The sequence below is a fragment of the Glycine max genome, chromosome 3 (assembly GCF_000004515.6).
Source record: "Glycine max cultivar Williams 82 chromosome 3, Glycine_max_v4.0, whole genome shotgun sequence".
Classification (NCBI taxonomy): Eukaryota; Viridiplantae; Streptophyta; class Magnoliopsida; order Fabales; family Fabaceae; genus Glycine; species Glycine max.
Window position 1 is genome coordinate 44,849,023 of NC_016090.4, and position 139,867 is coordinate 44,988,889.

The 139,867-nt window shown below is 33.4% G+C and overlaps 18 protein-coding genes, 1 long non-coding RNA gene and 1 pseudogene across 30 annotated transcripts; 7 read left to right on the forward strand and 13 right to left on the reverse strand.

The window, feature by feature from the left end:
• The first annotated feature begins 4,378 nt into the window (after nt 1-4,378).
• LOC100814655 (sucrose nonfermenting 4-like protein) lies at nt 4,379-12,133 on the forward strand. Of its 4 annotated transcripts, none has more exons than XM_006577173.3 (14): nt 4,379-4,655; nt 4,787-5,029; nt 5,173-5,260; nt 7,061-7,228; nt 8,004-8,111; nt 8,222-8,281; nt 8,433-8,522; nt 8,860-8,994; nt 9,797-9,941; nt 10,015-10,188; nt 10,833-10,896; nt 11,008-11,077; nt 11,159-11,276; nt 11,384-12,133. In XM_006577173.3, the coding sequence occupies exons 2-14, from the start codon at nt 4,905-4,907 to the stop codon at nt 11,473-11,475; spliced, it is 1,437 nt and encodes a 478-aa protein (XP_006577236.1). In that variant the 5' UTR covers nt 4,379-4,655; nt 4,787-4,904; the 3' UTR covers nt 11,476-12,133. The 4 variants fall into 4 exon arrangements, with proteins under 4 accessions (XP_006577236.1, XP_014629487.1, XP_040870150.1 ...); XM_014774001.2 differs by having other exon boundaries at nt 4,379-4,631; nt 4,741-5,029; XM_041014216.1 differs by having other exon boundaries at nt 4,379-4,631.
• A 249-nt stretch (nt 12,134-12,382) lies between these two features.
• LOC100777407 (protein ALWAYS EARLY 2) lies at nt 12,383-22,524 on the reverse strand. Its single transcript, XM_041013955.1, has 16 exons — nt 22,465-22,524; nt 22,001-22,113; nt 21,629-21,727; nt 21,399-21,461; nt 20,859-20,936; nt 20,016-20,184; nt 18,797-19,225; nt 18,455-18,563; nt 18,324-18,363; nt 17,402-18,087; nt 17,042-17,327; nt 15,513-15,722; nt 14,598-14,747; nt 14,063-14,275; nt 13,088-13,375; nt 12,383-12,768 (listed from the first exon to the last, which is right to left on the reverse strand). The coding sequence occupies exons 2-16, from the start codon at nt 22,100-22,102 to the stop codon at nt 12,604-12,606; spliced, it is 3,087 nt and encodes a 1,028-aa protein (XP_040869889.1). The 5' UTR covers nt 22,103-22,113; nt 22,465-22,524; the 3' UTR covers nt 12,383-12,603.
• A 1,987-nt stretch (nt 22,525-24,511) lies between these two features.
• Nucleotides 24,512-28,809, reverse strand: LOC102669955 (uncharacterized). Its single transcript, XM_006577175.4, has 5 exons — nt 27,989-28,809; nt 27,641-27,758; nt 26,853-27,205; nt 26,412-26,510; nt 24,512-26,137 (listed from the first exon to the last, which is right to left on the reverse strand). Exons 1-5 carry the CDS (start codon nt 28,546-28,548, stop codon nt 24,742-24,744), a joined length of 2,526 nt encoding a protein of 841 aa, XP_006577238.1. The 5' UTR covers nt 28,549-28,809; the 3' UTR covers nt 24,512-24,741.
• Nucleotides 28,810-29,814: 1,005 nt separating this feature from the next.
• On the reverse strand, nt 29,815-44,877 carry LOC100777934 (DNA polymerase zeta catalytic subunit). 3 transcript variants are annotated; one of them, XM_006577176.4, is made up of 24 exons: nt 44,663-44,877; nt 44,415-44,497; nt 43,675-43,729; nt 43,299-43,348; nt 43,055-43,167; nt 42,842-42,884; nt 42,627-42,695; nt 42,177-42,287; nt 41,874-42,045; nt 41,655-41,746; nt 41,380-41,558; nt 41,155-41,302; nt 38,721-40,335; nt 37,580-37,801; nt 36,899-37,203; nt 36,512-36,654; nt 35,779-36,370; nt 35,110-35,256; nt 34,205-34,480; nt 33,582-33,689; nt 33,069-33,274; nt 31,713-32,016; nt 30,653-31,264; nt 29,815-30,257 (listed from the first exon to the last, which is right to left on the reverse strand). In XM_006577176.4, exons 1-24 carry the CDS (start codon nt 44,772-44,774, stop codon nt 30,084-30,086), a joined length of 5,931 nt encoding a protein of 1,976 aa, XP_006577239.1. In that variant the 5' UTR covers nt 44,775-44,877; the 3' UTR covers nt 29,815-30,083. The 3 variants fall into 3 exon arrangements, with proteins under 3 accessions (XP_006577239.1, XP_040870151.1, XP_006577240.1); XM_041014217.1 differs by lacking the exons at nt 43,055-43,167; nt 44,415-44,497; nt 44,663-44,877 and having other exon boundaries at nt 43,675-43,720; XM_006577177.4 differs by lacking the exons at nt 42,627-42,695; nt 42,842-42,884; nt 43,055-43,167; ... (2 more) ...; nt 44,415-44,497; nt 44,663-44,877 and having other exon boundaries at nt 41,874-42,041; nt 42,177-42,542.
• Nucleotides 44,878-45,651: 774 nt separating this feature from the next.
• LOC100815550 (probable linoleate 9S-lipoxygenase 5) lies at nt 45,652-52,436 on the reverse strand. Its single transcript, XM_003521656.5, has 9 exons — nt 52,013-52,436; nt 49,652-49,947; nt 49,041-49,281; nt 48,557-48,895; nt 48,360-48,445; nt 48,098-48,205; nt 47,644-47,948; nt 47,281-47,544; nt 45,652-46,611 (listed from the first exon to the last, which is right to left on the reverse strand). Exons 1-9 carry the CDS (start codon nt 52,194-52,196, stop codon nt 45,858-45,860), a joined length of 2,577 nt encoding a protein of 858 aa, XP_003521704.2. The 5' UTR covers nt 52,197-52,436; the 3' UTR covers nt 45,652-45,857.
• A 5,762-nt stretch (nt 52,437-58,198) lies between these two features.
• Nucleotides 58,199-60,717, reverse strand: LOC100816083 (protein AUXIN RESPONSE 4). 2 transcript variants are annotated; one of them, XM_006577179.3, is made up of 2 exons: nt 59,446-60,717; nt 58,199-58,753 (listed from the first exon to the last, which is right to left on the reverse strand). In XM_006577179.3, exons 1-2 carry the CDS (start codon nt 60,598-60,600, stop codon nt 58,718-58,720), a joined length of 1,191 nt encoding a protein of 396 aa, XP_006577242.1. In that variant the 5' UTR covers nt 60,601-60,717; the 3' UTR covers nt 58,199-58,717. The 2 variants fall into 2 exon arrangements, with proteins under 2 accessions (XP_006577242.1, XP_003521705.1); XM_003521657.4 differs by having other exon boundaries at nt 58,199-58,739; nt 59,446-60,715.
• An 830-nt stretch (nt 60,718-61,547) lies between these two features.
• On the forward strand, nt 61,548-64,401 carry LOC100816607 (uncharacterized). Its single transcript, XR_413703.4, has 3 exons — nt 61,548-62,417; nt 63,499-63,579; nt 64,070-64,401. It is a non-coding gene; the product is annotated as an uncharacterized lncRNA (long non-coding RNA).
• Nucleotides 64,402-65,738: 1,337 nt separating this feature from the next.
• LOC100779001 (mitogen-activated protein kinase kinase kinase NPK1) lies at nt 65,739-71,785 on the forward strand. The gene is made up of 17 exons (XM_003520761.5): nt 65,739-66,397; nt 66,679-66,720; nt 67,214-67,279; nt 67,369-67,479; nt 67,563-67,643; nt 67,722-67,799; nt 67,909-67,991; nt 68,584-68,668; nt 68,743-68,843; nt 69,228-69,267; nt 69,399-69,455; nt 69,544-69,596; nt 69,727-69,880; nt 69,955-70,188; nt 70,298-70,632; nt 70,719-70,786; nt 71,307-71,785. Exons 1-17 carry the CDS (start codon nt 66,101-66,103, stop codon nt 71,408-71,410), a joined length of 1,989 nt encoding a protein of 662 aa, XP_003520809.1. The 5' UTR covers nt 65,739-66,100; the 3' UTR covers nt 71,411-71,785.
• Nucleotides 71,786-72,687: 902 nt separating this feature from the next.
• LOC100779527 (probable microtubule-binding protein TANGLED) lies at nt 72,688-75,325 on the reverse strand. Its single transcript, XM_006577180.4, has 4 exons — nt 75,036-75,325; nt 74,482-74,624; nt 74,028-74,089; nt 72,688-73,835 (listed from the first exon to the last, which is right to left on the reverse strand). Exons 1-4 carry the CDS (start codon nt 75,114-75,116, stop codon nt 73,108-73,110), a joined length of 1,014 nt encoding a protein of 337 aa, XP_006577243.1. The 5' UTR covers nt 75,117-75,325; the 3' UTR covers nt 72,688-73,107.
• Nucleotides 75,326-76,163: 838 nt separating this feature from the next.
• Nucleotides 76,164-82,538, reverse strand: LOC100780066 (kinesin-like protein KIN-14S). 4 transcript variants are annotated; one of them, XM_041014219.1, is made up of 15 exons: nt 82,403-82,538; nt 81,339-81,469; nt 81,179-81,250; nt 81,055-81,096; nt 80,048-80,193; nt 79,823-79,919; nt 79,470-79,733; nt 79,086-79,365; nt 78,902-78,952; nt 78,516-78,677; nt 78,113-78,328; nt 77,984-78,021; nt 77,586-77,749; nt 77,372-77,485; nt 76,164-77,272 (listed from the first exon to the last, which is right to left on the reverse strand). In XM_041014219.1, the coding sequence occupies exons 2-15, from the start codon at nt 81,343-81,345 to the stop codon at nt 76,382-76,384; spliced, it is 2,544 nt and encodes an 847-aa protein (XP_040870153.1). In that variant the 5' UTR covers nt 81,346-81,469; nt 82,403-82,538; the 3' UTR covers nt 76,164-76,381. The 4 variants fall into 4 exon arrangements, with proteins under 4 accessions (XP_040870153.1, XP_040870152.1, XP_006577246.1 ...); XM_041014218.1 differs by having other exon boundaries at nt 80,048-80,196; XM_006577183.3 differs by lacking the exon at nt 78,902-78,952.
• Nucleotides 82,354-84,985, reverse strand: LOC100780594 (uncharacterized). Its single transcript, XM_006577181.2, has 7 exons — nt 84,554-84,985; nt 84,390-84,479; nt 84,247-84,284; nt 84,076-84,155; nt 83,352-83,435; nt 83,094-83,202; nt 82,354-82,851 (listed from the first exon to the last, which is right to left on the reverse strand). The coding sequence occupies exons 1-7, from the start codon at nt 84,764-84,766 to the stop codon at nt 82,710-82,712; spliced, it is 756 nt and encodes a 251-aa protein (XP_006577244.1). The 5' UTR covers nt 84,767-84,985; the 3' UTR covers nt 82,354-82,709.
• A 744-nt stretch (nt 84,986-85,729) lies between these two features.
• Nucleotides 85,730-88,300, reverse strand: LOC102660265 (pentatricopeptide repeat-containing protein At3g05340). Its single transcript, XM_006577184.4, has one exon. The coding sequence runs from the start codon at nt 87,895-87,897 to the stop codon at nt 85,927-85,929; it is 1,971 nt and encodes a 656-aa protein (XP_006577247.1). The 5' UTR covers nt 87,898-88,300; the 3' UTR covers nt 85,730-85,926.
• Nucleotides 88,301-89,180: 880 nt separating this feature from the next.
• Nucleotides 89,181-95,670, reverse strand: LOC100817144 (mannosylglycoprotein endo-beta-mannosidase). Its single transcript, XM_003521659.5, has 11 exons — nt 95,435-95,670; nt 95,214-95,352; nt 94,570-94,797; nt 94,307-94,365; nt 94,026-94,074; nt 93,351-93,584; nt 92,455-92,624; nt 92,134-92,338; nt 90,707-91,375; nt 90,361-90,588; nt 89,181-90,116 (listed from the first exon to the last, which is right to left on the reverse strand). Exons 1-11 carry the CDS (start codon nt 95,581-95,583, stop codon nt 89,328-89,330), a joined length of 2,919 nt encoding a protein of 972 aa, XP_003521707.1. The 5' UTR covers nt 95,584-95,670; the 3' UTR covers nt 89,181-89,327.
• A 1,322-nt stretch (nt 95,671-96,992) lies between these two features.
• LOC100781135 (putative UDP-glucuronate:xylan alpha-glucuronosyltransferase 4) lies at nt 96,993-98,535 on the reverse strand. The gene is given in 5 exon segments (XM_014774269.3): nt 96,993-97,159; nt 97,162-97,628; nt 97,630-97,702; nt 97,705-97,842; nt 98,490-98,535. Coding segments are annotated over 5 exon segments (891 nt in total).
• A 4,317-nt stretch (nt 98,536-102,852) lies between these two features.
• LOC100817676 (RRP15-like protein) lies at nt 102,853-107,157 on the forward strand. Of its 2 annotated transcripts, none has more exons than XM_003521660.5 (9): nt 102,853-103,003; nt 103,554-104,071; nt 104,155-104,256; nt 104,378-104,459; nt 104,585-104,604; nt 104,726-104,786; nt 106,197-106,276; nt 106,722-106,829; nt 106,905-107,157. In XM_003521660.5, the coding sequence occupies exons 2-9, from the start codon at nt 103,580-103,582 to the stop codon at nt 106,965-106,967; spliced, it is 1,008 nt and encodes a 335-aa protein (XP_003521708.1). In that variant the 5' UTR covers nt 102,853-103,003; nt 103,554-103,579; the 3' UTR covers nt 106,968-107,157. The 2 variants fall into 2 exon arrangements, with proteins under 2 accessions (XP_003521708.1, XP_006577248.1); XM_006577185.4 differs by having other exon boundaries at nt 102,873-103,007.
• A 1,364-nt stretch (nt 107,158-108,521) lies between these two features.
• Nucleotides 108,522-112,678, forward strand: LOC100818738 (protein YIPF1 homolog). Its single transcript, XM_003521662.5, has 6 exons — nt 108,522-108,671; nt 108,751-108,790; nt 108,919-108,999; nt 111,302-111,488; nt 111,866-112,133; nt 112,241-112,678. Exons 1-6 carry the CDS (start codon nt 108,615-108,617, stop codon nt 112,445-112,447), a joined length of 840 nt encoding a protein of 279 aa, XP_003521710.1. The 5' UTR covers nt 108,522-108,614; the 3' UTR covers nt 112,448-112,678.
• A 4,822-nt stretch (nt 112,679-117,500) lies between these two features.
• On the reverse strand, nt 117,501-119,178 carry LOC100306255 (uncharacterized). Its single transcript, NM_001249176.2, has 2 exons — nt 119,055-119,178; nt 117,501-118,194 (listed from the first exon to the last, which is right to left on the reverse strand). The coding sequence occupies exons 1-2, from the start codon at nt 119,137-119,139 to the stop codon at nt 117,677-117,679; spliced, it is 603 nt and encodes a 200-aa protein (NP_001236105.1). The 5' UTR covers nt 119,140-119,178; the 3' UTR covers nt 117,501-117,676.
• Nucleotides 119,179-121,578: 2,400 nt separating this feature from the next.
• LOC100819809 (NADPH-dependent aldehyde reductase 1, chloroplastic) lies at nt 121,579-123,924 on the forward strand. Its single transcript, XM_003521663.5, has 4 exons — nt 121,579-121,870; nt 121,992-122,368; nt 123,186-123,544; nt 123,648-123,924. The coding sequence occupies exons 1-4, from the start codon at nt 121,745-121,747 to the stop codon at nt 123,668-123,670; spliced, it is 885 nt and encodes a 294-aa protein (XP_003521711.1). The 5' UTR covers nt 121,579-121,744; the 3' UTR covers nt 123,671-123,924.
• A 1,388-nt stretch (nt 123,925-125,312) lies between these two features.
• LOC100781681 (NADPH-dependent aldehyde reductase 1, chloroplastic-like) lies at nt 125,313-127,040 on the forward strand (annotated as a pseudogene).
• Nucleotides 127,041-128,331: 1,291 nt separating this feature from the next.
• Nucleotides 128,332-131,357, reverse strand: LOC100820343 (mevalonate kinase-like). Of its 2 annotated transcripts, none has more exons than NM_001289288.2 (5): nt 131,109-131,338; nt 130,766-131,009; nt 130,420-130,673; nt 129,673-130,086; nt 128,332-128,682 (listed from the first exon to the last, which is right to left on the reverse strand). In NM_001289288.2, the coding sequence occupies exons 1-5, from the start codon at nt 131,239-131,241 to the stop codon at nt 128,564-128,566; spliced, it is 1,164 nt and encodes a 387-aa protein (NP_001276217.2). In that variant the 5' UTR covers nt 131,242-131,338; the 3' UTR covers nt 128,332-128,563. The 2 variants fall into 2 exon arrangements, with proteins under 2 accessions (NP_001276217.2, XP_006577249.1); XM_006577186.4 differs by having other exon boundaries at nt 128,376-128,673; nt 131,109-131,357.
• Between the last annotated feature and the right edge of the window lie 8,510 nt (nt 131,358-139,867).

Genomic DNA, 139,867 nt, shown 5'->3' on the forward strand with positions numbered 1-139,867 from the left:
AATGGAATGACAAATTTATTAAGCAATGTAAATGACACATTTAAAAAATTATTTTTGTTTTCATATTGATAAATGCTTATATCATATTTTTTTAACTCTCTGATGACAATTGTTAATTAGTACCTTTCAGATATTCATACTTAAATAAAAATAATTTATTATTATAATAATATTAATGCATTCTATCATTCATATTTAAAATGTAAAATTTATAATCTAAATATAGGATGATTCTATTTAAACTAAAAATAATAATTTTAAAATAAATTTTTATATATGTATTTTTTAAGAAAAAAAATAAGATTTACTTCTTAAAATAAAAAGAAAATTATTTTTTAAACAAAAAAAAATTAGATAAACACTTTAAAAAAATATAAACTATTTATTTCTTAAAATAAATACTTATTAACAAATGAAGTTATTTTATTAAAATAATCATATTTATAATTAATTGTAGTGGTAATTAAAATAATCAGTTTTTATTACGAGTCCTAAACAAATATTGTGTATAATATAGACTTTAAATATAATATAGAATTATTGTGTATAAATACCAAATAGTATTGATTAAACAAATATTGTGTACAAAAATTATGTCCAAGAATATTGTCATTTTTTTTATTGAATATTCTTAAACAGATAATAAATTAGAATTAGTTATTATTGACTAATTAATATAAAATAAATAATAAATAATATATCATCAATTTGAATGAATCAAAATAGACCTCTAAATTTTATATTTTCACGTGTGACTTTATTTGAATCGTACAACATATTTTATAAAAAGAAATAAACTTTAATTATAATTTCATTACTAAATCTCTTCTGCACCGCCATAGAAGAGTCAAAGACGTTTACCAAAAAAAAAAAAAAGAGTCAAAGGCAAATTTTGTCAAAGGAAAAAATGAGTTGATTATATGAGATGTATTGAGATTTATGTTTGATTACATTGCTTGTTGCGAGAAATGACAACCAAAGTGTGTTAGTAAATGATTTTGTTTCTTTTTAAAAAAGTAAATGATTACATTTTGTTGCTTACAAGAAATAATGTATTTAGATTGTGGTATATGAATGAGTTTTACATGATAAGCTTTACAACAAATGATTGGATGTCTATAGTTTTGTCATTTGACAATTTATTGTTATTATGTATCTTATCCATCATATATAAGTTTTTTTATATTTTTTTAACTGTGGTTTTTTTACATAATTCATAAAATTTATTTAATAGCTTGCATTGCATGTTGCACAAACAATTTAACAGGTTTGGTTCATAAGTACTGACACAAAAAAGGCTTGTAAAAATATCAAAGAATTTACTGATTTTTTGTCAATTAATTCTCCTTAAATCAATTAACCATAATTTCAATGTAGTTTTTTTTTTTTTACTAAAGGGATAAGTGTCAGTGGATTTTCCCTATCTTAAAAGAAAATATATTATTTTAACAAAAGTTAAAGAAGTTATCAATATATTTCCATATATATACAATAAATTTACACTTCTTACAATTCTTGCGTGCGGACTGTGGTTCGCACGATCTACGGTCTAGTTATATTTGTATTATACAAAATAAAAATATAGACATATACCGAAAAAAATAAGAGGCAAATGTTTGCTGCCTTATAGCTCGTTGATTGAACTTCTCATCAATTTAAAACATTTAAATTCAAATAATAATATAACAAATTAGAGTTAATCGTATTTTTTTTAACAAAACTCACTTTTAATCCCTAAACCATTTTTTTATGTTTTTATTCTTATATTTTTCCTCTGTTAACAGTTTTAGACTTTTAGCTCTTGTTATCAAGTAATAACATTAAGTGTTGATTTAATGTTCTCATGATTTATAATGTGATTAATGAATTTAACTTGATAAACATGGGTAATTTTTTTTGAAAATTACATTTTTGTCCCTTATTTTTTAAGATTAATTATGAAATCATATTAGTTAGCAAAAAAATTTAAAATACATTTTTATCAAAAAATTTAAATGTGACTATCAAGTTATACTTATTGACTATGTAATAAGTTAAGTAATTATCATGATTATCTTTAATATTATTGCTCGATAGAAGAGATTAAAACTATTGATAGAAGATAAATATATAAATAAAAAAATACTAAAAAAATGTTTAGGAACTAAAATAATTTTTGCAAAATGTTCAAAGAGTAAGAACATAATTAACCCATTAAATTATTTTCAATAGAAAACCTTAAATTTAAAATACAACATAGCTACATATAATATACATTATTAATTATTGATAAAAATATAATAATGTTTATTTGAACAAAATATTTTTTTGTCTAGAAAACAAACACATGTTTTTTATATTCAAAATCAATCAAAAATTAAATATTTAGAGTTTATAAAAAAATATAATTGTTGCAAGCTGAAAATAATTTATGAACATATTATAAGTTATTATCATTAGTACTCTCAAACATGTACTATACAAGTGTTTATATTATAAGTTGTTATCATTATTTATGTAAAAAAATGGTCTAAATTTGACTCTATCATAAGCACCTTTTTCATTTCATCTTTAAAATAACACAACCTAAAAAGAACCACATATAAAACTATAAAAGAATAATTAATAATACACTATCTAACACACTTTTTACTATTAGTTAAAATTTATTAAAAATAAAAAAATTAATAAAAAAATCTCATCAAATAAAATTTAAGACCTACAAAAAGTTACAATTTCAAATAAATTTTAACTAATAGTAAAATATTCTATAAAAAAATAATAGTAAAAGATGTATTTTTAAAAAATGACAACAAAATGTATTGTTACCATTTCTCAAACCACAAATGTGTTTTTATAATTAGGAATTACAACAAATAGAACTAACTCAAAATTAGTTTGAGAATCAATTTTATCATTAATTTAGTAAACTTAATTCACCAATAAAATGAGTTGAAAATTGAACTTATTGAATAAATTAATTGATTTTTTTTTTACAAATTTGTATAAATTATTTGAATTTGAGCCGTTTAACTTATTTAGTTGATGAATTAAATCAAAATTTTGAAATGAACTAAGCTAACGAAATACTTATTTGTGAGTTTAAACTAAATAAAAATATTAATATCAAACTCAAGTGAAATTAGTTATCGATCAAACGAATTCAATTTACTCAACTTAACTAATTTCAAGCTCTATTCCCAACATCCGTTATGACTCATGACCCAACGAACAATAAATTGCAGTGGGGGAAGCTATCCGAGAATCACGTTTAGTTGTAGGCCATTGCCGCAGCTCGTCAATGGGTCTTGATTATCACCGTCAATTCAATTCAAAATCACTTACCACTCAAGAAAAGAAAAGAAATTAAAGTTCCTAATTAAGCTACTCATGTTTGAGGCCCCACGATAAGATCCCATTATGTCATTTTAGTTTGTATCTCCTTTTCATTGGCAACAACGAAAAAACAAAACAAGAGATTCGAGGGTCCGTTTGGTTGGCAGTAAAATCAATCCCCCCTATGATGAGATACATAGCTTGCTTTGTGAACCAACCTCATAACCTAGATTCCATGGAAACTCATACCACCAGCACCCACATTGTTTCTTGACGTGAACACATCTTTTGGATTTCTCATGAAAAATGCAAATAAGGAAACCATCGTGTAGTTTCACTTAAACTTTTTTAAATGTTTTAACTATTTTCAATACGTGCGTTTCATGGTAGTTTTTTTTTTGTTAAATTATAAAGTTGTGATATTACTAAACTAATATTAACATATGTGTTTTGTTAAAAAAATATATATTAGCATATGTGCAAATCCAGAAAACAATCTTAATTAAGCATGTACTGGGAAGCAATAAAAAAACTATTTTTTTTTATTTTGTTTCTCAACTTAAATTATCACTGATAAAAAAACTATACATACAATCCAATATATATTAGATCATAAAAGGTGTGAAATAACATGAAAGTGATGTTTTAAAAATTATGTTAGATATGAATTAGTCGTGTTCTTTAATACTATAAAGTTTAATTAACTTTATCAATTAAATCATATGAGCCATGATCAGTGAATTTTACAGGTTTGGGTTTTCAAATTAATCTTCAAGCTTATATATAACAACTAAAATATAACTAAAAATTTAATTAAAATATCTGTCGATTTTTTTTTGATTAAAATATATTGATAGTGTAAAGTTGTTTTTTAAAATTATTTTAAAAGTTGTATTTTTTGGTACATAGCATGAAACTTAAAGTTATATTTAGAATAATTTTTGAAGCGATAAAAAATGATTATTTTTCTTTATAGAAAATGAGTCGGCTCAAATAAATATTTATAAAATTTGACAGTTGCACTGTGATATTGCATATAGTAGCTTTTTAACCCAGTTTAATTATTTAGATTTGGATGTGTTCTTCTGATTTCCGAGACCCACTGTATTGTTTCCCTCTGTTTCTCTTCTCCCTTTATTCCCTGCCTGCCATTTTTATTTTTATTTCTTAACCATTTATTTATTTAATTAGTGCTTCCCCCTCCTCCATTCTCATTCTCCCTGCATCACATACACACATCATTCTCTCTCTCCTTTTGACCTAAATCATCTTCTGCTGATTCCGCGCATTTTTCTGTGACGAATTGCTCCCAAATTGTACTCACCTTTCGAGACTCAATGGTGCTTTGAATTACTTTTTTTTTTAATTGTTATTGACGTCAGTCTAATTCGTTGATTTTCTGGCGGTGAATTGTTGTCGATCAAGAGGTTTCGGTTAACAGTGCTCGTGATTTTGGTACTATTGCAATTAGGAGTGATTGCGAAGGTGCACTGCATGTTCGATTGTTGAGGAGAGGGGGTCCTCTGTTCCGAGGATTCCCGTCGCTGGTTGTTCAGATTCGAAGTTGGCTCTAAATTTTCGTTGGGGAAATGTTTGCTTCGGTTGCGGATGGGGCATTTGAGGGGAGTGGAGTTTCAGGACCCTTTTTGATTCCACAGCGCTTTGTTTGGCCTTATGGGGGAACAACGGTGTTCCTAACCGGTTCTTTCACCAGGTATCTATCTTATTACCTATTATTGTTACAACACAAGTTTTTGATATGATTTGTTATTCAACGTCATAGATGTGGTTGTTTTTTCTGATGTTAGGAATGGGAATTAATTTACTAATAATGACTTGTTTGTATTATCTACACAGATGGTCGAACCATATAGCTATGTCTCCGATGGAGGGATGCCCTGCTGTGTTTCAAGTTGTTTGCAACTTAATGCCGGGGTTTCATCAGGTTGTTTGCCCTCTCTGAATTTGGTTTGCAAACCATGAGGATATAATCCATTAGTATAATTCACACTTTTATTTTACATTGTTTACTTGTATGTATGTACGTATGTATGTGCCGGATGGTCATTAGGTTCAAAAGCATGTGCTTCTCTTTGAAAGATCAGTGTAAGGGGATGAGCTTGTCATATTGAGTTTGCCAGTGTTGCCAGAAAAAAAAATGAAAACCAAAAAAGAGGAGTGAGCTTGTAAACTAATTATGAATTAATTACTTTAAACGTCAACTTGTGTGGTTGTGATTTTCTATTTAGATTTTGCGGAAAAGGATAGGAACTTCATGATGATTTTCAACTTCCATTAGGAGTTTGTATCTGTAGTTGATGGGTAAAAATTGGCATGGCCTTCACGGAAGGCATGAGAGTTGGCCTTGTTGGAAAGAGTGGACAAGTAAACATTGATGGTTGGATTTGAAGTGACAAAACATTTGGGTAATTTGCATCATTTTGACTGTGGAGGAAGTCATGGGAGCTTGTTTTCTCAGAAGCAGGATGGTCAACTTGGTGGTAGATTAGATTGATGATCTCTATTTGAGGGTACCATGTAATGCTTTAAGCTTATTATAACTTAGATTGCCAATCAAGAGCTTTAACACATGAATTTGAAGCATATCATATTGCTGGAGCTCCCACCCTATCAATTTTACAATATTTCATTTTGACTTGCAGCTTTTTCCTATTGTACCTTTGTAGAATTGAAAGCCTGTGAAATTTTTCTTGTTTTAATTTATACATCAGAACAACTGACTACATATATAATCAAGCCTTGTATATTTTGAAGGAGCAATTTCTGTCATAATTGATTTTTCTTAAACTCTGTTTCTCCTCTTCTAATATATGTAATGGCATGAGAAAAAATATTATTAAGGGGCTGTTGGGTTTGAGAAAACATTTTTTGTTTTCACTTTTAATTACAAAAATGTCACATTGTTTTCACTTTTTTTTCCTTCCTGTTTTAAAAAATTTATATAGGAAACAGGGAAAACAGAAAACAATAAAAAGTTTTTATTGTTTCCTGTACAAGATTTTGTCAATAGGAAATAAAGTGAAAAACTGTGGCATTGTTGTAATTAAAAGTAAAAACAGACAATGTTTTCTCAAACCAAGTGGTCCCTAATTTTCATGTATTAGTTACCTCTTGAACAAAGGTGGGGTGGGATTTGGGTACAGGTATAGAACATTCCTTATAAAAAAATGGAAAAAAGAGTGGGAGTGTTATTTTTATTTTTATCATGATTCAGACTCATGAATAAACATGCAATGTGATACTTTTGGTAAGTTCTACCAATTTTTTTAGTGTTGTAGAAATTATTTGTCATCTGTCTGGTTGTTTCTCGGGAATTAATTTCCTTATTGTGGGAGATCTAAAATTTTTGATAACTAGATTGAAGAAATTTGGTAGGTAGGTTGCGCTCATATTTTGTTTTATCATGGAACAAATATTGAATAGAATAGAACCTGGATGCTCACATTTTTTTTTGGCACATCTAGATTTGTTTGTTTTTTTTTAAATGTTCCATTGTTACATATGTTAATATGTAGATATTAATTTAATATTCCATTTATCTATGTAGTATTGTACTTTTCTTCCTTTTACATTCACTTATAGTGCTGGTATGTTTAATGTAATCCACCTTGTTGATATAATATCTGATCTGATTTAGGAAATTTTAAAATACTGCTAAAACACAATATGGCAATGGTAACTGATTCATACTGACAGGGATAATATTGTTTCCAATCATGTGCAGTACAAATTTAATGTAGATGGTGAGTGGCGGCACGATGAGCAGCAGCCATTTGTAAATGGGAGCTGTGGAGTAGTGAACACTATTTATATAGTGAGAGAACCAGATATCTTACCTTCCATCTTAAATACTGAAACACCTGGTCGATCACACATGGAGGTTGACAACATGGTAAGTTTCTTTTCCTTCTCACTTTTTCCCCCTTTGGCTGTTGTTACACTTTAGTGTTTGGATAGTATTCTAAATGACACAGGAGCTTGACTCCTCCTGTGTGGATGGACTGCATTTTCCAATACAACAGGAATGGCAGAGGAGCTTGAATCCCACATTCACTCTGTTGCAGAAACTGAATTCCCATTTAATATAGAGGCTTTCCCCTCTTTAGAGACTGGCTTTTGGGAATGGATTCTCCCCTGTATCATGAATGTTATGTTTTTAACATCAGTTTTATTATTGTTGTCTTCAATGTGGGATTCATTTCATGCAAAAAAACATGCTTGCATTTGTAGTCCTATACATGTGACCGTAAAATCCCAGTTTAATAAATTATTGAAGTCAGAATTTACTGTAAGGTGAAAGTTATCAGCTATTTAGAAGAAATAATGATGGTCTGTTTACTTTAAAGTGACTTCATTGCCTTGTTCGTCATACAGTAGTGGCATAGCAAGATAAAATTACCAGAGGAGGCAAATGTGATTTTTGCTGGATTATTTGAGCTGCTTGCAAGACCAACTATGTTTGCCTAATTCCCTGAAGGATTTGATCATATTGGATTTGAATCTTCTAGATTTCCTTTTGCTTTGAAAAATTAGATATCTTAATTTTCTTGTATATAATATCATTTCAAATGGTGTCAGATTGCATGCCATAATCCTTGATTCCCTGTAGTCTTAGACTATATGCAACACAAAGAAAGCTACTTGACATGACCTGGAAATTTTACCAGGAAGCTAATCCCAGGATGACTGTGTCTGATCTGGAGGTTTCTCGCCACCGTATATCGGTATTCCTGTCCACGCATACTTCATATGATTTGCTTCCCGAGTCAGGAAAGGTATGAATATTTGTAACTTCTCATTTTCCATCCCCATTCAATAAGGATTTGAAAGTTGAAACTTATGTTGTTTTAGCTCATTTTTCTTGATTGGTTTGTTATAATTGCAGGTCATTGCCTTGGATATAAATTTACCAGTTAAGCAAGCATTCCATGTTCTTTACGAACAGGTTTTCCCTGCCTCTTTACTCCATTTTTAATCATGCCTTCCCCCTGTTCTTTAATTTACACGAGGGCACACACACCCATGTCCATGGAAGGTATGTCCATCTGCACATTAGAGTTTTACCTTGTATGAATTCTAATGCAAGCTGCTTTCAGGGTATATCTATGGCTCCTCTATGGGATTTTTGCAGGAGCCAGTTCGTTGGAGTTCTTAGTGCAATGGACTTCATTCTAATATTGAAAGAGGTTTGTGGTGAATAAACATTTATGCAATTCTTACAATAAATCATTTAAACTGTTACAAGATAATTTAGGCTTGTAAAAAATATTTTAAAGAGACATTTTTTAGCATTGAAAGTATTTACATTCTAGAATCTCTTTGATACCTTTGTTTTTAGGCAATTATCTTCTAGTCCTTCCAATGTTAGATATGTATGGTTTTAAGAGCCTTCATGTTGTCATCATGATTGTTCATTGTTACTAATTCAGTATCTAATATATGATTCACTCTTATAATGGAATGCATGATGCATTGGTGCATATTTCTTTGAATTCTATAATGATGTAACTAGCACAATTGCAGCTGGGGAACCATAGTTCAAATTTGACTCAAGAACAACTCGAGACTCATACTATAGCTGCCTGGAAAGAAGGAAAATTTCAACAATTCAGAACACTTGATAGTAATGGGGGATCATATCCTTGGCGATTTGTTCATGTAAGTGCTCATGAGCTGTTGTGATAATATTTTGTGTGTTTTCTACATTATTCTTCCGATTGCATATCATGTAAGATTGTCAACTTTTTATATGTTCAGGGTTGTAAGCTGTGACATATTCAGGAATGCATTTGCAACATAATTGATGAGTATTAAGTCCTAGACAATATGAATATCTTTTAAGACATTTAGATATAGGTATATACCATTGGTTCAATTTTCATTTTTTTAATGTGCAAGTTTCATTTGGTTGGATTTTGAGAAAAATTGTACAATTTAGTTCTTGGTGGGCTTTTGAGCCAAACAATGTGTACTGAACCAAATGTATATAGTATATATATGCATACATGATATGTGAACAAAAAGCAGCGAGACATTATCTTATTTTAGAAATCATACTAGAGTTTGGTTCTGAAAGTTTGTTTTGGTCGTGCATCTAAATTGTATGTAATAGACATATGTAGAGGGAGTAGGATAAGGCTTCTGTTGTTGTATTCCACATAAAAGGAACACCTTTTTTAGTGAACTGGTCAGGTACCATAATATCATCCTTTCCTTGTGATTTTCTCTTATTAATTGGGACACGCTTCTGCTTCATTGCTTGATTTGCTTCTCCCAGTTATCTGTTATTCCTTTTGCTCCATGCTCTTTATCATTTTGTTTGATGTAAATCTTTATGTATTCTTTTGCATTCAGATGCTTGATGATGATTTAACATTGTATAGAAAATGGATTTTTTAGTCCAACCCTTCATTCTGATTATGTTTTATGATTGGATTTTTTTCTCCCCCCCAATCTTCAGGCCGGACCCCATGAATGTCTTAAAGATGTGGCTTTGAAGGTTTTGCAAAACAAGGTGTCATCTGTTCCTATCATCCACTCTTCTTCAGAGGATGGTTCACATCCTCAACTGCTACATCTTGCTTCGCTATCTGGAATACTAAAAGGTAAGCTACTGAATCAATTGGCTATAGATAAATGGTTTGGAATTTGAAACTGATGTATGGATTCAATTTTCAGTTATATGCAGGCAGTTTAAGCACTCCTTGAGTTCTTTTCCCATTCTTCAACTTCCAGTGGCTTCAATACCTTTGGGTACATGGATGCCTAGAGTTGGGGAACCAAATGGACGGCCACTAGCGATGTTGATGCCAAGTGCTTCTCTCGGTGCTGCTCTTTCAATGTTTGTTCAAGGTGATCATTCTTCTGTAAGAAATTAACAAGGTGCTTGTTCTGTTTAGTTGCTGAGTTATGGTTTTCCCCCCCTACTATTTTTCCATGAAGGGTTCCAACTTCAAATTCACTCCAAGGCTATTCTTTCAATGACCTTCTTTAATTAAAAATTATTATCAATTAAGAAAGGGAACACAAAATTGAAGGGGAGGTTCATGCACACATTATGCAACCTTTCATTTGTGCACTAACCAATAGGAGCAATCATTTTGTTTGACAAATATTATATGTTGAGACTTGAGACTCAAATTTGAAAATGTAAAAAATTTAGTTTCAACAGTACTGTGTATGGAGTGGTACAACATGTTTCACTTAGAATTTTCTTAATTAAAGTGTCATTTCATGAATACGATTATGATTTTTTTTTTGGCAAGAGGGTAATATTTGGTGAATAGCTTTCACCGTTCCCATGGGAACTGAATTTTCTTTTCATAGTGTTGCAAAAGTTAGAATACTTGCAAGAGAGATGTGTATTGGAATCTGTGTCAACTATACAGAAAATATTCATACTGAAAGCAATGAATACAAAGGATTTATTGTTACACAGTATACCACATAATTACCCTATTTCCATTCTTCTTAGCAAATATGCTTTCTCTTTGCAGCCAAAGTTAGCTCAATACCGATTGTGGATAATAATGATTCGTTACTTGACATTTATTCAAGAAGGTAGTATTTCTTTTCTCCCCCTTCTGTCCCATGTGTATGATGATTTTACTATGTATACTTTGAAAGGTTTCCTCAAGCATATATGAAACGTGCCTATTATTTTCTTTTCAGTGATATTACTGCATTGGCTAAAGATAAAGCTTATGCTAGGATATCTCTCGATGAAATTAGTATTCACCAGGTGATTACTACGTGATGGATAGCACATTGATTTTGCTTGTTAGCAGAAACTAGATCTAAATATTTGCACTTATGATTGTAGGCATTGCTTTTGGGACAAGATGCAACTTCTCCTTATGGGCTTTACAATGGTCACAGATGTCACATGTGTTTGAGATCTGATTCGCTTTACAAAGTGATGGAGCGGTTGGCTAATCCTGGTATTGTTTTCTTTACTAAGAAGCTCGTTCTACTTTCTTAGAAGAAAAGGAAAGGGTTAAAAATGACATTAGTTTCTCGGTCACCAATTTCCTCCTTCATTTTACAGGGGTTAGGAGACTTGTGGCTGTGGAGGCTGGCAGCAAGCGTGTGGAAGGGATTATTTCTTTAAGCGATGTGTTCAGATTCTTGTTAGGCTAGTTGGGATATATTGGCCGGCTTATATGAAGGAAATAGCTGTGGTTGGCATTGGAAGGAACTCGTTTGTTCTATTTGCACTGCTTTTCTGAGCTATCCCCAGTCTTCCTTGGTGCTGTTGCCCTCGTATACTGTTTTAGGATAGAAACTGGAGAGAAAAATCTGTAAATTGAGGATCGTTTTTCTCCGTTAAACATCTTAACGAAATTGTTTTCTCCTTGTGTGCCGGCACATCTGCAATACATGTGTCCAGTGCTAATAGAGATCAAGGAGAAGCTGTGGGAAGAAAAAAAAAAAAGACTAGGAAAAGATAAAAATATAAAGCCGTATGCAGCACCATGCGCTAATAGAAATCAAAGGAGAAACTGTGGGAAGAAAAAAAAAAAATAAAGACTAAGAAAAGCCGTATGCAGCAGAATGCTGTTGGATGGAGTTGGTTGTATCGTTGTATTTTAAGAGTCTTATTTTTTCCGGATCATCATGACTTCAGATTTCAGCTGGCAAGTTCATCCGAGCGTTTCCAATTGAGAAGGCTTCTTGACTTTCTTTTAGTGGGTTTTACATGGTTACATAGAATTTAAAAACTTCAAGCATATGTTCCAATGGTGTAATTCCTTTTCACAAAAAAGAAATGGTGTAATTTTTAAGAGGTTGAAAAGTATTTCATGGACCACAGTGATATTTATATATTTTTATTTTAATTTAAAATATTAATTTTTATTTTTAATTTTGAAATAATAAATTCAAAGAAATAAAAATATTAAAGTATATTTACCTGGAAGTTCGTTAATTGCAAAAGCTATCTTAAAAAGGTAAAAAGAAAAAAATGTTCCGTTAAGATTTAAAAGCGTACGTGATAATGATTATTATGTTTCAGTTTTTTTCTTAACAAAAATATTCCGCAGCCACAGGCGAATAAGCAAAATTCCTATTTAACCCGGATGTTGAGTGCCCCCGGCTAACAGAATATCCGTATTCCGAAGCTATTTTAAGAGACAAGGAAATATTACAAAACTGGATTGGTCAACTATACTAATTCCAGCGCTTGACCCTGTTGACCATGATATAGATGGCCAGAAACTTCTATTTCAGCATATCCTATATACAACAACAAGAAGGCGAGAAAAGGAATCAATTATTGATATGGGCTAAAATCTGGCTCTTAATTCTTTGCATGTGCATTTGAATATCTCTGTAAACATGAAAATTTCGTAGACTGCGTGGATGCAGGATGGTAACAGCAGTATCAAATATTGGAGTCACATCAGCTGGAGGACATTGTTGGTTGGCACAAGTCTGCAAGTTAAAGAACATTAATTAAAATGTGGTTAGAATATTCTCAAAAACATGGTGTAATAAATGTATAGAAGTTCAAAGGCAAGATGGTAAAATCCAATAAGATGTGCGCTCAAAACCTCACGGAAGCATTTTTGTGGCCAAGTTACCTAGGCTCTGCCTAGATAGAAGGGATCGGGTTCAAATCTCATCGTTAGAAAAAATTAACAATACTAATAACTAATCTTTCTCAATAATAATAATAAAAAAAACCTTAGGCTCTGGCCTTGAGTATGACAAGAAACAAGCTTTTGGGCGTTTCATGTCTCATTTAAATTACCTGTATCGTGATCCCTGTGGCGACACAGGAAGTGATGAGGTCCAGGAGAATTTGAGTATTAACTTTGTCAGAATCATTATGCAGTTTTCTACCAGATGCATTATTGAGTAGAGGCTTCGATGGATGAGAAATTGACCGATTATGGTAATCAAAACTTCCACTAATTTGCCCTTGGGACCTAATCACAGGTAACCTTGAGTTGGTTGCCAGCTGCTGATTATCCGCACAATCCAATGCCTGTTCAATCCTCGTCAAAGCATCTTCACCTTCCTTCGTCGAAGACAATGCCTGAATTATAACATCAAGTAGAGTTTTTAGAAGCTTATAGATTTGAGGCAATACTTAACAATATTCCAATGTATAGTCGTCTTCTATGGTTCTTCTAGATTATTGAGCCGTTGCAATAAAATCAGTACGTCTGACTTTATGTTTAGTGGCATATCATATTATGATTGCAGCTTAGACTAACGATACATCATTTTTCAGAACTGGATCATCAACAATAAATGATTTGCAAATATATAGAAACATAAGTGTTCCTGTATTGCCAAAGCATGGACAGAAATCACAGAATAAAATGTGTTAAAAAACATTTTACATATAACTCATGTAGAAATTAAGAGACAAAAGCTTTTCTGAATGTGCTCATGCTAATAAACACCTAGCTGAATGCTTTAATTTATTCTAAGTACAATATATCCAGTAGTGTTCTTGAATATGCTTGAGTGTGAATAGACACCCAACTGAATGCTTTGGCTTATATACGTGAAGTTTACAAAGATAATAAATGTACAGTATAACTTGCAAGAAAGTAATTAAGCTTTCACTATTTCCTAAGATGCATCAAACCTATTCTACTTGTTATACAATGAATCTAGACTACTTGGGAAGTAGAACATTAATGTGATTCTATTTCCAACAATTCATAACGATACCAAAAGCAAAGGCGGCAAAGGATCTGTGGGCCGTCCATACCTGAAATGCAGCATCCACCATAGCATGTGCTCTAAGTTTGGATCCTTTAATAATTTCAACAGCTGACCCTAACTCTTGCACCAGAGAACCATCCATTGTATTGGGAAGGCTGTCATGATTGTCAAAACTTGCTTTGGGATTCATCTGTGGTGGCGGAGAGTTTCTGATGTGCTCTGTATTATGTTTCCTCGAATAACACAGAGCATTAAAAACCTGAAAATGAAATAATCAACCGCAAGTTGCTTCAATGTTACGACAGACTGTTGTAATGATAGATTTCTGTGAGAAAATGTAACTGTATTTGTCACTGAAAAACCGAAACTGAATTCATGAATTTACACTCACGTCAGAGAGGGCTCAGCTATTTATAGCTTCCCCAGACTCATGATCAGAAAACACAAAAACAGAAAGACTTAAGTAGCTGTAGTTAGTTACAGAAGCTAATGTTTTCCCTTTTCTATATTGTTAGTACATGTTAGTGACACACTATACTTAAGCTGTAATAACAAAACAATAATCCACGGAAGCCACATGCCTGTCCACTGGCTTCCTTAAGCTGTATAACATGTGGCGTAATGCTTCTTGAAAGCCTCCGATCATTAAAGCAGTCTGCATCATTTTGGTTTCCCACTATCTCACTATTTGCATTTTTAAGTTCCAATAACAATTTCCCCGGTGACAGTGCCTGGAGAAAAAAAAAAGTCAAGAATATCACCAACAACCAAGCTACTTTTAAATATATATGCAGACGAATAACAAAGCACCCAAATAAACAATGAAAATGAGAGGGTACAATAGTTTCCATATTAACTGCATGAAATCAACTAATAATTGTGCTTTTTATCTAGAGCATGTGCTAGCATGGAAAGGGCATGTATGCCTGCTTCCTTCATTTGATCATTTATCACCGTACATGATTGAGCACACACTGCTTCTTGTGCCCAGAGTTGATCAATAATAGCAGACTCATGAAAAAAGGGAGAGGGAAACCAAGGACATTGGAGGAAATTGTTAGGAAGGATCTCATAGTAAATAATATCACTGGCGATTTGGTCTTTCACTGAGTTTAATGTTGTTGTGTGATTCATATAATTGATCTCATCATACATAGTGGGATAAGGCTTTTGTTGCTTATTATAGCAGTTGAAACAATTTGATTATGTGGAGGTTTGTCCATTTATCAATCATTCTAAGAAGTAAAGAATAACAATTGGTTTGCCATTACAATAATAATCTATTGTAATCCTATCCTGTCAAGCTATGTGAGAGAAAATAACAGGAGATTAGGTAAAAATGGAACATATAAAACCAAAGTATAAGCACCAAATAATATTTATTTGGGGGGAAGGGTGATGGATAGAGGAGCAAAAAGGAACAGCCATTACATCATGGACACGGTATTCAGAGACTAAATAATTGTCCATCGATAGTTGTTGATAAGCAATCAAACCTTTTTGGGCTTAGCTAATGCTAAAGTACTTGAAGAGGTGGGTGCCTTCTCCACAGGTCCACTTGAATTATATGTCATGTTCCCCCCAAAGCGTGAATTTCCTTTCTTGTGTGGTTTTTTACTTATGCGAGGAACATTACTAGCACTAATCTGCTGCCTCAGAGTTTCTGGCATAGTATCCAATGGATTCAAAGGCATGCAATCAATGTCCTACACCCAAATTTCTACTAATTAAAAGCACATAGTAAATATAAAAACCAGTTTCTCAATTTCACAAATCTTATGCCAAATTTTTTCAATTCAATAGGGAGAAAAAGAGTATTGAGTTTTGAAGGATCAGTTATGGAATTTGCTAATATCAATTGCAATAGGAAGCTTCAATATATTTTTGATGATTATAGGAAGCTACAGTATATATAGGCTTTGGGTGCTAAATCTGGTGCCCAAAAATCAGGATAGTATCTTACTATACTACACGCAGAAGAATCACAATCCTAAACACTATATCTATTGCAATAATTCCTAAGGTGCTCTTTGAATAAACTTCTCTATAAGCATTTTAGGAAAAAAAAAGAAAGAAAAATAAAATAATTTTTTTTCATAAGTTCAAATTATAAGCATTTATCCAAAAAATCGATTTAACATGCATATACTAATTTTAAATTACAGGAGAAATTTATTTCATTTTTTATTATTTTTTCCTCCTATAAGCGCCTATGAGAGACTTATCCAAGACCTAAATCAGAAATTCGTACAAATCCTGAATCCAACGACTTGAATTGGCAATATCTTCACACTCCACAAGCTGGGAGCAGAATTTGATAATGTTTTGAAAACTGGACCAATTACTGAACGAATGGGCACTAGTTCACGGTACTGTTGTTGAGCCATAGTCAAACAAATGATAATTAAATATACATTTCAATATTATATAATTATACTAAGCAATAAATTAAAAATCAGCAATAATCTTCAACTTTTTTTAGGAATGTGCCATAGAAAGATTTCATTAAATATTTGTTATATTCTACAAGACATTTAAATTAATTTTAACTTTTTTTATTAATTAAAAAACTTGTTTGAATATTTGATAAATAATTTTTTTTAGTAATATCTATCATTTTTTTAAAACGTTACTTGAAATAAAATTTTTTAGTGTTAGTTTTAATTTTTAGCTTTTTACATTTTTTTTTACTTTTACCCTCAATCTATTATTTATTAATTTTTCTTATTATCTTTAAACCATGATTTTATTAATTTTTATGTTATTTTACACTTTTCACTATTTTAATAATTATTTTTGTCAAATACTTATAATTTAATAAGTTAACTTTTTAGTTATTAATTAATTTTGAGTTAACTTTTTAGTTACTAATTAATTTTTTAATTTTGAGCTAACTTTTTAACTCATTTCCTCAAATGATGATGAGGATGAAAATATTGGTCTTATTTGAAACTACATACATCTTCAAGAAGGGATGTAATAACATTTTAAAAAATCTGTATATGCTAATAAGAGACCGTATTACCATGACAGAATCAACACCCAATTCAGGACGGTCAAACTGAACTCTGTAATTGTCATGGTCAACTGTAAGCACACTGCCATCATGAATCTCTCTTGTTTTTTTCGAGTGGAAAGCAATTACTCGTTGTCCAACACATAACGGCTTAGACAAATCTGTTGGAAGTCCATCCCTGATACCAGTCCGCAGTTCATCGTAATATTTCCGAACGGATTCACGATACTGTTCAAGTTTTTGTCTTTCTCCGTGAAGAAAGCGTTCTGAAAACCTGCGAGGTTTGCCAAGGGAACTGCAAGAAACAATTAAATATAACGTCAAATATGAACTTTCCAATTCCAATATTTACTTAACTGGATTCCATACCTTCTAATGACACTCCACTCAACACGAGTTAGCCTTGGGATTCTCCCTAGATCAACATGATTTAAGTATTCCATGAACTCCCTTTTGGAAAACCATGGATAATCAATTGCGCTATAAAACCATTCAAACATACACCATCGACGAACCATATAAGATGACAAACAACCAGAAAGCTTTTCCTGATACGTACCAACTAAAATGTTTAATGCCCCACCGTGGACCGGGGTCAAATTCTTATTCTGTTTACTTTTCAATATTTTCTCAGAAGATTTCTCTTTAGGTGTGAATGGTCTCTGTAAAATCGTCTTACGTCTACTTCTATGTTTAGTTGATGAACCAACTCCAGGGACTGCATGATCAACCTTCTGTTTCAAACCCTGAAGTTTAATTTTATCTCTGTTTTGCCTTGTTGATTTTCCTTCAGGTAAAACAGACTTCTCATCTTTTTTGTGAGCCATTTTTTCTTCCTTTAACTGGACAGATGATTCTAGATGGGAGAGGAAAAGGATGAGAACACAGTAATGAAATAAAAGAATTTGAACAGAAGAAAATATGTAAACTCCCCCAGGATGACTAAAACAAAAAACATGAACAGGAGTAGCAACTAACAACAAGAAGTAGATTTTCATCAAGAAATTCATGGAATTTAAGTTGAACATGAAAATACGCAAATATTTGATTCCAAATCATACGAAGAGGTTAAAATGCAATTAATTATGCCAATGTGAAGAAGTTGGAAAATAGATGTTTCATACTTTTAGGAGTTATAAGGTTGTCTTGGTGGTTAAAAGGGATAGGGGGGGAAGGGAAGGGAGAGGTTGTAGGTTTGAATCCCTCCCACTAACAAAACCTAACAACTAACAATTAACATTAGCCGATAAAAAAAAGATGTTTCATACTTTCATTCTTGTATTGAACTCACAAATGCTCTCAATATCGTGTAGACTGGGTTATTAGATGGGCTGAAATGAGACAAATATATCTTAACTAAGTGAATTAATATAAATGCATAATAAACTCTCTCTGTTGGTATGTGTACAAGTGAGTTTGTACATGTCTCCTATACCAAAAACTCCTTTCTTACCAGATTCCATTGTAGATGTTGATACCAATAGACACATGTCAGCCAAAGTGAGCAAAGCATCCATGGAAGAGCTTTTATCTGTCAGATAAAATAATTACATAGTCTCTAAAGAACAATGTGGAGGAAAAGGAAATTAAATTTTTGAAAATTCCAACCATTGCCCTTCAGCTCCCCCACCTTCTATACTACCTTTCAAGTACTCTTCATCAATAGAAGCATCATAAAACTTGGCAGGAACTGTCTCAGACTCTTGGTGCTAATTAACGGATTAGAAAATAGTTAATTCAAATATTGAAAACATTTGATAAAACATGGTATGAACACAAGAAAGTCAACTAGAAAGCTTGCCAGTTGCCACAAGCTTGTATTTGAATGTTGATGTTTATTCACAAAACCAAAATCGAAATTCATCTTTTGAAGCAATAATACAGCCAACAGAATCCAGCTAATGGCATAACATGCAGGACGGCTGTTAAATACCATTATTTGCCCACTCTGAACCAGAGAGAACTCCTGCTTTGATTTTTTGTATGGATTTTGAGATTCACGGGGAGAGACACCTCTTTGTGCAGCCTCAGTTGATGCCATAGTCACAACATGTGCAGCTTCGTCATCATTAGCATCAAACATTGACTTTGGGTTTCTCTTATTAGGCAAAACATAATTTTCCCTATCATCAGGCTTAGAGTCGTTAACTGGGAAACGAGGCGTCCTTTTCGCAACTGGCCAAGGTGGGATACCTGATTAGTTGTTGAACAATCATCAATATTGCAATCAAATGTAGAATGATACATATTATAGAAATATATAACCAAGTATTGAGTTTAAAGAATTGAAAAGAAGTATTCAAGCTTCATGTTCGAACCTAAATGGCTAATTAACATGCACTGGAAGGGAGGTGAGTACAAAAAGGTATAGTTTTATTAGTGCTACTATTTAATTCAAATTTTTTAATTGTAAGTATTTTTCACACATAGTGAAAGCAAATTCTACCAAAGGCAAATGATAAATGAAGTTTGTTCTCAAATACCAAACTACATCAAGAAAGCAATGGATAAAGATTTCTGCATACAAATTTATCTTGATAGAACTTGACATCAGCTGGATCATATTCTAATTGAAGAAAAACAAACAAGCACCTTACATACAACAGGCACAAGATATAAAATATTGCATAATTGCAACCATTCTGTCAAGTGAATGATTTAGATATCAATAGTGCTATACTGGTAGAATAAAGTCCAAATATACATATAATGTAAATCTTTTCTAAGAATATTTATGTAGTTTTTTGGGGGAGGGGGGAATGGGAGAGAGAGATTGAGCTATGGACTAGTCATCCTTTCAGTTATAGGAGAGAAATTTGCTTGTCTTTCGTCTTAACTATCAGTCTCTAGTTACATCGATTGTAAACAGATATAACTTCTACTTTAGTAATCCAAAAATGATGAAAAAAGGTCAGTTAGAGGAAAGCTAAGGAAGATTCCCTTCATGATAAAGAGGGGAGGGGGACTATGAATGGTAATTCACCATCAAATTGTCTTTTCTTTAATAGAGAAAGGCAACCATCCTTGGAAGCAATTGACTGAGATTGGACAGAATCATTGGATATACTAAGCTGAATTTTTCCACACTTTCGTTTCATAGGTTGTCGAGATCCTGGTACATCATTTCTCTCCCTTTCACTATCACTCTCTTCCTGCAAATTTCCAGTCCAGAATTTTAATAAAGATGAAAATGCAATCATAAGCATGAACTACATCACTTGTAACGTCATGACAGTTGCCGAGGAAAAAGTAGCAGTATTATGCTATAAAGGTACGGCGTTGCCAATAAACACAATAGTTTTTTAATTTAGTTTTAGGCATAAAAGTTCCATCTTTCTTTCTTAGCTGAAAATTTTTGCTTCTGCAAAATATTTTTTCACACCAAAAGCTGCTTTTAGAACTCAGATTTTTTCCCTAGAAAAATAACTCCTCCTACCCGATGGAAAATGTTATATTTCATCTTAAACAAATTGGCAGTATGAGAAGTAGTTCAACAGGTATATAAACCACATCCCAATAATTGAGGTAGACAATATGTACTATAGGCTCAGATACCAACTTGAAGTGGGACTAAAATTGGTAGTGAATTGCTTGAGACTAAAATTGGTAGTGAATTGCTCTGTTAACAAATCTGTACAACGAAATCCCTTGATTATAGGATCCAAATCTATCCTAATTACATGAAAAGTATATAGGAAATAAAATTTACACAAAAAAAAATCTCAATCATATCTCAACAGAAAAGAACAACAGAGCAAACATTTAAAGGAAATTGTTAGACAACCACAATCATAACAAAGCGGCAAATTTTTATCTTTGACCATACCACCATACTATAGTGATCTGTGATCATTGCAATTAGGCCAACAGCAGAAGCTGACTCCTTTGGCAGAGATAGGTATGCCTGTAAATTACAACTTGTAGTTTAAATGACACTTAAAACAAAAGAGCTACACAAAATTAGTTAGTTCATGATACATAGAGAAAGAAATCTGCAGGTAATATGGACTTAAATATTCAAACTAATTCAAGCATATAGACAAATGAGTGGCTTTATGGGGGTGTATGATCACTAGTCTTTACAAGTGGGTCAACAGACAACCATTTTTGTTGCTCTTCAATATTCTACTGCTAACTGCTATGAGGACAGAAATCATCTACAGTCTCAAGAAAAGTTTGAGAACCCATAGGGATAATCCAAAACTCAATTAATCAGTTTCCATAAAAGAAAATCTAAATTTTAGACAAATCAGCCAAGATTAAAAAAATGAATACAAACAAAAATAAGACTGAAATAAAGACAGTACATAATGATAAGTTTCATACCATATAGCTACAGACTAAGCTACTGGTAGTATTAATGTACCTTACTGATATTGTAAAGGGCCTCCACCATTTTAGCAGATCTACTAGATACAATTTCAGCCACCTGGAATTCAAAATAAATCAATAAGAATGTAGAATGATAACAAAACTTCTAATGACTTAGGTGAATTGGTGATGATAACAAATAGGAAGCCAAAACAAGTACAACTGGCCTCAAATTTCGAATAAAAAAAGATGCCAGGATATAGTAACTGCAAAACTGAAGCACACCTTGGTCCAGTCTTTCCCGTGCTTCCTGTACGCTTCATAAAACTGGTTTAGTTCTCCGGCTTTCCATTTAGGTCCTAATTCATCAGACATATTTTTCTTCTGCACACAGGACACAGCAAATAGTAGAAGAAAAGTCAAACTTTAACTAAGAGAAAAATAATGTTTGGAACAAGCAGAGAAATGGACCAGAGAATCAGCAAAAGTTACAAATATAAGACAAATTCTTGTCAAGTGAAATCTTTGAAAAACACCTATTAATAACTCCAATACTGCACATTAAACAAATCCCAATAACTATCATTTTATCTAATTTAACAGCTATTCTAGTATATGCTCCTTTCCGATTTCAACTACCAAACCAAAAACACTTACCCGTTGCTTATTTTTACTTGAGCCGACTTCATCTTTCTTGGTAGAGACTTCACTTGAAAACCGCTTATTCTTCATAGTTCTAGGTTTCTTCGTTGGTGCCATGAATCCTTTATCTATCATCATCAGCACGAAAAATATAAAATAAATTAAACCATGCAATAACAAAAGCTCAGTTACAACTTACAATTCAGCTCCAGAGCTGATCAATAACGCATGATAGAAACATAAACACGTAAAATCTTTCTCCAATAAAAAATCAAGAAGAAGCATGTTAGCTTTATCAAAAACAAACAAACAAACAAAAAAAGCGAAGAAATTGTTTCTTGGAAAAAAAGCAACATTATCAGCAAGAACCCACCAAAGGCCAAAATTCTGAAAACTAACGGAAGATCGATCAATCGAAATTGTTTCTTACACTGAAATTCAGGTTCCAAATCACAAATCGAACGGTGAAATTGACTTACCATTGGTAGCGCTTATTGGATTCGCGCGAAAGAGGAGAGAGAAGTGGAAGAGTTAAGACTTTAGAGAGAGAAGTAAAGAAAATTTGCCGCGAAATTGTTTATATTTTGTTTTCCCAGTTTGGCTAATGCCTTTGCTTGTTTACACGTGTCTTGGTATGTCACATCCACGGTCCTGGTTACGAGCCTAATTGAAGATCCAACTTGTCGTTACACACGATTATATTTAAATTTATGTAATATCATTTCGAAGAATTTTCTCTCCGAGTTTTAGTTATTGCAGTTTAAATTAAACCCTCATAAGTTTGAAATATTATACTTGCATTATTGTGTTTTTTCCTTTTTAATTTAAAAATTTAGATGTCGGACTTCGCACAGTCACAAATATCAATCGTCTTCAAATGATATTTTATTGTTAACTTTCTTTTACTAATATCTTACAGTAATATTTCTTTTAAAATATTTATTTTTTGTAATGTTTGAGAAAAATAATTGTTTTGAACCAACTGCTGCATGGATATGACTACAAGAGATTTTGCTTGAGCCTCCTTCATGTTGCGTTAATGTATATGTTCAAATTTAGTATCCCAAATAATTTCAAGTTATAATTTTAAAATAAAAATCAAAACAATGATCCAAATAAAAGTTATAAGGTGATTTGGTGATGGAGGAAAGAACACAAATGTTAGAGTGATAAGAAAGTAATGAGTTGAAATTCTTTCACTAACATAATATACTAATTGTTAATATTTATAGATCACCAATCAAATCAATCCAATTTTCTCTCTTTGATTTAAATTGGATTAATTGGTCAATCCAATTTTACGATACCATTTAAAAGTGTTGTTTGAAATCATTAACCATACACTTAACATCTCCATCATCACCTATTACAAAACTTGAATATTTGATTCAAATTTTCAATTTTAGTACCTACAAGTTTTTTTGTTGATGTAATTTTTTTTGTGTTTAATTTTTAGTTTCTGCAAATTTATATTGCATTTGTTCATTTTTAGTTCCTTTAAGTTTTAATTTTTTTATTTTAATCCTTATAAAATCATGAGGACTAAGATTGAGAAAACAAACTTACATGAATTAAAAAGGAATAAAAACGCTTATAATTCCAAAATTAAAAAAAACATAAACTTATTAAAATAGTTTGAGAAAAAAGTGATTGATGTATATCCCCATCCACACTAGATTCTTACGCGTAAAAATGAACATACTCTGATAAATAGTTTTTTCTATATTATTTTGGTAATTAAATTTTTTATTATATTGGTAAAAAAAAGCCTATATTTTACATTATCGTACAGTTTTCTTTATTAGCTGCAGAGGGCTCATTTGTAATAAACATGCACCAGTACATAAATGAGGTTGGAATTAAGATCCTCAATAGAAAACCCCGATCACAAACTACTAAACTACAGGATCCATTTCATGTGGTAGACACGCGCAAATACATCTCTTTTTTTAAAAAGATATTTTTCTGTCTAATACATTTTTATTTGCCAAAAAAATAATAACAGTGATTTGATATGACGTAATTATTTTCACTTTTAACTTCCTATTTCACGAAACAAACTATTATCTCCACCCATTTAAAATTTGTCCTCTTTTAAGTTTCTTTTTTCATTTTCTTGCTTGATGTAACCTGGGCAATTTTGTTGAAAACTAGAATGTTATGAAAATTAAAATCATCCCAGTGCAGACAGAAAATGAGAATATTAAGCTGCAATAACAAAAGTGCAACCTATTAAGCTCTTAAGATATTGCCTTAACAATTTTCATATTCATAATCCCACAGAATTATGTGTGATTACTAAAAATGCATAGCTTTGCAACAGTATTGCTTCAGAGAAGTCACTAAGAAAGAAGACACTGCAATCGACGGGACAAATATTTGAGCGACAGATATGGCAGTTATTAACGAACCTTATATTGGATGATCAAATTATGGCGGGGCACGACCGCTCATATGGCAGGTTAACTTTGCCGAAAAATAACGTCAAGACATAACTTGATCGTCCAACTGAACATTTGTAACCAATTCACAAGAACTGTTATTTTTTAAATGACTAGCTACAGGTACATCGGAAGGGGAAATTTTTCCAAGGTTTAAGCTTTCCAGTCATTTCAAGGAAATTTTAGTATCAAATGATCTTATGAATACCGACTGACCTTTAGACTTGTATTGTATCACATTTGAGTTTGGCAATCAGCAGTATTTATGTGCAACAGCGTACAGAGCAACACAAATTTGTTCATGGAGCCTTGGCGCTATCTTTCAATTACACGCCTACTGTTTTTAAATTCACCACCAGAATCTTTCTCATCCATTCTATATTTATTTAACCGTCCTGTGCTATTCTCCCTGTCTTCAGATCTCTGCCATCTACGGTCATTTCCTTGAGATCCTCTATCATTCCCATAAGACTGCCGGGATGATCCATTGCGGTTGCTTCCACGGGACCCTCTACCATCACTATATGATCGTTGAGATGGTCCATCAAAATCTTCAAATCTCTGCCTATAGCGGTCATTTCCTCGAGACCCCCTACCATTCCCATAAGACTGCCGGGATGATCCATTACGGTTGTTTCCTCGGGACCCTCTGCCATCACCATATGATTGCCGAGACGGTCCATCAAAATCTTCAAAACTCTTCCGATTACGGTCATTTCCCTGAGACCCCCTACTGTTCCTATAAGACTGCTGGGATGATCCATCAAAATCATCACTGAGCATATTTGCTCGGCGACCACCAATAGATCCTGACTTCCTGTCTTTGGTAAAGTTCCTTCTTCCAGAATCGTGTCTATTCCCCTTATTTTGTCTGCAAGGATCACCTTTGTTCCCTTTATTTTTCCTAAATGAATATTCTTCATTTAAGTCACCATCCTCATCAGAGTATAAGCCACCACCCATGTCTTCCTCAGATTCAGAACCAAAGCTTAATTTCTTGGAAGGACCTCTGCCTTTTCTTTTTCTGTCAGAAGCAGAAACGTGCCCATATTTGAAATTGGAGACCACAGACAGTTGTTCATCGGTACCAAAATCAAGTTCATCATCCTTGGACCCAGAGAAAGACGTATTCTTGCGAATTGATCGGGACTGAACACTTCTTCCAGAAGCTGTTTTGTGTCGTGCATGCATCTTATCATCAGTGCCTTCAATATCTTCCGATTCAGAAAAGTTTTCACCTTCTGAGAAATTATATTTAGATTCTTCCACTCTTTTACTACTATTTTGAGCAGTTTCTAGCTCATAACTATCTATATCATCTTCATCCTCAAAATCATCAAACCCTGTTCTAGATCTATAAAGACCAGGATTAGCATATTCTCCATCAGGGGACCCTTGCACTCTGTTGTTCTTCTCAAAATCATCTTCCCACCCCCTATCATTTCCACGTTGAGCATGATTATCTGAATTCTCATCTATAGCATGAGTATCTGCATACTCAAAAGCAGCTACATCTGCACCATCTGATTCATTGTCATCAAAGTCAAAATTCCAGGCATTGGAAACCTCTTGTCGGCTGCCCTTCTTATCCAACTTAGGTTTGGAATTCTGTATTCTATCTTGCATTTTATTCTCCAGAAACTCATCAGGTGGCCGTTTACACTCACAATGGAAGCATACCATATTCCTTCTGTAATTCAAGAAATTGCACCTACCAGATAAGAAATAAACAAGTCAAGCTAAAAACATTTTAGCAATAGAAGCTTCAGCGGTCACATAAGCTTTGCAAACTTTGGTGAACATAATTCTGCATGCTCTTAGTATTAATTATATCAAAACATCATGCTTCACACTGATGTCCTAAACTTCAGAGATGATTATTATTATAGTTGCCCTCTGTGTGTGTGTGGTGAGAGAGAGAGAGAGGAGGGAGAAGTGCAGGAACAGTGCAATGTAATTGGAAAAATGAAGGGCTTTAAACTTACTTGGGGCACTCCCATTCTCCTGGCAGCAACTGTCTCTTAGGACGCTTGGCATCACACTGTAAGCAAACAGTATTCTTTGCAAAATTCATGAATTCACACCTAAGAAGTGTTCAGCAGCATGTTCAGTCAAAAGCAGGAAAAATCAAATATTATATGCTGATGTCATCAACTAACAGCTTATTCATAAACAATTGATTTCCTAATCTAATCCTAATCCTATATATAATTAACAAAAAGGAGGAAGGAAAAAAAATCAAATAATGACAGCTATCAGGGGTATGCCCAAAAATCAAATTCACTTGGTTCAAAAGGAGCACCAAGCATAATAAATTGGTTAAAAAGATAAGGTTTTCAAAAGGAAATTCACTTGAAACTGACAGTAGCCAGGTGGTAAAACTGTGATTATTATAGCAAGTAAATCAGAGAGATTCAAGGACATACTTAGGACACAGCCAGTCCCCTCTTTTCATCTCAACGTCATCCCGCCCAACACGTCTCTTTGGAGGAGGAGGAGGTTGTTTCACTTTTGGTGGTGGTTTTTTAATCACCGGAGGAGGAAGATTTGGATCAATGGGAACTGAACTCAGCTTGACAACCTCATGAAGCAATTTACGAACCACTGTTTTCACAGACTTCTGCTTTAGAAGTGACTTATTGATCACTGATCCATCAACAGGATCAAAACCAAAAGTCAGCAGGAGCCTCATGACATCAAGAGTCCGTGCCTCATCCTCTTTGTTTGTTAGCAAATACCCCCTTTCACAATTGCTTCTCAAGCTGCAGGAACTACAGACCTGATATCAATGAATTTTTCATCAAAAATATACAAAATATATATGTAAATATTGAGTAGCACGTGCTATGGATTAAAGACTGGGATCAACTAAGAGAGAGATCAGAGATGGAAAGGGGGATCTAACGGGTGGCATATGCATGAGTAGGAGAGGGATAAAAAGGATGCTAGCAGAGTAAAACTGATCTGAGTTTCCTTGCCACCAACCACAAAAATAGAGACAGATTCTAAATTACTAATTCACATTTTGTTGCAGTGTAGGTTGAATGGCCTCCCATCTTCACTTAACACATGTACCCATGAAGATGGAATGATAAGATAAAAACTCAGACAAAGAAACTTTCAGCATTCACAAATCACAATTCACACAACCATTAAAAACAACAAAAAAATTAACAGTTTATATTTGGCACCAAACAAAACGTGCTACACTTACATCTCCTTCGTCAAGGTGAACATGCTTCCTTAAAAGTTTTGCAGAGAAAACCACTTTTCTGTCCACAGTGGGGCATCCATAACCAACCAAAACTTGAATATCCTTCCTTGACAAGGACCTGAAATCAATCATCTTGGGTTTCATAAACTGTAACGAATAACATCCCCCATAGACATATTCCTCTACAAAACAAAGCCACTAGCAGCTACAATATCATCACGCGAAAATAATCTATGCACTGACAGTCTAAAGAGTTTTATAACTAACATAATTTCTGAATGGTTAACTTGATCTTTTAAACTTACGATTAGTTGACTTGGTGAATTCAATTAACATAGTTGCACAAACCTCAATATATCAAAACGGTCTCTCCCGAAACTGAGACACGCCATGTGAACGCTCTTAAAATCCTTAGTGAAATCGAATCCTTCAGCAACCTCGGGTGCATTGAATCCTAAGTCGTGGACCATTTTATCCTCGTCCCTCCTTTTGTGATCGAAGTAATTCTGGTGTACGAGCATCTCCATCAATTGGATCCACTCCGGCCACGGATGCACCAACTCCACCGCCTTCTTGGGTGGCGGCTCCGGAGGGCTTTCGTCGTCTGCGGAGACGGACAGTGCCGGCTCCGGGGGGGCGTTTTTGGATTCACGCCAGGCCCGAATGCGCTGAAGCGTTTCATGCTTCTGAGAGCGCTGTTTTTCGATGGCATCAATTTGGTCGAAGACGAAGCTGAGACGGGCGGAGAGGGAAGAGGGTTTGGGGTTAGGGTTAGGGTCTGGTGGGGCGGTGGAGAAGGGCTTGGTGAGAAGGTGAAGGAGTGGGAAAGAGGGTTTAGGGTTTAGGGAAGAAGAGAGATGGAGGCGTCTGTTTAATAGGAGAGAGAAAGGACCGTAACCATAACCCATTTTTACTTGCTTAGAGCTCAACAGTGAAGGATTCTGCAAATGCAAACTTTAGAGTAGTTTAAACCTCCGTCACGTCAACACAATCTAGCAGAAGCAGAGAACTTAAACCCTACTACATCAACATGCATTGCGCCAACACGCAGACACACTCTTGAACAAAAGCTTAAACCCTACATAGTACATAGTACATGCATTGCGCCACCGCCAAACCTCAACTCTCAGTCTCACTGTCTTTGTTGTAATTAGGACCCTATTTTTATTTCTTGTATCACATTTTCCCCTATTTTTTTTTTTAACTTACCTTTAATGATTTGATTTTTAGAACAGTAATTATAATAAGATATTTTTACTGTTTAAGTTATATTTAAATTCAGAATATACAGCTTAAAATACCTAAAGATGAAAAAAATATGTAATGATATATTATCAATTTTGTAAAAGTTCCTATGATTTAGACTCTGTTATATAAAGTTGAAGAAATTCTTTAAATTTAGGTTTTAAAAAAAATATTAAAGAATTTGTTTCTTTTTAACCGAGATTGCATATAGTTTGATGGGTTGGCTCACTTAGCACATAATTAAGGTCGGATTGAGTTCTAAATAAGTAGGAAAATAAATAGGTCATTGTGACCTAGCCTAATATATATCTACGAAGCCAATAAAATTCTGGTATGAAATTTATTTTGTCAAAATTCAATAAATCGTTTCTTTTATTTTTATATATACTTCTTAAAATTTTATATGTTAAATGTATTTAATTTTATATTTAATATATTTTTAATTAAGGTTAATTTAATCCATTGGTCTGCTGGTTGAATATAGAACCAGACTCAGTTGTAAAATTCCAGACCAAAAGAAATTCGTGTTGACTCGACAAAATTACCTCTACTTATTGCAATTACTTTGGTCTATGTTAGCTATCATATTTCTATGAGTAACTTTAGTTTACACCGTTAGAATTACTTTTCAAAAAAATATTTTCTGAATATAATCTAAAATCTATTTTATTTTCAGACTGATTTTTCTGATCAAAAAAACCTAACTAGAATTTCAACATATTTCAGAAGTAAAATTGCAGCCAAATTTTTTTTAAGGGAAAAATCTTAAAACACTCCTAATCTATGGCCGTGTTAAATCTTGCTAAGATGGGAGCCGATAGTAGAGGGCCTATGACTGTAGTTCATGAGGCTCCAGCTGCTTTAGTTTCGGCATTTGCTTTGTGCCGCAAGCATAAGATGGACAATTCTAATATTATTCATCCATAAAGTTGATATGAATTGTGAATTTGTAATATCCTCAAGAATAATTGACAATTTGTATGATAAATACATAATCGAATTTGTTACTTTTGCGTTATTAACACAACGTTCTAACCAATTGAACTAATAGATCAACAAATCCATGGATACTAACTTAACTTTACACTTGATTAAATAAAAATCACAAAATATACAAATTTGATTGGGCTTAACACAAAATGGAGATATTTTTACCATTTTGCGCAGAAAATGCTATACTAACAAGCAAAACATGTTTTCAGAACCATTCCACTGTGCATCTCGGATATAAGTCTTTATCTGCAGCAACATGGGTGGCAGCTAGCAGTTCTTTCTGAACCTTCCGCCTCTCATAAAACACCAAGCATGAAATGGACGTACACTTCACACCATTTTCCAGAAGCCTATCCCCGCCTCCACAATGGTGACATACCTACAAGAGTTTTTTAAAAAAAATAATAGAGAAAGAGTTATACACTAACACTGTACAAAGTTTACACAGTCATTTAATCACAATCCACCTAGAGATTTCCAAAAAGAAAACAACACAAAGCATCAAATCTAAGGGATTTTTACAAAAAGGAAGAAGAAAGGCAGTTCATTGATATAACACAAACTTTTATCAAACCTGTTCCGAGATGGCAGAAGTCAAAAAATAAAACAAAACCAAATGCAAATCAACACTAGAAACTAACCAAAAGTAATGAGCGCATGAAATAAATAAACAATACGATGAGCAAGAGAAAGAAAGAAGAGTTCAACCTACACAATCTCTAAAGAATCCTTAAAACAATTAACCATCGATGAAAAATATGCAAATATACTTACAGCAACAAGATGTTGCATCTCTTGCTCTAACTTTGAAGTCTTACTAATCACTGCTGTTGCAGCAGCTACTTCATTTTCAGAACATTGATTGCATAAACGGGCTGATGCCTGAACCAACCTATCACATAATACACAATGTTTTGAAAGATAGTAATAATCAATTCTGGTTTGATGGAAATTTGTAGTTAATGTATGCTTTGCAGAAGCTTCCCTTGTGGGGCGGGGCATCTCTGAAAACCAATGGTTTAAGTCAGCACCAACAAGTCCAAATACCCGCTGTAAAGCTGGTATTATTTGTTTATTAATGTAATATAAATCATTTATTCTAAATGGGGAATCAATTGCCAAAACTTCCAATGGATCCACAACCATATCAACCAGGCGAGCTCCAGGCTCTCCATGAATTACAACATACGGTATTCTCTCAGCATAACGTGGTTCTGCCCTAGGGTCAACCGTCATTGCCTTAGTGGCTACAATTGCAGCAGGAGGAAGTGATGAGATTCTTGCACTGTAGGTACCCAAGCGAACCTCCTTTGCAAAGATAAAATCTTTAAGGCAGATTCTTCCTGAAAGAATCCTCTTCCACTGACGATGCAAATAAGTCTTCACCTGCAGGCAGCACATAAAAAGTATTAAGCATGAATTCAGATGAAACCAATATTGTAATTTTTCAGATCAGATGAAGTATCCAGAATAAATAGTTGGAATTCTGTTGTTTCTTTCTATCTTTGCTTTGTCACTAAGTCATTGAGAGGTCCTCAAATCAATTATATATGTAACAAGTTAGATGCATAGCATTTATACGCCTTAATTTGAAGAGAGTTAATGTAAATAGGGTAATTGTGTGGATCGATATTAGTATGTAATCAAGATAGTTAGGGACTTAGGGTAACTATAGTCTTTGCATTTTATGTTACCTATTATATATAATAGGCTTCGCTGTGTAATTGAGACAGAATTCATCACATGTTTCTCATTTTCTCTCTAACAATTTTCAAACAACTATTTATTTCAATGTGATGTACACAGAAAAGATGCAATCTGCTAGCATTTATACCTCCAATAAATTCTGATGCTCAAAGAAGAGTCTCAAAGACTGCTCCATTATCTTTGCAACTGCACCACATGTGTCCCTGCGTACTGTCTCAATACCCTTGGCATCAAAAACAGGTTCAATTTGATCAGGGCTTTCATAACTGTAGCCGACATATCTTTTCTTAGTAAGGAGGAAACATGGGTGATAAACTTTCTCCATCTTCAGGGTGACAGGGCTAGGATTCATAGCAGTGATAGCAGAGGCAATCTCACTCCCAATTTGGAAAGACTCTTTGACAGTGCATCCTCTAAGGAGGACAAACATACTGCAGAAAATACAGTCACTATTAGTTTTTTTAATTACAGCCCTGCCACTTTACTAATCATTACACAATAAATAAAAAAACAATTATGAAGGAAGGAAATGATACTATGTTCAAAATTAGGCCAACTGTATGTAAACACTGTTGGAAAATAATTAATACAAAAAGAATAAACATATGCTTTCAAAGAAATGATTTATGACAAAAAAAAAGGCTTAAATATGCTTAATGTCCTTGATAAATGACTGGATTTTGTTTTGGGTCCCTAATAATTTTTTTCTTTGTTTTGAACACCTAATATATTAAAATTTTTATTTTGAGTTTCTTTCGTCAGTTAAGTGATGTCGTGACACCATCACAACCGTTGATAATGTTGAAAAGATCAGTTTGTAAGGTAACACGTCATCACTTAACTGATGATAGGGAATCAAAACAAAAATTTCAATATATTGGGGACTCAAAACAACGAAAAAATTTATTAGAGACCCAAAACAAAATCCGATCATTTATCAAGGACCTTAAACATATTTAAGCTTAAAAAAAAAAGATTTTACAATTTGTTATTATTGACAAACACATTTTTCACATGTGATGGCAATAATACATTGTTAGGACAAAAGGGGATTCTATGTAATTTTTATGTGGAATATCTTCATCATAACCTTTACTGTATCTTTAATTTAAAAGGGATTGTACTAATATAAAGGGAGCTTTTAGCAGTCATAATATAATTTCGGATCTGAGGGTTTCTAAAACCCTACTTCTCCTGTTCCAATCTGATCTCTTTAATTCCTCAAATCAAACTAATTGTATTACTTAGTTGATGTCTTAATAACAATTCCCATGGTGGCAGTCCAACAATTTGCCATGCAAGATATCAGAGCAGAAAAGATATTGAAAATAATCCATATCAGCAAAAGGGTATATATAATTACACTTGAACTGACCTCTAGGGTGCCTTAAATTATTATATAAGAGAGCTGACTATGCTTTAGGAAAATTTCTCAGGAGACATCATTGTAATTTAACTCTAATTAGATATGGTACAGTGTTACCTATCAGTATCTCCATAAATAACTTTAGCATTCCACTTTTCATGTAGATTTACAAATGATATAGCCTTTTCCAGTGTACTACGGCCACACTGAACGATACTGTCTGCAAGTTCTGCACAGGGCATGCGACCACTAAATCCAGCAGCAGTGTAGCCATATGTTACATTCGCTATGAGCTTCAAAGCAAGCTGCCTTGCATTAAATATCTGAAAAGGAAATCGTATTACTTGGTAAATATTATTTAAATATTTAAATCATGCATATAAAAGAATCATTTGCTACATCACACACAGTAGATATAATTAAATTCATGAAAAGCCAAAACTGATGAAGGTAAAATATTTAGCATGAATTTGGTTGGAAATTTTTCATAAAATTTCTCAATTTCTACTTTAAAAAAATCACATCTATACTCATATGGACATGGTCTTCAACTCTTTACTATTATCCAAGTAGTATTAAACAAACACCGGGCACAATGAAAAGACATTCAATTCCAATTCACGTCCATACCCGCTGAAGAACTTTCTCTGGAGGAGCCAACTTTTTTATTGCTTGTTTTACCATAATTCTTGTTGTTAAGATTTCTTCCAATAAGCGGGGCAGTATACCTCTTCGAACCTGTATGACACATGAAGGAAAACAACTTGCACGAGTTATAAGGTGGTTGAAGGGAGAAGGGGGGAGGGAGTGGTTGTGGTTTCGAATCCCTCCCAATAACATTTTTCGATAAAAAAAAACAACTTGCACTAATCTTGATGAAACAGAATGCTGTGTGTATGGTCTTTGGGATTAGGACAGTAACCAGTTAAACAGAAACTATCCCCATAATTTTCAGCAATTTATAGTTCTGCAAATATATGTCATTCATTCAGCTCCATTAATATTAAGTTGAAGAATCCTTCATCTGCGTGCGTGTGCATGAAATAAATAGGAGATGGAAGACAGTGGATCAAGATTCAAGGCTACTCGACAGAAAAATAAAAGATTGACTGAATCACAATTTACAATTATTTACAGTTCTGGCAAATCTATGGCATTCATTCAAGTCCATTAATATTAAGTTCAGGACTTCAAAATATAAAAGGAGTTAGTTAGTTAGAGAATAGGAAAAGAAAAAAGATTGACTGAATCACCTTCGAAGGTACAAACATAACACCATTTGGAGTGAGCAAGATTTGATCCTTTAAATCCTGCAGAACATGTTGCTCTGGTGAGAATGAACTAACCCCAAGTGTGTTGGCCTTTGATGCCACAACTTTACCGAGACAAGTGCAAAAGCAAAGATTGTATGCAATTATCATGGATGGATATAAAGACTGGAAGTCAAGTACAACAACAGGATCTGAATAAAATCCAGATTCTGGTTCCATTACTAGGGGAAGGCACTCCATGGCAGGCTGAGAAGCAACCTAGATGGGGGACAAAAATGAGTAATTAAGCCCTTGGGTACTGGTGAAGAAAACAAACATTAAATAGACCATAAAAGAAGTTTTAGAATAACAAAAAACCAAGGGACAACTTAATACTTTCAACAACAATGCATAGAACCTGTTTTGATGAGTGCATAAGAAAAAAAAATGTTGATAGACATATAAACTTATTGAACAAAATGATTGGATGAGTAACCTGATGATGCACTGAACATAACCCACCCAAGAACATTTTATTGAAATTATTTGTTTATCACATTCTATCTCCTTTCTCATAAATAACACATCTAGAAGAAAATTAGAAAAATAAGGTGAGAAAATGAAAGACTTCAACATGGTGATAAGGAAAAGACCTCCAGACTAATATTACAGTATATAATCTTATTATGTGTACATGGAGGTCACAAGTTCAAATTCTAAAAATAGACATTCTGCTAGCACAGGTAAGGCTGTGTACATCTACTTTCCCCAGACCCCACCAGGCGAGAGCATCATGCACTGGAGTCTGGACAGCACTTTCATATAATCTTATTATGATTGGTTTATGATAGCATCATAATCAGTTATCCACTGTTGAAAAGGGAGGAATGGGGGAATTTTGTGAGAACCTGTTGTTTTCCAGGTGAGATGGCAAGATAGTTTTGCGTATGGGCCAACCTCAGAAACATGGATTCAACACGGTATTGTGATCCTCGAGAGAGAACAGAAAAAAACTCTATGCCAAAGACACGAGCAAGTTCTGATGTTCGATTCACCTAGCGAAGAAAAATAAAAAGAAATAAGGAAAGCCTACAAGTGAACAAGAAAATGTAAATGTTACTTAAATCAGTATAACAATTCTAATTAAGGAATCTAATTATCCAAGTAAATATAGTAAATTGGGAAATATTATGAGTTGTTGTATGTATATTTATGGTAATTATGGTAACAGTTATTCTTTTTTATTTACGACTCAAATTATAAATAAGAGCCACTCCAGTGTGTAATTGAGACACAGATTCCACCATATGTTTCTCGCTTTCTCTCTCCCTTTGAAAACACCTATTATTGTATCATTCATTAGTTTTAAAGAGAGAAGCCTAAAATAACGTGTGAGAAACTTCAGAAGTATGTGTAAATAATTGCAAACGTGTTTTTGAGATTTCAATGCATCCAAACAGGCCTAAAAAATTAGATTCTGGTAGTATTGTAGCCAAAACAAGCACCCAATCTATGTGCACTAAAGCAGTAGTTAAGAAAATCCTTATTTTGGATATACACCTATAATGCTACCTTACCATATCAAGCTGGTTTATTATCTCAAGGTTCAGCTTTGCTCTCTCTATAACATATTTGATACACCGATATCTTGCTCGTCCAGGACCACTTGAAAACCATTTTGTTAGCACCTTGTGATGAAATGAAGGAATTTTCCGCCTCAATACAGATTCAGCTACAGCTTCAACTGAATATAAGTTCAGCTTAACTTCTCCACGGATCAATCGCCATGCATTCAGGACAATTCTGCCTCCTATATGAACTCCACTAGCATGTGTCCGTCCCCATTCATCCTCAATTATTGAATTTTCTGGCACGCAACAATCTCGACTAGGGGTATCATGGATGTCCAGTTCCAAGATATCTTTTTCATAAGTTTTGCTATCTTCAGAAGCAATCAAAGACTCAGATGGAGTGCGAGACACATTATTAAGTAATCCCAAACCAAGATGTGATGCCCTTTCTGCCAGAAAACCAAGAGAACTCCCTTGAATATCCCAACCCATCAAAATATCTGGGTCAGATGAAGACACAATCTTTATAAATTCTTTTAACAAGAGTTTCTCATCAGTGAAGACCAATATTTTACAGCCAAATAGACCATCAAAACTTCTGCAAACCAATGAAGATTAAGAACAACAATTTTTTTAACATGATCATCCTGTAAGAGATATAGTGTATACTGATTTACAAAATTTATCAACAATAGAAAACTTATCAAGAGAATAAGTATACAAAGAGAAATCACAATACCTCTGACAAGGTACATATTTACTATGTAAAAGAACTAGAACTTCAACAATAGAATCACCGTCATTCTGAAAACCAAGAGCTACAATGTTGATGGCATCAAATTGAGGATCGGGTAAAAGGTCTCCTCTACATTCTGCAAGAATCTACCAGTTGCAGTCAAATTAGACCTATGTGAGAAACAAGACTACAAAGATGTTCATTTAAAAAAGACAAATAACAAAAGACGCTTGTTTAAAATTTAAAAATATTATTCAAAAATAATAAAAGTAAAAAATAAATAAAAATTTAATAACAAGCAATAAAAGACAAATAGATTCCCTAGTTCCTATTATAAAAAAGATTTTGATCCCTCAACAACAACAACAAGGGCAGTCCAATCTCCAATACCTCTATACTAAGTAATGTCAATTGCTGTCCACAGCCAACACTTGCAGGGTCTCGAAATCCAATTTGACTTAGAGGGGTAAAACTTGATTTTCTATCAGGGTCTGATATCTGAGAAATATCTTGTGAGTCATCTAGGCATGCTTTCACTCTTTCTGTTTGTCCTTCTCCATTGCATGGAGGCTTATTTTCTGTATCAGAATCTTGATACAGCTTAGGCCTAAGAGGAGGTTCAGTCTCAGAAGCACATTTTGGAACATCCTTGTCCTCTGCATCTGTTTCTTGATGTGTATGATCAGGAATGTTCCCTGATGACAGAAGATTAGTATAACCAGTTCCAGGGATTAACTTGTCATAATTGTTAGATGCGTTACTATTTTATTTTCAAAAGCTGTAAAAGCTTGTAAAACAAGCTCTCTTTAATTACTAATATTCAGAACAATGTTTGTCTGAAAAAGACATGAACTACATTCTTCACCTTTATTTCTATCTTTTCTAGTTAACAATAATTAACTGGTTGGGAAAAAAAAACCAACATTTTGCCAGAAAATTTTCCAGCGAGTACATTATACCAATTTGGAAAAACATTGTATGTTTTTCTTTAGTGAATTTCCTAGAGTAAGTAACATGGGTAAAAACAAATCACTGATCAGGTATGAAATGCACATATGGTTTAGTAGATACCTCTCTTGTTACAAAGTAACCATCTATGCACAGTACCCACAGAAGGAGGCAAAATATTAGGAGTTAATAGGTATAGGTGAGAACCATCATTTTGATAGTGGGTCGAGACACTCTTTGTACCATTAGATGTAAGGGTTTTAACTGTAACATACTCATTGCAAGTCTCCATCCCTTTCTGAGAATCCCTTGCAGATATCGGAAGAAAGTCATCCAGAACATCCCCTTCAAGAAATAAACAAGCTGGTGTGAAGTTTCATCAAACACACAGTAAGATCAGATCAGAGAACTTAGATAAATAACAAACTAAACTCAACAACCAACACCAAGCCTCATCCCACTAGGTGGGTATCAGCTACATAACATACTAACATTGAGTGTAGAAATTTTTTCATAAAATGCCTTACTACCTGGGTCAATTAAGTCACCAAGATTCATGAGGATGATAGTGTGCCTCTAAACATGTATATGATTAAGATGAACATATAAAAATTCAAGTTTCTAGTAACATGAGGAGGAAGACCATGAATAAAATGATAGCAGTTTGTAAATGTTTGCTAGCCTCATGAGTTTCTGTCAGAAATTAACATTAATACTATTTCCTAAGTGTCTTCCAGCAAAACCGATGCCAAAAAAGCAGTCATCCAGCAGTGAAAAGAAATTTTTTCTATCAAAGTTTATTTCAAAAGTTAATTCAAATTATTGACAATGTAGTAATTTCAAATAAATCAGCATTTAATAAAATTATCAAATCAATGAAGAGTGAGAAGTCAATATATGAAAGGATATCTGCTATAAACTTTTCTTAAATGGCTGGAGCTCCAGACAGGATAGAGCAACATAAAAGCACCATCTCAGTTTCCTTTGTATGAGCTGTGTACTGGTCATCCCAGAGAATGGTAAGTTATGTGCCACAAAAAAATATTAAAAGAGGCTGACTGACTATTAATATTTAATACATAACCTAGCATGAGAGAGGCTCTATTGTTTAACAAGGCATTCCATGAAACTGCATCACAGATTCACCAAAAATCCTTCGGGGAAACACAGACCCAAAACCAATTCAATGTATACAGGAAAAATAGAGACAAATGCAAATAAGGAAAAACCGAGGAAATTGGGTTAAAGAGGGTAAAGTTAAAACCTGGCATTTCATCAGAGCTGTCCTCATCCAAATGAAAATGGGTATTAGAGGTTGTTGGCAAGGTCAAAGTACCTTCAAGAGTCTTATCAGCCAGGGGGTTCTTGCCTGTGGTTATTTCAGTTAATTTAATAGTCTCATGCAACAAATTTTCACCCAGCTTTTGAGTATCCACTTTTTCACTTAACAATACTTGCACATCACTTGCAGCATTTTTCTCCACAGAATTCTCACAAAACGTCATCTGATCATGTTGCACAAAAGATCTGCTTCCATGAGAACTTTGATCCATGAATTTGTCAGACACTTTATCATCAATGAAGGAGCTCTGCACACTACTTGAAGCAGAAGTATCAGTTTGTGGAGTCCTCTCAGAAGCTCTGACTGTATGAACAGAAGCTGTTCTCGACCGTGTGTCCAAGAGGGGATTTTGGGTACAGGCATCAGAAGCTACAGGTTTTGTAAAAGTTGTGCCAACCTTAAGGTTTTCACCCCTACAAACCATAGATGGGTCTATGGAATTGATTAAGTATAATTTTTCAGGCTTTTGGAGGCCTGGTCCCCCATGCATTAAAGCAGACTCTCCATTTGTACAGTTCCTCAACACTGAACTTGCTTCCAAACCTTCTATTTCATGTTGACCAAAATATTCATCTTTTGGCCGGCTAGTAGCTTGTAAAAGACAGTCACTGCCAGCTGGAAGGGGCATTTTCCCATGCACTAAATTAGCATGATTGCTAACTTCACATTCACAATTCTTCTGGTGTTCCATTTCTTCTTCATCAGTTTGCATTGTTTTTAAATCCAGCTGTTTTTGCCAAAGGCATGCATTTTGTTCCTCATGCCTGTCTAAAAGAAGCTTTTTAGTAGTTCCAGACTCACAGTCAGCTTGTTCAACTCGATAGGATCGCTTTCGCCTCATCAAGTCCCGCAAAGAGCAGTTAACCAATTTGTGTACTTCTTTGGAATCTGAAGCATCTCTGCCCTTGTTCCTTATAAAACAAGCACCATTTCTAACCTCATTTCTGTTTAAGTAATTTGAGTGAGCAGAATCTCCAGTCTCACTTTCAAATGGATGAGTCACAAGTAAAGTAGCATGCTCTCCATCATTATTAGCTTTATCAATTGAGGAAAAAGGCAAAGACCCCCATTGTTTATTCCTTTTATCTTTAATAAGTGTACTTGTGTCAGTATTGGGCAGTACATGGTGCTCAGAAGCCCTTGTGTATTCACTGTTTATCTCTACTAGAGAAGAGGTTCCAGCCAAACTATCACGTGGACTTGAGAACTCATCATCATTAGAACCATCAACTTGAGGTAACATACTGCTTGATGAAGCTCCAATAGGACAATAGTGATCCAAGGAATGAGAGGGTTTTTCATTTGGTAACTCCAACTCAAGCATATCATCAATTGAATCTAGAATATCCTGACACTCCTTTTGGGACTCATTCTCATAAGCAATATTAGCTTCCTCCAGCACCTTATCAATTGTTGCAGCAGGTAACAAGGGAGTCAAGATTGTTTCATAAACAAGTTCATCGTCAGAGTTTATATCCTCTGCAGCTTGAGAAGTTGCAAGCCACTTAAGAATATTTTGTGCTTCCTTATCAGCAGCCTAAAAAGCAGGAAATACAGAAATGAAAGAGAAAAATTTAATACACCAAATTGTTTAATAAAAGAAAATCAAAGGTTGAACAGAGCCATGATAAATCAAACATTCATATGTCTCCATTTAGTCCTAAAGATATTGTTCCTGGATTGTTTTTAAGAAAAACGAGAAATTTAAAAATGAGTACATTATTTCCTTATTCCTTTAACCGGTTATTCTGAAATTTTCAATAATTCATATACAGTTTTAAATATATATAATATGGAAAAAATGAATCCATTAATAAAAATAAGGAAACTATTTCCTGCATATAAAATTTATATAATTTTTTCAACTCTTGTTGAGGAGGGTAAGCAATGCATGAAATCATTGGGATTAATGTTCAGATATACTACAGCATGTGAATGTGCACCAGCAGAATAGTTAAAATTTACACAATTTAGTAATTAAGATCTAGACAATCAGCATAAAAAAAATATTAATGAAGGTAGTTGATTACATGCAAGCATTTACAGATAGATAGAGGATTTGACATAAAACAATCCGTCTGAATTGATCTTTCATGGGATCCTGACTACATGCAGAGCAATTGATCACATTCATAACAAGATATATTTTGAGAAAGGGATGGGAGAAAAAGTACTTTTGTTAGGTTGCAGGCAACATATACATAATTGGAAGAAAACCTACACAGCCCATAATAAACACTATTCAACAATACCCAATCCCTGATGAAGATTATTTTGTTAAAGAACAAGGTAAGCATAATTATGACATATCTTGTTATACTATACATAGAAGAAAAATCATGGAAAAAGTTACTGCCTTTATGTCCAATGTTCCAATCATTTCAGATGAAGGGATTTCATCCATAGTCAACATTTCAAGATTTGCATCAGTCCCTTCCTCATGCAATTTGGCATTTTTGCATAATGAAGCTGGTGGTGATGCCGAGCCTATTATGTCTGTTTCTCTGCAACGATTCAATGTTTGTTATGTTTCACATCATGTGAAAACTTTAATGAATTTTCTATCATGTAATATACAAACCTCAATTCCTTCGCAGAAAAAGTACAAAATAAAGAGGTTTCAGCTTCACTGCACAATTCAATAAATTTTTTCTCAAAGTCAAGACCAACAGAGAGAAGTTTCATAACATCTTCTGGTAGTGGTTTGCCAGGATCAGAAGGCATGGTAGCCTCATGAACCCCATTCCGTTTCTGTTGCTCCTGAAACAATACAAGGCAATTAATTTACACAAAAAAAAAAAACAGACAAGATAACATGTAACTAGAGATATAGAAAGATTAAACATGATAGGCTACCTCCCATATTGGTACAAGTGACTGAACCATGTTGACATCTGAGCATGTTTGTGAGAGAGATGAATACATTTTAAATTGCTGATTAAGTATCTCTGCCACAACAGACATGTTTTCATAATAAGGAATATGACAGTAGCAAAAGACACCATTACATATTTAAGTATATATGTGTGCATGCACATTTGTGTTGTGACAGAATGGCCATGAAACCAGACAAACCATCCACAGAAGTATCTCCTTCAAGCTCACAGATACTTTGACGTTTAGGACAGTGAGCCTCATCATTTGACAAAGCACCGGATTTGCTTGGGGGTGACCACATCCACTCAGATGAGATCGTGGAAGACATCCACAATTTTGACTCTAAACATGCATGAGCATCTGAATCTGCCTAATAAAAAAATTACAATATCAAATATAAACAAAGGGACATGTATCATCAAAATAAAAAACAGTTAGGTGGTTTAACAATAAAGGGAAATTAGGGTGACTAGAAAGCTAAAAACATGAAAGTCAACACACCTTTCTATGCTGATCATCGGTATTTAATTTCTTGCAAGTGTCAGGAATGGGGTAGCGGAACTTCATCTTTGATAGGTGCAAATGACCCATGCCATACAAGTTGTAATCAACCTAATACAGCAAAAGAAAGCATATACATCTACAAACATAAAATAAAACTAAGCAAAAATGTGCTACACGATTTTGCATTTGGGCTATAAGGCAATCAAGTGAGAGAACATTGATGGACAAACACATTCAGTTGATCTGTTCACATAAGCAGCCATAGGTATAATTTATAAGAAAAGGAAAAACATAAAATTAGACAGATCAATTTCAGAAGATGAATGCAGCCATATACATAAAATTCGGGGTTTGTATGATGCTATGTTAATTTAATCAGAAAATCATCATATCATGCTTAGTTGGACTTAAACTTTCAGATACAGAAAAACATATGAAAGTACATACCAGAAACTGAAGAATAAAGGGAATATGTGATTCATAAGGCTGTAAACTTTTATCAAGAACAGCACCAGCCTGAAAAAGGAAATGTCAAGATGAAAGATTATTCAGTGTAACATCAAACTAAGATGTACTTAATTCAATAAAGACTTTCCACAAAGTGATAACTGAGGTACAAGAATCAAGCTTAGCTAAGTATAAGTAATGTCCAGAAATTGTACCAAGAGAAGATTAGCTGCACGGGAGACATCTTGAGGATAATATCTTAAGCATCAGTCAAGGCTTACTCTTTTTTGGGTAAGGTTTCCATGATTTAAGCATGCAATCATCCTGGCTTGTACATACAAGTGGTACATATGCATGCTGTGCAACTATGCATGTGGAAACATATTGCAAATACAAAAATATTAACAAAGTATCTGAATAGTGGATACAGGTATATCTTTACAAATAACTCCTCAAGTGAATGATAGCCATAAAATTTCCTTGCTCGTACAAGGCTGCATCCATGTACATGTTGTCTACTTGAACCAGCATTGCCTTTAAGCTGTAGAAGTTGCAACCAAATTTGATGCCACATCTTTAATATGAGAAACTATATGTACAAAGCATAAACAAATAAAAAAAGAGAGGCTAAAATAGAGAGTACAAAACACATTCTAACTCAAGCAAGGATACCTTTAAGGCTTTCTCAAGAGAAGCAGCTACCTTATAGGTGAATGCATCACCTGTACAACATCCAGAAAATTTATTCCGCTTATCAAGTCACTAAATGAAAATGTGAGATTTATTTGAAGCATAAATACTGATGGAAGTTAGATAAATCAAAAGCATCATCCAGATGATTAAAAATTGGCCTACAAAGTAAAAAAGAGAAAAGAAAAAATAAATAAAACTTGCGTATCGAATAATAAAACAGTTAAATATAAGTAACTTATTTACCAGAACCATTAGACAAATGAAATCCAACAAACTCAAACACAACAATATATAAAGATACAAAAAAAACTTGATGTAGACAAAACAAGGACCAGTCAATAAGACTTGCTATTACCTGAGTCCAGTTGAAGTGGTATATCTGAACACGGCACATACAAATAGGGTAAAGCCTACAAAGAATAATATGGACAAACAATTTTAAGTGTAACAATAGTACCATACGAAAGAAACAGTAACAACTTTTCTTATTACAAAGAGGTAGAATTAAAACTGTTGCATTGCATTGCATTATGGTAACAAAATTGCTAGCAATTGAACTCCGGGGCGCTTTGTAGGGGAGAAATTTTCACTATCCTAGGAATTCTAACTTGGGAAACTTAATTTCCCACGGTTGGTACACATTGTTAAGAAACATATTCCCGAAAAACTATGATTCCTAGGAATCGTTTTTAACTCACATTCCCACAATAACATTCTCGTGGAGGGGGGGTGGGAATCATACTTTCCCAAGCTTAATTTTTGTTTTACTTTATTAAAAACATCATGTTACTCTTATTAAATTATTTAATGTGATAAATAATTACAGTTACGGATAAAAATATCAAGTAACTCTTTGATTTATAGAAAACTTATTTAAAAACTCTCAATAGTCAACCAAACAAATTTTCTTCATTCCCAGGAAACATGGTTATCAGGATTCATGATTCCCAGGCATGAAAATATTTCTCCCCTACCAAACGCCCCCTTGAGTGGAAAATAAAAGGGAAGTATATACGAACCATAACTAACTAAGAATCTTGTTTCTTAATAAAAAAAATGGTTTAAAAGACAGAGAAATTTCATGTGCGATCTTACTCGATGAATGTGCAAGCAAGTCTTCTGGCCAGCAGGAGTAGGACCATACACTCTTATCACAGGCACTTCATTCACCTTTCCACCTTAGTAAAAGAAAAGAAAAACGAAACAGTGAAACGCAAACTAGTGCAGCATGAGATGAACACTGAAGCTTCGAAATGCGGAATGAAACCCAAAATTGTTGTCGTTTGTTCCTTGGAAGTTCAATTTTACTTAGAAAGTGAAATGAATTAGGGTTGGTGTGGTACCGTGGAAGCTGCTATAACAGATATCAGCGTCGGGGATGGGCGGTGCCATGTAATAGTCGATGGTGACAATCCGAATGCTAAAAATCTCTGAATTGGACTGTGAATCTGACATGCTTTTGTTTCTCAAACTTTTGGTTTCTTCGGTGAAAGAAGAGTGAAAGCAAGAGAAAATGAAAGCGGAGAAAGCTTTGGTTTATTTATTTTGGCGCTAGGTGGTTGGAGAAGTTTTCAACTTAAAAGCTTCTCTCCAACTCTTAGTGTTTTTTTTTTTTTGGCGCTACGAGGTAAGGGCAGGAATGGAATGGAATGGAGCAGGCCCAACTTCGGCCCAAAAATTATCAACCGGTTCAATTCAGCCCAAACTTATGTGTTTTGTTAAGGAAAAAAACAAGCTCTTTGTTTATTAATTTTTAAAATTTTTCATAAAAATAATCATTTAAAAAGTGTAAGTAAACGAACAACAATGACTTATTTTAATTTTTTTACCTGTAAGAATAAAAAATAAGTAATAAAAATTTATAACAACTTACACACAACCTAGACTTTCTTGTACTTATTTTAAGTTTTGACATTTTAAGGGATCATGTTATTTTCTTACATTCATCGTCATAGTTTAAATTTATGTTCTCACTCTTAAACAAAAGAATTTTTTAGATTTATTCTTACTCATTAAGTTGTGTAATTTCCATGTATTGAACATTTAATTTTTATTTTTATTTATAATTTCTTATTTGTTCAATAATTAGATTTAAATTTAGTTTAATTTTAAATATTTTGGTATTTTAAAAGTGTTAATGGCGGAGATAGAACTCATGTCCCCTTAAACAAATAAATTAAAGATCGTTTTCTCTTTTAGATAAATTGAATCTTATTGGTTTTAAGCTAGAGTACTCCATCCTCTTTCCTTAGTGTTCTCGGACGTGAACAAATTAAATAATTTTTTTCCAGATATCGTCCTTCATAGACAAACTTATTCAAAGTATTTGACATTCCACAACAAATTATTTTTACATTATACATATACATATGAACATTAAACGAATGGACATAATTACACAGTATACAGAGAAGATTGGAAATTCACAAAGCTCAAGGTTTTTTATTTTTTAAGCTGAATAGTGGCAGAAAAAAATAAGCATCACACTAAAATCTGAATTCAGAAGGCAGTGAAAGAAAACATGCAATGCAAGCCCATTCAAATTGCAACACTATTAGGAATTCCCATGCCAGTTAGTCCAGCTTTGCTACTAGGAAAGAGTAATGTGTATGGCATGTTAACCGGTCCAACTCGGTTTTTGTGTTTCCCATCATTGTTCAATGCCATAATCCTCTCCTCAATTTCAACCAGCTTCTTTCCAAACTCATCAAAAGCTTCCAATGGCTCCACATCACAAGTCCAATTAGGAGTGTCCCTCTGTCCAAGATGCAACTCATCAGAAGAGTGCCTAGACAATATTTCAATGAGTGAAATGCCAATAAGGGTCTGCAACTGTGCAGTGATTGTCTTCAGAAAAACCTTATCAGGGTTGTTCACAAGTTCATCATATTCTGAAGTTCCTTCCTCAGGCATGAATCTTCGGCTTATGGTTGGACGGTTTGGGAGGAAACCTGCATAAGGGTATTGTCCAAAGTTGGTTGATGCATGCAGAGCTGAAGCAACCCATATGATGATAGTGCAAACTTCAATGAGGTCTTCACGAGTTTGCATCTTTGGCCACCAAGGCTCGTTCTTTTTGTCACCGTGACCCTCCTCTCTTAACTCCTTCCACCAGGATTGTAGTTCTGAATCTTTCTTAACTGTGTCATCTTCCTTGTAGTAGAAGGAGCAATAATCCTGAACCCATTTCTTTATGGCAAACCAAATCTCTAGCCCGTCTACAGCGTAAGGGTAATCTTCAATCAAGAGTCGAAGGCCATGTGGACAACCTGAATCTTTAACAGCCATTCCTCTGAAAGAAGCAACTATGTATCAGCTCATTAACATCAAGTATTTGGATTAGTTAACGTTATATGTTGGTTATCATGCTTTCAAGTTTCAACCATATATTTAGAACAAGCAATTATTAATATCTTGCAATGGTCTTGTGCCTGTGTGGTTTACCTTTGTTGGAAAATAATTAGCCAAATTAAAGGTTAAACTATTCAGTTAGCTTTTATATATAGTTGTCCTCATTTTAAGTTTTAGTCTCGGCCTATATGAAAAATTAAAACTGGAAATTTTAGTCCTTACGTAATTTTTTGTAGCTGTTTATCATTGTCAGAAAAGTTTTTGTAGCGGTTTATATTGCTAAAGAATTTTCTATAAGATCAATGACAGAAACCAAAACTTAACTATTATGCACATGTAGGGATTAAAGCAATACTAAAACTTAAAATGAAAACAACTATAGAGACTAAGTCGATAGTTTAACCAAAACTTAATAATAGTGTTCATTTGATACTTATATCTTGTAGGTTATCACTTAGTATCTAGTTCTTTGAGTGAACGTGTGGAACAATAAGCCTTTAGTGGAGCAATAAGCAGTAATTATATGTCATTATGCTTTCACGTTTCAACCATATATGTAGAACAACCCATAATTAATATCTAACAATGGTGTTGCTCATGTGTGGTTTACCTCTTGATAAGATCTGTGGGTAATGCTTGGTCAGGGAAAACCCAGTTCTTATAAATCACAGATGACATCTCCATGGAATACTTAGATGGAAAAACTGTGGCCTCTACAATGCCACCTCCGTTGATGAGGATTTGTCTTGCAAGTGCATTTATGTTCATGGTGTCACGAAAGTGTGGATGCAATAGCTTATAAATAGGGTGAAGCACGCTAAGCTGTCGGTTTGCAGCTATGACGAATGGCTCAATCACTGCATGAGTATTCAACCTGTGACAAATTGAAAGATATAAGAAATTTTGTTCAATGAAAGATTAACTAAGTTTACTGTGTTTGCCTCTTTGGTCATCATTGAGAAAGTTATTATACCAATGGCTAATAAGCTGATGATAGCCCGAGTCATTTACTGCTACATAAGCTTTAGCTAACTGCCAGATGGAATTTTCAACACCTTCTTCTGCAGGAGTGTAAACCTTACTAATGACACCATATTGATCTTCTTCAGGATGTGGCAAACTCAACTCAATGACCAATGGCTTTAAAGTCCCATCATTTTGCAAGAAAAGAATTGTCCTGCTTGCATAAGTCTTTGTAGAAGTGGAGTTTATCCTTCTCAAGTATGGTATCAGTGCATCATGGTGATCCAATATGAACAATTTCTTTTGTCTGATTGCCTATTTAACCAAATACAAAATCAATAGTAAAAATCATACCTTCAAATAAAAAAAAATGAATTGACTTTGATGACTACAAAAGCTCTAGCAAAATTCACATAAAAAATTATTATGAAATCACAAAATATCATATCAAAGTTGAAAATTGCCTCATTTACGGTGAGCCCATCCATGTTGCTCTCAATGTGCTTTTTCCTTATTGTGCTGGTTTGATCGCCATAGACTTTAGAATCTAGCTTACTTTCTGGTGGGAATTCCTGCAATTTGTTTTGGACAATTGTGAGGGGGGAAAAATACTTTCAATTATCAATTAAGTTTAGGAAAAGAAAACTTGATAATTATAAAAAATATATTCTATTTTTGAGTTGAATTCAATTGATTCTAAAATATTATGGCTAAACTTGGACTTACTTTGAGGCAGCGAATAATAACTGGGTTTACACCAGCTAGCATCTCTCTAGCAAATTCTTCATCGGTTCTCCAAGCAGACTTATCCTCTGCTCCAAATCATTAAGAATGTCACTATCATGCATGAATAATTTAGGTTCTTCCGTGCAAGGGTAACAATACGTGTCCGTGTGAGTGGTAAAAGAATTATGTGAAAATACCTTTAATCACTTGAGGGACTGGAAACTTGAGGAACCTTTCACCATCAGTTCGGAGAATTTCTTTGAGCATCTCTGCAGGGATTTTATCCCTAATATTCTTTAGTATACTTTCAGGCACCTTAATTCCACCTTCATAGAGTTTAAACACATCTTCAAAGCTATCAAACTCTTCAGGGATGCTGTCGAATAGTGATTCCAGCTCAGGTTTGACAATTTGAGCTATGGATTTCAGTGCGTTAGCAAGAAAGTCTGACAATTTCAAGTGACCAAATTTTTCATCTCTTGGAACATAGATGTCCAAGCTCATGGCAAAATTCAATCTACTCTCACTATTAGCATCTGGTATAATAACAACAGAACAAAGAAACAACCCCACTTCAGAAATTTAAAACTGCAACAAAAGGACTAAAATTCATTTTTGCAAAATATTTTTAACAAAAATGAACTTGAATGAATACCAAAGCCACACAAAAAAAAGCTTAACCTGATTTTGTAGGTGGTCTACCAGTTCTTCCCCTTCGAGGATAGGGATATTCAATGGACCCTCCTAGAACTGGACGAGCATATTGTGCACCCTTATCAGGATCACCCAAATCGTTGTAGTATGCATAATCATAAACCCTATCCCACTCTTGCAAGGTCCCTTTTCCATCTCCTCTTAGATTCTCTAGTTCTTCTTCTCTATACTTAAGAAGTGGCACTGGTGTTTCACTTGGAAGGTACGTCTGCATGCAATACATTAGTTTTTTTTTATTGGCAAATGTTAATTTGTTAGTTTTGTTAGAAATGTTAGTTGGAATGTATGTCTTCATGCATAACATTAGTAGTAATTAAATATGTAACTGGTAACTTATCAGAAATTTATTACATGATCTGAGACTATTACGCGACTATGGTTGTGATCAATCTCCACGTGATACTTTCATGAGAAAGAGTAGATTAAATTTAATTATGTGTCACGTAGAAATCGACTGAAATCACATAGTGGTCCAGAATCTTGTGATAAATTTACATGCATACAGTTCAAAAGATAGTTAGCAGTTAGCATGGGTTGAAGTGCTTGCATGAAATTGATAGTTATGTTTGTAGTTGTACCTTGTTGCTGAAGAAAATGCGATCGGTTTTATATTTATGTGCAGGGTATACCCAAGAGTTGCAGATAAAGTGGATGACACCGTGGCCTGGAACATTTTCAAGTGTCAAGCTTTTCAGGTAGAACTCACTGTGATGATTATTTCTTACTAAAAATGCTCCTGGGGTTCCTATATCCTCATCACCATTCCAATCAAATGCGACCCTGAATGCCGATTCACCCGCTGTCAAGGGTGTGATTGTGGTGATCCAGTCTTCCAAATATGCAGGCTTCCCAAGTTTTCCTTTCATGCCATTCCCTTCAACATTTGTTATCATAATAACATTCAGGGTCCATAGTAGGTAAACGTAACTTCATACAAAGAATCTTGATTTAAAAGTTAATATTGGATATTTATGATTAGTCTGCTTGTGCGTATAAGGAAAAAAGAAGCATCAGATACATAGAGATGATCTACAATAGAGTTAGTTTGATGATTCTTTTGCACAGTTTATACTTAGAGATGACATATTTTCACTGTTATTTTTTATCCGTAATTCATAGCAGCTGCAATGGGATTTTTAACTTGATTTTTCCATGAATTCTCGTACGTATCTTAACAATAGATAGATTATATTACGCATGGTTTAATTAGGTTCATCACACCCTCATAGTTTGTTTAAATTTTACGTAACATGCAATTGCCTCTTTTAATTCGTATGAGAAAATAACAAAATTCGATTATTTGTCTCGTCAAAATTGTCCAACATAATGGTATTTTTGTTTATGCAATGGGTGTGTATATAGAATACGACTCCTCTAGAGCATGCATTTTCTTACATGAGAACATTAGTAATAACAATATATGAATAAAATAATAGACAATTAAGATTAAAATATTTAAAAATTAAAATTAAAATCTAATATAACTTTTAAATCTCTAAAAGATTCATCAATCAAATCACGATCTAGAATATTTCGATTATCCTTAACTTATTACTATTTATTATGTTTGTCATCACTTTTGTCGTCATGACAGTTGTCACCATCGTTGTTGTCATTATCTTTACCGCTATTATTATTGTTGTCGTCACCGATTCTGATGGTGGCGGTAATAATGGCGATGACAATCATGACGACGATGGTGATAATAATTGATAACAATAATAGTGACGATAACAATCATGATGATGCATGCAATGATGGTTATAACAACAACAAAGGAGGTCATTACAATTAAGATTATGGTTGTTGATGATAATAGTGATAACATCGACAATTATCGTGGTAATGGTGATGATCATGGTAGTGATAACCACAATCATAATGATAATTAATTAATTGAAATATTATAGGAAGTAATAACTGACATCTTTATAAATTTATTTATTGTTGTTTGGTTAATTTTTTAGAGATTTAATGATATTTTAATTTAAAATTTTAAATATTTTAATCATAATTATTTATTATTTTTAATTTTAATCAAATATTTGTTAGTAGCTATTCTTAGGCTCTTAAATAAGATAATATTCTCAAATAAGTTGCTATCTATCTATATATATATGTGTGTGAGAGAGAGATAAATATTAATTTGAAATAATTTACGTTTGTTTCACATATCAAAAGTTTATTTCTAAGATATAAATATAAAAATCAATATTCTTATGTTTATTATGAGTTTTAACAATTTATTTTCAAATGTTATTTATTATTGAGAATGTTATTATGTTTTTTAATTATATTTTTCATACTTTAATTCTCATGAAGTTCATGATGAAAATGTAATATTCAATTCTCACGAGAATATGAAACGTTATAGTAATCTAAATATACATATAACTTTTATTTTTACTGTTTTTATTCGAATTATTTAAAATCTTAAAAATACTAGATATATCAAAGAATAATACCTATAGGTATTCCATCGAACCACAAATTATTTTCAGAAAAGTGAACACAAAATTATTATATTATCATGTTTGATACAAGTTTTATAAAAATAAAAAGGCATTGTTATTTATAAAAAAAAACATATGAAATATCTATCTGTCTTATTTCATATTCTCATGATAAAATGTGAGTATATTCCATTATAAAAAAAATTACTTTTTACAATAACCACCTATTCTTATTTATCTTCTTTCCCATTTATTCTTCTTCTTTTTTAAGTAATCTTATTTCCATAAAAAAATCTCATAATAAATTTAAAAAAAGGTTAAATTATAATATGTAATGAAAATTTTGAGCAAGTAGACACAAATATGATAACTAATTTCCATAATTCTGAGAACAGGAGAAAGTGTATTAAAACTGAGAGCACGAGGCAAAGCAAACATGAGAAATTGAAGAGGAAAGCATTGGATATATGAAGAAATAAAACTGACCAGGATCAGCTTGAACAGCACTTATGAGTTGGAGAGAAACTCGTTTGCCCACAAATTCATGAAGACGATCTAGCAAGGAGGCACTCAAGTCGTTAAAGTCCAACACATTTTTCTTCGTTACGATCACTGTCCCTCTTATTATGTGCATGCTGGTGCTGAGGGCATTCACAATGTTTTGAGGCATCTTCTTTCAGAACCAAAGCTCTTGACACTTTCTCTCAAAAGTAACAACAATAATTAAATAAATACTGATCAAATATTCTCTGTGACGTGAACATATATATATATATATATTATTGTTCATGAAGTTGTGTATTTATAGGCAAGAGAGATATTAATGCAATTAATGTTTGAGTCACATGGTAGTTTTCCGTTGAACGTACGAAAAAGTTTCAATTTCTTGTTCTCATGTTTGATGCATAAGAAAGTGTAAAAACCCGTACGTTGAACGAAGGTTATATAATGTTAAAACAAACATGCGGTCAATTATGTGCTTTGGATATACTAGATTTTCTTACACAAGAAAAGTTCATGTTTAATTAGTTCTTTCAACTTTTTTTTTCCCTTCAATATGCAGTTAGAATGTTTAAAATAACTTGTCTAACAACATATATATTTTTTTATGAAATTAATTTTGATGTATTATTTTATACTAGCTTGCAACTAATGAAAAATACCTTAAATATTACTTTTAAATTTTAGTTTAAGAAAGCATATGAAAAAAATAAAATATTGAGTTTATAATCTTTTTTCATCCCCAAAAACCATGTTTTCTAAAAACTATATTTCTTTTTTTTACAGCGGGGATTATATTTTTTTAAGAATTACGTTTTCTGAAAATACCATAAATATGTTTGCTATGTGTAAAATATTTATGTGAATAAGAGATGATTATAAAGAAATTCCCCCTTCATGGGAATCTTGAATTTCTGCCCCCTTCTATGAAAAATCCTAAGAAATTTAATTAAAAAATTCTTAAGAATGTTAAAGAGTTTAAAATTGTATTCTTCTTCGATTTTGATTGCAATATATGGGATTGCTGCATTAATTAATTAATTTCTTGGGGCGAAAGTTTGGTAAAAAGTTACTGGCAACGCGTAGGAATTCTGCAAACGAGATAGTAACTTGACTTGATTTGGTTTTCAAAAAGAAAACTTGACTTGATTTGAAATACCACGCGTCAGGCCTCGTTGATGCTTTTAGATCGTTTTCCTTTCAATTTCATCCAACTCACCCGTTCGTTTGCATTCAACAAAAGTTTTCCTTTTAAGCTATAATAATAATAATAGGCTAATCACAATCATCTAAATATTTAACTTTTAAGAAATAATAACTTTCAAAGAAAGTAGTTATTGATTTACATATTTAATAAATATTTTTTAAAAAAATTGAGTAATATGAGATCTGAGTTAGGATGTAAATAGTTGGAATTGAATTAAGTTTTATCTATTTTTACCTTAATCCAATTAATTTTTATTTTATTGAATTTATTTTTTTTGTCGATCTAATCTAACTTTGAATGGACTGAATTAATTATCGAATTGAGCCATAAAAAAAAGTCACTTAAGTCTTGGAAAAAAAATCATCAAGCTCAAAAAGATAATAAGATATTTTATTTAACAAAAAAATGATAAAATAACTATTTATATGATAAACAATAATCATCAATATTCAATAATGATGAATGTAACATTATTTTATAACTCAAAATGTAAATATAATATTATATTAGAATAATCATAAAATATAATATTAGATTAGATTAGATTTGATTGAGTTTTGATTAAATCCAAAACTGTAAATTTGTCATCCAATTCAATTATAATGAATTTTATTAAATTAAAATCAATTAAATCCAATCCAAAAAATCTAATTAAATTGAATTAGACAAGTTTGTGGATTGAGTCTAATTCACTTACACGCCTAAGTGTATCTTTTCTCAAAAAAACTACATTGTATGCATTAGATGTGTAATTTGTATGAATATTTACTATTTTTATCTACTTTTCAATTTGTTCATTATTGTTCGGTACATTAAGATAGCAAATGAAATGAAATAGTTGCGTAACATTTTAAAACTCCATAAAACAAAAAATATATCAAGCATTATCATAGGTTGCATTTTATTTGTCATCCATTTTGTCACTAACACAAAATAATTTAGTTTTAAAAAGATTATTGCTAAAGGTTCCACATATTTATAACTCAATACTATTTTTTTTTAGTTTTGAAAGGTTTTTTATTCTCATGTACAAAGTATCAGTCGAACAAAATTTACAATAATAATCTCACAATCCAAAAGAGATAATGAGAATAATAATAATTAAAAAGTCATAAAATCTTATATATAACAATAATATATAATACATATAAATATATTTATAATAAAAATAATATATATATATATATATAAGAAAATATAAATTAAGCCAATATCACTCTGTCATGGGCTTATGGGGTTCTCTGGTTAGGTTCCGGTAATGTTGGCTCATAAATATGAAACAATGATAATTGATACTCAAAATAATTTGTGAGGGTGGATTTTTTATTGGGTGTTATTTTCTTCTTTCGGCGTGTTTTACTAGACTCATTTGCTATTTGCTATACCTTAATTACTACCAGACAATTCATATTTCTTAGTATATTTTTACAGGTAGCTGCATATATGTATATTAAAATCTTGAGGGAGGGGTGCTGCCTGCCCCCTTATATCCGTATTTATTAATATTTATAATAAGATTTAATTCTCAACTTTTCAATTTTTATCTTATTCTAATAAATTAATTTGATTTATTTTTTATCATGGAGCTCACATGCTAAAATAATTATACTTTTTAGTTTAATTACAAAAATAGTCTCTATTTTTTTCAACTTACTAAATTGATCTCCCTCCATTTTAATTCACTATTAAAGTTTTTTTTTTCTTTCAAATTGACTATTTGAATCTCAATAGCTAAAATTGGATGTTGACTCTAATTAATGATAGGTGGAAGTCAACTTTTTTTGTTTTTTTAACAGTCTAATTTTAATCTTGTAATCTCAAATAATCAATTTAAAAAAATGATTGTAATACTGAATTAAAATATATGAAAACCAATTTAATAAGTTGAAAAAAATAGGAAAATTATTTTTACAATTAAACCTACTTTTATTCTTAATTTTTTTGATGAATTTTACTGAGGTTTTTACTTTTTGGTTAATTTTACTCATAATTATTTTATTTATTTTATCAAAATTTATCCTAACTTTTACCCGTCACATCAACCCAACTATCACAGGTAAAAATTTCAAATATTTCAAAAAATTGGATGTAAAATGAATCAAATTAGTTTCTCAAATAAAATTTATAAAAAATAAAAAGTTAAGGGTTAAATCTTATAATAAATACTATTTTAAAAATAAAGTTACGATGATTGACTATATAAAATAATTTTACATTATTGTTTAATTATAAATTATTATTAATAAGAATTATTAAAAAAATAATAAATTTATCATATATGATTATTTATTATTCGATAGCATTGTAAAGCAAACTTACACTGTTAATATGTATAGCTTTTTTCTCCGAAATTTATAATTCTGATATTTTTTATTATTTGATAGTATCTTTACACTGAAGATACAATTTTTAAACTCATAAATAATATTCTTCCTTATTACGCACAAAAAGAAAATATTCTTCCTTATATAAAAAGGAAATATTAATGTTACTTACTACTTTAAGAAAAGTTTGATGTTATGACTTCATGCAATAAAGTTGACAGATGAGTTATTAATTGGGACATCTAAGTTCCATTTACACTGTAAGATTAACAACCAACATACAATATTACACGTACATTAGCAAGTTTAATGACATTTAATTTGGGAAGCTTATCTTTGGTGGCTTTCTGATTCTTCAAGAGTCAATTATGTTATCAAACTTAATTGTAAATGTGTGATTGTGAAGGCAAACTGATCTGAGAGTTCCTGAACCGTAGAGATTATAAATCTCTCTGCCCGGGTACCTAATAAGGTGCAAAACTATGCAACTTTTTTCATCATATCCTGCTTACTAATTAAATTCCAAACTCGATGTTTTGTGGTTAAACGTTTTACACACAACAACTTTTGATTAATTTCCATTCATGTTGTATGTCAGAAGCCATTATAATTTTTGCTTGGACGAATTTTACTTGCAATCTGTATCGTCGGTCTTCAATTTTCTCTATGTCACTGTCATCTCTTCTGCGGGCTAGCTGGCCATAACTGATAACTTTACTTATTGGCCAAGTCATAAAATCATTCAGAGCGTTCCCACTTCCCATTTTCTTCATGTTGCGTGTGGGAATTGACATATATATATATAGTGTTAAATTTTCATCTTCGTCTCTGTTAGCTTTAAACGGTCGCTAATTAAATCAAATAAAAGTATAAGAATAGGAGGACACATTATGGAAAGCTCTCTATAAAGTAGAAAGGACACCTAACTCCAACAAAATATTATGGAAAACTCACTATAAAACAATATGCAACGAAATAAAGTCCCAAGCAAGAACCTGCAGGCCAATAAGAATAAATATATTGCAATTAAGTGGTATATTTATTCTTATTGTAAAAAGACAATATGAAATTATTTTTAAAAAAACTTAATTGCTCTTTTGATTATACAAGTATTGCAGTTGGAATTTTGAGAACTAAAATTGCACAATTCTTTGCAAATGCATTGTTTATGGGGGAGTCTCCAACATCTCTATTAAGTATTCAAGCATAAATCTGACTTTTTTACTTTCCTTTTGGGTCAATTAAAGATTACTTACGGCTCTAGCCCGGAAATGTTTCCTCAGCCACCGATGGAATTGAGGTTATATAATCCTCATATATTCCAATGAATGACCACCATACGAGTTTCTTTATCAGGTACTTAGAAAATTAAAATAAAAAATATATTAAAAGAATAATATCTAAGCTCGTCTTATAAAATTCGTAAGTCACTTCATTTTCTTTCTTTTGCATCTTCCTAGAAAAAAGGAAGAGGGTGCAAAATGGAAAAAGAAAGGGAGAGGAAAGGGGTGCGATAGGGAGAGGGTGTGTGGTAGTAGGAGGTGACAAATTTTAAAAGAGAGGGAGTAGGGGAAAGGGAGAGAGTAGTATGGTGATTTTAGAAATTAAAAAAATATGAACTTAGCAAAAAGGGAGGTGAAAATAACATGGGCCTTCCATCACAGATTATTAAAGCCCAACGTATCAAAGGTGGATCTAGATGGTTTTTATGAGGGATTTGCTCTGGCCCCATTCTAATCACTTTTGAGTTAGAAAATAATTTAAAAGGTTTCAAAGTTAGAAATTTGGATCATTTAATCAGGGTTTCAAAAAAGGTAAACATTTGAAATTTTCAAATTTTAGAAGAAATATAATATCCTTAATTAGTAAGATTTGAGTTAAAGATAATTAAAAATAGTTTATGGATACATTGTTGCTACTTTCATTTTGCGTTTAGTATAAGATATGGATCCAGCTCAATATAGCTATTACATTAATTAGTAACCTTTCCCTAAAGTTTATAGTAGTACTTTATACCATGATTACTCATTATATTGTTCAGATGATTTATGTCCATCACCAGTCAAAACATTAAAAAACAACTGGTAGTAGTAAATCCGGATATGCTTCAACTATAAAAATAACTCCAGGATTAACTCAAAATTCATTTAAGGGTGGCGATCAGATCCCTGCACTTCAAAAACAAACTGGAGAGGATCATGATCCAAAGGCCATTGCAGTTTCATTTCAATTATTTGCCATATTATTAACCAATATCAAAAGCGTAAAAAACATACAAGAAAATGACATCACGCAGTAAACAACATAGTAGACTCAACTTCCAATAGAGAATGCCCCTTTTTCGAAACCAATTGACACTAGTTCAACCGGTTTTTAACTAAGAAATTTCAATATCTCAATAAAGGAAAAGGAAAATCCTTTAAAAAGTATATGGAAGAGTTTATTAGATTGAAATCTTTAGTTTTTCAACAAGGAGAATTTTAATTAATATAACAAATATTGCACAATCATCTATCTAAATTACTAAAATATCTCAAGTACATAGGTTAAAAATTCTTCTCACCAAACACCTTACAAAAATAATTCCAACATCCAAACACAAAAAGGAGCTCCAAACTAGAGCACACGAGAGCAATCAGCTAAAAAATGTAAAGTTTTTTTTTTTTTCCTTACAAGTATCTTCTAATGCATAGTTGTTACTTAGTGTATCATCTCTGATCTCACACCCTTCGGCAATTTTGAAAATGTATAACAGTAAAAAAAAATAACATACAACATGTAGGCTTTAGCTTGCAAGAACTACATATGGTACGAGCTTCAGCTTCCCGATTAATACAATGTATGAGAAATATGAAGTAGAGATACTATCTGCAAGCGTGAATGTTAGCCAGTAAAATCCATGACCAACCCATGATCACTTTCACCAACCATGATGTCCATGACCAAGCCCATATGCGTCCATATAATTAGCTCCATGGATGTGAGCATCACCATAGTGATCATGTCCATGACCATGATCAGGACTTTGATGGTGATGATGATCATGACCACTGCTTTTTGCTTCATCAAGCATCTTCTGTACGTGCTCTGGGGTGGACTCCTGTTCAACTTTCCTAATAGACTTTGGTAATGACAATACAAACTGAGAAATTTTTTCAGCTATCTCAACGGCTGCGTCCTCCTGAGATCACACAACTGGATCCAGATTAGACTAATGATGAAAAGCAGATATCTGAACAGCAATATATAACTTCTACAGAACATAAAAATCAGCAAACTCTGCAGATATGTGTAAGAGTTTTTTTTTTTGGTAGAATATGTACAAGAGGTTTGCATGGCCAGACTAGTTAAGTTGAAGCATATGGTTCATGTTTCACACAAGATTAGAAAAAAAAAAAAAAACTCACAAAAACTAATCATTCATTTATGCACAGGGTAACACAAAATTCATTAAATTGTTTATTATCTAATCAAAGTAGTTGACTCTATAGGTTCATCAGTCTTCTTCTGCCTTCACTACTTTACAACGGAGTTTGACTGACTAGGGACCGTAACCTCATGCTTTGAACCAGATCGGAAAAAAACCCACATAAACTGATAATGCAAAAACCAAGGTGTATAGACTAATAGACAAATTGAAAAGTTAACATCTATATTCGATAGCATCTTGGATAGTTCAAAAAATTCAATCAAAGTACAGCAAGCAAGAGTTTTCAAGAGAAATTTAGATCAACATAACATACCATGGTGACAACTGACAACATCACAAAATCTAATACCAAAATAAATTAGCCTCCGATAGCAGTAAGTAACCAGCTCATTCAGTAGGAAGAACATAACAACTTGAGAAAGCCTAACACGAAAACAATAACAAATGTTGATCTCACCTGAGCCCACCGGCCTCCAGAATGCGTAAGAAAACCGGCCTGTGGAAGGGCACTTGCAACCCGGTGACCCTCCCGGCTCCATTCTTCGGACCACCCAGCAGACCACACCACCTGCATTGGCACACCTTTCAGCCCCTCACCCCACTCTGCCAAGTCAAAGCTAGAATTCACCCTCTTCCCAACATTCACAACCGCCCTCCTCCCATCCCTGCCCTTCAACAGCGCCCTCGACCCCTCCGAATCCGCCACACCAACCCTCTTGGAACAGCACAACCCCACCACCTTAGCAAACACAAAAGAAACCCCCACCACAACCTCCCTCACCACAGGCACCTCCAGAGCCCAAACGGGAAAAGCCCCCTTAGTAGACGACGCCGTATCGATAAGCGTCACGCTTCTCACCAACTCAGCCCTCTCAGAAACAAAATCAGCACTCAACCCCAATGCCGAATCGTGAAGAATCAAATGAACAGGTGCAAGCCCCATGGAATCAATAACTTCACCCAACACTTTCCCCATCTCTTGCGGACCCAAATCAATAGGCTTTCTTATTTTCCTCTTCGACATGCGAGCTTGAATTTCCTCGTAGGGAATTTGACCTGTTTCGACCATCTGATCAAACGCCCAGAAAAGACCCCTCTCTTGAATCTCACTGTAGACGTACCAAAACCTCCCAAAAACCCCGTTGGCGCCGCCCTCGACGGAGACTTCGACGGAGTTGTCGGAGAAGCCGTGTCCGGGGAGGTCGAGGGAGGTGACGTGGAGGCCATTGGCGGCGAGGGATTTGGCGAGGTGGCGGTAGGAGTAAGAGCTGAGACCTTGGCCGTGGACAATGAGTATGTTTTCGGACGATGTGGGACCCTCTTGGAGGGTGAAGACTTGGAGGGGGGTTTCGTCGGGGTGTGTTTGGACCTTGATGGTGCGGCCGTTGGAGTAGTGGTGGCGGAGGGGGGAGGGAAGGGTGAGGAACCAGGTTTTGGAGTCTTGGGGGGAGAGGGTGGAGGAGGTGAAGACGAAGAAGAGAGTGAAGAGGGAGACGGAGAGGGTGAAGTAGAACCAGAAGGAGAAGGGGTTGTTGTTGGGTTTGGTGGGTGAGATCTGTGAGCGTGAGTGTGTTGGTTGCTCTGGTTCGGGTTCTTCTGTGATGATAGCCATGCTCACCGCCCACTGCTCCCAGCTTCGCTGTGGCTACAAGACTAAAGCCTGTCAGTGCTCGTTACGGGGGACAGCATCATTGCGTCTCCCACTCCCACCTCCACCGTAAAATTAATATTTCTGTAAAATTATATAATTTTTTCTATTTTCGTTTATAAAACAAAAACATTAAATAAAATTTAACTTATTAACATAAATCTAGAATATATTAAAAAAATACTCATTATATTAAAAAGTATAAAGTAATCAAATCTTAAATTCATTTTATATTTTCAATACTTCAAGTATATTTATTTCTATTTTAGTGCTATTTTTACAAATAATTAGAATCATTGTAAGAGATTTTTTTATTAAAAAATACTTATGGCCCTCTCTAGATTTTTTTTTTATAATAGGAGGGCTTAATTTGTCTGTTTTTTTTTTATATAGATGGTGTTTTTTTATAAGGTTATATTTGGTGTTTGTAAATTCAAGTTGCTAAATTGTTAGTATTTGTGACAATTGACACGCGCAAAATATAATAAAACTAACTTTTTATATACATACCAATATTTTAGGTTTTAACGTGTTTGTTTTAACGGTGAATATGCCATTGCAGGAGGTCCAAAGTGACTTCACACGTCGAAGCATGTCTTTTGTTGCTTCTCGAAACGCAAGTTGGATTGTCGTAAACATGCTTAATCGATATAAGATATATCACTTTTGAGAGAGAAAAAAATACTAATTTACTTAATAGTTAATATGTTAATTTAGATATTTGCAACATGAAATCATATAAAATCTTTTGATTCAAGTAGTAATGAGTTTGATTTTTCTTTAAGTAACGTGTTAAATTCATGTTTTGTTCGTAAAAGAAAATAAGATTAATTATATTTTTGATTTCTAAACCTCTTTTAGTTTTTATATTTAATCTCTAGACAAAAAATTCATCAGTCTTGGTTCTTGATATTTTGATCTTGCGGTTAATTCTTCTAAATGATGACCTTTTATATTCGTTTTTTATCATTACTTAATTATATTTTCCGGCGGTTAAAATAGCCAGTAAATTATTCACAAAAGTTTTTGAAACCTTTTATTTAACAAGTTCTGGCGGTTCTTGGCACCTAGAAATTGATCTTTCTGGAATACACGTATCAGATCAGCAAACCCATATCAAAATCCATGCTTTGAATCTTGAAAACCCTAACATCAGTAGACGAACAAACAACAACAACATCCATACTTTTCAAATTTGATGAAACAAACACTAGACCCTCTCAATCTTCCACTTCTGACTCTTCTTCGATTTTCTGAAGCATTACTTCCCTGAGCTCCTGGAACCCGAAACACAGTTTCCCCTCTTCGAATTCAACTCCAAATCCAAAATATTCAACCTCGAAACCCGAAACCCGAAACCCCTAACATTAGTTGAGAAGGAACCTCAATTGAATCGGAAACCCAAACCTCACATTCTGAGCACCTATGTCTTGGTAGCAACCAAAAAACCGAGAATGTCGATCTCAGGTCTGCGACTAAAAAATCTCAGAGCTAGTCGATGTTGGCTCCTCCTCGTCGGAGTTGGGTCGATGTTGATGGAGAGGTCGGCATTGGCGTCGACGGTGACCCGAATTTCCGACGCGCGCCGCCGACGAGGGTAGGGGTGGCGCGGGGAGGAGGGGTGGATTTGACAGGTAGCGCGTGGTGGTGAGTATTAAAGAGAACATGTTCGTCATGGTTGCAGTGCCAAAGAGAGAATCGGGAGTGCGCATGAAGGGATGGGATGGGTCCGATGGGTAGTGCATGAGTGTGAGTTGATGATTACTTATGTACCCATTCAGGTATGTTGTTGCCTGTTGGTCGCTCTTACCATTTGTTGCTGCTGTTGATAGTTTTCTTTTCTTTTCCTTTTTTTTTTGGTTGATATTTATGAAAGATATAGTTCCTGTTGTAGACCTGTAGTTCAACATCAGAAGATTGAGGATTTTTTAATTGCAAGAGGCAGTAAAATAGCTTATTCTCCCATAAATTTAGCTCTAATTATGCTTCTCTACTGATGTAGTAATGGCAAGTCCTTTCTTTTAAGAGTTAATATGGAACCAGCAGAGGTCCTTGAGGCCTATTTAATTGTGGACAATCCAGTGCCGAATGGCTTTTAGTCAATCAATTACGAAACTTTATAGAATATTAATCCTTCACATAATGGGATAAGGCTTTGTTTTTGTTGTTGTTATAGAATATTAATCCTATTCCTATAAAACCCAAGCATAGGTAAAATACTAATAAGAGATTATAAATAATCTTTTTTCTCCATACCTGCATTGTTGAAACTATCCTTGGGAAATTTACCATTGAGTAGAGTTGGTTGTTCATTCCATTCTGAATGCTTCTTTATATTTTAAGTTAGTGATGGTTGATAGCTGCTATAGTGTTGTTGCATTGCGGAATTTCTTGGATCCGCAATTGCAACTCCATCTGCTATTGCAGCTGCTATGGGTGCCGTGTCATGGTCGCCACATGCATCCGGCATCCTCTTGCCATCTTCAACGGTTCTCCATCCAATTGGACTTTGATTTAATATTATGTTAATTTTTATGCAATTTATTTTTATTTGCATACAACTTAATTTTTTATACATATATAATTGATATATATCATATATTTGAACTGGTATCTGACTTCTTCTATTTGCTCGCAATGCTATCTGCTACATGTTATAGCAGATTATTGGCTATTCACCATTTTCCACGATCCACAATTGATGACACTTTTAAATTTTAAATGTATTTTCTGAGGACTTGAAGTGATGCTTTCAGTTTTCATTTGGTCTTTTTTCTCATTTTCTCCTGTACTTTAAAACGTTCTATTCTGAGCTATATATCCTTTCGCTCACTTGTTTACTAACCTGGGAATAACTTGCAGATTAAATTGGTTGATTTGTCTCTGCTTTCGGCTGCAGAGATTGATTGGCTTAATAACTATCACTCACTAGTCTGGGAAAAGGTATTTTGCTTTGGCTCTTTTAGGTACATTGGATTTGCCTTCTAGTGTGTTCAATGGCTTTCTTTTTGTTCTTGTTTTGTTCTTCTTTGGATTCTCCTCAGTCCCTTTTTCCCTATCTATTATGCAAGTGCATTCTCTCTGAAGGCCATGTGTACCATGGTTTTGCTTTTGTAATTGCCTGTCTAATCCTTAGTCTTAGGTTTCTTTAAATATACATTTTGATGCCACTGCAACCCAGCAATTTAAGAATACTAAAACGTCATGGAACATGCTTGTGTTTATGTTTATCTTGTCTGATCACCCTCTCTCTTTGGCATGTCCACGGAATGGAACCAGTCCTTACACCCTCTATAAGAATCTAAAGTCCTGCATTGTGCAGTCTGGCCTGTCCCCTTACTCCTACACCCTCCAGTCCCCTAACTTCCACTAAATTTTCTATTTTGTAATCTTGTATGGTTGATTGTGTTGTAACTACTATGATACCTCGCAGGTTTCACCATTGTTGGATGGCTCTGCTCGCCAATGGCTTTGGAACAACACTCTGCCTATCGTCCATGAGAAAATTTAATGTTTTTCATGTTAATGTGCTATGGTACTCGAGGTTGACATTCTGGCCTGCTGCCTCCACGTCTATTTTGTCTATACTGCTTATCTACATCATTCATATAGGAAACTCTGTGAAATGTGAATAAAATAGTGAGTAGGGATTACATGAATTTGATCATAGGATCTTTGGCTGGACAAATGAGCATTTAGCCATTTGCACCCTTTTAAGTATGCTTACTTGTGAGATTCAATATAATTTTTTAAGCTGTTGTGAAAGTTTACCCTCTCAACTCTGTATCTTAGAAGTTATATATTAAACAAAAAATAATGATACAGTCTCGAATTTCTTGCTTTCCATGGTATCAATTATAATAGAAGATAAAATGAAGACTCTCCAGACACCATCCCATTCTGTCACTCGCGCATACTGAATTGATGCTTATTTATTGAGTCCTAATGATGTCAAAGAAACTTTTGACGTTCAAATTCAATTACTGCTCTGCCAAAAACATGTGCGGGAATCTATACCAAAAATATTGTAATGTGGTTTCTCTTGGTGGCATGCACTGGCCCGGCATTTGGGCCTTTTCGATATAAAATTTTATTACTATCATTAGATTTGTAACTTAACTTTTGGTATCACGTACCTTATGGTTATCAGATTATGATTCTTTTCGGACTAAATTTAAAGTTTATGGACCCTATTACCAACGAAAAAATTATGACCCAACTTGTATGAAAATTGCTATTCTAAACAATCATACATTTTAAACTATTTTTTTAAGAAATACTCTAACCCTAACCATAAATTCATATTTGTGTGAATGGCGACTATGACAATAATCGGTTTAAAAATAAAAAGAAAAATGATTTTATCATTTAATGGCTGCAAATATAGACTACAGTGAAAGATATTTATGGTTTTAAAAAAGTATCATTATACTTTGATATTTTTGCTAATTGTTAATTAAAGAAAGTAATTTTACTTATGGCATGCATTTTCATGGGCCATAAATAAAAGAACACACTAGATACTTACTGAACAATGTAATATTTCAAAATCAAAGAAATGAAGCAATGACTCTCTTAAAGAAAGTATTCCATAATAACAACTTAAATATTTACTGATCTCAAGTATGGAATCACTGGACATTTCGGCAGAAGAAATAAATTATAAGATATTCTTACCGTACTTGAGAATTAAATTCAAATTTAAAGATTAAATTCTATTTTTTATTAAAAAAAATACTAGTATAAATATTTAATTTATAGATTTTGGACCAACCAAAACTTGTACTTTTGTTTTGTTTATATATAAAGATGACTAATTCTATATAAGTGAGATGAATTAATATTAAATATTATAATAAAACATCAAAATTAAATATAAAGTCATAATTTTAAATAATCTTTAATCTTAATAATTCATCATGTGTGTTGTTATATTAACTTTTTGTGATTCTCTATCCTTTTCACGGTGCACGCTATTTTTTATTATTTCCTGAAAATAAAACTGACATTTTGTTAGAGAATTTCTTCATAGTAATTCTCAATTAGTATTTATTTATGATATGAATTCCAAAGAAGAAGAAGACTCGAAGGAAGTTATATAGAAATAATAAAAAAAAAAACTCGAAGCAGTAAAATTAGAGAGAGGGTCAAGTCAATAATAATGATGAGTTGAACAAAGGGTGGACGTCGTGTCTGTAGAAAGGGGTGAAAACTGAAAAGGAAATTGAAGCATACGAAAACCAAATTAACCAACAAGTCCAGCCAACTAAACAATTAACAAAACGGCCCCAAAAATAACTTTTATTATATTCTCAAGTCAGCCAAAATTTGAAAAGTGATGTTGGCGACCCCTTTTCCCTCTTCCATTCTCCCCCTTGTATTTGTATAGTTCAGTTCTGTTCTGTGGTTGCCGACGCACTCGAATCTCTCTTCAGTCTTACTCTCACAACAGAGATCACTACCAATGCAAGACATTTTCGGATCAGTTCGTCGATCACTGGTATTCCGCGGTTCGCCGGAGAACGAAGAAGCCTCCTCGCTCGGAGTCGGAGGAAGCCTCGTCGATAAGATCAGTTATTGTATCCGAAGTTCCAGAGTCTTCTCCAAACCCTCGCCGCCGTCGCCTCCGCCGCCGTCCTTTCCTAAGAACGCTGCTCCTCCGATCCGATGGCGGAAAGGCGAGTTGATCGGTTGCGGCGCCTTTGGCCAAGTCTATGTTGGAATGAATCTCGATTCCGGAGAGCTTCTTGCGGTTAAACAGGTCAATTACTTTCTGAGTTTTTTTCTTCGCTTCATCGTTAATTTCCGCTTTATAATTTTATCTTCATTTTGAACTTTTATTTATTTATTTATTTCATTTCCTTTTGGAGTTCGGTTCTTCGCTTCTGTTTGTTTCTCCTTTTCGCTTGATTCTTCGGAATTAACTTTGTTGTAGTCTCTTCTTTTATTATAGTTTGTCATTTCGGTTCGCATTTATTTGACTTGACTGCGATTTTAGCTTTGTTGCTTAAATTGATTTTGTTTTCTTGTCTGTGTTTTTAGGTCTTGATTGCGGCAAGTAATGCTACGAAGGAGAAGGCACAGGTTCGTTGTTTGATTAAGTTCTATTTGCGACTGCTTCTGATTGCATCTACTGAAGCACTTTGATGCCAGTCAATTGTTGTAACTTATAAATTATACTCGTTTGTTAGTTGTGTATACAGTTCTAAATAATTAACAGGATTGCTGTAACTTATATATGTTTGATTGTGCCTTTTGCTGTTAGTTGTTGCAACTTATTTTTAGCTAAAGGCATTGCAATTGCTTTGTTATATGTTTTTTTCATCTGAAATATCAAATTCAAGGTTACTGCAAGACTTGAAGTGGGGAAGTAAATCTGTAATTTATGCTTCAAACTAGGGATTGTCTTCGAGTGATGAGAAAACAGTTTCCTTTTCACATTATGTAAATGCTTTGTTTATTTTTCTGAAACATGGCATGATTCAGATTTTGGGCTGTTATTATCTTTGAGATTTTCATTGAACTAAAGTAGTCCTTAGGTGGTTGTTTGATTAATGTTTTGTCATACTACTAACAGGCTCACATAAAAGAGCTTGAGGAAGAAGTTAAATTACTGAAAGACCTTTCACATCCCAACATTGTTGTGAGTATTATATACTATTGGTCAAAGATACTTCAAGCCAATTAGTTCACCTGGACTATCTCTTGACTGAATAGTTTTTTATGCTGTAGCGATATTTGGGTACGGTCAGAGAAGAGGACACCCTAAATATTCTCCTGGAGTTTGTTCCTGGTGGATCCATATCATCACTATTGGGGAAGTTTGGGGCATTCCCTGAGGCTGTAAGTTTTAGTTACTGAGCCACTATACTTTGGTGATTTCATATGCCAAATCACTTTCAGTCTTTCACTAATTCATTCAACAGGTAATAAGAACCTACACAAAGCAGCTACTACTTGGACTCGAGTACTTGCACAAAAATGGAATCATGCACAGAGACATTAAGGTGGATTTTTATTTCATTGGTATGCATGTTATCTTGTTCTTTTCTGGTGGCTGATGTTCAAGTTTTAATTAATTTCAGGGGGCCAATATTCTTGTAGATAATAAAGGATGCATAAAACTTGCAGACTTTGGGGCATCCAAACAAGTCGTTGAGCTGGTAATCTCAGTCTTATATGTAGCTCTACTATTGTGTATGTCGCTTTACCTTTGTGAGGGCTCTTCTGTTTGCACATTTGTTTAAGCAGTGCCTTTTCCTTTTAATCTAGGCAACCATTTCTGGTGCCAAGTCCATGAAGGGTACTCCATATTGGATGGCTCCAGAAGTTATTCTCCAGACTGGGCATAGCTTGTAAGGACATTGACCCTCTACTGTAGACATATTTTATAATATGCTGCTCTGTTTTTAATATTCATTGACATGATTAAAAACTGGAAGTTTCTTCTGGACAGATATCACTTGGTATCATACTTTTGATTGACTGTTTATGATTCCAGGTGTTGACCATTCTGTGAAAAAGCTTTGTATATCTAGAGTTGTGTTAGAACTGCCTGCCTTAATTATACAATGATGGTTTCTGTTAGAAAATATAAATCTTTGCTTGGTATATCGAAGAAGTTAGTGGCAGGAATTTTCAGCAAGACACATACGCTAACTATGCTTTTAAAGTTTCTGGTCCTAAGCAATTTGAAGCAGAGTGATTGTTGCTTGAATCTTAGTTGCATTCTCTAGTAGAGATAGTTATGTTTTAGATGAATGACATGTATGAATTCAAGGTCAAGGGTTCTACCTTTGAAATTCTATTGGGAGATTCATATATACTGTTCTTGGGGCATTGCTTGAATCTTTTGTTTTGTTTTTTTGTGCATGTGTATAATATATTTTGGTAATGATGTTCATTTGAAGCCAAATAAAGACGTTTCATATATTTATGCTTTTTCAGCTCTGCTGACATATGGAGTGTGGGTTGTACTGTGATTGAGATGGCCACTGGAAAGCCTCCCTGGAGTCAGCAATACCAACAAGAGGTATCTCTTATTCTGACTCCTTAAATTCTGTTAGAGGTTCTCTTTGAACATTTACTAAAAGAATGAACTTTCAGGTTGCTGCTCTCTTCCATATAGGGACAACTAAGTCTCATCCGCCAATTCCTGATCATCTCTCAGCTGCAGCAAAAGATTTTCTGCTAAAATGTTTGCAGAAGTATGTTACTTTTAATTTTCTCCTGCTTTGCTTGTATCACAAATTTCTAGTTTTAGTGTGTTTCATTGTGTCAATTATGTTTTTTGAAGTATATGATGGAAGATTGATCATGCAAAACATCATTGAGTTTTTCTTTTTGGTGGGTGGTGCGGGGGCAAGAAGGGGATTGGGGGAGAAAGATTCCTCAGCACATTTCTATATTGTCAACTATTTCTCAAAAAAGAGGAGTTTAACATTCAAGTTGTTAGTTGTGTCACTTGTGTGTGTGTGTGTGTGAGAGAGAGAGAGAGAGAGAGAGAGAGAACGTATGCCTAGTATGCTTTCTTTTCAAATGTTCATTATCAGATTACAAAATTCACTTATAAATATATAATCCTTCTGTAGGGAACCAATTTTGAGGTCATCGGCATCAGAACTGCTGCAGGTGATTCTATGAGCATTTTCTCTCTAGACTGCACATACGAAATATATAAATTTGAGTGGCCATTACTAGTAGTATTATTTTTCATGAAATATTTCAGTTCTCCCTAAGATTAGTTTTGTAACTTACTGCAGCATCCCTTTGTTACTGGTGAACATATGAATTCTCTTCCTCTGTCATCTAATGTCACGGTATGTAAAATGAAGTGGTATTTAAAATGCTGTTGTATGTATCTTTTATTAACCAATTTTTAAGAAAAATCACTTCCAATTCTGACAGGAAAACTTTGAAGCTTCTTCACCATCATGTGCCCCAAATGATGATGAATCCTTGTAAGTGTTAAACATTTGGCAGCTATTTCTGTGGAACATTTAACGGAGCTATATTTTAATAGTATATTATTTCTTGATGCTAGTGAAGGGTAATATGATATTGTTTAAATAACTTTTATGATTTATGTAGCCTTTTCCGTTCAACTGTAAATCCTCTGGACTCGGGAAATAAACAGTCGTGGGGAATGAGCAATGATGATGATATGTGTGTGATTGATGACAAAGAAGATTTCTCGCAGAGTGATGCCAAATACAAATCATTTATGTCAACTAATAATATTGAGGTGATTGCATTCAGGCCCTTATTGCTTTATTTAATATTAAATTAATGAGTTCTCAAACATTTTTTTTATTGTAGAGTTTCAACCCAATGTCTGATCCCTCTGATGATTGGGGGTACAAATTTGATGCAAGTCCAGAACTGGAAAATAGAGGGGTTAGTTTTGGCACTGATGTAAGTTACATGCCACCTGATCAGTCAGGGGATGATGATAAGGGGCAGAAAGATTTCTCCTTTCCAGGTGTGCCATCTCTGTCAGAGGAAGACGATGAACTCACAGAGTCAAAAATTAAAGCTTTTTTGGATGAGAAGGTATTGCTTTTAGTTTAGTTGAAATTGAGTTAGTCCTTCTGCTGTAACTTCACCAATCTTTTTGTCCACTAACTGCTGTGTCATAATGATGATTATGCATTTATGACAGGCTCTTGAACTGAAAAAATTGCAGACACCTTTATATGAAGAGTTTTACAACAGTTTAAATACATCTTGTTCTCCCAATGTGATTGAGAGCACTAGTGAGGATACTGCTTGTCGAAAATATTTGAAATTACCTCCTAAAAGCAGGTCACCAAGTTGGGTACCAATTAGCACTCCATCTAAAGCCGTTGATAATTCTGAAAGTCCTGGAAGTAATGGCCGGTCATCATCAACTGTTGGCCATGTAAATAACCATAGTCCACAGGATATTCCAGCATCTCCCCTTAATGAATGGAAAGGACTGACAGTTGACTCTCAGCAGCAGCCCAGTAGCCCAAGGTTGGTTTGTTTTTGCCTTGCTTTGCTTTTCTTAGCATCAATTATTTTCAGAAATATAAAGTAATTTATGTATGTTGTACTTGCAGTCTAAGCTTTTCTGAGAGACAGAGGAAGTGGAAAGAAGAGCTCGACCAGGAGCTTGAGAGAAAGCGAGGTTAGAAGTCTCTTTTTAGTAAAATATCTAAGAAGTTCCTGTAATTCCAATTTTGCAGCTGTCGCCTGTCATTAATTTTGGTCCTTAACTTTGGTGTCCATTAGTTAATTTGATCATTGACTTAGTGTGTGTCAGTCAATTTAATCTCTAATATCAGGTACTAAATCAATTGATGATCGTTAAATTTAAGTATCAAATGGACGATACTTGATTAACTTTGATAAAATAAGGAGAACCAAATTGACTGTTAGTGTCAATTTCAAGAATTTCATAAACCAGGGATTAAATTGACCGATGATGCTAATTTTGAGGATCAAATCACTTTCTTTTAACTTGTTTTTTGCTTATCAATAGTAGCACTATATTTGACTATTTAATGTAAGCGAGAGGCATGAGGAGAGACTCCAAAGTTGTCTTTGTCGTGCATAACTGAAAAATACTTTAGATGATCAAAACATAATATGCTAGCTGAATTAGTATAATTAATTTATTTACAAGTTGCATGGGACAAACGTTGCAGAAATGATGCGGCAAGCTGGCATGGGCGGAAAGACATCTTCACCAAAGGATCGAGCTTTAAATCGACAGAGGGAGAGGACAAGATTTGCTTCTCCCAGCAAATAGAGACTCGTTAGAGCATTCATTCTGCTTTAACTACTGGGATTGCAAACATGTCTTACTGCAGTTTTGTTGGGGTTGTTAATGTTATATATTCATCCAATTTGGCCGTTTTGCCATATGAAAAATCTCACATGCTTTATCTTGTCCGTGTTGTTGTGCCATGTAAAGCGTTTTTATACGTGTGTTGCTTGAAATTTTTTTACTTTCCTTTGGGGTTTTGAGAGATGCATGGCCGTCAACTTTATGCCCTTTCTGTATTATGAAAATAGAAATAATCAGAACTATGTGGCGCAAGATTGCCTAAGAATCTGTTGCCACTTGTCTCTCCTTTTCCCCTGCTAATTGTTTCTCAATGGTAATTTGTGGTCTCATTTGTTACTCCTGCTGTACGGAATTAATCCCTTGATGATAGGAAACTTCTCATTATATGATATTAGAACTATAATCTATAATTGTTAATTTCAACTTTTTTTATTATATAGAAACAGAGTTGATTAAGAGTCAGGCACAAAAAATTATATTTAAAACTTTGAAATAAATTAATATTTTATTGGAGGACATTAGGACAGATGACGGAGAAATTAAAAAAGGTTAAATATTTCAATAATGTTTTTCACACAATTTCTTCAAATTTAATTTCTAAATATTATACATTTTGATAACATTTTTCCCCGCTATTTTTCTAAAGTTCAGGAATTGAATTAATCCAAATTAAAATAGAGAAACTATACAAATTTTTATAAAAAAAATAAGGAACTAAAACATACTTAACCTTTTTAATTTCTCCATCATCTGCCCTCATTTTTCCTTTCACTCACTCTCTCTCTGCTTTTCTTTTTTTAGCTGTAGAGGCAAGACTATGGGAGAGGATCTATTTTAAGAAAAGAAGACTGGGATCATTTCTGGCGCTACTCTCTCAAGTCTCTATCTCTATTTTTTCTCTCCATCATTTATCTTCATTTTTCCATTCACTCTCTTTCTACTTGTTTTTTGGCTACATAAACAAGATTGCAGAAAAGGATCTATTTTGATTGAAATAAGATGTGAAAGTTACTTATTTATAGTTAGCCAATCCATTCCCTTTTTTGGTAGTTAACCAATCCATGACCTGCATAATATAAAAAAAAAATATTTTTTTATCCATTGTACAGTAAAAAGAAATTACTATCCTATATACCATTTGGGTAAAAAGTTATATTTTCCACTAGTAATAAAAAAAAATTGCAAGTTTAACCCTGAGTCTTGTCGCGAAATTAAGCATATTCAAACATGGGTCAATGTTTATTTAACACGTGTTTATAAAATAAGTAAAAAAACGTATAAAACAAGGATATTTACACAAACACTCTCTAGGAGCTAGCATTATTTTTGAAGCTAGAAGCTTATTTATTTACTCTAAAAAAATAATAAAAACCCTTCCGACTCTTGAGAATTGAGATATTATTGACCTCATCAAAGCTTTAAAAAAAAGTAGCATGTCACTTTGCTGGGCGTTGTTTCACTCCACTTACCAATCCATCATTTTGCTGTGTGCTTTTCCTGCTTTTCAATGGTGAAACAAATCTTGTTGCCAGCCTTGAAGGAGAGAAAGTTCGACATAATTTTGATGCAACTGATCTCTTTGGAGAATACTTCCTCAAATTTATTACCCCATTACTTTTTTGCACAGTTTTCTTGCTCTTTAAAGGTGAAGCTAATAATCATGTTGCTATTCTAGAAGGAGAGGAAGTTCGAACCCATCTCTTTGTTTGAGGAGAATTCTTCTTGCTGAAACTCAAAAAACTCAAACTTGTAGTTGTAGGTCTTGTGGGTGAAGAAGAAATAAACATAATTGATGGGTTTTTTACTTTGACTTGAACTTTGGAAGCTGCTGAAGGTGGTGGGGACTTGATCAAACACTTTTGTTGTGTTCCTATGTTTCTTGATATGACAGGAGATTTTGTCTGGCAAAACTGTTGTTGCCTTGAAGAATGTGTAGACAAGAATAAAGGTTTGGGGACTAGCATTGTCTTGTTAGTTCTATTGCTAGCACATGCCCTATTTGGCAAACACTTGTTATCATTCTTTTTCTTGTTAGTTCTATTGCTAGCACATGCCCTATTTGGCAAACACTTGTTATCATTCTTTTTGTCAAAGGCTTTTGGAGGAGAAATCTTAAAGTTGATCCTTGAACGAGCCCGTTGAGGTGGTGGGGTATCAGAGACTGGTTTAATTTGCTTCTCTTTCCTTCTTCTAGCATTGAGTTGTGTGTTTTCAAGGTCAACTTTCTGGTTTGACCGTTGGGACAGTGGAGTTTTTGGTTCCTTGGTGGCAGTTTTCCTACTAACTGCTGAAACTATTTCTCTGGCAAATTGACTTGCCTTATAAATTTCTCCAACAGTTTCGCCAACAAGCATTGCTGGCAATGACATTTGCCTCCATTCTTCACCTGAATAAAGATAACATTTGCAAGTGAAGGGGTAAATAAGATGAATTCAATTGACCTCTTGTTTTTACAGAAAAACTAATGAATGATTGCACATTATATTAACTAATGAATGATTCACTTAAGTTTTGACAAAAAGACTACTTCATGGCTAAGAGTATAACTGTATAAAAGACAGAGAGTTAACAAGATCACCTGAATTAGTTGGCTTAGGAAACTTCCCCGGGGTAAATCTTCTTGGTGCATCATGCTTGATCCTTCAAAACATGTAGTAAGATTGTTACACTCTTAATCAATAAAAAAACATTCCACCATTACTTGAAAGTTTAACACCATACTTAACAATATTGAATGATAAATTATTAGATAATTTGAGATTGTTACAGTCTTTACTAATCTTCATATGAAACATAATCGAATGTTATTAATTCTTTCTTTTTATTGAAAAACTTAAATATATACTACAAAAAAATTCACGGAGACAATAGACGCCTGATGTTCTGAAACTAACTAATAATTTATAATATCTAATCCCATACTTAAACAATTTTTAATTGGGGGTGGAAATTTTTCCATTCTAATCAAATTACATTTTTTTTATAAACTAATCTTAGAATTCGAATAGAATGTAACCAAAACCAAAATTTACCTGACAGATTCTTGCTTGCACCTTAGACTGGTTCGGAGATAACCTTTGGTGCTGCGAGGGCTGAGACTTACCCCTGACACCACCTTCTTTCCACCGGCCACCGTGTACTGAAGTTCCTGTAGTCGAACCATGCACTGATCCACCTTCAAAGACCCACAACAATTCACTGTCAGGGAAGCTCGGATTAAAAAAATAAGGTTTTATTACTTATTCGGTCTTTATATTTACACAATATTTATGCATAATTCTTATACTTAAAAATTACTCATTTTACTATTAGATGTATATTTTTTAATCTGTTTAAGTCCTTGCCATCTAAAATTATAGAAACGAAAATGGACTAAAAAGTGTATATGTATAGAGATTAAAACGAGATAAAAAGTACATGTGTGGAGATTAAAATGAGTGATTTTTAAAAATAAGAATTAAATCATAAAAATTGAGTAATTAAATCTAAAAATAATCAACCAATCAAACAAAGAAAGGAGTGGTGTATAGTGCGAATCTAATTTATAAAGGGTCATTAGAGAAAATGAGTAATGTGGATTAGTTACCTTGTTGAGTGTTTCTCTGATTAGAGCAGGATTGAGAACAGCTAACATTTTGTTTTGCTTTGGTGGGCTTCTAGTAACCATCTTTGGGAAGTGAGTCTCAAAATTTCAATTAGTTAACACTCACTCATAGATATCTCAGAAACTGAATTTCCCTTTTTCTCTCTCTCTTTGAGACCTCAAAACTTGTTCTTCCAGATTCCATAGTTTGGCTCCGAAGTGTCAGAATTCAAACCAAACGGTCCCGTGCAACGTGTGAGCCTATCCACAGGAAACGGCAACGACTATTATTGAACCGTTCTGTTTTCTTTTTAAAAATAAATCACGTTACGTTACCATTTTCAACTCAACGTTTTTATTTGGAAAAACAAAAAATTCAAAAACTTAAAAAATCGTTATAATCTACTTATTCAAATGAATAAATTTCTTTTTAAAATCGTTAAATTACAATAATTGATTATTCAAATTCTAAAAATTAAAACAAAAAATAGTTTTTTTTTACTGGCACCATAGATCATTTCAATTCTTAACGTTAGGGATTCTTAACTTTGAGAACTATTAATAATTATTTTGTTCTTAAACTTTGATATGTTTACAGAAATCAAATTAATTAATAATAATTATGATAAAAAAATTAATTAATAATTTTCAAATTTAGAAATAAATTATCATTATAAATTCCAGGAACAAAATCAATTGATTTGTCAATGTTAAAAATTAAATTAACCAATGAAACTAATTTCAAGAACCATTTTTTTATGATGGTCAAAGTTAAAGAATATATTTTTTTCTTTTAATAACGTATTCAATTTTTAGTGATAAAAAAAATTCAACTGGATGAAGTAACTAATTAAGTTTTATGAGATAAAAATTAATCATAGATAAAGCTAATAGATATCTACACCTGTAACACGGTAACCCAATTATACCATTGCTCAATTAAATTTTGAAGTTGTCTCTTTGACAATTGGTGGAAACGTTGTTTTGGAGGGTGCCAAAATGGAAAATTTAATCGAGCATCTGAGCTAGTTTCATTTTACGGGTTTCATTTAAAGCTGCACGCATGAGAAAAGGTAGAACTAGTGACACAGCAGAATTTGATTGAACAAGGAACAAAAACAAGAACAAGTATTAGAAGTATAATGAACAATGGATATTATTAAAAGAAAAGAATTTCAATTTACAAAACCAACAGCAGTAAGACTCTAAAAATTTAACTTTTTCTGCACTTCTAAGGAATCAATTTAGTTCCTTGCATTTGGGTGAGGAAGGCCGAGATGGCTAGAGTAATGAAATCTGCTATTTTTCAGGCATTTTCCTATGTTTTAGAAAACAGAGATCACAGGCATTCAGTAGAAGGGCCGAGATGGTATAACCAATGACTTTCTGCTGCTAATTTTCAAGCCCCCCTTCTGCTTGAGAGGAGTCCACACTAAAGGTTTGCGTCTTGGATGCCTCGGGCTGCCAGCAAACTTACTGCTGCTCCTCATCAAAGTTGGTGATGCTGTCTCAACTGAGGTTCTAGCTTCTGGCAATATGGCAAACAACCTTGAATACTGAGCTTCCCTTTGGTTCCTTTTCGGTGATTGCTGAGTGGGGAAACGGAGTGGAGTTCTGACAGGACACAGAGCAGCTACAGAAACACGCCTCCTTCTAGGCTGACGGGCTTGTGATGTTGATGGTGGGGGTGGGGGTCTTACAGCTATGGATACCCCCCTTCTTCTTGGTTTCATAAGGTCTTGCGTGTTAATTGAGGTTGTTTTGGCAACGCTTTCCTGTCCATCCATGGAAGAGCTGCATGAGGGCCTTATCAGTGATTGCCGAGTGGGGGAACAGAGTGGAGTTCTGACAGGACACAGTGTAGCTACGGAAACACGCCTCCTTCTTGGCTGAAGGGACTGTGATGTTGATGGTGGGGGTGGGGGTCTTACCGCTATGGATACCCCCCTTCTTGGTTTCACAAGGTCTTGTGCGTTAATTGAAGTTGTTCTAGCAACGTTTTCCTGTTCATCCATAGAAGAGCTGTATGAGGGCCTTCTCTCTGGTGGTGGAGGCAAAATGTTAGTAATTCTTCTAAGTGGCAGTCTTGGATCGAGCGGTGGCTTCTTCATGATTTTCTGATCAGAAGCTATTGACTCCCACATTGTTGAAGGTTGAGCTGAAACTGCTGCAAGCAATATATTTTCGTGTTTCAGTCTCATTTTTCTCTCCCCTGTCACCTGGTTCTCAAGATCCCGAACCTTTGAAAATTCAACCACACATTTGATGAGTTATATTTCCAAAATGAATGCATTAATAATAGCATCTAAATAAAAAGAGACAAGCATAAAGGTTTATACCTTTTCTTGAAGATTTCGGCACATGAGTTCTCTTGAAGTAAGTCTCATTTGCAATGACTGCAAGTTATCTTGTAATTTTCTAGTTTCCTTCTCATCATGTTTGACCTTTTCTACCTATTTGTGATCAGATTCCCAGATTTAAGAATTAAAAATCAAATTTATTAATCAAAGCTTCTCTTGTTCTTAATTATAGCACAATTAGACTCTAGCATACCATTTGCTTGTACTTATTCAGTTCAGTAAGGTCTGTTTGCTTGCGGGCTGGGCCACTCTCAATTCCTCGTACACGTGCGGCAAAATTCAGAGAACAAAGTGTCTCTGTTAAGTCTGCTGCACTTGGACTTATCTGGACAAACATTAAAGTTTTGCAATCACCTCCTGCATTTCAAATTTTCAATCCCAATTCAACATCATAAATAATGAAAAAAAAAAGAAGAGAAAATGCTCACCAACAGACCTTTAGAATAATGAAACAGCTATGAAATTGCAATTCTAATTAATGCTTTTTAATCCAAGACGTAACACAACATCACTTATAATGAGCACTCAAATTAAAATGTAAATAAAATAATTGAGGAGCATCAGAATTCAGGCTGTGAAATGAATCCTCACCTAAAGAGCTCTGGAGTATATGGGTGAGCTTTGAGTTCCTATTTGAAAAAGAAAAAAGAAAAAAAAAAAACTAGTGAGACAAAGAATGATTATGTATAGGATATTATATGTTAGGGATGATAGAATTACCTGTAAGGTATGTGGGCTGATTTGGATGCAAGGGCAGAAATAACATCACCAAGTGCTGATAGAGACTTGTTTATGAATTGAGATTCCTTCAGTCTTTCTCCTTCAGCTTCAGTTTTCACCACACGCTCACTGCCAGCTAAATCTACTAGCCAAAGGTGACTCCTTGTTTTCTGGCCATTGATTAAATTCTCCCCTAAAACAGTCACTCGCAACAAACTGCATGTAAAACAAAACCACATCTTTGTCATCATCAATGGTGAACAAGTGATATCCGTTTGCCAGCTTGTCCAATAATTTCATTCAAATTATTTAACATATTTACTGATGCAAAGAATTATGCCTCTTCCAAGTTTAGAAGAGTAATATACACAAATATAGTATATCTAAAAGAAGCAAGACATACCAATGAGAACGACTGCTAAGCTCATTAGCACTAGTGGATCCAACAGATCTGGCTCGGTTACCAGACTTCAGCTTTTCCCACACGTCATCTGTTCCATAAACACAAGCTTCAACGAGTCCTGGGACTTCTTGGGTTCCATCTGCAGCTTGCTTTATCTCCAACCTACATTTAATTAGATAAAGCTTACAATTTGTTCTTCACATCAATATCACTTGAGAAACATTTAAAATGTCAAAATTTCATGCTTAATTGGATTGACAATGGAGGGGGAAGAAAAATTTCAGATTATGACAAAATGTTAATGGGTATAACTGTATATGCAATTTCAACTATTCTACCATAGAAGACAGGTGCAGAGATAATCAGTTAAAGTCATAAGGTCTTACAGTAAAGTTATTAGGTTCCGCCAAAAATCATGGTTAATTCTATCAGCATCTCTACCTTGCAAAGCAATATGCGTTTGGAACTCAGATTTTATTTCATTAGCATCATGTGAAACAGTGTAAAAGTGAAAGCATTGTTTCATTATAAAGCTTATCAGAGTATAGCTTAAGTTGAACGAAAACTCACTTCTTAGTAGGTTCAACTGAATTTTCCACCAAAAGATCTCTTATCTTCTCATTGTAAACCTCCAACATGCTAACAAACAATTCATATTTTATTACGTCATTTCTCTCTTCAGATATTCGAAATAATTCCTCCAGGGTTCTATAGTTAACTCCCCTATGCTGTGGTGTTCCTTCCATAGTAAAGGTCTTGCCGGTTCCAGTTTGACCATATGCAAAAATGCAAACATTATACCCATCTAATACAGATGTGACGATAGGTATTGTTTGTTCGAAAACAGTCTCTGCACAGTAAAATAATCAACACACTATTAATCATTAACCAGCAAAAGAAAGAAAATTTCTTAACTGAAACTTAACCATCCAAAAGTTCTAATTTCTCATGTACCTTGGTTATCTTCAGGTCTGAATACATAATCAAATTTAAAGTGCTTTTTTGAAGAATCAGAGCAAATGACTTGAAGCCCATCAGAAGTTGACTCAAAATTGACAACAGATAGTGCTGATCCATTTGCAATTTCACTTTCATTTAGTGGTCTGCATCTACAGAAAACTCTGATATTTCCCTTTAGTTCAATCACTTTGTTGTAAAGCCGCCTACGCTCAGAGGACTCCTCTAGGTACTTCCTTTTCAACACTTCATATTCAGTACCTAGTGACACATAAATAAAGATGAAAATCTAGTATAAAGTAATCACATGGAACCAGATATAATTATTCAATTTTAGGTTAGAGCCTTACCAAGAAGCTGAACAGACTTTAAAACATCTAGGCCTGTAAATGACTCAGCTGTGAGTTTCACTTGATCAGATAGGGCTACATGTTGTTTCTTCAAATTCTGATACATGAAGCATATAAACCAACATCAACAAAAGCAATAATACAGAAGGAATTTGATTAGAAGTGATATTTGGAAACATTTTGATTCTTGTTTGATCAAACCATCAACCAATTTTTAAAATTTACCTGAATTTTAGTACTCAAGTCAAGGATTTTCTTCAATATTGGGAGTGTACGATCCTCATCAGGAGAACATTCACGGATTCCATTGGATATACTACTCTCATCCATATTGTCAGAGGTCTCATTGTTCAGTTGTGCTAATACATTATCTGCTGATATACCAAAATCCAAATAATCAGAGGGCAGAGCCAACATCGAAACCAGCTTTGTAAGAATCTTTTACTTCCTTAATTTTTCAGATAAATCAAATCTAAACCCCAAATTACATTCTCTTTTTAAAATATATTAGGTTTGAAATCTTGTTCGCACAAAATGAATGCTTATTTTTGTGTTTGCTGCCTAATAAATTTTTGTTTTGCCTTTAGTCCTGATAAAACAACAAATTTTTTTTTGGTATTTAACACTTATTTTACACTTTTTTTTAGTCCCTAATATATTAGCAAATTTTGTGTTTAATCCCTAATAATTTTTTTTTTCCATTTGTTATTAGTTGGGACTAAAACAAAATTTGTTAATTTATTAAGGAACAAAATTTGTTAATTTATTAAGGAACAAACACAAAGTTCGTTAATTTATCAAAGACAAAAAAATATCAAGGACCAAATACGAAAGTGTTGTTTTATTAGGGATTAGAAACATATTTTAGCCTTCAAACAAAAGCTAATTTGGAAAATTCAAACAAGAAGATTCAATAATTCACATTTGCATTCCTGAATCGATTATAATAACAGTAATAATAATAATAATAAAAGAAAAATTATAAGATAGAGAACTGTTGTAGAGAAATAATCTCGTAGAATCTATGAAGCACGGACACCGACACGGACTCGTGGACACCTGTAATGTCTAAAATATAGAATGTAGTACGGGTGTCGTGTGGGTGTCGGACATTGACATGGACACGTGTCGGACACCGGACACGATAAGGGACTGGAGTGTCCGTGCTTCATAGCTTCATAGCTGTATACAAGATCTGACAAAAGCATTAAGTGGATATGAAGAAGAAAAACCTGTTTCATCACAAGCTTCAGTTGATACGCTTGGCTGTGGCTCTGAAATTAAACAAATAATCCAACAATTATGATTTTCGGAAACATAAAAATGAACCTAAATAACAAATAAAAGAATGAAAACCTGATGACGGCTTCAAATTGCAATTAATACCGAATCGATTGAACTTTTCTGTAAGCATCTCAATGATTTGATCTACAAGAATTTTCACAGCAATTGTTAAATTTCGTTGAAGACAAAGCGAAATAAGAAGAAAGAAAGAAATGAAGGAAAGAGCGAGTACCGTCCATGACAACGTAGATTTTGAAGAAGAAGAAAGATGAGATTTCGCTGACGAACAGACACTGTTTCAGAGAGAGATTTTGCTTACGAAGGAACACCGTTTCAGAGAGAGAGAGAGAGAGAGGTGTTTAGCTGTTGAATTGAATGATTAAAGCAAAATGAGAGTTTGAATATTGGGATCAGACCCTGAAAGCAGCTATCTATCATGTAACGGCTACTCATACATACTAACAAATAATGTGGGCCGGGCCTCTTATTGAATGCTAATATCCCTACGGCAATTTAAAAATTGCAAATAAATAATAATTAAGATTATTTTTAGTGAGTTACAATTAAAGCTAAAATTTACCAATTTTTTGCGACTTGACCAATTAATTTGATAGTTTTTCTTCAAAAAAATTAATTTGATAGTTATAATATATTTTATTAAAACTTAACTTGATCAAGATAACATTCTTTTAATAATGAGTCACTAATTAAATCGATTAGACAAATGATTTATATGTTTCTAAATTTTTAAAAATTATAATACAAATATTTGAATATACTTAACTAATATTTCTCTTAATTTATAGTAATATAAATATTTAACATACTTGACAAATGATAAACTTGAACCTCATCTATCTATCTATATATATATATTAAAACTGTTGAGCCGTTACCACATATCAACAGCTGGATAATTTACATTTTTTTTTGGATTTTAATGTATTTTGTTTTTAAAAATTTAAATATTTTATTTTATTTTATTTTTCTCTCACTCTTTTATTTACTTAAAAAATCATGCATTGCATGGATTCTAATGCTAATTTTAATTATTTCTCTTGCATTTTGCTTTTTTTTAGCTGTGAGACAATTTTTTTTGTGTCCCATATATCTCCCGGAGAGTCAGACTAATTCCAACTAGTCTAAAGGACATTGGAAAGACAGGTCGTGTAAACATCATTATTTCCAAAGTCCAAACGCATGCATTTAAAACGAGAACCAAAAAAAGAAAGCAGATATAGCAGAAATGATACAAAGACTTCTAATTTGTCATCAGTTAGAGTAATTTGTTTATACATGAAAAACAGGCATGTTGCATTGCACAAACTTGCCACCTTGTCATGAAATGACACCGCTACCGGCTTTCCTATCCCTACTAAAATCATAAAAGAAAGATATGAGATATAAAATGAAAAAAAAAAATACATATCAGAAACTGTACGTAGCTTATATTCTTCGCGTATGTTTCAGAGAAATGGGGTATAAGGCTTCTATGAGCATCTGATATCTAGCAATTGGTAGTGTAGTGTATTGTAAACCATGTCCCATCAATCTCAGTGCTATTGGCTGGGGAGTGTATTTGGGCAGGGTTGCTATCCAAATGTTAAAACCAATCGACATGTTGGCTTGAAGATTTGGGTTGCTTCTTTGGTTTTTGATATCGGTTATTCTCAAACTTAGCTTTAGTTATAAGTGAATACAGCAAGTCTGCCTCAGCTGATGTATCATAGGGTGCTTCCAGTGTACTGCAACATGAACCAAATGGAAACAAGAAATTTTAATGGAATGCATATAATAAACTTCAGATTCTCAATAGCATTTGAACAAATTGCCACAGGAATTGTGGCATTTTATATGCTAAAGAAGATTAAATGAAAAACCAGGCTAGATTTATACGTGAAATAATACATCAACAACCGGGATTGCAAGTCTGATAAATTATCTTGCAGCTTTACAAAGAAAAGGTTTGGTGGATGATTAACGTTACCTGTCAAGTAGCTCCTCCAAGAGAATTCTTTGTGACGGGGTTACGTAGTGAATGCAACTTCTAGGGCATTGTCCAACAGCACATTGAACTTGGTAGTCGTCCCCATGACCTTAAATAGTTATTGATGATGGCAATGCTTATAAAATTATGAAAAGAATGATATTTGCACAACACATTTTAAAATAGGTGAGACATGTGTCATTCTTTACGCATACGCATTGCTAAAAAATTGTGAAAATGAATAACAGCTAAGAAAACCTTGAGAAGATGCACGTGCTGTTCCAGTTGAAGAGGCATATGTGAAAGCATGAGGGGCTCTTTCCACACAGGAATTTGAACACGCTGCAGAAAATTTAAATTTGTAGATGAAATGGAAAGTAAATATATATTGATCAATTCCTAGTTTCCAAGAGTTGATAAATTACAAACTCTCGTATATTAACTGTTAGAAATAAAGACATGGTGTTAGCGTGGTAGTTTAACTTTAGTGTGTGTGAGATGATAGTGATAGTAAATGGAAGACGAGGTACATAAAGATTAACTGGAAGAAGACATAAAGATGGGCCAGTGAAACCATTATAAAGGATGAATTTCATTACATAATGACAAACGGATGTAAGCACCTGCATAATTATAATTCTGCCCACCCATAATTATACTCCCGATCAGAACTGCATTACCTTCCACATGTTGAAACCCTGATAAAAGTGCAGAATATATATCATGCGTATACCACATCCATCATGCACAACTCGATTCAAAACGTGGAAGGTAACACAGTTTCTGATAGGGTGGACAGAATTGTAATTATGCAGGTGTTTACATACGTCTCTCTGATTGATGGAGAAGAAAACATAATGTTAATTTCGTATAAAGATTAAAAAGAAATATGAATTTCATATGGCATGTCAATTTTGTCTGGGGTCGAAACATAAGGATTTTCCAAAAAGTAAAAAAGATGGGGATGGTAAGGGTAGGGTACCTTTGCCGACACAAAGCAGCTGGTTAACAAAAAGATCAAAAGCTTCACACTCTGGCGTGTCAAAGGGATCTAAGCATTCACTACAAACGCAAATCCGAATAGAAAAGAAGATGGCGAGACGTTTCCAAATTCCAAAAGTGAAATGTGAAAAGAAAAAGACATATTTATTACCTTTCAATTAATTCTGATGGAGTGCAGTTGGATAGTATCTGCAGCAAGCAAGAGTGAAGATGGAGGAGAATTGATGACTAGAGAGGGTTGTGCCCAGGTGGCAGAGAATAGAAAAAGAAAAGAAAGAATGGTAAGTAGAGTACCCGGTATGCTTGAATTACGCGGCGAATCATAGCATCAGAAAATGTTCTTGCATTAGCATCTCTGTTGAGGTCTGGATGGAACTGCTTCACCTTTGGGAATTGGGAGGAAGAGACAGCAATTAGTTGTGGAATTGGAATGAATGAAATAATAATAATAATAATACTTTGGTTCGAAAAGCAGCTTTGATATCGGCGGCGGAGCAGTGAGGGTCGAGACCAAGCACGGCGTAAGACGAAGCAATGGAGAGAGGAGCATCATCGTCTCTCAGACTGCAACTCGCTCTTGCCTTCTTCTTCGCAAACTGTGCAAAACTGCGACTTCCAAACGGGAGAATCGTAGGGGTAGTTATTAAGTTTAAGCTCATGCTGCCCATCATCGCTGCTCTTTTTGTGGTCACAACAATGGCGTGCTTATTGCACTTACTCTTTTTATTTATTTACTTATTGTAAATTAATATGTGGACAGTGGATGCCCAAGTGCCACTTGAGCCCTTTATTTCGAACTGAATCAAATGTAAATAGGTTTTCTTTGTTTTTCATCCATGGATTTCTTTTTACTTCTTGCTACTTTTAAAACCCCCCCCAAAACAGTTTTCATTTTATTTCTGCACTTGCTCGCATTTTATGTTTAAAAACTCCACGTTTTAGTATTATACAAATAAAGTTAGTTTATTGTAATGATAATTTTTTAACACTTCTAAAAATTAAAAATCAATATTTCTCTTAAAATAATTAAGCATGCTTTTAATGTCAAATTACCTGGGAGGTCTATCACACTTGATAAATAAATACTTTTGGATTCAATTAAACAGAGAATTAGAGTCTCGAACATGACGGATCCGTCAAATATTGATCATTATTTTGGAAGTTGTTCCAACTTGCAACCAAGATTTTGGAAAGTCGATATAATTGACAGGTTAGTGAAACGTAATCTTATCATTATTCATTTGCTACCAAAATTCAACAACCAATCTTCTAGTAAATCTCTTTCGTAGTATAGTGGAGTGCAGAAGAAACATATCAAGTCAGCACAAGAGGAACTAATATTGATCGTGCAACCCATATATAAAACAACAACAAGAGTCTTACCATCATTTAGTTAATTATTGATGAAATGTACTTATGTCTGTCATCCAAACAAAGCTCTAGTCTGGCTAGTTTTCTGGACAAACGTTAATGGGATTCTCACTAAAAAATGAACAATAACAAATAAATGCAGAGACTAATCTTTTTTGTCTTGAATCTTGATCGTGCAGGAGAAGAAACATATCAAGTGAGGATGTGATCATGCAACCATGTACATGCTCATAATATTTATCTTAATTGTTCATGCATAATTATAAGAAAACAAAATTGTCGTGCCATTATTTTAATGATGTATTGATGTAATGTACTTTTTGTCCATGATCCACGATCCGATCCAAACCAAGTTCTGGCTAGTTTTCCGCACAAACATCTATAGGGTTCTTCTCACTAGAAAATGAACCATCAGAATAAATGCAGAGAAACAACTCAGCAATAGAAAATCAAACAGGTCCTAATCCTTTTTATCTTGATCCAAGTAATAGAGAATACACCTTTTGTCAGGAACATAGCCTTCATCTTTCAAGTGTTTCAATAACCTGGACAAAAGCCAGAATATAGCATCAGCTTGAGGATGCATTTTGTCCCCTACTACGAAACTATTGACTTTCTTTTCAATCTCAACCCAGCTTATACCCACTTCTTTTGCTACCCCCATCTCTTTCATTTTCTTAATGGAACGTGCTCTCTCCTTCCATTTCCCTTCACTAGAATATATGTTCGCCATCAAAACGTAAGGAGCCGGGCTGTCTGGTGTAGCCAAAAACAGTTGATTTGCAGCATATTTACCCATCTCAGAATCACCATGTATGCTACAAGCACCAAGCAATGCTTGCCAAACCAGTACACCAGGATTCTCAGGCAATCCCTCAATAAATTTTTTAGCTTCCTTAAGAAGTCCAGCCCTCCCCAACATGTCAACAACACAGGCATAATGTTCAGAACGCGGACTTAATCCGTGATCTCTAGTCATAGATTCCAAAAACTCCATGCCCTTCTCAACTAAGCCTGCGTGACTGCAAGCATGAAGCAATGACAAAAATGTTACATCCGTCAGAGCTATACCCTCCACTCTCATATCATCATAAAATTGAAGCGCTCTGAAACCATCCCCATAGCGAGCGTAAGCTGCAATCACAGAGTTCCATGACACTGAATTCTTTTGAGTCATCTCATGAAAGACTTGCAGTGAGTCATACAAATCTCCACACTTGGAGTACATGTTTATAAGTCCATTACTAACAAACAGATTCTGAATGAAGTTCTTCTTTATAATTAAAGAGTGAATCTGCTTGCCAAGAGTCAAAGAAGTACCAACACCAAATACCCCAAGAATGGCAGAAACCATGTTGGGGTCAACTTCAATCCCCAATTTTACCATTCTCATAAATATCTGGATAGCTTCCTCCTCGAGTCCATTCTGCATAAAAGCTACAAGTATAACAGTTAAGGAAACATCATCAAGTTCCTCAGCAGACTCAAAAATCTCCCATGCTTCTTCTAAACTTCCACACTTTGAATACAAATCCATCAAAGCACTTTCAATGCATAAATCTGACTGCATTCCCAATTTCCATAGCAGTCCATGAATTTTACGTCCTTCCAATAATGCTTGTAAACCTGAACAAGCCATGAGTGCACTCAAATATGTCAAAGAATTAGGACTCACTGACCCGCGACGCATTTGATCAAACAATCTCAAACCATCCTCATAAAATTCATTTTGTGCAAGGCCTGAAATCACTGCCGTCCAAGTTACAACATTCCTCTCAAGCATCTCATCAAAAACCTGCCTACCTTGACTAAAGCACCCACATTTAAAATATGATGTAATAAGTGCATTCCCCACTGTAATTTCCCTCTCAAAACCACCAACAAACACCAAACAATGGATCATTTTGGTCACACTAGAGAACTCCAGTCCATCACAAGCCGACAACATTGTAGTCAGTGTAGCCTTGTCAAATAGACAACACACTGTCCTTGACTCACTCATTTGCCTAAAGAACCTAAAACCCGTGTCACAATCCCTGTTCCTTAAAAACCCAGAAATAATTGCATTCCATGACACAGTATCTTTCACAGGCATATGATCAAACAGCTTGATGGCATCCTGCAGTTTGCCACATTTGGAATACATGGAGAGGAGAGAGTTCCAAACAAAAAGGGCATCGCGTGGGGAGCTATCAAAATCGAAAGATGGAGGTTGCTTGATGATACGGGCATGGATGGAAGAACCAAGATTAAGGTTTCCATCTCTGCCACAAACAGAGAGAAGAGAGCTCAAGTCTGCGTGGTTGAGGACAGATTTTGAGGTTGCAGGAAATGGGTTTTGAGAAGTTGGTGGCTTCTTCATGATGGAGGGTATAATGAGAGAATCCATCCATGAAGGAAGATGGGCATTGAATTTCCATCTGGATTTCATCCATGAAAGGGGAAACAAAGAGGCTGATGAGGCGGTGAGGACACTATATCACAGACTAATTCTAAACCTACGGAAAAGTAAAAGATTTATGCTCCGGTGTCTTTGCGATTTGGTAGTTTTTTTTCCTTTCTAAATGTTCTTTTTTATTCTTTATGTTTTAGTGTTTTTTTTATCTGTTTTAGTATGTTATGATTTAAAAGTTTTATTTTATCTTATATTTTTTAAAATTTTATTTTAATTGTTTCTTTATGTCTGGCCTGAAAATATTCATCATCATTATAATATTGTGATTTATTCTCATAATTGTATTTTTCGAAATATTTAGTCATACATCGACCAGATAATCATCTTCTTTTGCACATAAGCATGATTTTTATTTTATTTCATATACTTATTTTTTTTCTCATTTCTCTTAGATCATATTATTAGTCAACTCAACTTAGGTAAAAAAATAATGAAATTTGATACTCGAACATGAAATCGAATGATATGTCTTGTTTTTTTTTATTACATTGATTGTTACTAATAATCATTAAAAACGTTCATCATTGGAAGGTGACTGACATACATGAAATTGATATGGATGAAATGAGAGTGCAAGATATAAAAAAATTACAATATTATGATTATTTTGTAGATCATACAAATTTAGAGAATTTCAAACTCAATCACTCAAAAAACTCCAAAAAATATAGATGAAACAAGGGTGTGAGATATTGAAAAATTATCAAATTAGAATTATTTTGTGGGTTGAATAAATTTGGAGAATTTTGAACTCAATCACTCAAAAAACTCTAAAAAAACTTAATCTAATGGGTCAACTCAATCACTCATTCAACTCGTTGGGTTATAGAAATTGAGAAGTTAAATCACATAACTCAAATTTGGTGAGTTAAATGAGTTGAATTTATTTTTTACATCCATAACCAACATGAAACTATAACTTTATTGAGTGCCTTATAATTCACACAAAACACTCATCTTTCATATTTTTCTCTTAATCAAAATCATAGGACTTGAATAAGGGCTGTACTAGGTTGTATGACGCTAACGACTACCAACTACCAAGTCATTAATCATTCCTTCCATTTCCCTTATTTTAGATAATAGGGATAATTGTACTGTCACGTATAGGTATTTTAGCCATTTCCTTTAGTATAATAGCATGGTCATGTTTTTGAAGGGGAGGTAGACTTTCCACTCTTGAAACACATCTTGGAATTTTAGGCATTTCCTTTATTTTGTATTGCACAGGTTTACCATTACATGAACAATTGCAAAGATTAATCTTCAAACGTTGCAACGATATATTAGCCTTTTAAGGTATAGTAAACCAACAAATAAAATTGAAATCATTAAGGTCTCTCTTTGTGATGCATTTTCAATAACACACATAAGACTTGATCATTTCACAAGGTTTCGGGAGATTACTATACAACTTCACAAATGATTTCACCTCCATCATAATTCCAGCCATGCAGGATAACTCGAGGAGTGACACCCTGAGGAACGTCAAAAGATATATTTATAGGCAAGGTCTCTCCTGGGACTAGTGAAAAATAGTTATCAGAGTAATGAACCGGAAGAATTCTTGTGTCCTTCCCTTCCTCGTAGTCCCTCTTTGAAGTATGAACAGAAAAATGAAGAAAGAAAGCAACGCCTACATCAGGTCCATTTATTTCAGTAACTTTCAAACCATCACTTTTCCCAGAAAAACATTTATGTATCCTCTTGGACCCACCAGTTTCTTGTTCTATTCCAACCCCACAATCCAGAGTTTCCAATGAGTGTGTGCCATAAAAACCATCACTTAACCTACCTGTTGAACTTGTAGAGTCTGATCTTGTAGATGTGTTGGTCACAAGCACTTGAATATTATAAATGGATTCTTCAACTGAAACCTTCGATGTTATCTTGAGAGGTATTTTCTTCTCCCTATATGGCTCCAATAACTTGTAATCTCCACCAGAAAGATGCAACCAATAAAAGTTTCTGGATATAACTCTATTATCTGCCATGTTATAGAGTTTGAGAAGAAGAAAGTAGACTTGCTTTGGATCTTTTGACTCTGGATACTTCATCTTAACAATAGGTGCTACTTTTTTTGGCAGCAAAGAGAAATTTTCATGAACTCTGTAGTATGGGCATGTCCCGTCAAGATCCCACACTGAAGCTTCAATAGCGACATTAGACAATTCTTCTGATGTAGTATTAACAACCTGTTGTGGGAAGGAAGATAAAAGGATACAGAACCTTTAATGACCTACTCTTTCATAAGTGGACCATGCATAAATTGCAAAGAAAATTGTGAATCATACAGTTTTCACAATTTCTTGCACTTGTAATCTTTTTAACTCAATTTTAAACTTCATGAATGAGGGGAAAATATTTATCATATTGGTAAAATGGCATCTCTATTTTCATTAGCTACTCATAAAACTAGAACTTCATTTAGACACTTACCTCTATCAAATATGTAGCCAGATTAAGCTGTACATGAACTGGTTCTGCAGCACACCGACAACCATAGAAACCTGCCGTTTGATCAAGTAGATGATCATAAAATTGACCTCTCAGACCAGTCCAAGGATTTTGTGTCTTCCATATCAATACACCTGTATATTTACTCCACATGCGAGAAGTCCATCCCTCCAGAAGAGCTCTATATTGTATGTAGTTCACAAGTTGAGCCTAAAAAGATTATAGCATCAAAATTATACATCAACTTCAGAAAAAGATCATGAAAAATAGGACGATAAAAAATGCATTGCTAATGGTCAACAGAATGAAGGTTTCTACTTTCTCTTACCTTCAAACAAAAATCATCAAGGTCTTTAGCATCACCATAAAGTTGAATCTGATCATGAACCTTGGTTGGTTTTGAATAAGGAATATATTTATGGTATTCCCATATGGGATTTGGAACTTCTTCAACATAACTGTTTGGAAGCTTCTTAAACACTGGTATCTGCCATCCTTCTGAGGGCATTGTTGCTCTTATGGTAGCTGCAACAGGCATTCCAACAGAACCAACCTCTGGATTGAATCCATAATTATAAAAGTGATCCTTGAAGAAATCTTCAGGATTTTGAATTTCGTAAGGACCATCAGTGAAGTTCCCCTTCCCATCAGCAAACCCATCCCACATTGAACCTTGTATGTAAATGCGTGTGCCATCAAGATACTGACTGAAATCTGTTGACATTGGGAACCAGTCTCCTACAGGTTTGCTATTTTCATCCTCACTTTCAAAATAAGGATGAAGCCTCAGATCATTTTTAAGAGCAGCATTTATATCATCGGGTGGAACTTGTTCATTTCCCCCAACCCATAGGGCAAGACTAGGATGATTTCTTAGAAGCTTAACTGTGTCTCTTGCAGAAAACAAGAAAAGGTCATGGTCCAGTGGACCATTTGGATTGGACACTGGGACACCACGTCCATCAACATCCCCAGTAATCCAAAACTCTTGCCATACCTACAAAATTAAGCCAGCAACTAGATAAATTTTCAAAACCAATACTACCACTAATGTAGTATAAACATAAAGAACCTAAGATATTTTATGGGACCAAGGATTATCTGAAAAATCTGTCTAAGCTTCAAACAGGTTAAATCTTCAGTGACCATCTGGTCTAGCTGTAGCAGGAGTAGCACTTAAAAGTCACTTATCAGAAACACGGGATCTGGATATCCCAACATCATAAGTACCACATCTCATAATGTAAAGCAGCCATTCATTTAAAATCACTCTCATGAAACCCCAAACAAAATAACGTGTTTTAGAAAAAGAAGATTAGAATCAAATTCCTGCTTGCCCCGCATAGGACCCAAAAATTAAAGGAATAATAAATAATATTCAATAACAAGGATGAAGTGCTAAACCTGCTCTTAGCATGGTGATTGAGTCATTCAAATTAATACAAACTGCTATATCCACACAAAAGTACGCAGAAATCAGCACATAGCAAACCATGCATGCACACAACAGAACAGCAATAATGCAATAAATTCGTTAACAAATATAACAAAGGAAAAATACTGTGATAAAAACCTTGGGAGAACCACATGGCAAGAGCTAGCTGTTGTACATGGAAAGCCCAAGGCTTTATAAATCCCCCACCAAATTTCCATACTTTAAAGTGGGAATCAAGTCTCATACCTTGCAATTGGATCCCAACATGTTGACATGCAATTATAAGCAAAAGTAAGGGTATGGTAGCAAGTGCAGCTTACCAGAAGGCCATAACAATCACAGTAATGATAAAACTCTGGTCTTTCAGCCAGCCCACCACCCCAGCATCGAATCATGTTAAAATTCATATCTGCATGGAATTTGATATCTGTATTATACCGCTTCTTTGAGAGCCGCAGTAGTCCATCTGACAATATCCAGTTACCTCCTCGAATAAAAATTGGTTCTCCATTGACTTTAAATAACCTGCAAAATAAGAAGTATGCAACAAAACATATACAAAAACAGTTTAAAATTGAATTAATTCCTCTAAGTAAAAGATAGAAATTATAACATTGAAGCAATCTGAGAAATAACCATACCTTCCACCGGTAGCATCATCAATATGGCTCTCAATTTTGCGGAATCCAAAGTGATGGCTCCATGAATCAGATTCACCAAATCCTTTAACATCAATGCTAATAACAACATTGTACAAAGATTGCTTTCCCATCCCATTTGGCCACCATAAATTGGGATTGGAGAAGAAAAGCTGTTAATTCAGACCATTAGCACTTGAAAAAAAACATTGAAACTTAAACCCCCAATATATGCAAGATAACAGGATCAGTAGTAAAAGGATGATAGAAAATACTATCTAATCGGGATTGCATATGTCCAATGCAAAAAAGGGGGGCAGGGGGTGTCCCTATAATAACTTGGCTTCTTTAAATGCTTTGCTGTCAGCTTTGTTTCTTTGAATCATGCATATCAGCATAAACAGAAAAGAAAGATATTAAGTGATTAAGTAATAAAATACAAATTATGGATGTCAATGTCTTGACAATTTCTAATATATATTCATCATCTCCAATCATATCTTGACCTTTGCTCCTTTGATAAGTAAGGAAATGTAAGAGATCCATTTATTTTATTATTTAGGATATTTTGAACCTAAAACAATCAGCAGTATATTAATTAAACATTGTCTAGTTACAGCACAAGCTCAAGATATGATAGTAAACTTTAATTATGATTACAGTAAATTAGAACTATCTAAAAGTTAGACAAACACATGATGTAAGCCATATAGACAAACATGCACAAAAGCTGTCCAAGAACATTAACCAAGAGGATAGGGTGTGAAATTGAACAAATTTCTTAAAATTGCCAAATTTGTTGATCAAGATGTCTTGAATTAATAATTACGTTCTAAAAATGTGTTAACAGTCTAAGCATAATGAATTATGAATTATGAATAATGAATGCAGTCACTGACCTCAGGAAATGTATATTGCACCCGTGAGTTTGCCGGGATTGTGAGATCTTGAGTTTGAAGATGATGCTCTACTAAGCAAATGCTATCCTCAAGTTCTGTTGTCACTAGGACACTCAAAGAACACTCAGCAGTCAAGGAGCTCCTGTTTTCCAACTCAGTTGTTGTATGTAGATATGCCTTCTTATAATCATCAGAAAATGTTGAAACCAAGAGTGGATCAATTATTTTTACTGGCTGCACCAAACACAGACACTGACGTCATCCCACCAAGGAACAGCTGGAAGCACCATTGTCTATAAAAGAAAGAAAATTGACACTACAGAATGCTTGATCCGGTTTGTTGATTGTATGGACTGCATTAAAAGCCAAAATTAACATGGCAATTCTGATGTCTAGCTCATGCCTCAACAATATCCTGATTTTATTTTCCAGACATCTCAATGACTACGCAGACTATTTCATAAAGCCAAAATATGATTGGATTTGAATTTCAACATTATTTACTATGAACTACAAAAAGACTAGTTAGGACTCAGGACCAACAATGCAATAAACACAGAGGATCGAGTAGGGAAATGAAAGGCCTCCATAATTTGTCTCAGTGACAAACCCTTTAGTGATTAAAAAATAATAATAAAGACTTTGGGATGAACTAAAACAATTAATGCAACTCACCCCAGTAACAGAAATAGAAACCTCATCCCATATTCCAGTATTCCTATCCCTGCAATCATATTTAAACTTGCATTAGTCCTAATCATAGATACATTTTACTTTAATTGGCTTTTCCATTGTTCCTATTCTCTTCAAATTTCATACAGTCAATTGGTAATGCCCAAAATGCTCTAGAAAAAGAATGGCAGGTTTTTTAGTGCAAAGAATAAAGAAAAAATAAATATTATTTTTGGAACAGAAAGCCAATTACCACTCATCAATACAAGTATTAGCAATATCACCTTATAGGAGCCATCCAATCCCAACCTTCAACATACTGTGTAGTCACATCCTTTCCTATCTACAAAATAACAAGAGAAAATGAATTAGATATCCTGCACGCAATTGCAAGTATTGTTCCTCTTCCTCTTTCTCTGTAAGCCTAACTGATTCCTAAAGTTATGAAACAATTGCAATTCATATTTCAAGCTTTCATGTAACCGGGAGGTTAAGTAGCTGAAAAGGATAAAATTAATGGATCATAAGTATGAAGTTAATTTCCAACCTCATGATCACCGCCTTGTCCCCCCTCGGGAGGAATTCTCCCTGGATGATCCGGAGGATGAACAAGAACAGCAAGCAGGTTGGTGCCATCCGGATGAAGAATATTGGTGACATCAAGGGAGTGCCTTCGAAACATCCCTTTTGGTAGGATGATTTCGTGGCCATTCAAATACACATCAGCAGAGTAATTGATTCCACGAAAGTTAAGATCACAATGCTCATTGCTTGACTGCAAATGCAAAAAGGTCAAGTAATTAGTGGTATCCCTTCCATCAAAATAACAAACCACCATCGTTTATTCAAAAGCAGATTATTATTTAGATCCTGGCAAGGCTTTAAAAAGAGGTTCATAATCGTGATTGAAGCCGCAATATCAAAGTTTTTGGACTCTGCCACCGCAATTGCAGCTATATCAGGCACACTTATATTTGACTGCAATTTTTAGTAATATCGAAGATCATGACCAAACTAAAACCTTGGATACTCGATATCAGTCCTTATGTTTGGAAAACTAATTCACAGACATGAAAGCACAAAATATAAGCATAAGCAAAAAAGGGGAATATGAAATTAAAATGAACGGGTGCCACTTGAAAATGTAATCTAATTGTATACAATGTGTGAGAGAGCAACTCGAAGACGTACAAGCTTGCAATTAAAGGTTGTAAAGAACCAGAAGGTGTAATAGTCTCTTCCAGAATCAGCAATGTCAATGATGTGTTCATTTTGCAGTCCATAGAAAGGATCGGGCACGGCTTTGTTCTTCACCAAGGTCGCCAGAACACTGTTTGCGATTATATGGAATCAAGTCAATTATTTAAAGAGGAAGTAAAATAATAAAACTGTGAAATGGAAAATGTGATTACGTTCCAGGAACGAGAGCTTCCATCCATGGAGAAGTGGGGCCAGTTGGAGAGTGAGTAGTGGTGAGCTGGGTTCCGGTGAATTGGACCTCTGTGGACCTCGCCGCGACCCACCCGGAATCCAGCGTCGTCTTGCGGAGTTGCTCCGCCATCGGAAACCTCAGATCGCCGGAGAGGCTTCTTCCTCAATGGTCTTGTGACTCTAGTCCAAATTAACGCACACAAGAAAAGAAAGGGGACACTCACTTTATCTTACGTAACGTAACGTGACATAGGTAGCATTTTGGTCATGCCACGTATCTCATACACGTGGAATTCGCTGCCAGAGGAATGCACATGTGACAGAACCTATTACCTGCACACGTTATATTGGTCCTGAATTTGATGAATTTCTTAAATTATGTCCTAGTCTAACGAAAATTTAGTAATTTTATATTAATAAACTACCAATTTAATTCCAGAAACACCCAATAATTCATAAGCTTCTTTCTATCACAAACTATCCTGAACTTGTTGCATCATCACTGGTTACTGGTATGGTTATCATGTTAAAGCAAAATTCAAACTGACACTAGACAGTCTAGACTCAGGTTGATAAAGATTGCCTAACTCAGCAAGCATGCATCATTTGTAACTGCAAAACAAGCCTCTAATAATAATTAAGAGCAAGGTCTATATAATCAGAAATGGGCAGTTTTTTTTATATCTTTTTTGAGAGGGATAAAAATTAAAATAACTTCTTAACTTCAGTTGATGTGATGTTTAATATATTCTTGTTAAGGATTTTTTTTTTATCGTTTCATACATTTTCTTAATAATGTTATTGGTAAAAAATAATTTGTGTCAGAAATAGTGATTAATTTTTTATTAGAAATCATGACGCAAATCCCAATCACTTATATTAATTGTGATTGATATGTTTCATACATAATTTCACAAATTTTTAGTGGTGTGGTGTTTAAATTTGCTCAAGATTTTGACGAACGTTTAAAATAATTCTTAAATAAACAAATTTAACACATTATAATATTCGGACACATTCGAAACATTACACAACAATAAATTTTTCTTAAAAAAAATCATTAAAAAATTTACACATACATTTGTTTACGAACATGGTGTTGAGAGATGTTTGTACCTCATTTGCAATGGTATGTTGTGTTAGAGAGACGATAAATCTGATGGGTAATTTTCTCTGATATCTTTTAAAATATTGTGATTTTTTAATTAGATGATTCTTTTTTAAACTATATCATTATTGATGTGAAATATTAATTTACTTAACTTATCTTCCTGGACAACGTAACTAACTATTTTTAGATGGTGGTATGGTGGTGTCTGATCCATAAGAGTAAGTCATGGCAACAGCTTGCAATATTATATTTGAATATTTAATCTGTAACACAATGAAGTACGGTAGTAGCTAAAGCAGCTAACAATAATTTGAAAATTTAAACGGTAACAGAATGAAGATTAATTGCTTCTTATCTAATATATAGAGTATATATATAGCAACGAGACCCCAGCCTCATACATCATATATAGTATCAGTATTATAATTCTAATCTGGATAATAATTCCCCCTTGTAGGATCCTGGACCTTAATCTTCCAATGCCCATCAGACAAACTAGCATTCCTTGCTATCCTTCTCCACTTCACAATCCTTTCATTCATCTTCTCCGTGAGTTCACAATAAGCTTGCAACTCTTTTGGCATGGAATCATAACCTGCCACCACCCCCCGTGAGCCGAGTTACTCGCGAAAACATGGTGATCCTGTATGTCCCAGTTACAATCATAGTTCCTATAACACATCCACGGCTTCAAACCCAAGTAGTGTATGGTGTACACGTCATCAGGGAGCTCGTGCTTATTCCCATGCCCAGTACTACGAAAAGTCGTGAGCTGGTTCACCTTGGCCGGCAAACGGTGCCACCACGTGAAGATCTCGTTCAGAAAACCCTGGTCGCCGCCGTTGTAAGAACGCACCTTGGAAGTGATGTTCATCATTCTCTGGAACATGCATTGCGACGGCTCGATTACCATCAACCCCGAGTTGAATAACGTTTTCTCGTTAGGTGCTGCGGATAATTGAGGGAGCACGAATAAATGGTCGATGCTTCTGAGGAGTAAGAGGTTGGAGTCAATGAAGATGATTTTGTCGTAGGTTGTGAGTTGCCACATTCGTAGCTTGCTGGTTGTATGCACCCTTTTTGGCAAAGCGGCTTAGGATGCGTTGGATCTTCCATCCTGCGCTTTTAGACCCGTTGTGGATTGGGGACCGATTGATTTGTCGGCTAGGAGGATGAGATTGGTGTTTGGAAACATGGTCTGGTTTCGAAGGATGCTTTGAGCAAGTGTTATTGCACCACAAACATAAGCTTCTGAAGAGTGAAGAACGGTTACGTAGGCTTAGGCTAGCTTTGGAACGCGCGTAAGTGCCATGTCAATCCTCCATCCCTCTTCACCTGCAAATTAACCATTATCAACAATATGTGATCTTACATATATAACATGAGTTGGATAATTGAGAGAAAATAATCTCTAATATTAAAATTAACTTTCTAACTAATTAATTGGATAAAAAAATAAAAAAATATTGGTATTATAGGATTTATGATGTTATAAAAAGATAAATATAAAAAAATGACAAATGTTAGTAGAATGTTTTAAATAAGTGAAGGTTTATATACCATTTGCTAAAAAAATTAATGTCATGATAAAAAAAAGTTAACTAACTGAATAAATATTGTAATTTTTCAATTGAACTATAAAAAAATAAGTTTAAATATGATATTAGTTTTTTTGTGTATATATATATATAGCAACATTTATTATTAGTCTTCCAAATAGTTTTTTTTTTATCTAATCATGACTTAAAAAAATTAAACATAGTCAATATAACTGCTGCTATGAGATGACATGCATCTAGCTAGTCATGTTATATTAACGATCATTTTGAGACATGAAATGAATGATATGTTACATGCATGCCACGTTAATAAATAATCGTAGAGATCATTAATAAAAAAAATACAATTAAAGGCAAAAAAAGAACCAACGGGCATAAGCGTTTGCCGCTTGAGGCTCCTTAAATCAGGCATGTACACCAAATAAACACAAGATGCACTTTCCTATGATCATTCTCTATCTTGGTCACCCACCCACTCTCTACAGCCAAATTAGCCACCAGCCAAACACATCCCTAATCCCACATGGAACTTTTGCCATCACAACATTGAGATCCCCATAATTCTGCAACGCCGGCATTGGCAAATTTGGGCACTTGGGTAGACCCCATTTCCCGTTTTCATCAATCCTTTCGGGAAAAATATCCTCCCATTTGAAATTCTTATCAACATGATCAAAATCTATAGATATAGTCTCTACTTGGGAGTGAAGTGCATCTAATTGTTTTAATATGTTACCATCCACTCTAGCATCGATATTAACGAGGCCTACCGTAATTTTGTTTTTGTTATTGATGATACCTTTTGCTATGACATCAAACCAAACGGGTCTTGGTCTTGGTCTTGGCTTCGGGTTAACCTCAAGCATTTTGGTGACTCTTTTGTGCTTATCAGAAAGTACAAAGAACAAGAAGGGTAGGGACACGAGTAGGAGACAAATAAGAAAACGCTTTATTCTTGAATGAGATCGAGAAGGAAATTAAGGACTTGTTAGAAACCATTTCTTTTTCTTTTTCTTTCTTTTTGAATTTAGTGATCGTGGTTTGGGTTGGTGACTATTTGACAAGATGGCTCCATGAGGAAAGGCATAATTATTGTCAGCAAGTTTTAAATGATAGTGCTGCATTATATTTAATGATTTACTATATGGTTGATATAACTTATTATAGTATCAATTAATTAAAAAATATGTTTAATTATTATAAAAATTAATAAAGATAAATTATGATTAAAAGTGATAATGTAAATGCGGTAAAGAAAATAATAATATAAAAATACTTTATATTATAAATACATAAACTATTTATTCTTTATTCTAAGAAGAAAAATAGACTATGCATTATAATATAAAATTATTTTATATTATTATTAAATTATAAATAAATCATAATTTATGATAAATTTGTTAAATTTTATAAATTTATTTTAAAACTCATACAATCTATGATTAAATGATATTTTAAAATTACTTTATATTATATTGCACCACCATTGAACTGTTGTTCTATTTCATTTTGAATTTTTATGATATGTACTATTTGTAGGGATGAATGAGAATTATTATTAAGAAATTTTGAATAACACCTTCTAAACTCTTTTATACAAACATGTTCATTGGTTAAAATTTATTATAAATAAAAATAATAAGTCTCACATTTATTTTAATTTTTTAGTTTTTAATAAATTTTAACCAATAATATGTTAGAAAGAGTATATTAAAGGATGTATTACTACTTATTATCACTTTTTAAATTATTAAATTTGTTCTTTTGACTATTTTTAATTAAGTAAAAATAAACAATTTATATTTTCATATAATGATTTAAAAAAATAGTTTTTTTTATAATAAATGTAATTGAATACTAATTAAAAGTCAACATGATTTTTCTAATCAAATTTATTCAAAGTATTTAATGCATGTTATTAAATTCTCTTGACTCAGAACGTTACTTGCCACAACTTGATAATTATTTTCTCCATTCCTTTTTATTTGTCATATTTAAAAAATGTTTCTATTTATTTATCATTTTAAAAATTTAAGATAATATTATTTACTTTTTTTTGTCAATTAAATCCTTCATTTCCACCTAATTTTTAATTAATTAACATGTTTATTTATTGTGGAGTGTAATGGTATAGTGTTCGGAGAATTCTTATGTCGTCAAGGCAGGCCAAGTGCAGCATTCAAACAAGATTGTTGAGGTATAGTGTAATGGTATAGTGTTCGGAGAATTCTTATGTCGTCATTCTCCCACTAACAAAAAAAATATTCTTTTAAAATTACTTAACTTGATTTCTCCGTAAGAGTTGATACAGAAAAGGAAATAAAAATATCATTGAGTTTGATTCTCTGGCTAAAAAAACTAACCATTAAGAATGGCTATCTAAGAAAAAAAAAGTTGATATCCGATTCATTTTATACAAGTTACTTGTAAGTTGTAACTACATGACTTTTTCGTCATTCCCATGGCATGATGCATTTTCACCCAATACTTAGCAGAATTTAGGATGTGTATTATGCGAATGAAACTTTCACATATTGATCGTAACGTGTGACATGGGAAAAGAAATTAAATACTTCTAACAACCATTCTCCTAACAACCACAATGTTCCAGGGTTTCCCTTCATTTCCGCAGTTCTCAATCTCTCCTGGGTTGGGACTAGATCATGGTCGTGGGTGAGGATTCTTAGGAGTGTGTAAAAATTAGTTTGGTAAAAAAATTGAACTAGTTTTAAAATATTGATTTTATATTTTGTATCTAAATAGTTAAATTAATTTAAAGTCTGGTTCAAAATTAAACTAGTTTTAAAATATTAATTTTAAACTGAACTGATTTTTAATCAGTTTTAAATTAATTTTAAAGGTTGAACCAGTTTTGAATTAAATTTTGAACAATTTTTTTTAAAATAAAAAATATTTAAATAACCGAACTAGTTTTATAAAAACAATCCAATCAACCAAATTGATTTTATAAAATAGTATATTCATTTTTTTTGAACTAGTTCAAAAGAACCAATCCAATTTTGTTACAATTCGGCTCAATTGGAACCAATTTTTTTGAACACCCTAGACAACCGTGTGTAGCTCTTAAGTCCGAACATGGTGGCACGCACGCACTTACATTGCTAATTTTCAACATTAATTATCATCAGATGTATATGATATACTACTTTATATTTGTCCTGTTGTGTTCACATTAGTAAAAATTATTTATTTATCAGGATATTCGATTTTGTATGTAAAATTAATAATCTTTGATTCAGCAAATTAAAAGATATATCTGATATCTGACTAGGCACAAAAAAATACTACTACTTAATACCTGAGGCACTTTACTAAGTATTGAACGTACACTGTTGTGCCCAAATTGGCCCAACCTGATGGAATTGCTTCCCCTTTTTTTATCTAAACATATATGCGCAATATTTTTTTTTGGTGTCGTATCTCCGACCCAAAGGAAGGAATACACTTTTTTTTTTTTTTCTTGATATTCATTGAGAAAGAAACAAAAGCAAACACCTCGAATGTTCCCTACCATTAATTCTAGAACAAATCTTACACTATAAGTAGGAGTTGTTGCAAATTTTACAGGTACCATAGCAATGCCTACTATGCTAGAGTAGGAGGAGTAATCACAGAGGAGATGAATAGGATGGAGTTGGAGATTTTGTTTAATTTGGAATTTAGACTCTTCGTGACAACAGATTTGTTCCTGAAATATTGTGGGAAGCTTGATAGGGCGGTTGAGTTGTCGGAGAGTACTAGATTCGTTGCTCCCATTAGTCGTCAACCAAAGTGAAAAATGACCAACATAGATGAAAAATCAATGAATGAATCGAGGTTGAGCAAGTTGTATTTTTAACCTTGGCGGGAAGCTTCACCGAGAGATGTGAAGTATGCTTAAAGATGGTGATAGAACTTTAAGACTTTAGTTTTGATGTTAACTTCAGACTTATTGGGATGGGTTGGGTTTTCTTGTTTTTCTGTTTATGACATGGAACATTCTTGATATGTGCCTACAAAATTTCTTCAGGTTTGAACGGCAATCATATTATATATGCGAAATATCAATTTTTTTTTCGATAACTAATACATGTTGAAGAATTGTCTCACATATTATTTTTAAAAAATAATTTCAATATTTACTTATACATAATATATATATATATATATAATTGATGCTCAATATAATTTGAATTTGAATTGCGGAAAAAAACTTATTTTTCTTTAGAAGAATTATTTTTGTCAAAAAATATATTTAAAAATTAATAATTGATACAAGTGATAACGACTTGTATTTATTATTCAAGTGGTTTAAAAATTTTATCTTGATTGATTATTAAATATGAAATAAATTATGTTAAAAAAAGAATATTCATCTTGTTTGTTTAACATCCTTGACGAAATAATTTCTTATCAATATCATAATTAAAAAAATATGTATTTGTAAAAAATTGAATATAACTTATAAAGTATAAAGTATCTAAAAGTGTGTTTGAATTCAACATTGTGTAGAAAAAAAGAATTCAACATTTTATCCTTTATCTTAGTTTGATAAAAATCTTATACGCCAATATCTATTTTTATTTGGAAAAATTCGTTTTTATCATTAGAAAGAAAAAAAAAGGAAAATCTTTAAAAATATCATTATTTTACTTTAATTTCGGCCCAACTCAAATCTTAAATCCAATAAAAAAAAAAGAGTACCCAAATATGAATTAGGATCCACCACCCTACCCGATCCATAACTCATTGACCCGTGCATGGTCTCAGTAATCAAACCCTTATTCTCATAGCTCTTACCGCGTTCTTCACTCTGCCACCGCAAACCCTTCCTCACAGCACTCATCGATTCTTTTGGTGCCGTATTTGTCTATTCGGCAAGTAATTTATTCTTTGTTGCGGTTATTGCATTATACAAGTTCAATTCCAATGTATTCTCTATGTTACTTGAATACTCGTTGCTAGCACTCGGAGGTCTCGTCTTTCTATGATAAACTGCAAACCTATTTATGTTGAATTATAGGTTTATCATTAATGTTTGCTTGTTTGTGAATGGTTTTCTGGTTTTTTTTTAAAAAAAATTTAAGAACAAATGTGTATGTTAGTTCTCTTATAGTTGTGCTTGTGATGTGTTAACTTGAAATTTGAACCAAGTTATGGCATGTTCCTACTGTTGAGCGTGTCTTGGTATTTGAACTGAGATATTCTTCTAAAGTCATTGATACAATGAAATTGATTTGTGGCTAGATATTGCCTGTTAGCTGGTTTGGGAATGACATTGTGTTGCTCTGGATGGTTTATTTCCACTCTTTTTATGACTAAATAATGCCTCATTCCTTGCATAGCGTACTTTGCCCCTTAATTTCGGGCGGATGCTGAATACTGCAGTTTGTTAATTTTACCTGTCTTTACTCGTGACATATTCAGGTTGAAGTTGAATAATAGAACATTCCATGGCTGAAGAAATGAAAATGGTAGAACCTGGAAGAGGTAAGAGGAAGTTTTTCAAAACGCAAGGCCATAAAAAGTCAAGTAAGAAAGCAAAAGTGATGCCACCACAACATGGACAAAAGAAAGTTAAAATAGACAAAAAAATGAAGAAACTTTTCCGCAAGCGAGCACGGGAGTATAATTCTGATGATGAAGAAGATGATGAGGCCACTGTCCCTGCTACCTTAGAGCCTAAAAGTCTGGCATCTATCACCAATAAAAGAAATGACAAGGATGGCATAGAAAGTGAGGATAGGTCTGAGGATGAAGGAGCTGCTGGACCACAAAAAACATGGAATAAGAATGCTACTGATATGAATTATCATAGCTCTGATGATGAAGGGGAAGATGATGATGAAATTCAGCCAGGAATTACAAAATTCACGGAAGGATGTAGAGCATTCAAGATGGCCTTTAGGAATCTTATGAAGAAGAGTGTTCCTGACGACATGTTGGTAAGTTAGGTGATCATACAACAAGATTATGTTTATACGGAACATTGGGAAACTCGTTTTTTTAACACTTGGATAATTTGTAGGGTCCAATATTGTCAGGGCAAAGGAAACTTGTTGTAGATAAACTTGCAGAAGAGGAAGCAGAACGCAAGGTCAAGGGAGAGGCCAAAAAGGAAAAGCAGATGGTAGTTTTAAATTTCAAGTTGACTGATTTTAATGTTATTCAAAGTAGTATTGTCAATTTATTTGTATCCTCAGTTATTGTCACCCTTAAGTCTTGTATAGTAATCTTATTGCTTGTTACAGTTGGCAGAAAAGGGGCATGTCAAACCTGCTACTTACTTGGATTCACATGAAAAGTTTTTAATAAGTGTTGCTACAAAAGGAGGTAAATGATTTGGATTTTCTTTTAAAGAAAAATCTATGGCCTTTTATTCTTTTTGATGACTTGCATTTTCCTGTTACTGATTTGGACTATTGTCATGACCATGCATCAAATTGGATTACTTTCAGTGGTCAAGCTGTTCAATGCTGTAAGTTTTCACTTACATTTTACTAAATTTTGGTTTCTTCCTAGAGTTTCTACCCATGTCTCTTTGCTTCTTTGTATCTCTATCATTATTGAACGGGAGATTTTGTTCACACCTGTTACAGGTCAATAAGGCACAAACTGCTCAGAGGGGGCTGGACCCCTCAAGGACTAAAGATGCAAAAGGTTAGTTTGTTTAATGCTGTATTTCCTAGAAAAACATTCAGAATAGTTTTTTTTTTATTATTGTTACTAGAGGGAAGAGATATATTTTAAGTAAAAATATAATTAAAGAAGAACAAAAAGTTGGGAGGTTAAATTTAAAAAATAAATGTGATTGGAAAGAAAGAAACTGACAATATAAGAGTAGTGGTAGTTGCTGTAGTTTAAAAGAGAATAGTGGAAGTTTAAGAAGGGTGCAAGGGTAAAATTGTTTTATGAAATGTGTACACCATAAGTGGGTATCCCCTTTATTATTAGTATAGATTATGAGGAGGAATCAAGTTACTCCAAGAGTACTTCTAAAAAATGTATGCCACATCCTCACTATTCATTTCTTGAAATCTAATGGTTTTAACGAGTAACTACACTTAACCTTTATTTTAAAGTTACTAGGGATGGGGAGTAATTCTTTTAAAGTTACTCTTGAAGTAACTTGATCCCCCCTTTATTATTATTATTATTGTAGTACTACAATTAGGGATGGAAATGAGCCAAGCCGCTTGTCAAGAGCCTATGGCTCGGCCTATTTAAGACTCGGCTCAGCTTGGCTTGTTTACTATAAAGGTCAAGCTCAAGTTTTTTAAAAAGTTTTTTTAGATAAAAAGGCCAAAGCCAAACTATAGAAAAAGCTTGTTAAGCTGGGCAAGCCGGCTTGTTTAATTAGTGATAATAATAATAATAACTATTATCTATACTATTCTTATGGCATTATGAATCACAGGATGAAGTGATATAAAGTGCTTAGAGAATTCACTTGCATGTGAAAAAATTTTAAAAAGAAAAAGACTCAAGTTAAATTCAGACAATTCAAATATTTTTATTTGGTTATATTAGTATAAATCATCTCTAATCCATATATTTTTTAATATTATGCTCTTTTTTTTTTCATTTTCTTTTGATATACTTTGTGTTTTAATAACTTGAATTCAATATGATTTTGTTTATCAATTATTTTTGGATTTGTACATTACTTATACGAAATTTTATAAGTTTTTTTTAATTAGTATTTCACTAGGTTTTAAAATAATTAATTGGTTAAAACTTAAAAGACGTCTTTAAGCAGGTTTTTAAATAGGCTCGTAGGCCAAGTCAGACTTTTATGTAAGCCAAACTGAGCCTTTAAAAAAAGCCTATGACAGGTAATGAGCCAAACTTAAGCCTTGCATATTCAACTCAAGCCGAGCTCAAGTCTAGTAAAGCTTGACTTGGCTTGACTCATTTCCACCCCTAACTACAATACATATATTATTGATTCTCTGTTCACTTTATTCTTTTGTTCATTCCTATCCGTTCTATTTTCTTGGATTGTAACATTTCAATCTTCGTAATGACTAATGTGTGCATAATTCTAATTATCAAATGTGTATCTGCCAGAGATACGAAAACGGACGAAACAAGCCTTCTTTTCAGAGTTAGGGAAACCATCATTGCCTGCAATTGGCACCACTACAAAGGTGATTTACTACTGCCCATTCTATTTTTGTGTCAGTATTGGCTGGGTCGTAGCTAACAATTCAATAATTTCAGTTTTACCAGTTCACCCTTTTGTATTTTATTATTGTTAGCAGCAAAATCCTGAATATGGAAAAATTCTAAACATACTATTGTTGGAGTGGGTTTAACCAGTAATGCTAAATATATTATTATTTGGTCTTCCATTTTGAACTTTTATATTTTATCCAGTCTCCTAAAATTGTCAAACTGGTTAAATTTGGTTTTGAAACAGTGCCTTCACATTTTTTATTAGAAGAACTGATACATGTTTTAGATCTATAATACCTTGTTTAGCTACCATACACATTTTTTTTTTCTCTCAATAAATTATAACAAATGTATCTTAATGAGGTAGCCTCCCTGTGTTGTTAAATTATCAAAGTGTTTGGGTTTTTTTATACGCAGGCCAAGGAAAGCACTGATCGGGTAGAAGATGAACAACCTGCTTGGGCTCCATTACGAGATAACTATATGCTGACAAGTTCAAAACTAAAGGATTGGGACAAAATGCCTGTAAGTAACCTTTGAAGTTGTATCTACTTTTATGCTACGCAGGTAGCTTGCACTAATCATTTTGCATTCCTACAGGATAAAAATGTATCAGATGACATGGGAAAAACTTCTGAAGATAGTAGTTCAGATGAAGATTAGTAGTTTAGAACTCAAGCAAGCAGAATTGAGATATTCATGGTTGGACAATCTGTCAGATTTTTAATATTGGTACTGTTCTAGTTATTGGCATAGGAGTATCTTATCCATACATTTTACTGCCAATGGTGTACTAATACGAGCAATGAATCATTGGTATGAAATTTAAAATATTAGAGATCTGTTTTTCCTATTCCATTTCTCTTCAATAGGTTAGAAAAGAATGGACTAGTGACGAAGTTGCACGCTGATGGGCTAAAATTTGGTATGCATCACCCATTACTGAATAACATTTACTGAACATGTTGAATCAGGTTTTCTGTCTTTTCTTTCCCTATTACATTAGGAATATGATTATCTCCAGTAATAGGACTTTTTCTATTTTTGATCTACAAGAAAACCGGATATTGTATTGAAAGCTAGGAAAATATCCTGCATAGTCAAATTTCAAATTTCTCCTCTGTAGTTTCAAAGATAATTCATTGGCGTCTTTGAATGGAAATGCACTTCAATTCCCTTCCCTAACTCACTCTCTAGTCCTCTCAACCTGCATCTACTTCTAGGGAAACACTTATTATATTATTGGAATTTTGAGGTCTAAAGATTTTTTTTACCTACAATTTCATTCTAACTATTATCATAGTGATGGTTAAAAACCCTTACAATGTCTAAATTAATTATTTTAGTCAGGGTGACCACATAGATCAGTGTGCCAGCACCTGAAAAAATAGAGTGACAACATAAAAATTAAGTGCATTGTTGATCGGATTGAGTCACACAATTTGTCAGAGTTATCGATTTTTCAAAAAAATCAGTCGATTTATACTGGATCATGCCGAGTTGATGGCATGCCCAATAGTAAGAGGCTCAAATCGACTATCCACCGGTTTCCGGTCAGCATTTCTTGTATAGGTTATTATTTTAGTTATAACTAAAATATATTTGAGGTATGTAAAGTTTGAAAAGTATTTATTTTATTTTATAAAACTTTTTTGTATTAATTTAGTTTATGTAAAAATAAAATATATTTTTATTAGTTTTCAGTGATAATTTTATTAAATCAACAAAGTATTTTATTTTTACATGAATCAAATTAATACTAAAAAAATTATTAAAATAAAATTAATAATTTTTAAATTCAATAGGGACTTCAATCATATTTTATTCTAAAATTAATTATTTTGAAATGCAAACACTAACGCTATTAGTCTTAAAAAATCACTCTTGAAATATTTAGTAAAAAAGTTTTCGATAATTAGTGTTAATCTGAAGGAGGAAATTTCACATTTAAAGGAGTCAAAAGAGAAATTTTAAATCATAAAAGACCAAAGGGTTACTAAAAACATAAAGGAACAAATTACTATTTTAGTGACAAAATCAATTGGATTTTGAAAAATCTGCCTTAAAAATGATTTGTACCAAAATTTATGATCCTTAACCACGGAGAACACTTTTTTACATTGTAAATTTGTAATTGCATGGAAATGAAACTTTGAAAATTATCCTTATAAAATAATTATTTAATTTATAATTTATAAAAGTAAAAAATAATTTTAATTTGAAAAGTATAATATGAACACGACAGGGTTTCTTTCCGAAGAGAAGAGAAGAGAGATCTGAGAGAAGCAGAGCTGAAGAGGTGAAGTGAAGATGATGTCCGGAAAATATACGTCGATTGACGCGCAGCAGCTTCAGGGATCTGTTCCTGTGAGCCTTTGACTCTTGACATTCCAAATCTCGTATCTCATATCTTCCACATCTCACTCACTCTCCTTCCTTTTTTCAGGCCGTTCCAGATTCACGACCCGCCACCGTCAATTTCGCAGGTTCTATTCCGCCTTTTTCTCCTTGCCAATTAAATGATTTCATTTCGATCTGTTATCATTAGCCAGGTTGGACACTGCTTCTTTATTACCGGATCTAATAATAGATTTGTAATTTGTTTGCATTTTAGATTCAAATCTTCAGACTTTTCCTCCTTCTGGAGCTCAGGGCAAGATCACCGCTGCTTCCGGGCCTCCTCGTGACGCTGATGGTCTGTGTCTATATCCCTGGATTTTATTTTATTTTTAAATATCTTCTGAAAGCTTTTACTACTCCATGATGGCCTTTGTGCAATGAATATTCTAACCTGAGGACTCTAGATGAATGATTAAGATAACCTAATAAAGGGGATGACATCATAGGAACTTGGGTTTACAGACACTTGTCATGCTTGAAAGGTTTTCAAATCTGTCTGTATTAATATTCCCCTGATCTAGCTTTGAATTTCATGAACTTGTTTATCCTTTTAATTTTTATCGTATTTATCTGATTCTGATGTGTGGTTGCAATAGATTATATTAAATTATGCATGTGATTGTCTGATGTGGATGTTAAAAGATGTGCTTGGAAGAGGGAGCTCTAGTTACTCAATATTGTGCTATAGCAGTGTAGCAGCCTTGGGCTGCTACTAAGTTTGCATCACAGTCTGTTTTTGAACAGTGGCCGCCATGGCCGCAATTGTGTCCAAACTCCAAAGTAGCTCTAGTTACTCAATATTGTGCTATAGCAGTGTAGCAGCCTTGGGCTGCTACAAAGTTTGCATCACAGTCTGTTTTTGAACAGTGGCCGCCATGGCCGCAATTGTGTCCAAACTCCAAAGTAGCTCTAGTTACTCAATATTGTGCTATAGCAGTGTAGCAGCCTTGGGCTGCTACAAAGTTTGCATCACAGTCTGTTTTTGAACAGTGGCCGCCATGGCCGCAATTGTGTCCAAACTCCAAAGTAGCAGCCTGTCATGGCACTTATTAGCCCTACAATGGCACATCTTGAAAACCAAATTTTCCCTTGAAACTGTAGTCTTCGGGGTGGGGGGGGGGGGGGGTGAGATTTCCTTTCCTCTATTCAGAACTTAAAAACCATAATTGAATTTGAATGTAGTAACTTCCCCATGCCATAGTTGTCAAAATCACGATTCAGATTGTGAAATCCCACATGCTAAGCAGCCTTCTCCGTGCTGAATTGTTGCCTGGATTGGTCCTGAGTGTTATCACGATCTTCCACTTGAAATCGTTGGATCGTTCTATCCCCAATGAGTCAGAAGTGGGTCAAAAAACTGGTTTTGAAAACCCTAAAAACACTTCATTTCAGTTGTGTTTCACATCCATTCCCTTTCACGACATGCTCTTCTTTTTCGCAGGCTTCTTCTCCTTCATTTGCAACTGCTGGACCTCTGTCCTGCACCTCCACCGCTGCCCAGGGCTGCCACTGATTGCGCCTCTGTTTGCAAACTCTGTTTTGCGAACTAAAGTCGTGTGAAATGTGATTGCACCACTGTCACCCAGGCTTCTTCTCTCATTTGCAACCTACACCTTTTCCGTTCTTGCTATCTTCTCTTTTCTGATTTGGCAAGATTTTTATGGAATGGGCTTAAGTGTGTTTTCTAGTTAATGGGGCCTTAGTGTGTAATATATAATTATAACTATTTAGAGAATGGGACTATAACTTTTAAAATGATTATAAGGTATAATGATTCTCTTTTGAATGGGCCTAAGTGTTTCTCTTTTCTCTTAATTATTAACAATCATGATAATATATTATAATTATCCTGTTAATTATAATGTATTATTATGGTTATGAATTTTCAATTTAAGTTTGTTTAATGATGTAATTTAGAAGCTACTTTCTTTATCTGTTTGTTTTTTATGCGTATATATTATATTATATTTGTATAGTATAATTTTGCGGTTTAGGTAAGAGTATAGGATCTTACAATCCTAAGTAGGATCTCTAGTTTAACAACCTTGCTCTATGCTTCTCTCTTCTGTGCGACCAACACCCTCCCACCTCCAGCGGTATTTCTGGCAGACACCCACTCCTGTTCTTTCTCTGTTCTGAACTCTGATGCACACGCCCAACCTTCCTCAATCTCCTTTTGTGCTCTGCTGAAGCCTATGGGTGAAAACATTGACACTGCATTGCAATAGAATAGCTTGAAAAATATCAATGATAGATGAGTGTGACGTATGGATTTTTAGATTTATTTTTTCTTTCTAGTCTGAATTCTGTTCCATTTTTATTGTCTCTTAACCAAATTCAATTTTGTTCTATTTTCTTGTTATTTACTAGCTGTATGTTTCATTTAAGGCCTATGATCTTTTTCCCCTCATGTTTCTTTTGATTTGAATTTTGCACTTCTTTCTTTTACTCTAGGGGATGATTGATGCTTATTACTTATGGTATTTCCTTCTGTCGTCCATCTGGCAATTTTATGGCTGGAGTTGATATGCTTAATTATTTTTCTTGGATATCTGTTTGACATGTTTGTGTTGAATTGTCTCATTCATTTTATGCAGATTCATTTTCAAAACCTGTATCTGGTTCTGATGAACCGCAGCAGGGTGGTTGGTTTCAGACTTTTACAATTGCTGCTTACAAACCATACTTTGATGTTGACACTTCAGATGTTCTAGAGAGGATTATCGACTCACTATTTCCATTTAGAGGATCTTTCAATGAAAAAACTGCTACCAACCCTGATTTGTGAGCAACTTTGTCTTTTGCTCATTTCGTTGACTGAGCATACTACCAAGATTTGGTTCTGATTTCTGAAATTTTCAAATTATGAAATGCATGTTGTTTTTAATTTTTATGAAGAAAAGGTGTATCTAAATTGTTGTGACCAGTTTTAATATGCCAATATCTTATAAACTAAAGTCATGTATTTAATTATCTGTTTGTTTTGTTTCATTTCTTATGTAAGTTTATCGAAATATCTTCTGTTACTAGTTAAATACTGGTGTCTGGAGAAGATGATGCTCACCATTTTTTATTCTTGGAGAACAAATACTTTTATAATTTTGCCATAAAAAGGCGGGAATTTTGTGCATGTAATTTTGAGTTCATATAAATATATGCAGGTATGGTCCATTCTGGATTTGCACTACCTTGATATTTGTAGCGGCATCTATTGGCACCTTTGTGACATACATAGCGCACAAGCTAAAGAGCAAAGAATGGGATTATGACATAAATCTGGTGACTTGGTCTGCTGGTTTGTTTTATGGCTATGTTACCATTGTTCCTCTTTGCCTGTATGTAATCCTCAAATATTTCTCTGCACCGGCTGGCCTTGTGCAACTATTCTGTCTGTATGGGTATTCCCTGTTTGTCTTTATTCCAGCCCTGGTAAGTTATTGCTCTTTCATCTTTCTATCTTTTATTTTAAGCAAGTATGAAATTTGACATTTGCTTTTTATTGTATTCTCAAAATTTGAACCCTTTGAGTGATGCAGTGTATGTCCGTTGTGCCACTGGATATATTTAGATGGGTGGTTGCAGGTGTGGCAGGGTTCATGTCAGCAACATTTGTGGCACTGAACCTCCGGGCACATATCAAATCAGCAGGTGAAAGGTGGTTCTTGATTGTTGCTGGCATTTTTCTGTTGCAGCTGGCTCTAGCTGTGGTACTAAAGCTTTACCTCTTCACTGTATCAGTTTAAGAGGAAACTGGACAGTATGGATGAAATATACAGAATGAAGGTATAGCTTTTTGGCATTGTAGGTTTTCATGGATACAATTTGTAGCTGAAGCATGATTCACAGATTAAACCATCGTGTATTCATTCTTTTGTTGCAATATAGAGGCGAATAACTTGTGATCATCATAAAAGCACTTGTCTTTGACGTTGTTAATGCAAGTTATAATGCAGGCTTCTGTGATTCTTTTGTTACGTTTGTGAATTAAAGCTTCAATGATTAATTGTTGGGGGTGAGTTTTGAATGTGTTTTTACTAGTCGAAAGTTTGGACTATCTATATGGTTCATTGCTGACGTTGAAATGCACGGGTACCGTTAGAACTGCTGCAAAAGTACGTTGAGAATGAAAGACACAACGGAGTTTTATTTTAAAAGCATGCTTAGGGTGCTCCAATGGAATTCAAATTGCAAAATGTTTTCAAAACAGTTAATGATATATTATACATAAACTCTCTTTCCACATAAAGTCATAAAGCACAGATCCCTAAATGGATGGTTGAAGATGTTTTCATCACTACAGAGCATAAAAAATTTTGGTCACTCATTTTTCTCTTCCCCCTTTCAGTCATAAACTCTCTTTTTTCACGTTCTTTGCGACCATCCCTTTGCTGCACGTATCTGGATTCAATTAGTGGCTTCAGTTCTGATTGTTCAGTTATTTAGTGGTAACCTACCTTCACTCTTGGACAAACCCGAGTCTTGCTCAGATTATCGGTGTACATGTCAAACAGAGGTGGCAAATCTGTTGATGACAATTTGCGAATAACTACAGGAGATCTGCAAATACATGTTCGTTTTAGATAAGGAATTATGTGGGAACTTTTGCTCACGCTAGAATGAATGAAGTTGGGTTTCAAGGAGTTAATGCACTATTTTTAGGACGGATTGGGTTAAATTGCGTTGAGTTGAATACGAACATAATTGTGAAAAATAATAGTAGGTTGTGTTGGTTGGTGTGCCTCAACCAAAATGGTAATTGAACGAGGCTTCTCCCGTTTGATGTGGAAATATAATTGTTAAAACATATTTGCTAGAAATAAACTCTATAAACAGAGCCCTTACACATTATTATTGTATCTTTTATTCAATCAATTACACTTGCATTTTTCCTCAAAGTTCTGATAAGGAAATAACCCTTATTCATTTTAGATAAGGAATTGACTTAGATCTACTTTTGATCCCTAGAATTTTATAATTGTGTAATTTTGGTTTCTGAATTTTTTTTATTATACATTTAGTCCTCCAAGTTTTTAAAATTACCAAATATATAAGCTCTGGCTTTTTGAATCATCTACCGACACTAATGTAAAAAAAATTAATATTAAAGTTGATTAAATTTGAAATATGTAATTATGCTTGACAAATTGTCAACTTTAGCACTGGTTGGACAAGATATGGCCCTGCAGAAAGTCAAACTACAGAGATTAGGCGGAATCTACCAACACACGAGTGTAAATGACTTAAAATGAAAGTAGATTAAATTTTCACAATATAATTATGCTTTGTTCATTGTCAACTTTAGCACGGCTTGGCATGATTTCGCAGTGAAAATAGTGTAAATGCAGGGAATAAGATATTAGGCAGAAAATAGACAACGAAAATGCTCCGCTCCGCGTCAATACGAACCACGGGATGACTTTATTTGTTTGCTTCAATAGTTTTCAGAGGAAAAAATCATATTAGTCATCAGCGTATTAAATTAACACACCATAGTTTTGCCAACAGAATTTGACCCCAATAGCAATTGGTAATAAAAGTCAACACAATATCATACAAGTCTTTTCCATCTTGCTTAGTGTTTACACCAAACTTTTTGGTAATTACAATGACCTAATTTTATTTTCGGCCGGTGCCAACTAAAGTTAGAGACGAGAAACAGTGCTTTTCCCTTGAGAACTTTGATGACTAATAGAAAACGGCCAAAACACACAGGTTTTGAAGTGATAAGTCAATTGGATTGAAGCTCATGTGCACAACTTACAAGTCACTTGATCAACTTTAAAAAATGACAAATTTCTGACACAACTACGAGTGCTAAGGTTGAAAAAGATGAATGCCACAAGTTTAAAGAAAAGACGTTACAGAATATAAAAGCTGCCACAAACTAGTCCAAAGAAAAAAACATGCTCTATTATATACATTATTCTAGAAACATTAAGACATGATCTAAAAGATGCCTTTTACAGTTTACTGAAATCTCTTACTACCTTGACTAGCAAATAACTCAGTTTTATGAGACATTTGTACTGTGAAAAATAAAAAATATGAATATAACCATAGGAAAAAGAAACAAGAAGTGATATACTAATCCTAGAAAAAAGCATTGACCGGCATGAAGACATTGATGAAGCACATTTTGGACTTTAAAGGTGAAAAAATGACAATAAAATAAACTAAACGAAGAGTCAAGTCCTGATCCTCTAATTGGGGTTGTATGATTGACAAAGGTTAGGGTGATTTTGGAAGTATAAGGGGTTCATTAATTGACTTGAAACGAATATCCTTAGCCATAAATGTTTAATAATTGATAAATGAATGGTTGCTTGGTATCCATTCCAATAGACAACAGTGTACATATTTCACCGTCAAACATCAATGCACAAACTCTCGAAGTTCTGATTTCTGAAACGTCCTTATATTATATGTCGGGTCGGGTTTAATTACATGGACACTGCACTATGTAGTACAACACATGAAAAGATGGTCAAACATTATTAATATAACTTGATCGATAGTGGAACTAATATTACTAAGTAACTGAAACACGAGCTTGACCATTCGTTTCCTACAGTTCCATGGTCCCTTTCTTTACTATGAATAGTGCTATGGGGTGGGGGGCTAATAACTATATCTCAATTTCTAACCCAGCATACTAAATGAGTCACAAGCCACAACTCATACGCCATATCTATCTCCTTTTCCCTTTGATTATCTTTCTTTTAATTTTCCTTTTGGTTCAAATATAGAAACCAGAAGAGGCTTAGTAATAATCACTGACAATTGTAGTGAAGTCATGTCAATTTCAAGGTCTCAAGTGGGGTGTCTATTGCTGATACTACTAAGTATTTCGGTTTTGAACCCTCAAGTATTGTGTGCTTGGTTTGTAAAAGAAGAAGTGGAAAATTTGCTCAACAAGTCTGCAGTATGGAGGAAAAGCTTTACCAATGAGACAAATGGAGACTTTTATGGTACAGTTAATAATAGAGTAGTGCCCTCCTCTCCTGATCCCTTGCACAACAGGTAGGTGGATCTTCCTAGCCCATGCCCGTGTAATCCTCTGTTGTTGCAAGGAGAAATTATCGTATGATGTGAGATTATGCATGTTTTCTTTCAATCTCCTTCTAACATGTAATCACATATTTTCAATTTACGAAAAAAAAGTTAATAACATCTCATATAGAGATTTTATGGAGACCACGTAAGTTCACTTACAAGAATAGCTGCTTCTTATGGGCCGGGCAACAATTTTGTTTTTGAAAAATAGGTATTATTCTCTTTAAATACTATTTCAAGTGTTAAAGCATACACATAATCTGTTTGTCATTAGTATTTTTTCATTATTCAATCAATCCTAAAGAATTGTATTTGTATCCTTTTATTTATTTTTGTCAAGTGTTAAAGAGGTGTATCCTTTATGCAGCAAAGCTATAGTCATATAGAGAAGGTTGTTCAGGTTATCTGGTCCGGAGGTTGAAGCTTTGAGTTATACTAGTATTTTGTAGTGTTTAAAAGGTTAATCATGATGATTGCGTTTTTTTAAGCAAGAACAATGATCATTATTTTTTGTCAAACAACATGGATTAGGAGTTAAGGACTGACCAATAATTTAGCAAGAATAAAATTCGTTTGCAGATTACAATAAAAATCTCGCTTCCCAGCTTTAATGGTCATGGACTAAATTTTCATCAGAAATCACTTGCAGTCAAAAGTAAAGGATACATGTACTTCAAAAAGAATAAAATGTATAAAGAAATAAAAGAAAAATAACAACAAAGTTAGGAGAAGTGGACTACGTGCATTACACTCTTCTTTTTTTTGTCATCATCCTTCAATTCATCGGGAGAAATACATCATAACTAATCCAAAATTCAGCTAAAAGATAAGTAAAATCTAGCTAAAAATTATTTCCGCCAAAAATCATATTCGAATAGTACCTGAACAATTCAACCTTAACTTGAACACACTAATCACTTGTGCCCAATCACTAATCAATCATTAAGTTGAAGATTACCCTCTTCGGTGTTCTGTTAAAAATAAGTATGCAGAAAATTTGTTACTAAAGGTGCGCGAGAGTTTATTCCCTTATGTTGTGCCAAGAACAAGATCAAACACACTCTCACAGAAGTGTATCACTCACTCAAGCTTGATTAGGAAAAAAATCGCAGAGAAAAGATAAAGAACACAAGATCAAAGAGAAGACAGATTTACATGGGCAATGTGCTCATGTTTCAACAACAAGCTATATTCTCTTATTCGGACTCTGAGGAGAACTCTCAATGATAACAATCCTGAATCTAAGACACAGTTACAGATTTTTTCTATCATCTATGGCAGAGATCCTTTTCTTAGCTTCTTTCACACTGCACTCTAGGCTATATACAAGGAATAGAAGAACTATTCTAATTGCCTAACTAATAACTAACTTAACTGTCAAAACAGAAAGTTAGTTATGTACAGCTTTCCAAAAGTAACTAACTAGTTAATGATTGCTTGAGAACCAACAAACAACACCTTAAATATCAACTAGTGTGACATAATTTCCATTCCTTACAATTGTTTATAAAAACATGCTTCTCACATATGATGATCTAATCAGTCAAGTAAGTTAATTTGTAGCACACTATTTAGATCATTAATTTGACAGCCGAAATGGACTGCACTCCCTATTCTTGTCACGTAAGATATATTTCCCTTATCACATCTCTGAATTTTTATCTCTTGTTTTTTTTTTTTTTTCCCTTTAACCTGTCATGCGCAAAGGATAAGATGTACACAGTACACTGATGAGTTTCTTAAACCATACAAGGTGAGTGTCATTTGAGAAATTCGAGAAGAGTTAGATAAATAACAAGTTAACATCACACAAATTAACTCCTAATTAAGTTCACTTCGGTCTAGATTTACACAAAAGAGAAGGGGGGAATGAAACTAAAGTGTCCACAAAATGAAGCTCAGAAGAAAGAGCAAAACACTCAATCAAGGTAGTTGATGAGCACAAACAACGAAACAAAGAGCAAGAAGTCCACAGAAGCAGCATAAGCACGAACAGAAGTTGCAGCAGCAGAGAAACTTCCAGTGGTAGTGTTGGTGGTGAGAACAAGAACCATCCAATCATCCTCAGAACCAAGCCCTGCTCCAGTGTACTTGGAATTGTTGAGAAACTGTGCGTAACGATCAGAATGAGTGTAATTAGAGAGCACAATGGTTGGTTCCAGCTTGGAGACACAAACGGGGAGAATGACCCCATCAGTGGTGGTGTTGAAGTTAATGTCACATTTATTTATGTGCTTCTGCAAGTTTGGGATTTTGAGGTTCCCACTACCAGGAACAGATGAAGGGTAGTATTGGTTCACGTTTTCACAGGGCATCTTCTCTATTTCTTCTGCAACTTCATCAGCCAAACATGTTGCCTTCGAAACTTGGCTCAGGGGTACCAGGCTCCGTGTTTGCCTGTAGCTGTTGATTCCCTTGAATACACTGTCCTCCTTATCTAATCAAAACAAACCATGAATATATAAGATCATTATATTAAGTGCATGAAGTTAGAAATGTTGTGCACCTGTCATGCAAATTGAACGAATAAAAACAAAATGAAAGCAAAAGCAAGAGTTTTGATCATTTGGCAAATTACTTTTGCTACTTTTCCTCCTGATTTCCAAACATGTACTAATAAGGGTTAATGGTGTTTTTGTTCCATAAATTTGATAATTTTTTGGTTTTCTTCCATGTCCTTTTCAACTCTCATTTTTCATCACTACATTTTATAAATACCTAAACTTTCATCAATCTAACTCTGTTGTGTTGGAGTACAGTTACTTGATTTATCTAACAAGAGAGGCAAAATTCGTGTGTTCCATCACTAGAATGCCGGTTAGAAAGATCACCAAATAACTATATTGTAATTTATAAAAATTAGACTGAGACAAGAAAAATGGTATTTAGAAAATGCAGAGCAAAAAGTAAAGAGTTTTAGAAGTTAAAAGTTAAAAGGCAAAAACCAACATTTGGCAATTTTATAAGAACCAAGAACCCCGTTAACCCTATTAATAATTAATGAAAACTAGTACGGAACCCCAAAGAAAATTCATGAATTGCATTTTAGTTGTAATAGAAGATCCAGGGAAAAGTTTCATCAAGCAAATCACAAGTTTATACAGTATGCATGTAATCAAAGCCCTTAAGCTATTCATGCAGTTCGATTAAATTTTTCATGCGTAACTAATATACTTCAAGTAAGTCAAAGAATTCTCTTTTTTTAACAAAAGAGATACAGAATATGGAAAGAAATCAAAGAATTAAACAGATGAGAGTGCATGTGTGAGGGAAGGAGGTGATGTGCAGAGAAAGTACCACTACACAGCACTGGATTAGAAAAGACTAGGAAAGCACAGATCGACGCAAGAAGGAAGATGCAAAGTTTGAAGGCGTCCACCATGGTGAGTTTGAATCCCAAATGAAAACACCTATTGATGATGAATTAAACTCTCAAGAATTGGTGCCTAAAGTAGCTAGTAACAGGTTTCAACTGCTTGATCTTCCACGTGGCTGACATGCAAGGTAACAACTTAATCCCTGATCTGGTTACTTCTAATTATATTATTCAACTTCTTATTAGTGAATTAGTTCTCAAAAGAATACTTACAAATTATCTTTCAATAACATCTTCACATTACTAGCGAAAATCAATTAATCTATTTATCTTTGTTGACATACGAATATTAACTCTAAATTAATTAACTAATTCATATACAATGATATACCAAACTTAATTCCGTTATTTTTCAATTTCTTCTCTGTGATCGATGGAGCCTTCTACTTTTCTGCATAAGGAGATTTCTAATATTCTTTCCTTTAGACGCCTCCGGTGCAAGAAATCGACACAAAACGTCAGCACATCCTTCTGCCAATTCTCGCCGGCCGCGTAATTATTGGGGCGCCGGCATTGTAATTTGTAGCAACATTATTATCTGTTTTCGATCTCCATCAACACCACATGTACTCTTATGCTGTGTTTGTTTGAAGAAGAAAACGTGGAAAGAAATATATAAAAGTACAAAGTAAGATAGCTTTTTAATTTATTTAAATGAATAGAAAGTAAATATATATATGATCATAATCCAAGTCTAGTTTGGTCTTTTAGGTTGGTCCCAACTATTTTGGCATTTCTTTGGGTTCCATCACGAGACAATGTTATCATTTTTTATATTGTTTTTTATTAGATTTACCTTTTCAAACTCTTATCTTACATGTTTATTAGTTTTATTTTTATCTTATAATTATTATTTTTTAAATCATATCTAAAATTTTATTTTTGATTTTTATTTTTATTTTTTTTAAACTCTAGTTTTGAACATCATCTTTATCCATGTATATTCACTCGATTATACTCTGTAAATATTACGTGTGACATTGTATGTTTTTTTTCACGTGTGACATTACATTATTTATAACACCAACGATTGCAAGCTACAATGATTAGCTCTTAAGTTATTTGATTAAAGATGTTTTATTATTATTACAAAATATCTTTTCAAAATAACATTTATTTCCTTTCGTCTCAAATATAAGGAAAAAAAATGTGTCACATTAACTAAAAAAGTTAGTTAACCATAAAAAATATTGAAATTAGTTTTTTTTTCCAACTTACCCTTCATTAAAGTTGGTATCAAGGATAAGAATCTCTAAAACTAGCACTTCAATTAAATAAAGAGTATTTTAGAGATAGCAACATTAAATAACATAAAATTAGTTAAAATTTTCTTATATTTGAAATTAAGAAAAATATATTTTTTCTTATATTTAAGATCATAGAGAGTAACTATTCCAAACGTGTATTTTTGAAACTATTTATTATAGTTTCAGAAATACATTTCCAAAATAATTACATATTATTTCTAATAGACATTTTTGGAAGAGAAAAAAGAGATTTCAAGAAGTGTACCCGTTTAAGCAAAATGATATAATGAATAATTAAAATATAAAAAGGAGAGATTGGGGGTGTACTTAGCAACAATGGGGTGTTAATAGCAAGTGGCTTAGATTAATCAACTCAATCGTATTAAAAACTTGATTGATAAAAAAAATTATACAAAATAACGTAAGAGTTTCATAAACTTGACTCGTAAACTCGTAAGAGTTTATTTCATATAAAAATAATAACAAAATATCTATAAATAACCTATTAATTAAACATTTCAACAATATAATAAAACAAAATAATAAATCATAAAGTTTAAAATATTTAAATAACTAAGTCTAGTAATAATACATCATTACTAAACAATGACTTATATTATGGTCTAATTTTTTAACTTGTTAATTGGTTGACTTGATAGTAAACTCGAGAGTCTACTGAGTTTACTTAGAGTTTATAGAATTTACTTAAGTTCTACTAAAAAAAAAGTTTACTCAATTGTCAATTCTAACAGGACAAATAAACTCATAAGAGTTAGCAAGTTAATTCAAGAGTTTGATAATTATAAAAAAGAATCGATAAAGTTTCTTCCCAAAAATTTGTTTTTTTAATAATAGCTTTCCAAATATCCATAATATGATGGGGGAAAAAAATCATATGATACATGTTTCTAACTTTTAAGAAGAGCTTTCCAAATAAAAAATTAGAACCCAAGGAAAAGGATAGCGCGATAGTTGTCCCAAACGTAATTAAGGATAACCGTGTCCTAAACAAACAAGGAAGCCACCCAAGCCCAGTAAAGGAAAGCCGAATAAAAAGGATAACAACCATGTCTGTCACAGAATAAGGTCCAGTGTGCCCTACCTTTCCTACGGTACAAGAAACCGACACGACACGTCAGCACCTCCTTCTGCCAATTGGCCCGTTCGATAAATCTTTAGATCGAACATGTGTATGAGTGTATCCATCCCCATCACGCACTTACCCTACATCCTTAACACACTGTCCAACAAGGTAAGTGTTAACGTTATAAAGCACCTTCATGTCCTGCTATTTCTATTAAAAAAAAACAGTTTCTCAGTCATCTTTGTCATATTCCAAAATTAAGCTTGCATTATTCACCAGAATGGCTAATTCATCTGAAAACAACTTCCCCCCTCAGAAGCAAGACACTCAGCCTGGCAAAGAGTACCTCATGAATCCACCACCCCAATACAACAGCTCCCAATACAAGCCATCAAATAAACTTCAGGTATATATAACATTATATTTAATTATTAATTACCTCTCATTATCCATATATAAGTACATATTTTATATTTCCTTCAGTATCTAACTAATCGGTTATATATATATATATATATATTTCGTAGGGAAAGATAGCTGTAGTAACCGGGGGTGATTCTGGAATTGGACGAGCCGTGTGCAACTTGTTTTCATTAGAAGGTGCTACTGTGATCTTCACCTACGTGAAGGGGCAAGAGGACAGGGACGCGAGTGACACGCTGGAGATTATAAAAAAAGCTAAGACTGAAGATGCTAAAGATCCATTGGCTATACCTGTTGACGTGGGTTATGAAGAGAATTGCAAGAAAGTGGTGGACGAGGTTATCAACGCTTATGGCCGCATTGACATTCTGGTCAACAATGCAGCTGAGCAGTACGAGAGTGATTCCCTGGAAGATATTGATGATGCAAGACTCGAGAGGGTCTTCAGAACTAATATATTTTCCCATTTCTTCATGACCAAGTAACAAAATAAACCTTTCTCTTAAATTTTAGTTCTGAGTGGGTTATTGATCTCACATCATTTATTCTGATATTTTTTCATTACATTAAAGTAGCGATTGAGGTGAAAATTCACTAATTACTTAAATTAAAATAGCATACATTATTATTATTATTATTATTATTTTGATAATTATCATAATTAGGATCTTAATTTAATCTTCTATGTGAATTTCTCAATGTATTCCCACAACAATAAGCATTAAGCCTTTTAGATTTACTGTGAAATTAATCGTTAGTCTAAAATTTAGTTATACTTAAAGTTTACCGTCACTTTCTAAAAATATATTTTGTGAAAATTAAACTTAATTCATACTTCATAAACTCTACCGTCTATGGTAAATTCAACTACACTCATTCAATAAATAGCACTACACATGTAACTTTTAATAATATTTTTTTATTTAAACACTTATTAAAAATTTAAAAATGTTATTAAAAATTTCTCGTAATATTTAAAAAATATTATCAAATACAAATAAATATTACCAATATGTTTTTATAACATTTTATCAAATATTTGTATAACTTATATTGCTAAAACAACGACATGAGCTATACAAAAACATTTAATAAAATGTTGGAAAAACATATTAATAAGACTTATTCATATTTTAACAATATTTTGTAAATGTTATAAAAAATTAAACAAAAAATTATTGCTTAATATTATGTATGTTGTAGTGACATGCATTATTAATTTGGTATCTTGAAAACAAAACAAGGATCCACTGATTTCAATATCCAAGTTTAACTAACCTTTTAATTTATATTTATAGACATGCTCTGAAGCACATGAAGGAAGGAAGTAGCATTATCAACACAACATCAGTGAATGCATATCAGGGAGACGGAACACTAGTGGATTATACTTCCACGAAGGGTGCGATTGTGGGGTTTACACGAGCCCTAGCGCTTCAGCTTGTGAGCAAGGGAATAAGAGTGAACGGGGTTGCACCTGGACCCATCTGGACTCCGTTAATAGTAGCAACAATGAACGAGGAAACAATTGTTCGATTTGGTTCGGATGTGCCAATGAAGAGAGCTGGCCAACCTATTGAAGTTGCTCCCTCTTATGTCTTTCTTGCTAGCAACATATGCTCCTCTTACATTACTGGCCAAGTCCTCCACCCCAATGGTCATACATATAGATACTCATTAATTATACTTATAACATAACCGATGAGTTGTTCATTGTTTTTAATTTCTGACTCTTTTTTCATTTTATTTTATCTTTTCAGGTGGAATCATTGTGAATGCTTGATGAATTGACGGATATATAAGTGATACCTCATTAATCGAGACTGGTATATGTAATGTCATTGACTCATTGTGGTTCTTGTCTAAGTCAACACTATGTTACGAATGGCAGTGAATGAGCACGGTACTATCGATATGTATGAATGAATAATATATGTCTGTATGAAGATTCGTTGAAAGCAAGCATAAATATTGCTTTCAAACGTATAAACTTAAGAAAATGTACTACTTGAAATATATTTGAAGCAAGATCTATTATATATTTGTTACGGACAGATAACGGTCATTGCAGACCTCAATCGCAGTCTGATGCTGTTGCCATAGCCACCGTCACTGTCATGTTATCTATTATATATTTGTTGCGGACAGATACTGGAGATACTGTCGTTTGCAAAAATTCTGTAACTATTTTTTTATGACAAATTTAGTATGGTTATTTTTATTTTGATCATGATATTTATATGAATTAGTAGTCTTAACTGAAAACTGAAAACAATAACTAATAATTTTCATCGAAAACAATAAATACACGCTTGAGATTATGAAGTAGTCAGATTCCTTACAATGTGTAAGGCCACTTTAACTGTCCCATAATCGAATCTTCTGTTTATGCCACTTGATGTATCGTCCCGGAAACAAAAAGAGCTTTAGTAGCTTCTGTATCGTCCCGGATCTGCATTGTTTTTTAGTCAAGAAAATGGATATCCACCAAACAAAGTAGAGCTAGGCTGCATAGAACATACAAATGGGTAATTAGTATCTGAATCACCCATTACGGCACTCAAAAACGTTTTCATACAAGGTCCAAAACGTATTCTGAAGTCTGAACTGAAGTGCAGTTAATGCAGCCGGATTTTTTATCTAATAAAAGACAAATTTTAGTAAATTATATATATGTAGTGTGCGAGCCTTGTGAAATATATAAGCCTTGGATATGCCACTCCACGTACGATCCCGTTGACAACCATGTTCTTATCCCAATTAATATGATAATTTATATATATCCTCCAATTTCCATTCAGCAGGATTGGTTAAGAAAAATGTTTAAATTAATTCATAAAAAGAAAAGAAAAAGTTACAGGTTGATGCATGCACAAGATGTAAAAAAATACAATAATAGCAATCAAGATGTGACACTGCCCGAAAGTTAATTTCAACACCTCTCCCACCAATTCCGGCAATGAAACTCTGAACTCGCATCTCCAGTTTAGCAACATTGATTAATGTCAACAACGGTGCCGGATAGCACTGAGATTACAAGAAATTAACTGACATTAAATGATGCTTGGATAATTGTATAACTGATGATTTCGTACACATTAGTCTGCTAATAATTGTATAGTAGCATTTTTAATTTAAAGAATAGTTTTCCAAATTAAAAACGGAACTGAAATAATGAAAGATATCGCGACAGCTGTCTCAACAAAACGAATTGAACAAGCCAAAATAACCATGTGATGTGAGAGTGCCCTTTCCCGTACGAGAAACCCACACGACACGTCAGCGCCTCCTCCTTCTGCCAATTCTCACCGACCGAATATGTGTATTTTTATCTAGAAAATTAATGCTGTTTTGTTTTGTAAGAAAAACAAAGTTTTGGTAAAACTTTCACCAACGTACATACGTGCGTAAGTGTATTTTATAATGTTACGCCTAGCCTACTCCTAGAACTAACCTAGCTCTAGTTAACTCTAGGCCTAGGCTACATATAAAGGAAGTCTAACGTTATAAAGGCATCTATATATATCTTCCTTTTTATTCAAAATCACCTTCCACCACTTCAGAAGTTCAAACTAAAAAACCACATTTTTCAGCCTTGTGATTCCCAAACGAGATCATGGCCTCCGGTGAAAACCAGTTTCCCCCTCAGAAGCAATACACACAGCCTGGCAAAGAGTATCTCATGAATCCACCACCTCAATACAGCAGCCCCGATTACAACCCATCAAATCAACTTCAAGTACATATATAACATTTAATATATTAACTAATTAATTACCTCCTGTTATCTATAATTATACTTATGTTTCATTTCCTTGAATATCTAATTAATTAGTTATGTATTTTGCAGGGAAAGATAGCTGTAGTAACCGGGGGTGATTCTGGAATTGGACGAGCCGTGTGCAACTTGTTTTCATTAGAAGGTGCTACTGTGATCTTCACCTACGTGAAGGGGCAAGAGGACAGGGACGCGAGTGACACGCTTGAGATTATAAAAAAGGCTAAGACTGAAGATGCCAAAGATCCATTGGCTATACCTGTTGATTTGGGTTATGAGGAGAATTGCAAGAGAGTGGTGGACGAGGTCATCAATGCTTATGGACGCATTGACATTCTGGTCAACAATGCAGCCGTGCAGTACGAGAGAGATTCACTGGAAGAGATTGATGATGCAACACTCGAAAGGGTGTTCCGAACTAATATCTTCTCCTATTTCTTCATGACTAAGTAACACACCATATTAATTGATGTTTGTTCTATGACATTAAAGTAGGAAATAATAGATATAAGTTTAAGTGAGGTTAATTTGATATATTTATATAGGTATGCAGTGAAGCACGTGAAGGAAGGAAGCAGCATTATAAACACGACATCGGTGAACGCATACATGGGGTTCGCGACACTAGTGGTCCCTGGCGCTTCAGCTTGTGAGCAAGGGAATAAGAGTGAACGGGGTTGCGCCTGGACCCATATGGACTCCGTTACAAATTGCTAGTTTGAGGGTGGAAGAAATAGTTGGATTGGGTTCGGATACGACGGCAATGAAGAGAGCTGGTCAGCCTATTGAAGTTGCTCCGTCCTATGTGTTTCTTGCCAGCAACTTATGCTCCTCTTACATTACTGGCCAAGTCCTCCACCCCAACGGTAATACATACATATACTACTATATATATTACACCACAATCACCACTTTGTTCCTTGTTTGCCTTTTCTCACTCTTTTCATTTCTTTCAGGTGGAATCATTGTGAACACTTGATTAATGATCAATGATGCTTGATATTAATACAGACTGGTATATATAATGTCGTCTTTGTGGTTCTTGTCTACTTAAACACTATGTTATCAATGGCAGTTAGCACATGCGCAAAACCTATGTATGTGTATGGATGATGATATAATCTAGTTGAAAGCAAGCGTATGGATTTCTTTCGAACTTATGTATACACCTAATAAAACACTGTTTCAAAGTAAGAGTATATTTTTAAGGAAGGTTTTAAACCGAGTCTATTGTGTATTGATATTTCTTGTGGGCATTGCAGAGACCTCAATCGCAGGCCGATGCTGTTCCCATAGACACCGTCACTGTGATGTTATCAAAACTCTGTTTATAACTATTTTTATTGAATAACAAATTAAATTAAGTGTGGTTGTTCATCAACTTCCTGTCACGTGAGTGTTCTCGGTTAACTTAAAATCGTGGAAATTCAATACATTTATCCTTATGTTTAGATAAACTAAGAAATAAAAAAAAATTAAGAAATTTTTTAATTCATTTAATTATTATAAGTTACATTTATATACACACAAGCGAAAGATGGATTATATTAGAAAGAATAAATAATGACGACAATTATTATTCCCTAATTTGTTTTTTTAAAGAATAATTATCACTCTTTTATTCAATAGAAATAAAACAACTTACAATTTCTCTTTATAAATAGAAACTATAAGAAGAAAATAGGAATAAAACACCCTACAGTATCTGACTACTATTTATTCTTGACTATCGTTTAATTAGTACCTAATACTTGAATTTCTGTATGCATGTTTTGTTTTGGAATTAAAAGTCAGATTCGTTAAAACGTGCAAGGCCACTTTAACTGTCGCATAACAAACGAATATTCTGTTTGTGTTAATTGATGTATTGTCCTTGAAATTGAATACCTACATCGATCCTAGTACTTAAAGAGAAATATAAGGATTAAGGGACCAAAACCTTAAATAATTAGCTTCTATGACAATGAAGAAACGATCTTAATACCTGCTTGCGGTTTACACATTATTCTCAACTGAAACAGAAAATTTGCATCTATCAATGCATTAAAAGCAAAACAAAAAGAAAAATCATTGTCTGCGGCCCAACCAACAGTTTGAGTGAGTCTCATTGACAAAACAAACAGAGCTTTAGTATATTTTGTAATTAAGAAAATTTCCTCATTCTTTCTTTACCATATTTCATACTCCTTTTATCAAAGGATCTACTTTTGTTTTTTCCTGGGTCAAGAAAATGAATCTATGGTAGAACAATATAATTGGGCCGGATACACAACAAACAAAAAAATAGATAGGCCACGCAAAACATACAAGTGTTAAATAGTGTCTGAATCACCCATTATGGCACTCAAAAATGTTTACATACAATATCTAAATTCTAAAACATTTTTTTATATACATTATCTAAAACGTCCTGAAGTATACTTAATGCAGCCGGATTTTTTTTATCTAATAAAAACTGCAAATTTTAGTAAATTATATATATATATAGTGCCTTGTGATATGTTCTGTGAAATATAAACTTGGATACGCCACTCCACAACTCCACTAACAAACATGTTCTTAATCAATTTTTTTTTTCTTAATCCTCCGATTCATCAGGAGAAAAGGGTCCCGACTAATCTAAAGTTTAACCAGAAGATAAATAAAATTTGACTAATAATTATTTTCGTCAAGGATCAAACTCGAATGGTACTTATTAACCAAATATGAGTTTATATTCTCCATTTTCCGTTCAGGATTGAATAAGAAAATGCTTAAATTGATTCAAAAGTAGAAAAGAAAAAGTAACAGATTGATGCACAAGCTGTAAAAAGGGTAGCATATATTTTTATGCTGATTATTTGAGGATCCGATGCTGTGATCATTGATGTCAGTCCTTGGAAAAATAATAACAGAAAATCAAGATGACACCCCAAAGCTAATTTCAACACCTCCCCCGCCAATTCCAGCAATGAAACATTGGAACCCGCATGACTCCAGTTCAGCAACTACTTTGTCAACAACGGTGCCTGATAGCACTGATTAAAGCAAGTCAAGGAAGGGATACAAGAAACTGAGATTGAAAACTATATTAAAGATACTTAAAAGCTATAAAATCATGTTGAGCAACAGGGAGTAGGGAAACATATACTACTATTTGAAATAGAATGACATTGCGGGAATGCGTAGAGTATCCTTCAAAAATAAGTCTCCACTGTCACTTGGAGGTGTTCTAACCATGCTTATGTTCCTATATCTTAACAAAACACTTACAGGAGATAAGAATAAAACAAATCAAGAAGTTTCCTCATTGAACTTTCAACTAGCACTTGTGCACCTCATGCACTTATAGATAAATTTTTGAATAAGTACTCACAATCCTTAACTTGTTTAGAAGCTTCCTCATTTAACCTCTCCATAAGTTTTCTCATCTAACTTGTTCACATGCACCTAATTTAAATTTATGAGCTCCCTCGTTCAATTGAAAAACTCCTATAAGCTAAAAGTTATTCCAAAATAGGCCTATTTAGGGATTAATAAATGCCTTATGTATATATACACAAACTGCATATATTTAACCAGGTAGCACATAAATATCAGAACTTTCAGGACAACCCTTTTGGCATAGTGTTTTGTTGGAGGGGAAATAAGGAAGTAAAAACCCCTTCCCTAATATTTTTGTCTCACCTCCAATATTTAGAGGATTTGAAGGAGAGGGAAAATGCTTGAAGTTTCTAAAATGTGCTGATTAAATTATTATTAGTATGAATACTTAAACTTAATGATTTTATTTGTATATTGTAAGAGTATGATAGTATAGTACTTTAATTTCCCTCACCTCCCCCTGCAAACCAAACAAGGAGTCCTTCCCTTTCCCTCCCCTCTTTTGAATTAAAAAGATTAATGGAAGCAAACATAGGCTGTCAACTAAATGTAGACAAGATAAAAACTAAAATAAATAATAAAAGAACACATGTAATGGAAAACATTAGAAGCACAAGGAAGAGAACAATAAGTTAAGAGGATACATGTTGGAAGCAGTGTCAGAACACAGCCCCCACCACCAGCTCCTGTCAATTTGGAGGCTAACTTATACTTCAATGTTGTTCGAAGAACAGTTTCTATTGTGGCATGACTGACCCCCATAGACTGGAGCATACCTTGATTCATTTCCATTAGTTCTTCTATCTTCTCTTCTTTCTCAGTTACCGAGAGCTCATCTGGTGTAGGTGACTTGAGAATGGAAGTCAATTCATTGCTAATAGAATCAACAGCACTAAACACAAAAGCCATTATATCTGGATGCCTTAGCATCCTCTCTCCAACACCAGCCACCAATGCTTTTGTGTTCCTCCCTACTTTGGTGTTAGTAATGAGCATTTTAAGCGGCACACTTGACTTCATATGTGTCAAGTTACCCGACTTGAAGCTGATAATGTTACCTGATAATGGTGGTAACTATAGAGTGAGTTGCAGATTCAATGACAGTAACTTACGTATGTAAACAAAGTACATGATGATTAAACATTAGAAACAAATCACAATTTTCACAATATATCTCCCACCTAACACCATTTTATATTTCTCAACTCCCTTGCACAAACCAGTAGGTCATGATGACCTTCAATTATTCCTCCAGGGCCACATCGATTATAATTAATTCTGGGTGAGACTATTAACAGACCAAGTAAAAGAGAAATGCAGCTTGTTTCCGTTGTAATCATCAGTAACAAGATAAATGCAGAAAGACATGCTAAAAAACGACTTTGGCGTACCATATGCGCTTACTGTGTTGTCAATTCCAGAGGGCTTTCCATGAATGATCTTCTCCCCTTCAAAAGCCCATTTATTTACCAACTCAAGATCCTTCTCCCCAAAGGAGAGCCATCCTTGATGTTTCAAATCCAGAGAGACAGAATCAGTATAAGCCAACAAGGCGGCCGCCAGCGCAACACAAAACGAGGCGGATGAACCCAATCCTGAGCCCAGAGGAAGTTCAGAAGTGACAACAACAGTAGCAGGCTTAAATCTACACAGAACGGAAAACATAAATAACTCACAGAAAAGGATTTGAATGATGAAATAGAAGAAAAATGGATAGAGAGTTGATAGATTTCGGACCCTTGAATGGAAGAGTATAACCAGAGAAAGGCGGAAACTCCAGAGGCGAGTCCGAGTTTGGCCTCTGGAATGTTAAGCTCTTCAACGAGTGCGGCAATTGCCTTGGCATTCTCCACAGAGCATGAGTTCGGCGTGGAAGATAGCTGAGCCGTGGATTCAGGAAACGCTGCTCTTATTCTCGTGATTGGCCACGAGAACTCCAACGCCGTCTCCTGCAGCTTCAGTTTCAACGAATCCTCGTTGTCTAATACACAAAAAATCAATCCATTCTAATTACACAAAATATCATAAAAAGAAAAAAGAAATGCATCTGAGGGAGAGAGAGAGAGTTTGTATAGCATACCGGAAGGAGTGGAGAAGTGGAGAGAAACGTAGGTATACAAGTCAATAGAAGAAGCAACAGCGGTGGATCCATGAACCACAGCATGTTCGCCGGTTAGGATAATTTTCCCGGGAGCTCTGGATTTAACCTCCATTCTAATTTCTATTACTCTTATGATCTCTGAATCTTAATTCATAGGCTTTCCCCGTTGCTGCATTCAAATCTTGTATTTGTGTCCAAAAGTCCAGCGTGGAGGAGATCCATGTGGAATGCGTGCGCCATTTAATTAACAACTAACCTTTTGTACGTTTTTCAGCATTCGGCCCGGGCCCTACCTTTATTACCTATATAACCAATTCTTTGCTTTCATATTCAGAGATTCCTACTAAAGATTATTTCATTTTTTAAGTTTTTATTTATTTATCCTTCAATTCACACAATATTGTCTTGCCTCAAACCTGCATGAGGAGAAGTGAAAAACTTATCACTAAGTCATCATGATACTAAAAACATAGTTTTTATATATTATAATATAAAGTTTTAATTTTATGAGGCAAATAGCTTACACTACCTTTGAAAGTGTTATAAAATAAGTAATTACTGGTTAGATTACTTCAAAATTTGACTAGTTGGGAATTTGATCATACATTTAAAAAAAATTCTAAGAAATTACATGCCACTTAGCTAAGGTCTTGAGGACAAATATTAAATGTATCCTCGAGTTGCACGTTTTATACCATTTTTTTTATATTTTTAATAGAATTTAACTGAAACATGTATAAAAAGCAACAATAAAGGGAAAACATGGTTTATGAAATTATGAGTAGGAAATTAAAATTAGAAAATGAATAACAAACTAAACAGTAAACAAAATTAAAATAATTAACATTCAATTGTGTGAAACTCTAGCTAGCACAAATATAATCAACCTTATTCTTAGGATGCATCATTCGTTCATAGATGTGCGTTCTCTGTAAAACAAATTAGTTATGGCTATTTTATTTTTTTTACTGAATTAGTTATAGTTATTAACAAGTTTTAATAATATTCTTTTTTTACTTTCTTGATAATTGAGAGAAAGCAAATTGAGGAGAGAAAATATACAAAATCCTAACTAACATAAGAGAGACAAAGGTGATAAAAGTCTCCCTAAAATTTCTAAATCATATTCATAATATAAGTAAGGTTTCTAGAACAAGCCTAAAATATAATAAAAATAAAATTATCTTAAACAAATCCCAAACCATACCGTATATTTTATTTTTTTTGCTTTTAGAATTTTTTTATTTTTTTAATAACTACAAGTATTACTTTTTATTGTAAATTAAATTATTTTCATAGTTAAATTGCTTCACCCAAATGTGTGAATTTACTGGCATCAAATTATTTCAACTTAATCAATAGTCATAAAGTTAAATATTGAATATAATTGTTTAAAATACATAAAGAAAGAAATTTATTTTTAATAGTAACTCAAGAATGATTATCTATATAAAAGATATTTGTAAACTTCTACAAAGAACTTTTTTACAAAGATTCTATCACTACAGATGCTTTTTTACATTTTTGTTTTTGTAGAAACCAAAATAAATTGTAGAAATTTTATTAATTCAGAACTAAAATAAAAAATAATATTAAATCCCTTCCCCCCTCCCATCGATGTACAACCCTCCTGCTTATAGGAGTTATTCTTCAACGAGTGTTCTTAACTTCTTATCTCTTTGAACATCATTATTTTAAAATTAAATTTCAATATATTTTTTAAATTATCAATGAAATAATCAAAATTAAAATTATATCACAATATAAATTATATTATCACAAATCTAAAATATAATTTATATGTTTAAAAGATTATTTATTATAAATTTTTAGTTGCAATATAATTTATATATTTTAAAAATATTTGTCTAATATAAATTTTAAATATATAAATGATAATTACTATCTATACATAAATTGTGTAATTAAATCATATAACAATTATTTAATTTTTCTCTCTTTTATTGTTTCTTTTTTGGTTAAACATTAGAAATATCATGTAGGTGTTTTTAGTGGTATACTTTGTAGAGACACCGCAGAAAGTATGGAAGAGAGTTGAAAAACTGGAGACACACTTAGCGCGTCACTCTCGCTCAGCACGTGAAGACCGCTCAACGCGACAACCTCACTTAGCGCTAGAAGTCAGTTGTCACCTATTATGCACTTAGCGCATGGTGCATGCTCAGGGCATGATCACTTATCTAGTTGGACTTTTTGCGTCACGCACAACGCGTGCAACCTCGCTCAGCACATAGTCAATGTCGAAAAACATGATTGTGTTGTGTTTTAAAAGAAAAAAAAATGAGGGAACAAAGATATTCATTCAGTCCATTGATCACCAAAGGCTAGAACACGTCCATTGGAGAAAGATATTCATTTGGAGCTTTTCATTTCCTTTTTTCTCCATTTTCCTCCATTCTCTTCCACTCCCTTCACCCTTTTTGTATTTATAAGCCTCTCATATTCATGAGAGGCTAAACCACCCATTGTTGGGAGCTTAACAACCAAACACTCTTGATGTAATGATTCTAACTATTTATTTAATGTTATTTCAGTATTATTGTCTATTTTCTATGTTTATTATCATTTTTGTGGCTTGATCACCCATGCTCACATAATGTTATAGGATTTAGGTATTGGAAAATGTTTATCTCTTAAGAACAGGAGAAGAACATCCAAGTAATCCATCTCTAGCTAGGGATAAAATGGTGTTATTTAGCCTAATTTATGCATCTTTGTTCTTAATGCAATTTGTTTAATTTATATCTTAAGGGGTTGGGGGAGAAATTAGGTAAGTTAGGCTCTTTCATGTGAAGAATCATGACTAGAGTATGTAAGCGGATGTAGGTAATAATTAAAATAATATTGAATAGAGAAAAATCATTAATGTTGCATCAAGAGTAATTCTGGTAGGCTGAGCTCCCAACATGTTCGTAATTTTGCATCGGTTGTTACTTCATTGCTCTGAGTGTTTGTTTTCTCGCCCTTACACACGTTAGCTCTATAGTTTAATTTTATGTCAAATTTACATTTACATGTCACCATGTTACAAATATTTGACTCAATTCTTTAATTGTTTAAAATTGGATACATATAAACCCTGAGTACAATCAAAGTCCCTTTGAACTTGATACTCGATCTCCATTTTAAAATACTACTCAGACGAATTGATACACTTATCAAGGAGTTAATAATAAAATAAATATTTATTTTTATACATTGCGCATGGTAAAATAAATGTATAAAACAAATCTAACATCATTATAATTTCTATAAATAGTAAGGATCAATTAATTAAATTTTATTTCACACAGATATAAAAAAATTGAGTTTTTCTACATGACAAGGGTTAGACGGGACAGCATATTATGTCTCTTACAATTGGAAACTAGTCTTTCACCCTTAATTAGGTATACTAAAAGTTTTAAATGGATGGCTACGATATTGTCTTCTTTTACTTCTTTTTTTTCTTTTTTTCTTTTTTCGTTTTCTCTTGCTCTTTCCCAATTTCCTAAAAACCCTAGCACCGCATCTTCTCTTGTGTCGCCTAATCTCCCTCCAACCTTCAAATGTCCACCCTTTTCCTCTCCATGCCTGACAAGGCTCTTCCATCTCTACCTCGCCACCCAATGTGGTAACACCACCTTTGTTCACCAATATTGCACTTGTTTTCACTCTTTCAACCACTTCAAGTTTATTTTAATGGTTAACCTATTTCTTTTTTTCTTACCAAACATTAGTGTATGTATAGAAGGAACTATGCACATCTCTTAGGAAGCCTCTTTGTCAACACCATGTTGTGTAATCTCTTGTTTTAACCCTATTACTACTCATCAAAGATTGTGCCTCCCTCCAACACCCCTCTTCAACTCTTTCCATGAGATCTTTGATTTTAGCTTCCTCGCCACACTCCCCTCCCACTCACATGAATCATTTGATATCAAAGCTTAATCGTGTCCATTGCCTTGTTCACATCATGCTTCTCGTGTCCTCTATGCACTAGATCTGGAGGAAAAACGAGAAGTGGTCGTGCAGTGCAGAGAGCGAAGAGAAGGAAAAAAGGGAGGGCAAATCGAGAAAAAGTAAACAGAAAAAACCGCAGCCATTAATTTAAAAATGAACAAATCACCGGCTTAAACATGTTTTTCATGATGGGAGACTTATCTTTGTATATAGAGTTTTTCCTTCATAAACATTTCGAACATTGTTATAACTATGATAGATTGTATAGATTGATTGGTAAACGTTTTTTTTCTTATAGAAATCAAAATGAAGAGTTTTTAATTTAATCATACAAGAGACTACATGATTTAATTTTTTGTGTATAAAAATATTCGGATTTGACATTCTTTTTTTTAACGTGCAGAGGACACTTTAGAAAATAGTGCATAAATTGTAAAAATCATGGACAGAAATTGTAACCAAAAGCATAAGTATGAATATGAAACTATGCAGTTGCGAGGTGTGCAAAATTAAATGGATTTCTACGTAGCACCGAGTCAGAAAACACTGGGAAAATACTATAGATAATGATCAGTTGATCATATGAAAGCAATACAAACTCTTGCAATGTGCTTCATCATCTATGCTTACCTCAATATAAAGTCATAATTAACCTAGACTCTAAAGTTTAAAGCAACTAAAATCCGAAAGTGAGGAATGCAGAACCGAAAACTCGAATGCTACAACCACTTGGCCACCACAATAGCGAAGTCCAATTTCTTGATCATATTTCAGACCTCTTTTCCTTATGATTTGTCTAAAAGGCTCAATTGAATAAGCAAACTCTTTCCTTGCCTTCTCCAAACTGTAAGAGGATGACTCCTTCATGGATTCACCCTTCTTTGGCTTTTCACCCAAAACAGGCATAGGATCAAACCAAAATGACTCTTTCTTGAACAACTTAGCATCATAAGTTTCACAGTTATCAACATCATAAATCAGAATGTTTACCGGAATCCAGGACTCCAAAGATTTGCGGCTACTTTCATTCATCTGTCCTAGAATGAATTCTTCAAACTCCTTGGATGAGATCTTGATGCTATCCCAGAGCATACGATCGTTTGTAAGCTTGATTCTCAATGGCCACGGATTACTCATTCTTGGAGTACTCTTCTTGCTACACTCTGTGACATTGGCCATGCCCACTTTCAACGTTTTCTTCTCTAGCAAGAGGGAATGAAATGATATGAAAAATACATAGGCCAACATATATAATATAATCTCTTTAGTGTGCATTGCATTCCATTTCGCTAATGTGCATGGATTTCCTGACTAAACTCACTAGTCATTCACGTTTATGTTCTTACCTTATTGGATTTTGTTTTCATTCTATGGGCAGTGCCAGTTATGGTATCAATTACAACTGGTTTTACTCATCCAACTCTGTATTTGCTGTTACAATACTCCAACACGGAATGATTGTTAGTAGTACTTCATTCTATGAATCCAAACTTTGGCTTACCTGTCTATAGGAACTGACAAATTACAGAAATGCAAATGTCATTATGTCTTGTGCCATATAAGCCCGAGGCAATTACTGATTTCATTAAGATTCATCTGTAAAAAATTAAACACAAATTAGTAAAGTAATCATTATTTCAATAGCAAAATGGGTCTGAGCTGGTTAATTATTTCTCTTTGCTGATAAAAGTATTTAAGTTTAAGAAAAGAATAATGTATGCACTTATGTCATCGAATTATAGAATTTGTTATTTTGAATAAATTTTAATCAATTAAAGACAGTGTTTGAAGGAGTCTGTTCTTAGCCTGATTTTAGATAAATTCTTTCAGGAGGATTTCTAATTGGTTAAAAATGTAAAAGTTCTTACATTAAATTGTGTTCCTCAACGCATGTTGTAATGAAAATGTTTCAGCCCCTCCTCTGACATTGCCCAATAATTTGTGAACATGTGTCAATTGCCATTATTAATTGTAGGGATATATTAGTAAGTTTTTATACATATTTTTAGTATTTTTCAAAAAAATATATGAAAATGTTGCCTTTCCATTTTTATGACCATAATTGATAAAATTATTTAATTTTATAAAAAATAGAAATTTTTAGCAACATTTATTAATTATATTTAATAAAAATAAATTATATACATTAATTACATGAAATTATCTTAATTTTTATTTTCTAAATTGTATTAATTAATACTAAAAATTTAATTCATACATATATATATATATATATCAATTACATATTGGGTATAGTATTTTTTTTATTCCTAAACTTTTTTGGATTTTTTTGTTTTAGTTACTATTCTAAATTTTGATCTGTTAAAGGCCTTAAAATTTTATTATTGTTATCAGATAACAATGTTAACATAACAATGATATTAAAAATTCATTGACTTATCACATCATTAAAAAATCTAACAAAATAATTATGTATTTTTTTTATAAATTATTTTTAATCCCTAATCAATTAATCGATGTCATCTATTATTCTAAATAGATGAGTGATTGAAAACATAATTTAAAAAAAAAAAACATACAATTGCTTCTTGGACTCCTTGATTAATAGGCAAGTTATTAGGTCATCAATATGATTGTTATGTTATTAGCTAACGATGTTACTTAACAATAGAAACTAAAAATAGAAAATAAAAAAAAAGTTCAAGACTTTCGATGGTCAAAGTTTAAAATAGAGAACAAAAGTAAAAATCTAAAAAGTTTATGAACAAAAATATAGTACTATTAAATAATTTAATTACATTTATTTAAAATAAATTTTATTAGCATAATTAAAATATGTTGGACATAATTATCTTAATTAATTCAAATCACAATAAATATTTTTTTACAATATATATATATATATATATATATATATATCATAATTATGTAATTTCATCAACAAAAATATAAATTTTTAGCAACACCTCATAATTACATTTAATAAAAAAATTGCATTAATTAATTTCACTATCTTAATCTTTTACTATTAAATTGTATTAATTAATATTCAATTTTTTAATTCATATGTATATAATAATTAGAAACAAATTATTTATTTGAGTGTCATTTAATTTGGTCTCTTTATGTAAAATCTTGGGATCAAACTCTTTAAATGAAAAAATATAATTAAGAAGGAATTTTTTATTAAAAATATTCAGTCAATAATCAACATGTCAATTTTTTTTTCTGACATATGCATATTAGTATTTCTGAACAACATGCGAATAGATGTTTTCATTTTAATATGTGAGAAGCAAATTGGCAGTGCATGAGTGGCATTTAATTTAACTTTGGTTGATGTTTTTGTTATAGTGCTCAAATTGTTTTTACTAGTGGACTGCAAGTCGTCCTCATCCATGATCTAACCAGAAGGAAAAAACAGAAAATGACAAACATTTCTTGTTTTCCTTTTCTTTTACTTTCTATCTAACTAAACTAGGGAAAATAAAAAATAAGAAAAATATATTTTTCATCCTTATAAATATTAAAATGTTTAAAATTAATTCCTGTAAAAAAAATTATTTATTTTCATCATCAAAAAATTTAAATTTATTATTTTTTAACCTGAACGCAAATTTAGATTGGTTAAATCCGAACCTCGAATTTTTAATTTAAACTTGAAAATAATTTTTGGGTTAAAAACCATCTTAAAAACCCAACAAATTTTTGAATTCCTTTTTCAAACTCCATTAAATCACAAACAACACATTACCATTAGCCAAACCCAACACCTTATAGGAGATGAAACCTAAGAAGCCAACCAAAAAGCAACCCCCGACAAGCAACTAAAAGCATCTCTAATGGAAATTTTTTAAATGAATTTTTTAAGTTATTTTTTGTGGTTTTTACATTGCTTTTTGCGGTTCCTAAAGTGAAATGTCATTATAAGAAATTCATACATAATTTTACTCCAATGATAAAAAATTCTAAGAAATTTCAAGAAACTCATACTTTTATATATTTTTTATTTTCACTTAATTATGGTGTTGTTATGTGTAGATAAATATTATTTTTTATTGCTAAGAAACAATTTTTTGCATAAGATACATATCTTATTTTTAAGAAACTCTTTTTGTCACATAGATTTACTTCAATAGGAAAAAAATATAAGAAACAGTTTGTTCATTTAAGAAATTCTTCAAAAAATCTCATTGGAGATGCTCTAAGAATTATACAACAAACCCAACAAAAAAGCACAGGAAACAACTAAGAAACCAAAAATTTAGGATTCTTGTCTTTTCTTTTCTATCAAAACAACTTAAGAAAGTGTATTGGATTAGAATTTTAAAAAAATATTTTAGCATAAAAAATCTTGTGAATTTTAAAGATTATGTAGGAATAATATGACTTATTAGATTTTTTTACAAGACTTTTATGATAATTTAGATTTTAATGAATTTATATCATAATAATTTAAAGGATTTATAAGATTTGAAAGGATTCTATGAATATTTAAAAACACATTCAAAATTACAAGACTTAGTAAAAAAATAATAAGAAATGATAATGTTTGAAAAAAAGAAGTAAAACCAATATAATTTTTTAACTTTTTAATAACTAAATTGATTGCAGTTTTATGTCCTCTTATATAAACTTTCTTGCAATAACATCTTCTCATTCCCACTTTTGGATTTGAACAATAGATTTAAAATTATATGTTTTTATTTTTTATTTTTTAATTACTATAATTATTTTATGATAAATATAATGCCACGTTTAAATGAAGGTGCAATAATAAGCATATATTAGAAAGGAGTAGTGAGGGTAAAAAT

Coding starts and splice junctions, on each gene's coding strand:
- LOC100818738 (XM_003521662.5), top strand. CDS start 108,615: ATGATGTCCGGAAAATATACGTCGATTGACGCGCAGCAGCTTCAGGGA. Junction 111,489..111,865: donor ACTGCTACCAACCCTGATTT/GTGAGCAACTTT, acceptor AAATATATGCAG/GTATGGTCCATTCTGGATTT. Junction 112,134..112,240: donor TTGTCTTTATTCCAGCCCTG/GTAAGTTATTGC, acceptor TGAGTGATGCAG/TGTATGTCCGTTGTGCCACT.
- LOC100819809 (XM_003521663.5), top strand. CDS start 121,745: ATGGCTAATTCATCTGAAAACAACTTCCCCCCTCAGAAGCAAGACACT. Junction 121,871..121,991: donor AGCCATCAAATAAACTTCAG/GTATATATAACA, acceptor TATATTTCGTAG/GGAAAGATAGCTGTAGTAAC. Junction 123,545..123,647: donor CCAAGTCCTCCACCCCAATG/GTCATACATATA, acceptor TTATCTTTTCAG/GTGGAATCATTGTGAATGCT.
- LOC100780066 (XM_041014218.1), bottom strand. Junction 79,366..79,469: donor CAGACCTGAAGATAACCAAG/GTACATGAGAAA, acceptor TTTACTGTGCAG/AGACTGTTTTCGAACAAACA. Junction 78,678..78,901: donor CGGAACCTAATAACTTTACT/GTAAGACCTTAT, acceptor AATTAAATGTAG/GTTGGAGATAAAGCAAGCTG.
- LOC100777407 (XM_041013955.1), bottom strand. CDS start 22,102: ATGGCACCAACGAAGAAACCTAGAACTATGAAGAATAAGCGGTTTTCA. Junction 21,462..21,628: donor ACGGGAAAGACTGGACCAAG/GTGTGCTTCAGT, acceptor TTTGAATTCCAG/GTGGCTGAAATTGTATCTAG. Junction 14,748..15,512: donor CATTAGCTAAGCCCAAAAAG/GTTTGATTGCTT, acceptor TTTTTTCTCCAG/GCACTGTCACCGGGGAAATT.
- LOC102660265 (XM_006577184.4), bottom strand. CDS start 87,897: ATGAAATCCAGATGGAAATTCAATGCCCATCTTCCTTCATGGATGGAT.
- LOC100779001 (XM_003520761.5), top strand. CDS start 66,101: ATGCAAGACATTTTCGGATCAGTTCGTCGATCACTGGTATTCCGCGGT. Junction 66,398..66,678: donor AGCTTCTTGCGGTTAAACAG/GTCAATTACTTT, acceptor CTGTGTTTTTAG/GTCTTGATTGCGGCAAGTAA. Junction 69,881..69,954: donor TGTCAACTAATAATATTGAG/GTGATTGCATTC, acceptor TTTTTATTGTAG/AGTTTCAACCCAATGTCTGA.
- LOC100777934 (XM_006577176.4), bottom strand. CDS start 44,774: ATGTCAGATTCACAGTCCAATTCAGAGATTTTTAGCATTCGGATTGTC. Junction 40,336..41,154: donor TTGGAACATTGGACATAAAG/GCAGTAACTTTT, acceptor CCTGCTTTTTAG/GCTGCTGATAAGGAAGCACA. Junction 33,690..34,204: donor TTATGTTTGTACCTTCGAAG/GTGATTCAGTCA, acceptor TGTGTCATACAG/GTTCGAAGAGGTATACTGCC.
- LOC100779527 (XM_006577180.4), bottom strand. CDS start 75,116: ATGGTTACTAGAAGCCCACCAAAGCAAAACAAAATGTTAGCTGTTCTC. Junction 74,625..75,035: donor TCAGAGAAACACTCAACAAG/GTAACTAATCCA, acceptor GGGTCTTTGAAG/GTGGATCAGTGCATGGTTCG. Junction 73,836..74,027: donor TCCTAAGCCAACTAATTCAG/GTGATCTTGTTA, acceptor ATCTTTATTCAG/GTGAAGAATGGAGGCAAATG.
- LOC100815550 (XM_003521656.5), bottom strand. CDS start 52,196: ATGCCTCAAAACATTGTGAATGCCCTCAGCACCAGCATGCACATAATA. Junction 48,446..48,556: donor AGTCCCTCAAGTGATTAAAG/GTATTTTCACAT, acceptor GATTTGGAGCAG/AGGATAAGTCTGCTTGGAGA. Junction 47,545..47,643: donor CATCAGCTTATTAGCCATTG/GTATAATAACTT, acceptor AATTTGTCACAG/GTTGAATACTCATGCAGTGA.
- LOC100820343 (NM_001289288.2), bottom strand. CDS start 131,241: ATGGAGGTTAAATCCAGAGCTCCCGGGAAAATTATCCTAACCGGCGAA. Junction 130,087..130,419: donor CAACACAGTAAGCGCATATG/GTACGCCAAAGT, acceptor CACCATTATCAG/GTAACATTATCAGCTTCAAG. Junction 128,683..129,672: donor TCTGACACTGCTTCCAACAT/GTATCCTCTTAA, acceptor TGCTTTAATCAG/TGCTATCAGGCACCGTTGTT.
- LOC100816083 (XM_003521657.4), bottom strand. CDS start 60,600: ATGGCTATCATCACAGAAGAACCCGAACCAGAGCAACCAACACACTCA. Junction 58,740..59,445: donor CTGGAGGCCGGTGGGCTCAG/GTGAGATCAACA, acceptor GTGTGATCTCAG/GAGGACGCAGCCGTTGAGAT.
- LOC100780594 (XM_006577181.2), bottom strand. CDS start 84,766: ATGATGGGCAGCATGAGCTTAAACTTAATAACTACCCCTACGATTCTC. Junction 83,203..83,351: donor AGCACGTGCATCTTCTCAAG/GTTTTCTTAGCT, acceptor TAACTATTTAAG/GTCATGGGGACGACTACCAA. Junction 82,852..83,093: donor TTGGAGGAGCTACTTGACAG/GTAACGTTAATC, acceptor TTCATGTTGCAG/TACACTGGAAGCACCCTATG.
- LOC100306255 (NM_001249176.2), bottom strand. CDS start 119,139: ATGGTGGACGCCTTCAAACTTTGCATCTTCCTTCTTGCGTCGATCTGT. Junction 118,195..119,054: donor TAATCCAGTGCTGTGTAGTG/GTACTTTCTCTG, acceptor TGTTTTGATTAG/ATAAGGAGGACAGTGTATTC.
- LOC100817144 (XM_003521659.5), bottom strand. CDS start 95,583: ATGGCGGAGCAACTCCGCAAGACGACGCTGGATTCCGGGTGGGTCGCG. Junction 94,075..94,306: donor GATTGGATGGCTCCTATAAG/GTGATATTGCTA, acceptor ATATGATTGCAG/GGATAGGAATACTGGAATAT. Junction 92,339..92,454: donor GATGATGCTACCGGTGGAAG/GTATGGTTATTT, acceptor CTTATTTTGCAG/GTTATTTAAAGTCAATGGAG.
- LOC100817676 (XM_003521660.5), top strand. CDS start 103,580: ATGGCTGAAGAAATGAAAATGGTAGAACCTGGAAGAGGTAAGAGGAAG. Junction 104,072..104,154: donor GTGTTCCTGACGACATGTTG/GTAAGTTAGGTG, acceptor GATAATTTGTAG/GGTCCAATATTGTCAGGGCA. Junction 106,277..106,721: donor CAATTGGCACCACTACAAAG/GTGATTTACTAC, acceptor TTTTATACGCAG/GCCAAGGAAAGCACTGATCG.
- LOC102669955 (XM_006577175.4), bottom strand. CDS start 28,548: ATGGGTTATGGTTACGGTCCTTTCTCTCTCCTATTAAACAGACGCCTC. Junction 26,511..26,852: donor GGGGACTGGCTGTGTCCTAA/GTATGTCCTTGA, acceptor AACACTTCTTAG/GTGTGAATTCATGAATTTTG. Junction 26,138..26,411: donor GGAGAATGGGAGTGCCCCAA/GTAAGTTTAAAG, acceptor CTTATCTGGTAG/GTGCAATTTCTTGAATTACA.
- LOC100814655 (XM_003521654.4), top strand. CDS start 4,905: ATGTTTGCTTCGGTTGCGGATGGGGCATTTGAGGGGAGTGGAGTTTCA. Junction 7,229..8,003: donor ACATGGAGGTTGACAACATG/GTAAGTTTCTTT, acceptor AAATTTTACCAG/GAAGCTAATCCCAGGATGAC. Junction 8,523..8,859: donor TCATTCTAATATTGAAAGAG/GTTTGTGGTGAA, acceptor GCACAATTGCAG/CTGGGGAACCATAGTTCAAA.